The sequence below is a fragment of the Conger conger genome, chromosome 12 (assembly GCF_963514075.1).
Source record: "Conger conger chromosome 12, fConCon1.1, whole genome shotgun sequence".
Lineage (NCBI taxonomy): Eukaryota > Metazoa > Chordata > Actinopteri > Anguilliformes > Congridae > Conger > Conger conger.
The window spans coordinates 39,828,934-39,945,781 of NC_083771.1; the positions used below are offsets into that span (position 1 = coordinate 39,828,934).

At 42.6% G+C, this 116,848-nt stretch overlaps 5 protein-coding genes across 12 annotated transcripts in view; 1 reads left to right on the forward strand and 4 right to left on the reverse strand.

Moving 5' to 3' along the window:
- arid6 (AT-rich interaction domain 6) overlaps positions 1 to 2,590 on the forward strand; it is an 8,599-nt gene extending 6,009 nt beyond the window's left edge. Inside the window, exons 5-6 of the mRNA XM_061263018.1 lie at positions 1 to 126; positions 299 to 2,590. The exon at positions 1 to 126 is cut by the window's left edge and continues 43 nt beyond it. Of these exons, the coding sequence (XP_061119002.1) occupies positions 1 to 126; positions 299 to 1,822 (1,650 nt within the window). The 3' untranslated portion in view covers positions 1,823 to 2,590. The remainder of the gene's footprint in view (positions 127 to 298) is intronic.
- Positions 2,591 to 7,618: 5,028 nt separating this feature from the next.
- On the reverse strand, positions 7,619 to 48,257 carry LOC133142068 (rhotekin-like). Of its 3 annotated transcripts, none has more exons than XM_061263019.1 (12): positions 48,023 to 48,257; positions 21,121 to 21,320; positions 20,899 to 20,960; positions 20,222 to 20,275; positions 18,926 to 19,043; positions 18,574 to 18,792; positions 18,175 to 18,269; positions 17,849 to 17,955; positions 17,586 to 17,714; positions 15,838 to 16,003; positions 12,559 to 12,663; positions 7,619 to 8,157 (listed from the first exon to the last, which is right to left on the reverse strand). In XM_061263019.1, the coding sequence occupies exons 1-12, from the start codon at positions 48,131 to 48,133 to the stop codon at positions 7,715 to 7,717; spliced, it is 1,809 nt and encodes a 602-aa protein (XP_061119003.1). In that variant the 5' UTR covers positions 48,134 to 48,257; the 3' UTR covers positions 7,619 to 7,714. The 3 variants fall into 3 exon arrangements, with proteins under 3 accessions (XP_061119003.1, XP_061119004.1, XP_061119005.1); XM_061263020.1 differs by lacking the exon at positions 48,023 to 48,257 and adding an exon at positions 38,728 to 38,788; XM_061263021.1 differs by lacking the exon at positions 48,023 to 48,257 and adding an exon at positions 31,297 to 31,425.
- A 2,926-nt stretch (positions 48,258 to 51,183) lies between these two features.
- Positions 51,184 to 54,176, reverse strand: LOC133142418 (survival motor neuron protein 1-like). The gene is made up of 9 exons (XM_061263621.1): positions 54,018 to 54,176; positions 53,595 to 53,666; positions 53,258 to 53,377; positions 52,973 to 53,167; positions 52,202 to 52,354; positions 52,020 to 52,094; positions 51,728 to 51,838; positions 51,445 to 51,533; positions 51,184 to 51,308 (listed from the first exon to the last, which is right to left on the reverse strand). The coding sequence occupies exons 1-8, from the start codon at positions 54,063 to 54,065 to the stop codon at positions 51,471 to 51,473; spliced, it is 837 nt and encodes a 278-aa protein (XP_061119605.1). The 5' UTR covers positions 54,066 to 54,176; the 3' UTR covers positions 51,184 to 51,308; positions 51,445 to 51,470.
- Positions 54,177 to 55,030: 854 nt separating this feature from the next.
- On the reverse strand, positions 55,031 to 72,050 carry zgc:162472 (uncharacterized protein LOC553495 homolog). 2 transcript variants are annotated; one of them, XM_061215837.1, is made up of 32 exons: positions 71,940 to 72,050; positions 69,361 to 69,579; positions 68,350 to 69,151; positions 67,992 to 68,101; positions 67,686 to 67,766; positions 67,330 to 67,488; positions 67,041 to 67,174; positions 66,529 to 66,623; positions 66,017 to 66,071; positions 65,706 to 65,840; positions 65,296 to 65,541; positions 65,136 to 65,214; positions 64,853 to 65,033; positions 64,282 to 64,331; positions 63,502 to 63,856; positions 62,894 to 63,028; positions 62,690 to 62,726; positions 62,515 to 62,607; positions 62,073 to 62,403; positions 61,811 to 61,956; positions 61,573 to 61,684; positions 61,264 to 61,424; positions 60,852 to 60,972; positions 60,632 to 60,746; positions 60,392 to 60,455; positions 59,920 to 60,088; positions 59,342 to 59,474; positions 59,212 to 59,245; positions 58,583 to 58,693; positions 57,780 to 58,128; positions 57,396 to 57,591; positions 55,031 to 56,947 (listed from the first exon to the last, which is right to left on the reverse strand). In XM_061215837.1, the coding sequence occupies exons 2-32, from the start codon at positions 69,573 to 69,575 to the stop codon at positions 56,810 to 56,812; spliced, it is 5,142 nt and encodes a 1,713-aa protein (XP_061071821.1). In that variant the 5' UTR covers positions 69,576 to 69,579; positions 71,940 to 72,050; the 3' UTR covers positions 55,031 to 56,809. The 2 variants fall into 2 exon arrangements, with proteins under 2 accessions (XP_061071821.1, XP_061071822.1); XM_061215838.1 differs by having other exon boundaries at positions 65,136 to 65,208; positions 69,361 to 69,576; positions 71,940 to 72,023.
- A 3,206-nt stretch (positions 72,051 to 75,256) lies between these two features.
- Positions 75,257 to 106,669, reverse strand: LOC133105564 (disabled homolog 2-like). 5 transcript variants are annotated; one of them, XM_061215743.1, is made up of 15 exons: positions 106,449 to 106,669; positions 87,705 to 87,892; positions 85,192 to 85,331; positions 84,977 to 85,075; positions 84,627 to 84,758; positions 84,251 to 84,334; positions 83,415 to 83,441; positions 83,289 to 83,327; positions 82,716 to 82,778; positions 80,743 to 81,384; positions 78,871 to 79,021; positions 77,725 to 78,330; positions 77,106 to 77,311; positions 76,425 to 76,531; positions 75,257 to 76,314 (listed from the first exon to the last, which is right to left on the reverse strand). In XM_061215743.1, exons 2-14 carry the CDS (start codon positions 87,787 to 87,789, stop codon positions 76,460 to 76,462), a joined length of 2,346 nt encoding a protein of 781 aa, XP_061071727.1. In that variant the 5' UTR covers positions 87,790 to 87,892; positions 106,449 to 106,669; the 3' UTR covers positions 75,257 to 76,314; positions 76,425 to 76,459. The 5 variants fall into 5 exon arrangements, with proteins under 5 accessions (XP_061071727.1, XP_061071726.1, XP_061071725.1 ...); XM_061215742.1 differs by having other exon boundaries at positions 106,461 to 106,668; XM_061215741.1 differs by lacking the exon at positions 106,449 to 106,669 and adding an exon at positions 98,167 to 98,413.
- Positions 106,670 to 116,848: the final 10,179 nt, after the last annotated feature.

Here is a 116,848-nt window from a genome sequence, read left to right on the forward strand (position 1 = left end):
AAGGACTTGACCTTTCCCCGCCAGCAGAAACGACCACGCTGTCCCAGCTTTCCTCACGACGAGGAGGAAGCCCTGAGAGGAGGAAAGCGTAGCATGGCTTACGGACACGTGCACGCCATGCACCGGGTACAATAATTTTCCCAACGCTAAATTCTTTAGCCTATGGACAATGTATTTATTGTGGAGAAAGGCTGTGTCTAATAATCAGTAAACAGTATGATACTACCATTTTGCATTTTGTTAATCCTCTCTCTCTCTCTGTTTCTCTCTCTATCTATCTCTCTGTCTACCCCTCTAGAATTCCCATGACTTCTTGGACAACAGAGTCAGGGTCATTCCCATTCCTTTGCACCTGCAACATTATTTTCCCCCGAGCAGCACAGCGCTGCCACCCTACCTTGCACCCCCCCCTACCATATCAACATCCCTGCCCCACCCTGACTCCAGGACCTTCCGCGTGCCACCTCCCCTGGAAGTGACCGAAAGGCCCGAGCAGCACCTGGCTGTACTTCGCACGTTAGCCAATGAGTACATGTCCTCCTCGGGCTGGGCTGAGCCCCTCAACCTGAGCTGCAAAGAGGGGGGAGGCATCAGCAACGTCAGCCAACAGCCATCCTCCTTCAGCCCAACCGGCAGCAACAAGACGCCCAAATTCCTCAACAAGGTGGTCCCACTTTACCGGGCCTATGGTGTGGCCAAAGAAGAGGGACCAGAGGGGTTGGATACTGAACTATCTGTTGGATGCCCAAGTATCTGTGGCACAGCAAAGCCCAGTCCTGCTGATCCAAGCGCATTTCCCCTCCCAGCTCTGAAGAGACAAGTCATTGATCTCACTTCCTCTGCAGTCTCAAACATGTCCCCTCCAGTGACAGATGCCACCGTGAAGACAGAGGCCTTCAGCACCTCGCCACTGTGGCATCATGGTCCGGCTTTTCGAGATGCTCTGACTGGCAATACTTCAGAGACAGACCTCCAGTCTAGAAAAGGGGAATCTCCCAGACCTAGCCAAAGTCCCCTCAATCTAAGCAGCTCCACGATGAGTCCTACCGGTGACTCAGGGAGGATGGAGATTCAGATCCCACTGGCCTTGCTGCAGAACTGGTTTAAGAGCACCTTTGCTCCGGGTCTCCGTAACAGGGTCAGCGCTGGAGCCTTGCAGTCCGCCGAGAGTCAAATGAAAGGAAGCGAGGTAAAGTTACAGATGCAGGGCAATGCCGAGACACTACCAGGGAGAGAGAACACCTCAGACCTGAGCTTCCACCAACGCCAAAGGCACAGGGATAGCAGCTTCAAGGGAGGGGACAGGAACTTCACTGGCTCCTACACCAAGGAGAGGCATACCGTGAATAAAGATTACTACACCGGCATCAGCCATCACCATCATTCACGCTCACCTGACATCACAGCTGGGGATTGGGAGCCCAAGAGAGACTGTAGAGGGGCCTTTGCACCATACCACCCAGATGTGTTTTCAAAGAGAGTCACTGGCAGCAGTCCCTACCTCCAAAGCATAGATTACGTAGCACGGAAGTCATCCCCTAAGGGGCTGATGGACACTCAGGATTTGGTGGCGGGAAGAAAGAGCAGTCAGAACCTGTCAGCCCCCATGAAATCACCACTGGGCCCCCATGAACAAGAACAGGGAAGCACAGGCCCTTACAGGCGTGAAATGTCACCAGTTCTGCTTGGGCCACATGAGAAAGCCCAATCAAAGAAGGGACCCTTCAACGTCTTCATGGTCAACAATACCTCATCGTCCTGTCAGTCCCTCACCCAGGAAGAGTACCTGAAACTGAGGCAACTCATCTCCAGCTCCCTGTGAAGACACGTAGGGTCAGGTGCCAAATAACTGTCATGCCTGTAAAGAAGGAACAGCACCGGCCAGTTGAACCCACCACACACAAACTCATTCAAATAAATTCCGCCCACGTGAATGGCTTTTTTAACTGCTACAGCTCATGAAACTGCACATTGGTGAGGGCATCTTTGTGACCCTCGCCTAAGCTCTATGGTGTAAATAATGGTTATTCTATAAAGTGTTGTTATCGTCATACTGCACACCATCTCTATGTTTCATTTTTGTTTGTGGTAGGTAGTAGATTGCTGCTATTAAAATTAATGGGTTGTCCAGTAGTCTTTTTTTTAATCTTGATTCTGAACTCTTTGACTGCCATGGTAATGTCAAATACAGGTATGTCAAAGTTGCCACAGGGAACAACATGAGAAGATGAACAGCCTTCACCACGGTGTTTATTTCCTCCAAATGGTACACCCATCATCACTTCAGGGGTTTCGCTAAGTAGCCAAATTGCTGTTTTGTACATACTGTATATTTATATAGTACTTCCTTTTCTAACTTAAATTGTCAGATTGCTATTTCCATTAAGATAGTGTTTATTCTATTATTCTGTAAAATATAGTATTTAAAGGAAATGTATACTTTCATTATCTTTGTATTATCTATCATTGTATTATCTTTTTTACATTTTGAAAGGAAAAAAGAAGCTATAGCACAACCAAAAATGTACATAGTTTTGTGAATGTGTTAAATTGGGAAGCTGTAACTCATTACATAATAAACATTTAATCTACATAATCATAATTCATAAGTGTATTTATTTCACATTTACAAGTGTTACTTATTTGCTTTAATTTCTTGGATACAATAAATACGTTTTAACTTAAGTTTAAAAAGAAAATCCCTTTCAACAATATGTAATTTGACTGCAGAGCAAAGGGGAATGTGGGGACCCAGCAGCCCAAAACGGTTTCACTGACCGTACCTCCTGACGAGAGAAGCAGACATACGCCAACAAATCTTTCAATTTACACCTGTTCATTTTCACGTGCATTGTGTTCATAAATTATGAAAGAATTTCAACACAAGTGTATATCCTTAATTGGCAGTAACAAAAACCAGCATACACAGGGACAGAGGTTGAGAATCACTGATCTATGATTAGACAAACAGGCTGGGGGAACTGTTAGAGCAGAAGTGTATGTGAGATGTGGAATGCAACATGCAACCACAATGCTTTGAAGACTAAGATGGCACTCTTAACTGGATATGCTTGATAGGCAGTGTACATGATCATTCTTTTTCACTCAGTTAGCAAGATTAATATATAGGCATAGGTTAAGGTGTGTTTGATACATTACGTTATGATACATTCCATGATGATATGAACACAGTTGACTCTTGCTTCCAAACAAATGATTTCACATGAATTACCATGAATTGGTATTGGTTTATTTTTGAAAAAATTTTCACAAGATTAAAAATTTATCATGAGTCAGAGGTTGCGATTTTAATGCTAAAATATTTAATGCTATAATATTCCATCCATCCATCCATTATCTTAACCCGCTTATCCTGAACAGGGTCGCAGGGGGGCTGGAGCCTATCCCTGCATACATTGGGCGAAAGGCAGGAATACACCCTGGACAGGTCACTAGTCCATCGCAGGGCACACAAACCATTCACTCACACACTCATACCCATGGACAATTTAGACTCTCCAATCAGCCTAACCTGCATGTCTTTGGACTGTGGGAGGGAACCGGAGTACCCGGAGGAAACCCACGCGAACACGGGGAGAACATGCACAGAGAGGCCCCGGCCAACAGAGATTCAAACCCAGGACCTCCTTGCTGTGAGGCGGTGCTATAATATTGAGGGAAATTAATTTTCTTCTTCCTTGTTCCTTGTTCCTTTACTAAGATCAATACAGATCTAGCACCAGGAAATGTCTGTGATTTATTGGCTTTGGAAAGAAAGCATTACAGAGACACTCAAGTTATGCAACTGAACCATTATGGCCAGAACCTGTTTGTCAGAGGAATAAAACGGTCTCTAGAAATTATATGTTCGTCAGTCTCTAGAAATTATATACTGTTCCCCTCTCAGGCCACATTCCTCCAGTGTTATTCGCTTCCTTCTCTGATAGCATCTCTCCTGCGACAGTTGTACATGACATTTTCTAAATATACAGGTATTTATTAGACTTATATTTTTAGACTTTTTATTGGTCTTCTGCTGCTGTAGCCTATCCAGTTAAGACGTTTGATGCATTGTGTGTTCAGAGATGCTCTTCTACACACCACTGTTGTAATGTGTGGTTATTTGCGTTGCTGTCTCCTTCCTGTCAGCTTTGACCAGTCTGGCCCTTCTCCACTGGCCTCTCATATTAATAAGGCATTTTTGCCTGGAGAACTGCTGCTCACTGGATGTTTTTCGTCTTTCACACCATTCTCTACAAACTGTTGAGACTGTTGTGTGTGAAAATCCCAGGAAATCAGCAGTTTCAGAGATATTCAAACCACCCTGTCTGGCACCATACGGTCAAGTCACTTAGATCACATTTCTTCCCCATTCTGACATTTGGTGCAGAACCTCTTGACTATGTCTGCATGCTTTGATGCATTTAGTTGCTGCCACATGACTGGCTGATTGAATATTTACACTAACAAGCTGGTGTATAGGTCTACCTAATAAAGTGCTCAGTGAGTGTAAATACATTTTGCTAATGGTGAATATGTCATAAATTACAAAGCTGAGGTCATGTCAACACTGTCACATTCCCCTATGGGGCAAGTTTCTCACAGCTTCAGGTCCTTGCTATTTTAGATGCTTTCAGCTAGAACTGATGCATTCTGCAGGTATATTCTGTACGAGCTGAAGTACCAGTTACACAGGTTAGAACCTGCCTTTGTAACAATATTTCAAAACAATTATGTGAAGTGAAGTCTCACAAAGACATTTCTACATTTCTGAATGAAGTCAATGATGGAGGGGGATGTGTGGGGGCAGCCTGACACACAAGTACAAACTGTACGAAGGATTATGAGCCAGAATTCCCAGTCAGTGCACATCTCAAGGGAGAGACACAGAGATGCATTTTTCTGATGGAAAATTAAAACCATTGACAACTAGTTATCTGTAGTCTCTCCACAAATCGTATCCATAACAGTATTAGAATACCTTTTCTCACATTTTACAGTGAGAATCAAGAGACTAATTAACAGAGGCACGGTCGTGCCTACTGAATTTAACAAAGATAACCACAAATCACATACAGCAGCATTTCCTCTTTTATTGCAAATTAGTACTGAATGGTTTCTCATCTTTACACAAAATGGAATATTAGACAAAGACTTTTTCATGGCACTGAAAATGTTAAAGTCCACATAGATTCATTTTTAATAATTTAACCCTTAATTGATTGGGATTGTTTTTCACATAAATTAATCAGATTATATACAAAACTTTATTTATAGGTGAAAATCCTGCATTGTATGCCTTTAAAGTCAATGCATTATGAATTCAACAAAGTATCAGGAAATACTGGCAGAAAATTGCTCTGCTAAGAACCTGAGACTTTGGTCATAGGTGCATTTTCCAGCAGGACTTAAAATACATACTGTTGCAAAATCCACATAAAATGTGAAAAAACAACTGAAAACAACATTCATGTTCTGCAATGGCTATCTCAGTCTGCAGACCTAAATCCCATCAAAAACCAGTTTTCCACTTATGGAGTGGGGTCCATAAGTGGGAAAACCACGGATATCAATGATTCTGTGTAGAGGAATGGTAAAAAATCCATCTAAAATGTACTCTATAAACACATAAAAAGAAAAGATCATCTGTCATCTGTCATCTTTGCCAGGGGTGGTTGCACAAATAATTGTTAAACCTGTTTTTTGGGGAAATACTTTCATTACCTGAAAAATGGAAGACTTTGGTTGATATCATTGAATAATTAAAGAAGCACACTACTTTACACATGTTGGGGATATGTTGTCAATGACAATATTATTTTTTATTTGGCAAATATTTATCAAGGGTGCCAATAATTCTGGACCTGACGGTATATGCAACATTTTGCAACAGTCACAATACGTCAGAGTACAATTACTCATACAGTACTAATTCTGGTTTAATACCTTTTTGTTTTACTCAATCTGTAGCTCCAGGTTTTTTCAAATCCCTTGAGTAGTTCTACGGTATTCATATTTGCCTTTTCCCTGAACTATGTGGTAATATTCACATGATAATGTGTGTGTATTGCTTAATACTTACAGTAAGAACAAAAGGCATACCAATATCACAGTCATATATCAGACATCATGTTTTATCATTCTAAAACTTTTAAATTAGTTCAATATATTGTCACACTTTACTATCTCCCCTAATTGTAGACACACACAAGCAGCCTGTGAACAAAATGCTCACATCACAAGATTAATTTTTAGTGCTCTTCATCTCAATCGTTGAAGCTCTATATTAGTGCTATTCATCTCAATCGTTACAGCTCTATATTAGTCTGGTGAACTTACGTCATATCTGTATTGAAATAACAATCCAATTATGTAAAAATGTCTCTAAAAATCTCTAAAAAAGAGTCAGGTGAACAAAGTTAAATTACAAAAGTTGTATAGTAACGAATGCCTCTTTTTAAACATTCATCATATGCTTTAAGTCAACATAGGAAACACACAATAATCTTTTGAAAACACAGAAAAGAGTTTGTTAAACAAGTCTGTGACAAAATTATCTCTGCGTGGACCTGAGAGGAAGCCTGCATAAAACCTGACTGACTGTGGGCGCTCATACACGACTCTCACAAGATTGTATGCTGTATAATGTCACGGAATTGCTCTTGTAGCATATTAACGTTACCAAAAATGTACTGAACACAGTACATTCTCATTGTAAAGCCATGCATTCCAAAATGAAAGAAAATAAACTTCCCTGGGAGCTACTGAGTGACAGACTAGAATCGCGGATATAACACGACTGTTACGCTCTTGAACACGGTTCTAATACTAAACGAAGGTTGGAACATGACATTTGTTTAGTATTAGAACCATGTTCTAATATGAAAACATGTCATTTATGGCTATTGTCAGAGATAAGGATATCTCCTAAGCCAATAAATAATTTAAATAAATAAATACTAGGCCAGGAAATACTACTCTGTTGGCCAAATGTCACTTGTGCAGGGGTTTTTTCGGCACAGTGAACACCCAATACACAGGCAAGCCTGCGGTTGGCAGAAGGCAGAAGGAAGGCTGTAGGAACTGACAGGAACCTGGAAAAACATTATCAGTGTTTTTCCAGCTTTGGTCTGAATCCATCAGATGCTTTCTTCTGTACTGCTTTACTGTTACACACTATGGACCAGTGCGTTAGTACAGCTGCAGTCTGCCTGAAACCACATTTTTAGGAAGAGGCAGATCTTAAACAGCGCAGTTAAAACACTTGTAGGTTGAGTATCTTCCCTGCGTGTGGCGATATCCATGCATCGGCTGCTACGTGAAAGCGTATCCAGTGCAGGACAAAATGTGTACATATCCCAGCCTTGCCGGCTAGTTTCATTTGAATGAATCCAAAATGCGTAACGCAACATTTCAATGAGCTTGACCATTGTCGGGATAGAATGGGAATCGTTGTGCGGGAAGTTATTTCCACTCCTTTTCTCCCCCATGCACCATCTCACAGCCAGGCATCCAGAACAGAGTGTAAGGATATTAGATTATAAAATTACTGTAAAGTACATATTTGAGGTGCCACCGCAGAGGTTGTCAGTGTCCAATAACAACTCTGTATTATTGCCTGAGATGCTGATAGGACTGGACAGAGCGGGAGTAGTGGGGTGAGACCGAGGCTCGCTCACACGCCGAGCCCTCTGACCCAGGTTTGGGGTGGGCCCTACACCTGAGTCTGGAGCCATATGCACGGGGCCAGCTTGGCCCGCAGGGGGCTGCGGGGGCCCGGGGCGGAGCGGGGGAAGGGGCCGGAGTCCGAATCGGAGGCAGTGCTGCCCTCCGCGGAGCTGCTGCTGCAGGTGGAGGACACGCCCGGCCGCGGGGGTCGGGAGGAGGGCTGGGCGTGGCTGCCCTGACAGCCGCCCGGCTTGGGGTCCAGGGAGAGGGTGCGGGGGCGACAGGGGCAGGGCTTGGGGCTGGGGCGTGGGCTCCGGGGGGCCCGGCAGCGGGGGTGGGGGCTGTGTCCCGCCGCTCTGCTACTCTGGGCCTCCTCAAACAAGGACGTCCAATGAGGGGTGGTCCCAAGATGGCCACACAACTCAAACTCCTGCATGTGCCTCTTCCAGATGTCTGTCACTGCTTCCAGGTCATCCGCGGGGTCAATAACTGGAAGGAGGGGAGAGGCTGGTGTTATTAAACATGACAAAGACTCCTGCACTGTGCTGAGATGAGAGGCAGTAACACAGTCATGAAAACGACATCATAATCATAGACAACATAATCATCAGTAGTTTGGACACAAGGAACTGGTATAAGATAAAAAACACACCAATTATAACATACGTCATTCTGGCCTGAAATTTCTCAACAAGGAGTGACATTCTTCACCACAACTATTTCACCCCACCCATATTGCTATTCTAGTCCATCATTTGCATTATTAAAAGGAAGTTTTAATTAATTTTTTTTCATATAATTGGTGTGGCAGTAGGACTCCCCTCAGGTGCATTCAGTTTTGAGGTCCTCCTATTTATTTGAGAATTAATCATTTTCCAGTTCAATATGACAGCTTGCACTCTCTCTCTCTTTCTTTACAAGTGAGCAAACCTGTGCAGTGACTTTTCTTTCCCTGAGGACGAGGGTAGCGAGTACAATCAGCGTTAATCTGAGGCAATGTCTGGCACAGGAACACAGAGATCCCAAAAGGAAGCAAGGCCAAGCGAGAACACAGTGCTCTGCCGTGGGGGTGCAGCGTCTGTCCGTCTGTGCCAAGCAGGTGTCACCCATCTCAATCCGCAGTGCAGGGCAAGCACGCTTCACTGGGAGATTTCACCACTGACAGACCCACAACAGCGCTGTATGAGGAAGTGTCTGCTTGCTGATAGGCAGCATTCCACAATACTTCACAGCAGAATCGTTATTACGGTTACAGCCAGTGGGAGGTTGGAAAGTGGGAGGCGGCCTACATAGTTTTAGGGGTGGGTGTGCCAGCCAACTACAAGCTGAAAATTGTTTGAAAATAATAAAACCCAAAGGGCAAGGAAAAGGCACACTTTTGAATGAACAGCATCTCATGGCTCACTTTTCTTGCTACTGCAGAGTGACTAATGAGGCAAAGACACACAGCTGGCCAAGAAACACCTGAGCACCCATCCATGTCCATGTACTTTTGCCCCCCTACAATGGGGGATTATGTATAAAAAAGGCTATAACATTACATTTCAAGGTATTTAGCAGAAGCTCTTATCCAGAGCAATGTACAACTAATATGATTCCTACAAGGTCACCTGATATGGATGTAAATATCCTCAAGTTAAAGTTGACGGTTTGCTTTTTAACCTCATACTCGTTGCTTTATTTTAATTTCAATGTGCTGGAGCAGAGCCAAAACATGACTCACAAAACGACTACCCTTCCAAATTAATGCGACAGCACATTGTTGGCTTTGACCCTCCCCTGGCCTCTCGGTTGTGTAACCACTGTGATACCAGATCATCTCAGGGATTTAGTAAACTAACATGGACTGCAGTGCCTGCTACATAAACTCCCACTTGAAGATGGGACGTCTTCTTGAATAATGTAGCTTTGAGTTTGTCTGCTAATTTGTTACTTGGACATTACCTGCAAGTAAGGTCGACCAGTCTGACCTATTGTGGCCTGTGTCAATGGTATAGATTGTGCACAGCACCTGGCTTGTTAAACAAAGCTCTTAAAGATGAGTGGGGTAGACGGCAGTTCAATCTGTCAGTTTCTCAACGGCTGAGGCATTCTGTCAGATGCGCAGTGTCCTGCAGAATAAAATGTATGTTCAAAGCGCGCCTTGTTCAGGGTAGTGCTCTAATGTCACCCTGTGTTGGCAAAGGAAACCAGTTCAGTGTGGATTCCGAATCATGAAGAAATCATTTTCAAAAACTCACAAACATAACCACTGAGTTTACTGTGGATTTCCAGCCTTGCATCCTGTCCAATTTATTTTCTCCACTGAGTAAAATTTTTTGTTAAGATTGTGAAGAAGGGGTCAGAGACCCATGTTCAATTGGCCATAAACAAACAAGGTTTCTGAAGAGGAAGGAGCACAAGGCTCTAACAGAGATTCAAGAGTTATTTTTTAGTGGCACTCAGTAGATAATCAAATATGGACAAGTGCAATGATCAGGGACCAAAGAAAAATCAATCGCAAACATATATACTGTGTATAATAGGAAAACAACCCACCCAAATCTGAACCGCCATAAGATACTCTTCACAGAACATCTCAATGTGGCCTTTTTACTAGAAACTTCTACAAGGAATTTCACTAATCTTTGACAACTGGATCTCAGAGCCAGAATGGAGGACACACGGCTATGCGAGGGTTGCTGGGTCAGGATGGAGTCCGGTTAGACAGAGAGCTGAGAGGTTGGTGAGGGGACAGGGGAGGCTTTGCCCTGCTGTTACTTCACCTGTCGTTGTAATAGGAAGAGAGCAGAGCGCGGATTTCGGCCGACACGGCGTTATCCTGGAGCAGCAGCCCCTCAGACGACGAGGCGGGGTGAGGGGTGACTGGGGAGGCGGGGGGGGTTAGTGGGACATGTGAGGAAGGGGACATGGCATGGAGCGTGTGCCAGGAGAAATGTAGTGTAGGGAGGATTGGGGAATAATTACAAAAACCCCAAAAAAAGATTGATCGGGTGAGCACAGAGCCATACACAAATTTGAGATATTTTGGGGAAAGGAAATCAATGATGAGACGAGTTATTATGGCAAACCAAGACCAGATGTAAGAATTCAGTGGGAACAAGTACCGGAAGGGAGAAGGAAAAAAGGACCAGGAGAAAGGGCCACCATGAGAGAGAGAGAGAGAGAGAGAGAGAGAGAGAGAGGGAGAGAGAGGGTAAGTTACACTGCATTCACATTCACAAAGCAGTCACAAAAACACAGACAAGGTTGACCACCAGTGAAGCTTAGCCTGGGGTTCAGCCGAAAGCTTGGACTCATGTTAGGGTCACATTCCAATTGCTGGGTGAGAGGGTCACATAGTTCACATGAAATAGCACCTGCTCTCTCCTTCTTTGTACAGGGTTGACCTTTACAGAACCAGTTTGGATCTGTTTACTTTGACATGATTTTGGATATATTTCTGTTCCCCTTGGCAGAAGCTGTACATATTTGAAAACAGAAGAAAATTGATGATATCTTAGATGTGGCAAAAGGCAAAGCAGTTGTTGACTATAAGCTAAGCATTCATGCTTAACTTAACCCATGCAAGGAATTGTGTAAGTCTGTTGTTGATGGTTTGTAGTTGCTGTTTGTTTCCAAACCAGTTTTTCCTCTCCTTTGCTGGCTGTTATCCAAGTTCCTCCAGAAACTGCCGCAGGGGTAAATTGGGGGACATGGAGTAAAACAATGGAATTCTGAATATTTATTTTTATGAAGATTATAGAGAGCTATATTAATCACAGTTCATGTAATTTGTCATACCAGGATGAACGTAGGGCCTTAACCCCTTCCCCGGCGGAGACGAGTATATACGTTTTTACATCTAAAAAATAACCTTCAAAAACCAGCTACAGACGAGTTTATCTGTCGATTCTGGGCGTTGTTGAGCCTTTCTAAGCATGAAACGAGTCTACTCGTCCACTCATACGTCTGGCAGAGGTGTTAGCTATCGCTCAGGCATTTCAATATTATTTTTTTCAACAAATTACACCCCAAATGTTTATTCAGGGGAAGATGGTGACTATGAACCTTTGCTTAGAAGCTTGCATACGTCTGATGACAGATAATACCATTCATAAATTTGCTGACTGAATATTTGCAAATAAAGGTAATTTGTGCTATAAAATAATTCCAAATAATTTCATTCATAAGTATTTTCATTCATTTATATTTGCAAATCATTTTACTTTCTGCTATATTTTTGCTAGTATATGTGATAAAAAACAAAAAAATAGGTTTTTCATTCCCGTTTACTTTCGGTAATAAAATTATATGAAAAAAAAGAAAAAAATATGGCAAAAAAATACAGTTTATGGGAAGACGTTAACACGTTTTTGCCGAAAAGGGTATTTTCCAAATAAAATTTCAACCACAAAAATGGGAAGAAAATGAAATACAAGTTATTTTTCATAATCAGCATAAAAAATACTATATTAAATATAATTTTAAAAATTTGTCTGAAAATGACAGGTTTTTTCCAAAATAATTGGCGGGGAAGGGGTTAAACAGAAATCCACTGTGTTGGACTATATACCATCCAAAGAATATGACGATAATAATCACGACATAATGTTCCTAATTATGTTGTATTGTGTGAACTAAGAGTGAAAAATACTGAGCTCCCTAAACAAAGGTGAATACACATAACACCTATAGCATAATATCACCAAAAGGTAGCGAGAGATGCGTTCACCACTGACACATCAGCAAGACCTTCTGGGAGGCCACTATATGAGTGATGGGTTATTATTTTACGGAAAGCACATCTAGGCCACGAATGTTTTGAGCAGTAGAGGTGTGAACGAACAGGTGAGGACTGTAATGTGATATAGGAGAACTGCCGAATGGCACCTATATGGAAGCCATTACCCATCTCATGGTAAAGGGAGCCCTGCTTTGCCGCCACAAGCGTGGGTTTCCGTGGTGATGGAGCGTCGATCTTCATCAGATTGTCGCAGCACTGTTTCCATTGGCCTGTAGGGAAATAAGTATTTTTTAATGTTTTTAAATGTCCAAAAATGTTTTTTTCATTTCCTTGAGCAAAAAGGTTTATTGCAGACACATCACAGTAATGTGAGTTGCTGTGGCTGAAAGTGTCAAATGACTGAACTATGAATTACAAATGACTGTGGACAGGGTTTCGCTTCCACAGCACCAAACGCCAGTCTGAACATCTGTGGCTTTGTGAGCGTTGAAGAACTTCAGCAATGCGTAATGACTGCCATCAAGTCACATTTACACCAACAACATACTTGCATTCATGGGGTACAAAGGCACAGGAAATGGATTAGATTACCAGGGTGAAAATTAAAATGTCCTTTGTAAATAGAAGCATTTCTTCACAACGCAGTTTAGCAAGTTCGTTTGAGTGATTGCTGATCTCGCCAAACTTTGTGAAGTCTTTTGTGAGGCACAGTTAATGGTACAATAGGTAATTTCAGACTTCTAATGGTCAAGAGAGGAAGTGCAGCAACAAATACCCTCAAATCACAACACTGTTTATATCCCTCCCCCTTCTCTGTGAATGCGCTGCCACCATTGGCTGTGGCAGTGTCGGTCCGTCAACTGTATACTTTGAAACCCGTATTTAAGGACTATAAACACAGGCAGAAGGTGAGTAAACATTTCAGTGTGCCTTTTTTAATGATAGGAAGGGATTTACAATGGTCTTGTAACAATGTTTTACCACAAAACCCTTACATATCCTGTAGGAATGTGAATGTTATTTGAATTGCAGCTATTTTGTTGATTATAGGCTTGTGTTAGGTACAACATTGACAACAGAGCAGCTAAAAATGTCACCGATTAATGTAAGCCCAGTAATTCAGAGCCACCAAGTATGCAGCCTTTTGTTTTCATCTTTAAATCAGCAACCAGTTTATACCAAGAAACCAGGTGAGGGGAACTGAAAATGCATTCATAGGTCCACTGAGAACTGCCCCCCATGACCAGTGCTGTAGACCACTGGCTTGAAGCAAAGTACATTTACCAGTTTTAATTCATGTGTGTGTGTGGGTGCGCGCGCATGCATGTGTGTGCGAGTGCATGCAAATAAATGATGGGCATGAAAAAAAACTTATTACAAAATTATACCAAAATGATTGTTGTAAATAGGTACAAAGTTACAAACTGCTATCATCCCACCTATTCAAAAACCATAATTACATTTGTTTCACAACGCATCGATATCTATGAATCACATCCAAATTAGTTCTCCTGCTGGAACACTGCTGGAATTAGCTTTTATAAGTCTGAGTCACAGCTCAATATGACACTCATGTCCTTGCTTGTGGGGATGAGACATGGCTACAGGCAGAGAATTTTGAGTCACTATGTTAGAGTACACCCTATTTAATTGATGCTATCCAGCACTAAAGAACAAAGCATGCGCTGAATTCAGTCTGCAATATCCACACAAGAGATTCATTTTACAAAAGGGCATGGGTTGGTGAGACACCTTGTAGAGCCTATCCCCAACATTTTCATTCAATTGCCAAATTCTGACAGTTAATTCCCATAAGCCCGAAACAATGAGGAAACAGCAGCCAACAATAAGTCTTTCTGCCAAGAGGAGAAAGTGACTCACTGTATAACACATTAGAGTGGTGATATACCTAAGAAGTGTGTGGGAGATATTTGTGTAAACAAATCAGTATCAGCGTAATTAAATTAGGTCACCGATTTTCATACTGGTAAGTTATTGTAAAGTTTCAATGAGCTGTCTTCACTTCTGCTGCTGCCAGTATTGCCAATTCAGAACAGACAAGTAATCAACCAACTAAAAAAAAACTTATGTAAATGAGAGTAAATTTTTTTTTACATTTCTGAAAACACGTCATTGTCATTGTCATTATAGCTTATTCAATGTAGATTGATGGGCAAAAACTTTATCCATTTAAAATAAAATCTACAACACAATAAAGTGTGCAAAAAGTGAAGGGGTCTGAATACTTTGTGAAGCCACTGTGCATACAGCAAATTACCCCACATATCACTTTCTGATAGAAGAAAATTTGAACAAATTCAAACAAATTTCACTTATTTATGAGATTCATTCAAACTCAATTCAAACTCAATAAAAAGAAAAGTGACAACCCAGCACCGCACCTAAATGTCTTCCATTGCAGTGGACGACATAAATTGTCAATACGCCCTTGGCGATGCACACAGACCTTAAAGGGAATGGAAAGAGATTTGTTTGGCTATGAAATGAATCAAGCTGCATCACACCCATTGATAATATATTCTGCACAATCCAGCCCATTTTCCACTGGTGCCACATGCCGTGTGCATCGTGCTCCTCGCCACTAACAGTACTGTAAAATACCGGTCTGCTCATCAACGTGCTGTTACTGGCGCATGACAGGCAAGTCTTTTACCCAGAAGCCTCTGTGGGCCACCTACTCCCACCGGTGTCCTCAGAAGACAGGAAAACAAAAAAAAAGTTGTATCTTGCTTAGCGCCCATATTGAATAACAACCCGAAACAACAAACCAAAAAAATGCTGTTTTGTTTGACATTTGAGAATTAACTGTGTGGATGTAAGACAGAAACTTGGAGAAACAGGTTCTTTATTGGAACCACCTTCATAGTCGGACTACTTCATAGTCCTTTGTCTGACGTAATCACCATACTTTAAGTCAGTTAAAGCAAACAGCTAGTCTAACCTCTGAAACAGAGTGTATACCTTTCCCTGGGGTAGAAGAACACTTCTCATGGTGACGAAATGGTAACATAGTTATGCCCGGGGTGGCCAGGGGCGACCTGTAGCGTAGTGGTTAAGGTAAATGACTGGGACACGCAAGGTTGGTGGTTCTAATCCCACAATAAGATCCGCACAGCTGTTGGGCCCTTGAGCAAGGCCCTTAACCCTGCATTGCTCCAGGGGAGGATTGTCTCCTGCTTAGTCTAATCAACTGTATGTCGCTCTGGATAAGAGCGTCTGCCAAATGTCAATAATGTAATGTAATGTAATGTAATGCCTGGGTGCCTGGATCACCACATGATCACAAGCATTGCAGATACTTTCTGTAGTCGACACAGAGCATTTCTTTGTAAACTCATCTCCGTTTAGCTCCATGGCATACCTGTGTCACAAGCCCTTGTCTTGACACAGTGCCAATCCCACTCCACTAAGGCAGTACTCACTCATGTCATAGAACTGCTGCCAGAAGGCCTCCATCCAGTGCTGAGTGTCCCCTCGGCTGTCTGCAGCCAGCGTGTGGGTCACCCCCTCCCCAGCGTAGTGGTTGCTGATGGAGATGCTCTGCAGTTTGCTGTGAGGGTCCTTCTCAGTGGCCCGGATCCTTGTCTCCTGAGACGCCAGTGGGAAAGCGGGGGGTTAGTCACCTGCTCTCTGTTCTTCACACAGGGACTAGGCCTTTAATCTGCCTCCTCCAAACGCTGTTAATCTGCTGAAGGTGAGATCAAAGCCGTCGCACAGTCATGATGACTTGCAATTTATGATTATTGTTTTTATTTTCAAACAATGGAACATCAGCTTTCAGGTAGAATTAAATTAATATAGTTTGTACACAGTACAGCTGGTGTCAAACCCTATGCAACTTTGGCAAAAGCATATTTGATAAGATATATATTTATGACTTATCTTTTTTTTTAAATTGCAATTCCTCGTCTATTCTGGAAAATAGCACCACCATGTGGCACCAACCTAACACTACAGGTGGAGGGGGATTAAGCAAACAAGGGGCAAAGTCCACAGATACACACAGAAGACCCTACAGGAACTACTGGAATTAAGTCATTTTAGATGGAAATACATCTAAATGCAGTACTCTCAGACACCAGAAGATGGAGGCACTCTGCAAGCACAGCCACCTTCTCACTGTACGGAGAAACTATGTACAGACTGAAAGCATGATCGAACTTAACATCAAACACTCAAACTCAAACGTTCATCTCTTTCAAGATCTCTTCAGTAATCTAAATATGTTCTCAAAACAATGAAATAAGCTCTTATATAGTACCCTACAAGCATAAATTCAAATGAAGGCATAAGAACACAAGCACAGGTAAGTCTTATGAACTGATTAACACAGCAAAATGAAGCTACAGCTCTGGCATGGCGTGAAATTAATGCTTTTCCCCAAAGGTTATAATCAGCTGCATGGAACCATCTAGAAATTAGCACATGCTGAGTGTGGTGTGAGACTGGGAGCATAAGGGAATTAAGGGCTTCACGTGTAGCAAGCATAATTGTCCAAATTAAGCACATCCACCCATAAACTCAAAAATACATAAGAACAATCTAACTCAAACCTGTATTCTGTATGCCTGAGACCAGTATACTTTAATAACACCATGCAGTGATACCTGGTCCAGACAGCTAAATCTACAGCCCACTGTGAGTGGATCAATATCCTGTTCAGCCAGAGAAATGGGGTCACTGGGTCAAAGCATTGCCCATCCTTACAGCAAGCTCAATTAACCTCCAGCCTGCCCAGTGAATACTCAGCCATTTTGAGCAAATGTGTACGTTTTAACCAAAAAGCTACTCAAATCCATGGGTGAGGACCAGAGACAATGTTCAGGTTATTTCTACAACCCAGGGTGTATAGACTTTTGCAGATGATGCATATGGTTGTTTTATTAATGCTGTACAGTCTGCCCACCGCAGCCACACTAAACCCACAATCAGTTCAGCATAGATCCTTTCAATAACTGCACTCACTGCACCATGAGAAAGGCTCCACGATTCATGGAGACCAGTAAAGATGAACAGTGCAGATGAGGCTCGGAGACGGAGATGCTGGCTCGCACTTTTCACAGTTTTCAGGACTTGGGAATAGGTCAACAGAAAGTGAGTATTCAAAGCTGCTGAACTTGGAATAGGCGAATGGAAATGGAGCGCCGTACTGGTCTCTCTGTTGGCTGACCTTATTTATAGCGATGGTAAAAGCTGGCTCCACCTCAGCCTCTTTGTCTTCCTGCTGGTGGTAACAGATGAGGTTTGGCCCCCTCAGGACACCATATATGTTTGTCCAAATCTGAGGATCCTCTCCAAGCTGCAATGAGAGACAGGCAGAGGAAGAGAATGAAATGGCCAGAGAGTGCAGAGGGAAAGGAAAGAACAGTTGACGCAATGAGGTAAAATGAATGACCTGAAATAAGGCCCTTCAGGACAGAACTCCCTACACACCTTGACCTTCAGACTGCCACTCATCATCTCCTGAGTCATACAGGCAGGCTGTGCTGCCAGACGGCAACACACACTCCCATAGAGAGGCAGCCAATAAGAGCTCTCCTCTGGAACACAGAGAGATTAACCATGCATACCACACTTTTATATGTTGAAGTGATACCCATTCCCAAGACTTACTCATTGTTCATGTACTATGAAAACTATGAAAAGTAACTTTGGTTTACGGTTTACATTTACTTGTACTGTACTGATACTAGAAGAAGAGGGATTATGACAGGCAGAGCAGAGAAGAGAAGAGAAGGAGGAGAGGAGCGGTTGCTCACCGCTTCCGCAGATGGACAGGTCGTGGGTTCGGAAACTGTCCCGAACGTGCGCCAGGGTCAAAGACGTGTGTGCCAGCAGATGATACTTGGGTCCCCTGCAGCACAAGGAGTGTGTGGATAATCAGAGAGGGCCTTTACCTTACAGGTAACCGCAGGTTTCTCTGCACGAGTACACTGGCTGTATATATAAAAAGACTGGAAATGGGAGGGCTACAATTTAAGTATGGGTTCTGTATCTCAGTAGGCATACCAGTGCAGTGTGTGATTCTGGGCTCCAGGATTTGATTGTCAGAGTGCATGTGTCTGTGCGTTGAAATGTGTGTCTGCATGCTTACGGGGATTTGTGTGTGAGTTGGGGGGAAATACGTGTCTATGTGTACGTGAGCGTCCAGCACTCACAGGACAGAGGGAGAGGGCAGGAGCAGAGGGGATCCTCCTCCATTAGACACAGGGCTGCCGGGCTCCAGCGACGCCCGAACCTTCTTCCCCGAGGCGCGGCCCAGGGAGCTGCTCAGCTTGCTGGCCAGTTTCCGGGGAGCATTCCCCGCTGAAAACTCCTCCTCCGTACAGCAGCTGTACAGCTCCACACGCAGCTCGAACCCGGGGCCGGCGTCATTACTGCACACACACACACACACACACACACACACACAGAGCCACCAATGATGGACAGCTGCAAGACTGACCCAAGCCTGGGTTTTTTAATTCCTCAGGAACTCAAGGAGAAGAGCAGGTAAGCCATGACACTCACAACACAATGGTGTTTTCAAAGCAGATGTCCGTCAGGGTCCGGTCCACCATCACCATGTCTGTGTCGAAGATGTGACCTCCCAGCTGCAGCACACAGAAGACCGCACAGCGATGCAGCTCTGGGGGCGAGGGGGAGAGGGAACAAAACCGTCTCACCTGCAGTTTTACACACGCGAAAATATCAAACAAGTGAGAGATGTGTATTATATTACGTTATTGGCATTTGGCAGACGCTCTTATCCAGAGCGACGTACAGTTGACTAGACTAAGCAGGAGACAATCCTCCCCTGGAGCAATGCGGGGTTAAGGGCCTTGCTCAAGGGCTGTGCGGATCTTATTGTGGCTACACCGGGATTAGAACAATTGCGTGTCCCAGTCATTTACCTTCACCACTACACTACAGGCCGCCGTGTATGAAAGCATCCTCCTTTGTAAATGTGAGTGTGTATGTGTGTGTTGGGGGGTCTCAATATACACAATGTATACTACGGACAAAATGCTCAGGTCTGTGTAGGAGCTGTGTGCTAGAGTCTAGTACTGTTCTAAAGGACTTATTTCAGCTATTTCAGGATTTGTCCCTGAAAGTTTCTGACATGGAAATTACTACAAACAAGCTTTTCACCAGGGAATAACTCCATCCATGTTTCACATGCCTGAGTGGAGGGGTAACATTCTCTGTGTGATAGGGCATTTTTACAAAAACATGATTAATGCAAATACTGACATTTCAAAATTAAACAGGGCATCCATGAAGATTAGCGGTTAATTAAGATTAAGATTAATGGTCCAATGCAATTTTACACCCTGAATTAGAAGTTGGCTCTACAATGAGATTAGCTACAAGGTAGTGTGCACACTGAGGGTATCTTTGCTAACACCTCTCCCAGAGTAATGAGCTTTGTAGGCAGGTACATTTTAGTTTTGTTTAGATTTGGTTAGCGTGGAAGAAAAACCTTTTTTTTGTTAATACTGCACCGCTTCTGATTCTGATTCTGATATAAGTAATCCGGTGTAATTGTGGTATACTGTCGGGTACCACACAAATGGTATATGTCTCTCTGGCTATTACAGTACACATGTGTATTGCTTTCCTAAACCTTTTCCTTGTTTTTGTGTCCTTGTACAAACAATTACCACATATAATTTCAATCATGCAGAAAGCGTGGTTTTGACTATGCACAGCTAACCGTGGTGCATTATTCATTATCCCAGTCTTGTCATGTTCTTCCTGAGACGGACCCGCCCGGGGCTGCTTCAGTGTGTAGTGTGGCTAAGGGGGGATTACTGGGGCTCTCACCTCCTTTGTTCTTGAAGTATTCTGTGTCTTTCCACATGAGAGGGATACGCAGGTCTGCAGGGGAAATGGCAGTGTGTCAGAGAGGTTCTCCAAAGGTGCTGCCACAACCAACAGTGTTTACTGCAGAGTGTGACAGGGCACATACACACACCGCACCCGCACACACACACACACAGAAAATACACCGCATGCGGTTTGCACCCTAATCACTTCACCTACACCCTAACAACACACCTCCAACCCCCCCCCACACACACACACATACAGCAGGTATAGTACAATGACAAAAACATATTTGATAAAATCAGTTTATCTCTTTAGCAGTTTTCTTTCTTTGGAAGAATGTGTGCGTGTGTGTGTGTGTGTGTGTGTGTGTGTGGAAGACTGAGGTCTCACTATATCGTTGCCTCACCTCCTAACCTCCGTCTAACTGTGACTGTGTCTAGATTACCCTCACCTCCAAGCTAAAAGCAGGCAGTTCATTATTATCCTGTAATGGCCTGATCACCACAGTCCACCCCAGGCCATTATTCTCTGAGACAGGCGCTGACTGACTACATTTCAAATTACACTGTTTAGATATAGCCTATTTTAGACCCTTTGACCTGCGCTTCAAATTGGGTAAATGCACTTCAAATTGTGCTACAATACATGGGTACCTGTGCTCTTGTTCTTACCAGATATGGCCACTTTTCCCTTGCAGGGTAGCCTGTCGTCTAGCAGACTGGAATCAGAGGGCCTGTAACAGAGAGTCACTGTGTGTTACCCCCAATCACACACAGGGCGTCCCCCTCACTGTCCCCCCTCCACTCCACAAGCAACCCCACACTGCAGACCCTGCCCTCCACTACCCCACCCTCCACCCACCCCACACACCGCACACCCTGCTCCTCTCTGACCTGCGCGCCACTCTCTGCATGACCTGCGCCTCCTTCATCCTCTGCAGCTCTGACATGTAGGCCAGGATGCGGGCGTTGCAGGTGAGCAGGCTCTTGGCTGCCTCCAGGGCCTGGTCCTTCTGGGTGCAGGCGGCCAGCAGCCTGCAGGTGCCATCCCGCATGCGGATCTCATGGTCAATCTTCTTCTGGATATCGCTGTCCTGTGGAGAGGCAGAGCCGGGGCATGTGGGTAAAGGGGCGGCGTTCTCAGCTGCAAACAATGGTGCAGTCGAGGCATACATTCCCAGCACCTCGACACGGCTTCCAAGCCTGCGAATTGGCTTCTTCTACTATTATTCTTATTCGCTGCTTATTTTGGTAAGTTATCACACAGAATAATCTGTTCTGGTATCTAATGGCAGGTTCTAAACAGAAAGCATTTTGAAGCATTTGGTGTGAGGTATTAAAATAGAGTGCAACAAGGCAAAAACAACAAGGATTCTGTTTGCTTCAGTTGTCTCTCTGTGCACAGACAAGTGAATTCTGAACTCTCCAGTAAGTAAGAATGCTGCCCTCAAGTACTGTAAAGGAAATCCAAGTGTCATCTATGGGATTTGGAGAGTGATTAAAAACCATTTGAAAACCAAGAAAACCCCGCTTAATCACTCTAATTTACACTGTACTGTCCAGCTGCACACATTTAGCAATCAGAGCACCCCCCATATGCCACATGGTAATGAGACATAAATACACCAGAAAGACACTTAATTTAGCCATGGGCCTGGATATGAATAAGTGCTAAGATACATAAATAACAATAGCATTCACATTGTACCTGGAGCATAGAAAGTTACACAAAGTTCAGCAATGGGAACAGTAAATCCACACAAAAGCTATTCTTACTCCTATTCTTAGTTCGATATGCAGAATCCTCAGACAGACTGGGCAGCACTTAAGGGTTATATCTGAAGGCTTCTTTTCTTCCTGCTGATACCGCACCCTAATACTCCAGAGTGGGCCACTCCAGGCACTCCCTACGTGTGCGTGAATTCCCCCCCGACCTTTCCTGCAGCAGGTCATAACATTTCCCCAGGGTACACGCCACATTGCCACCGGCAGCTCGAGCTTGGGTGGGCAGGAGGAGAGGGGGGGCACTACCCTGGCATAGCCGCACCCAGGTAAGGGCATCCGCCTCCTGAAAACAGCCCAGGCCAGGGACATATAAGTATCTCCCTCTGTGGTGGGGGCGAGGGTGTGAGATTGAGGGGGAAGTGGCGCTTGGCTTCCAGCCAGCAGAGAGGTTCCATGCTGGGCAGTGTCTGCGTAAACAGGGCTCCAGACAAGACCCCCGACAGCTCAGAACAGCTCGCAAAAGGGTGGTCTGCCCTGAGGGGGTAACTTATTACACTTCTGGAGTTTTATTACTTGTGTATGTTTTCATCTGTGTATATTATGTGCCCATTTTTCACATTCCAGTGATGCTATATTATATAATGCAGACGGTACAATCAATCAGAAAACATGACAAATAGAGCATCAGAATCCAGTTTCATTAAACCAACATTCAGTAACTTAAAAATCTAGGCCCTTTGGCTGCAAACGAGTCGTCATAGGAACAACAGCTTCACTCACTCTTTCACTGACTGAGTGAACAAGTCCCTCAAAGCAATAAAAGTACCTTTTTTACCACTATCCTGTGGAGTGATATAGCCTATTTTAAGCCATAAACAGCACCTGCTTAATCTTGTTAAAAGTTTACGGCTACTCTTAAAAAAACACTTTTATTGTAATTACCATGTCTCGATTACTCCAGGCTTTACTGGTCATTAACATATTTTCAAGAATCACCCAGAAGGTATGTTCTTAGAAAGCTGGACATATCCATTAAAATATTATACAGATCCCAGCTGCATTTTTGTACAAGGGATTTGGAAACGGATGTCCTAATCATTTGTTTATGTTGTTGAATTCTTCCATGCCAGGCTTTTCTGCCAAGTCAGTGAACTTTCACCTGGTGCTGCCTATGTGATTGGATCAAGCCCTGAGTTTTGTCTCAACTTAACCTTATGACACAGTAGTTGTTGCCTAGAGACCTGTGGCTAGTACTATGCTAAACTCTAATGTTGATGCCTTCCTGTGCTATAAACTAGACTTCCTGCCTGTTGAATGGGCTACTGCCAGGAGCCAAGGAAGAAAGGGATACGGGAGGGAGGGAGGGAGGGATGGAGGGAGGGAGGGAGAGACCAAAGCTGGCAGAGCAACGGCAACAGACGGGAGGGGTACTGAGAGGAACGGGGACTTTAAGGAAACTGGGACAGAACAGCAAATAGGCCAATAACAATGCACTAGTGAGTGTGCGTGTTAAGGCATGAGTACGTGGGAGGCAGAGAAGAAAAACAGAGAAGCAGGTGACGTGAACCGGGATAAAAAGGCACAGTGAAGAATCACATAAAAACTTTGATCATGAGAGCGGGAGCATACAGGAAAAAGCTGCATGGAGAGGTGAAGGCCTCTCTGAGATGTTGTGGGGAGGTGGGTGGAGGCCTGCAGAGGAGACAGCCTGACAGAAACCCCACCCCTGACTGTGGCCTTCATCTGTAACCACAACATTCACATGAAACCCCCACTCCTGACTGTGGCCTTCATCTGTAACCACAACATTCACATGAAACCCCCGCCCCTGACTGTGGCCTTCATCTGTAACCACAACATTCACATGAAACCCCCACTCCTGACTGTGGCCTTCATCTGTAACCACAACATTCACATGAAACCTCCACCCCTGACTGTAGCCTTCATCTGTAACCACAACATTCACATGAAACCCCCACCCCTGACTGTGGCCTTCATCTGTAACCACAACATTCACATGAAACCCCCACCCCTGACTGTGGCCTTCATCTGTAACCACAACATTCACATGAAACCCCCACTCCTGACTGTGGCCTTCATCTGTAACCACAACATTCACATGAAACCTCCACCCCTGACTGTAGCCTTCATCTGTAACCACAACATTCACATGAAACCTCCACCCCTGACTGTAGCCTTCATCTGTAACCACAACATTCACATGAAACCCCCACCCCTGACTGTGGCCTTCATCTGTAACCACAACATTCACATGAAACCCCCACCTCACCAAGACACAATGAAGGATATTTTACAATTCTACATCAGTCTCAGATTCACTGCTGGCTTCACAATGGCTGCTGTATGGGGCATTGACGGGTTTGCGATTTACAGTACAATGCACTTCCAGTAACTCCGAAGAAGCACACAGTGATGTTTTGTCACTACACTAGGCGCTGCAAAGCTGGCAACTAATCATTAAGTTCTGTTAGTATCTAAAATTAAAGTGTCTGGGCCGAATGACAAATTAAAATCATACAATACAATTTGAATAATAAATATGCATATATGTGGCATGTTAAAACTATTGTATCAACAGATTAAACAGCCAGATGTAGCCTACTAAATTACAAAAATAGCAAAAATCTTTTTTTAAACTAATCTGACAGAAATACCAGATTCATACTAATTCAAAGCTCTGGACATTCTCTTTTCAACTCTACAATTACCATTCACAATTTAGACACTTGGCATCTGTTTTAGCCAAAGTGACTTCAAAAAAGAGCATTTCACATGGTAAACAAACACTAATAGAGCTACAGTAGAGACAGGCAATGTTACAATCGTTTTTGTGTGCCACCCTCAAGGTGCATGGCTGAAGACCTGTGAACTCTATCACACAAAAAATATATCAAATGTCACCTGATGCATCTGCAGTACTGATCTCATATTCAAAATTCAAGTCATTCCTAGAGACACACTGCACTAAACCATCCATACAGAAAGAACAGTATGGATTAACTTTCATAGCTAGATGTTTTCCTCAGATACACAAATCCTGCATGTCCACATTGCTGCAATTCCTTTTCCAAGATAAGAATTTAAGTTTTAAACCTCTGCTTTACAACTGGTGAGCTCTGCAGATCACAATGCACTTAATGGAATATGGGAGATATATTGGCATCTGAAAACTAGGCTTAGATTATCCTGAAGTTACACCTCACAGACAGACGTTTTAGATCAGATCACTGCTGAGTAACTGTAGTGATGTACGTAGCTAGACACCCAGAGCACAAATGGCACCCCCACTACATAATAAACCCACAGCATAGGGATGCCTCTAGATTAGATGTCTGCCACAATACGTGATGCAATAAAAAAAGATAGAAACAACCGCGCAGTCCTGCTGAAAATGTAATTTCATTTTGGATTTGTTAACTGTGATAAATTACTTGTGTAAAAGGAAAAGCCCCGGGGCTGTATTTTTTTAATTAAAGGAATACATAAAGCTTTTATTCATGGATTCATAATGGAAATAACCTACCACCCAGTATAATCATCTGGAGTAGCAGTATACTGTAGAACAGGGCCATTCTGTGTCAACTCAAATCAAGTGCACCGCGGCATCTCTTCAATTTCTTTCATTTTTTCTGTGGTGTCAGGCAGTGATTTTTGCTTCATATGCTGCTTTGTTTCTAGATTTTGGTGCCTACCACCACACAAAAAAAGTAAATAAATTGATACTGCACTGCATTTAATTTTAGCTGACCAAATAGCCCATTTGGCTTTAGCCTGAGTAATACAGAATTCCTGGGATAGGAGAGCCCCAGGGTACGCTCCTTACACCTTCCCCCAGAGGTTCAGGATCACGCTGGAACAGTATTGCCCGGAGACTACGCTGCCTTGTGCTCCTTAATCTTGTTTTTGAACTAGGATAAAATGAGCTGCGGTAATACGATCAGCCGATGCACTGTAGTACACCCCATGCTCACGAGACGAACTGCTCCAAATCCACTACTGCCCAGAGCTCCGCTATGTCAGAGGATAAAAATATAAATGCGGCCATGGTGTCATACGCTGAGCCTCCTGAAGGCCAGGCCAGTATAAACATTCAAATCAATAAGCAATAAGGGGTTATAACTGAGGCCTTAAGGTCGGACACCACTTCCACCAGAGAAGACACTCACTCAGAGTGCAAACTCATGCTCTGTTGCAAAAGTATCTCAAAAAAGTGGCAAATGCTGGCAGACCATCAGCTCGGAAGACAATGAATATAATTTATATGGATGAACGAGGGTGGCACGGATGGTGCAGTGGGTAGCACTGCCGCCTCACAGCAAGGAGGTCCTGGGTTTGAATCCCTGTCGGCCGGGGCCTCTCTGTGCGGAGCTTGTTCTCCCCATGTCTGCGTGGGTTTCCTCCGGGTACTCCGGTTTCCTCCCACAGTCCAAAGACATGCACGTTAGGCTGATTGGAGAGTCTAAATTGCCCGTAGGTATGAGTGTGTGAGTGAATGGTGTGTGTGCCCTGCGATGGACTGGCGACCTGTCCAGGGTGTATTCCTGCCTTTCGCCCAATGTATGCTGGGATAGGCTCCAGCCCCCTGCGACCCTGATCAGGATAAGCGGGTTCAGATAATGGATGGATGGATGGATGGATGAACGAGGGTGGCACGGATGGTGCAGTGGGTAGCACTGCCGCCTCACAGCAAGGAGGTCCTGGGTTTGAATCCCTGTCGGCCGGGGCCTCTCTGTGCGGAGCTTGTTCTCCCCATGTCTGCGTGGGTTTCCTCCGGGTACTCCGGTTTCCTCCCACAGTCCAAAGACATGCAGGTTAGGCTGATTGGAGAGTCTAAATTGCCCATAGGTATGAGTGTGTGAGTGAATGGTGTGTGCGCCCTGTGATGGACTGGCGACCTGTCCAGGGTGTATTCCTGCCTTTCAGCCAATGTATGCTGGGATAGGCTCCAGCCCCCCTGCGACCCTGTTCAGGATAAGCGGGTTAAGATAATGGATGGATGGATGGATGGATAAATGAGGGTGAGCTCTCTGTGTTACCATAACCTTACAATTGCTTTCTTGCTTTCTAAGAAGCCATTCCAATTAACCAAGTTGCGTTATTTGGTACAACCTTCTCAATATGATATACGTATTATTCAACAGGTTGAGCTTGGTTTGACTGTTACAAGGGCACTAGCACTAAGAAATCTGGAACAGATGCTCACGACAAACACTGTGGCTTCCTGGGTGGCCCCTCAAATTTTCACCTGGTAGACAAAAAAACCCAGTACCTAGATTACTGTGTAGATCTGTAGGCTGGGAAGGCAGGGAATGTATTAAGATGCATTATTTATACCACCGCAACACTACCTTATTTAGAAGACAGATGTGGCTTGCTATGGAAAGAATTCTGCAGAAGAGCAATCAAAACAAACTATGAAATATATGGGTCTGTGGAGCACACCACAGCACACTGGAGACCAACAGGTTTTAACAATGACCTACTTGGGGCCTACTCTGGGACTCAAAGCAACAGAGCGGGGGTATATCATTTTAAAAGTACAGATGAAAAAACCCACGCTTGTCCAAAGCGCATTTTTAAATCACATGGAAATACATAAGAGCATAAGAGCCCCCCTTGCCCCCTTGATAAGAAAACTGCTGTTATACATGTGCATGAGATGTCCTTTATTGCCCAGCTGTGTAGATAGATCAGACATCGAACAGGACTCATTCGGAGTATCCCTGCATAAGGGAGCTTGCTGCATAAACAATGTAAAATGGACCTTCTAGAGAGGTCATGAGTAACAGCATGGTAACAGTGGCTGATAATAACAGCAACACAGAGAGAATCACCATGAGAGCATCACCATGCTGATGATGCTCTAGCCCTCTGGCAGAGCCAGGCTGGTGCCAGAGTTACAGCCTACTTAACCACAGCTGACAAGAGATGGTGAGAGAGCCAAGAGATGCTTGTCTACCTCGATGGAGCATGGGAATTTCAAAGAAATGAAACAAATGGTTAACTTGGAAATTGTCTTCTAACGTTTATATTCCGAGCTTGTGTTGAACATCTCGCCAACCCCTAAAATATGGATTTATGATGCTGTGAAAAACACAGGCTACAGAGGCGAACTCAAAAAGGCCCTCTTCTCTTCCACCACAAAAATGTGCCGTAAACAATTGTGTCTCTTCCCTTCTCCACTCATAGCCTGCTAATCCCATCCCAGAATCCTCTGGGCCTCAGAGCATGGAACAGGGTATTGGAAGAAAAAGAGAAAGAAAGGCATTTAGTGAAGGACAAGGAAGGATAGACTTACATGAAGGGAGAATGAAAAAAGATTATCTGCCATAATCCTTTATAAACAGTCAAAGAAAAGCAGAGGCTAGCTTCGACCACCCACCCCTTGTAGCTATTTTCAAATAATAATACCACTACAAATACAGCAGACAAAGCTCTATAAAGCTGTTTTACAGGCTGGAACAAATAGGTTACAGCAGTTTAAATTAGAGGCCACAGTGTTACTAGCCTATAAAGGAAAGTACATTCCCTTGTGTACTGTTAACAATAGATTACAACTCCAGAGTCACACATAACCTGAATACCAGTTTAATTCACATTCTGACCACTGGAGCAGCCAGCTGACCCTGACTGCTGTACTGCCCTCACTCCTCCTGAAGCATCGCGAAATGCATGCAACATACACTCGCCGAGCATGTTTTACATATTTATTAGACTTATTTTTTAGACTTCTACTGCTCTTGCCTCTCCACTGAAGAGTTATGATGTGTTGTGTGTTCAGAGATGCTCTTCTGCATACCACTGTTGTAATGTGTGGTTATTTGCATTTCTGTCACATTCCTGTCAGCTTTGACTAGTCTGGCCATTCTCCTCTGACACTTCTCATTAACAAGGCATTTCTGTCCATTTTTGGGGGGTTTTTAGCACTTTTCTTTGCAAAGTCTAGAGACTTGTGTGCTTGAAAATCCCAGGAGATCAGCCGTTTCTGAGACACTCAAACCACCGTCTGCCACCAACAATCATTCCATGGTCAAAGTCACTTAGATCACATTTGTTCCCCATTCTGATGGTGGATGTGAACATTAACTGAATGTTAGATAATCGCATTAATAAGTAGGTGTAATAAAATGTAAAAAATCCTAATAAAGTGCTCGGTGAGTGTATCATACAGAACCACACAGTTAATGGCAATAGCACTGGTGTAATCTGTAAGTAATCGAGTGCTTAATTTAGGTAAAAGGTATACAAGATTTAAGTTATTCATGACCCTTTCACAATAATGGTTGTGAAGAGCATTTTTGGACTGTGTTCTTCAGTGGGTAATGCGGACAGTGCTAATCCAGGAAACTGACCTGAAGAAACAGTATCTGGGAGATTGAGGAGTTTGATCAAGCTGGAGCCGAAATGGAGCATTATAATATAGCAATGAACATTATGTCTGCCTGTCACAGTAATCAACCTAGTATTATACAAATACTTTCTTACTGTACCAGCTACAGAGAGCCAGACAGTTATAGGAGTATGCCAGAATTAGCATACAAATGGTTACTGTGACTTATTATTCAGTACTTCAGACAATTAAAAAGCACACAAGGTACATGATAAGCATGCATAGCACATCATTGACAGCCCTTGATGTAAAACAAATAAAAATAAGTGATTTGGCTGTGATCTGTAATCACACATACCAAAGCAAGGTTCATTCACTGCCAGTAAAACAAAGTGTGATATCTTACACTAGTACTCGCAGGACCAAGTTGAATCCAGCCTTGCCTGGTACCACAGTGAAATAATCAGTCTACTACAGTTTAAACCCTCTGTGCTGGTCTCATTTAAAATCCCTGCACATGTTCAGACGAAGGCAGCCTGGTTAAACCAAAAAAACACACAAGTATGAGTCCTACAGGTCAGAAGTAAATGGGAGGAATTGGTCTGCTTTGATTGAAACTGGCTAGTCATGCCAGGGAATGAGTGTGATGTCATTGAGAACACAGGGAAGTTCACTGCAATGAGAAACGGCAAAGGACAGACCAAGGACAGACCAGGGACCCCCCCCCCCAGTCCCCAGTCCTGTGTAGATTCTCCCATAGTCCTGTGTAGTTTCTCCCATAGTCATGTGTAGATTCTCCCTCCCACTCACACCATAATGTCAGATGTACAGGATTTTTCATGGAAGTAAGGCTGGGAATAAAGCTATGGACAAAGCTCCATTCAATTAACTAGCCCCATAGCAATGTTCAAATAGCAAACTAATGCGCTAGCCTGGAAGAAATGACCACAGAGCCGTCATGTGGCCAGTGACTCATTCTGGGTTTGAAGTGGGAAAAGTTGATTCTGAAATGGACACTGCAATCGCAACAGGCTATAAGGAACACTGCACTGGCTTAGGTTCCTTGACCATAACCAAAGGTTGAGCTGAATTTATCTTGCTTACAAATTCACAACAAAAACAAACATTGGGTTAATAATGGACGCTCACCTAAAGCTGACAATCACATAAAAACAACTCATCTATTGATTTAAGTGAAGCTGCATGTAACTATACTATAATAAGACAAAATGTACCATATCAGTCTAAAAGAAAATTGATCACACAACTCATTCATCACAGGTTCTGACAAAATCACATGTGGTTAAAGCAAATACCCTGGGATATTTGCAAAGCACAAGCTGCTTGTTGAGTTACAAGTGGCTTAGCTTTACAATTCTACAGTCAGACTGAAACGTTCCTTGGCTGAATAAACGCAAAGCGGCTTTCTGGGGATTGCGCAACACCCCTAGTTACTAGATCCCTTTGTGAAGCACGGAACCCCCTCCATCATCCCCTCACAATAACCAGGATTCCAAAAGTCGGTAGCTAATTCCTTATCCAATTATCACATTTTATATTTTTTGAAGCAAGTAGCTTTGGCACACTAACTATTTTTCCCCCAGTTCCTTGGACTATTGTTCCGCTGGTTTACCTATCATATCCTCGCGTAGGCTCGGCTAGGGTTAACACTCCGGGGAGTTAGGAATTCCCTATTTTGGTTTCACGTGGATATCAGCATTATTCTACTGAATTTATTAGTCTATAGGAATATCATTTTAACACGCAAATCCCTTCATATCTAAGAAAGCCAAGGCACCCTCCATTAAATGTGTACGGGTTTGGCTAACGGTGCTGAGTTGGCTGCACCTGACACACATTTCAACTCCTCTAGGACACTATAAAACACACGATAAACCACTGCCTATAATGCACCCGCGACGCCCGACGTCAGACGAACGACGACGTTGCAAAGACGATCGGGTCATAAAATTAAACTAAACTCTCATACTTACTTGGTCATCCTTGAAGTTCATGTTTGCGAAGACTCTGGGATCCTATTGAAAATGACCAGCAACGAGAATATATTACTGAGTGCAGCAGCTTAATGTCCACTCCCCACCACTCCTGACTTGCTGATGCTTACAAGTACGACAACAAGCCGGTTTCACACGTGGGCGTCAGTGTTTCCGCTGGATGTGTCAGTTGTGCTGGAATAATAATGCATTGAGAATCAAGCAGAAGACTGTCGCGGCAGTGGGTTATTCTAGTGTGTAGGCTAACATTTCGTCGCAGATTGCATAAAATATGTAATAGAAATATATATATTTTTTATATTATTAGTTTTAACGAGGGCTTGCTCCCTCCACCTGTAGGGAATTAGGTATTCGCACGATTTGCCGGCGAAATGCAGTAACTTTTTGGACCGTGCTTTTACAGTCTTAGAACGTGGCGCCAGGAAAAAAACACATATTTTAATGGAAAATACAGAAGTTGAATTGTATTTGTCAACCATCATATCCTTGCTTGGCGGTTCCGTATGATATAGCTGGCTACACATTTAGGCAATACTAGGCTAAAGGTGCAGATTCAGAGAAGACTCGAGGGGAATATGTTGGCTTGTTTAGGCAAACAAACAAAAAAACTGTCTATTGATTACATTTCTCGCTTTATTTTTATTTCTCTCCGTCATTATTCATTCATTTTTATTTAAAAAAATAGGTTTATAAAATTTCCGCTCTTGTGTTGCTTGCATAGACTTATAGGCCATATGCAGCAGTATTTGTGAATGCACAGAAAATATGAGATATACAGATATTCTGTCTTCCACAAATGTACTAGTGATATTCAGTTAGATTATTGGAAAAAGTAAGCATGAAGCGGAAATGAAACAGCAGATGCATTTTTATCTATTTCTCGACACATTGGCCGATGTATGTATTAACAGTGCAAGAAAAAGGAATACGAACAGACTATCCAAGAGCAATGTGACCAGTCTCAGCTCCAGAATCCAAGTTAAATCGATGTGGCTGGGATGGGTCCTGGCAAGTCAGAATACAACACAAAGTAACATCCATGCATCTGTGCATTTGTCTGCTGTAGCCTTCTGCAAAAGGGCCAGCCTGGATGTCTTGGATGTCTCTTTTTCTACACAGCCAGCAACAGCGACAGACTGTTAGAAATAGCTCATTATTGGAAAACAGTTGGTATCATGAATTTACCCTGCTGAGCAGCATAAATGCCATCATCCATCACTACCAATTTAAATAAAATACACTTTAATAGGGTTTACCGGCATTAAAAAGGGCCAAAAATGAATGGTTGGCATATCTCTTAGGATTGTTCAGATGCAGTTGTATCCTCTGAACTCTGAACCTTGAGAGCTGGGACAGACAATATACTCCTAATAAAATGTGAGTTTCCTACCCTCTTTGTGTCCCCACTATCAAACTTAGACCTTATAAGGAAAACTCCATTCCATGGAAGAACCAACAGGGAATCAGCTAAATGGTGAGATTACGGTAGTACTGCAAGAAGATGTAGGCCTACTGATTGTAAATAATCCATACTGGTGAGTGGCATCTGGACTGCCAGACTTGCCTTGTCCATAAAGGAGCCAAATTCTTTAAGGCAGGAAAAGTCTGGCAGAATGAAAATGCCTATAGTTTGTCTTTTGGTACCAACATAGGGTGGAAATTAACTGCCCAATACAGTAATGACTGGTCACAGCTGGTGGTTGGAGCCAGTGATTGAAAGTAGCTACTTGTGTCCCTGTTGAGCAACCTTTTTCATTCAGTATGGCAGAAAGCTGGCTCAACCTTTATCAAAGTGATGACAAGGTTAAATAACCCTACGGTGTGCCTACAGCAAGGCCAACGAGGTGGATTTCTCTTCCTCTATGCCTTAGCGAGGATAAGCCTTCATCCCAATGCCAAAAACAAATTAACTGCAAAGACCAAGTTATCTCAGCCTGAGACAATGGGGCTCATGTCAGAGTTGCACATGAGGGAAAAGCTGTTCGTGCAGCTACAGCATGAATCCAGTATCTAAAGCCAGCTGTCCAGGGGATCATGGCAGACTGGCTTGATGACAGTAGATTGTTGAGAGTGAGTTTAAAGAAGGCACTTCTGTCCCTCAACACTGCACAAAACCAAACCCCCCCAGAGCTTGCCAGTGTCATTACAGTAGTGAAATTGGGACTGCCTCCCTCTTACTGCTGTGGTAAGCATAACATTGCCTTAAGACACATGAAAGAAATTAAGTTATTCTCATGAATGCTTGGGAATGCAAGGCATTTCCCAGATGATGCGAGTTGTAAATACTGAAGGCTTCACAGATGGATCACAAACAAGGCTACGTCCTGCAGCAGGAATTTCATGCGTTCAATGGCTCACTGCCTACTTTGGGATGTAGCACAAAGAATATGGATGTGCATACATAAACATTGGTGTGACTTATTTTCATAAAATATGTGCATGTTAAATCTAAACTGAAGTTTGTACATTTCTCTTGTATCAATATATTGCCATTACATCTGCTTTGACACAAAATCAAAGTATATTAAGCTCAAATAAACAGGACTAATACCATACACTGAACCAAAATAAACCATATTTTAAATAACAGTTCCATGTATATTCTTGGGTGAGCCAAGACTATACAATAAAAACACTACTGTTACATTTCACCTCAGTCAATTACCAAGGGCTATAAAAAGCACTGCATTTCTGTTAAAATACGCCTTTTCCATTAGCGTGTTATGCAGCAACTATGTGGTCTCAGCTATAGAGAGTAACAGTAACTCAAGAACCTTGTTCTAGTCTCCCAGTGTGGAGCAGACTGTTATTCATGTAAAACTGAGCCTCTTGCTGTTTTATGAACTGGCATCACTCCCGCCTGATCCTACAGTAACACGATTCAATTATACACCCTGGCAGGCTGACAGACACAGACCACCACATTCCTGGAACACCCTTTAAAATAAGCGCTGTCTGTTGATTTCCTCAGGTATCATATCCAGATTTCTCTTACAGCAAGTGCAGTGACATTGGCCATACACAGTGTGGTTTATATTTGATGAGAGCATGTTTCTTCTACGTTTGTTATTTGTGTCTTCCCCCTTGGCTTCCTTTTTTCTGGAGTTGGAGCAGCTGACGGGCGCTGTCGAGTGAAAGCAGGCATTTGAAAATTACAGGCCTAGCTTTCCCACCCTACTGCAGGCTTCCTGAAGACCAGGGCAATTATGGCCATATATGCACCTCAGAGCCTATAAACAAAGCCAAGACAGCACCCTAACCAAGATCCTGTGACATTTCCATCACAGCACAGCCACGGTACACACAGTCCAGATTTAATGCAGCCCATAAAGAACTACTGTATCAGTATAAATAAAGCCTGGAAACAAATACCCCTGCACAGCTTCAATAAACTGTTTAAAGAAATGGCTCAAGAGTCCCCTGGTGGCAGGGCTGCAAGCTGAGCAGTTTTACAACCATGTTAATGTCGTCACTCATATTTCCATGAATACAAGTTAGTGTGTTTCCAGCACTGTTGTTGAACGTATCAGATGTGGTTCTCTGAAAGGGTAACTGGGCTCCCTTCTCTTCAGAAGTACACTCTTAACACATCTAAAAGCTGTATCTAATAGGGCGGTCTTTTCTGCTTGTAAAATGTGTACTTTCCTCTGAATGGCGCATGTTTGCGTGAGGAGCCCAGGGCGTGTTTGAGCAGCAGAGCGAGACTATGTGGCTTCAAGGTGCTGAGACGTCTCTGCCAGGAGCCTGGGTGCTGTTTTCCAAAGGAAGCTGGCCAGGGCTTCGGCATTTCACTGGCTGGGTGTGCACACTGTGGCCATTCAGCCCAGCTGCGTACCACAGCAGGATGTGTGTATGTGCGCGTGCGTGCCTGCGTGTGTGCATGTGCATGTGTGCGTGTAAGTGTGTGTGCGTGTGAATGTCTGTGGGGTGGGACACAGTCCAGTCAACAAACAACACAGAGTGCCCATTCTCTTGTGCACCATGCCCAGATCTGGCCGTCTGTGGGAAAGGTCTGATTGAAGCAAACCATCAAAATAAAACACAACACATTCAAAGAAACATACATTTACAAATGGGACTACAACCGAGACAAATTTACCTCTATATACAAATAGTACAGAACAAACCAGCGCACACACAAAAATGTAGGCTGCATATGATCACACAGCTCACTTGCAAGGACTTGACGGGTTTGCTTCTCACATTCCACCATACTGCTCCAGAGAGTCATGTCTGCACAGTGTACCGTAACCCAAGACTGTCGTGAGAAGACGAGGAGCAAAAAAAACAGCCGAATCAACAAGGTAGAAGGAAATGTGATTTCTCTGTGGATAAATAAGTTGCTGCGCACTGCATTTTCAGAGCTTCTCCAACTCCTCAGAGACCGAGGGCATCTTCTACATCAGCACTTACAGAGGGGAATAATAAATGAAGTCAGTTCATGACTTTAAAAGGCATCGTCAACAAGCTCAGTTAAAGGACACCGGTGCTGGTAACCTTTTAATGGACAGACCCCCCAGAACACAAGCCTGTCAGTTACCGGAACATAGCCCCCCACGTGCCCCCCACCCAGCACAGAGTATTTATAGCACCAGTCCCAGCTCGGCTGCAATTCAGCCAGGGGTCCTGCAAAGTTCCAGCATGCGGTCGGACAGCTGAGCTTCCCCCATGACTCATCAGTCACGCAGGGACCCAAGGTCAGCGGTGCGGGTCACACACGGCTGGCATCCGCAGGCTGCACCAGTGCCACTCCATCCATTAGCAGGTGCCTCTTTACGCAACATGAATGTCACCAGTCATAGGTTAAGGGCTCCTCGCACCATCCTTAAGTAACAGGGGCAAATCTGACAAGTAGGTTATGTCCACGCCAGAAGGCCAGAGGGAGAGAGAAAGGGAGATCACACTCTGCCAGCCCTCTGTGTCCTGTGACCAGTGCTTAACAAATAAAGGGGACAGAGACTGCATGTGTGGCACATTTGCTCACAAGTCTGCATGGAGCCCGCAGATACGGTGTGGGTGCCAATGATTTCCTGCGAAGGGGAGTAATTAATTTCTTCAAAAGGCTCCTGTCTGGCAACAGTCTGATCCGTATAATCATTCATCAGCCGCTAAAACAGTGCTGCTGCTGCTGCTGCCTGCAGTCCTGCTGGGAGCTATATGCCTCTAACCAGAGACATCACAGCCCTGTAATCCAACTCATCAGCCAACACCCAGCTGTGCCCTCTGACCATCTGCTCAGGAGCACAGCCACAGAAAGCACCAATGCACACAATTCTGAGGCTAGCGTCACTGCGGTGAACTGCCATATTCCTGCAGGAGACAGAGAGAGGACCGAAAATATGGTTATATGGTTAATGCGGAAGTGAATGCCACTTCAGAAGTCCTCGCCACCCTGTTTACGATAAAATAAGATGGCTGATGATTAAGCACTTAGCTAATTGCAGTGAGTGAGTGACCCATTGTGGCTTAACTATACTCCACCCCTGACTCTCACCACAATAAGGGGAAGTGTACAGGAGTTCCCTCTCTAAAATAATTTCCTCATCCAGTTCTTGTGCCTTCAAATCATGGAGGGGCTGATATCACCATGCAGGCTCACTGGGAACCACTTAGTCATCTGTTCCTTCATTTGTTACTCGAAAAAAACATACCCGAGTATGAATATCACATAAGAAACGGCAAAATGCACTTAAATAGCAAAGAAATACAAGCAGACAGAATGTGCACCCGAGAAAAGAGAAACCCCATGAAGCAAGACTTCACCATTCTAAATAGATTCACAACGTGACATAATTTATGGGATACATTCAGGTATCCAGTAATGATGCACACATTTATCTAAATGATAATGGTAAGGAAGGCCATGTCGCCAGACTCTCACAATCAGCCCTGCTTTGCCCTGCACTGTAAACCCCTGCAACACCTTCAGCTGGCTGACGGTCATCACTCCCCAGTACTGTGTTATTTTGGTCACTGAACGACTCCACTCACAGAGGTGGTGTGAAATCGCGTCTCATAATGGACCCTCGTACACGATATAGGTTATTCTTCTGCACAAGGCCTGGGTCAGGCAGCACTTGAAAGTGACCAAGGACAGCTGCCACCAGAGAGGCCTGACACGTTAGCACCCATACGCTGGATTCTCAAAACTGTCCGTTCCAGGAAAGACCGGCCAACTCTCCACCCATCATAAATTCTTCTCTGGAACACTGTGGGATGGTACCATGTGAAGAGATACAATGAGATACTGTTTCCGCCATGGTACCAGAAGGGGAACAGCACAAGCATGAATAAGCAGATTGCATTAAACCCTTAGAGGCATATTCGGCCAGTCGAAGACACAAATGAGCCTTTCAGTCCGTATGGCTTGTGCAGTTGTCAGGGAAAACTGTCCATCTCATATTCCTTGAATATCTGCATTTTCCCTGATTAGAAATGGGTGCACATTATCAAGGTATAGACCAAAGGCATGACTGTACCACAGAGTGACACTGACTTTGAGTAGTAGTAGTAGTTGTAGAGCACCTTTTTGAGGAAAGGTGGACATATGCCTCCCAGCAAAAAAACGTAGCATTTCATTTCAAGGAATATTTCTCCCACTTACCTCCCATTTCTTGGAATCATCAATTGTACGTTCGCTGATTGCCATGGTCAACAAATAACCAGGGTGACCCCTATCACATTCTCACTGATACAAGGCACAGACATCAGTCAGACGGGCTACCTGGTGGCATCAGGATGTGTGATGGCGTAAAGCCTTGCAGTTGGTTCAGAGAACTCTCGCTCTAATGAAAACCAGAACCACAGAGCCCTGCTGGCTTCAGCAGTGTGAAGCAGTGCAGAGTGTAAGGCTGCTATTCTCATTCTCATTCAACTGCACAGTGCATGCAGAACACAGAACAGCTGCACAGCAGACACACTTTCTTAAGCCCTTTGAAATTCTCAAATATTTTAATGGCCATGTGTTAGACTTTTAATTTTATTTCCATGTAGAACAGCCACCCTAATCAAGAATGGCTTCCATAATTGAAAGCTGATTAAAAGTGCTCAGGAATAGAAAAGACACATTTCAAGAAAAAGAATGTGAGAATAAAAAGTCTACCCATTGCACTGGGAATAGATATATTTGATATCACCCCTTTATTAAACAGGAAAACATCTGTTCTTCAATGACCATGTCATTTAATGTGGCCACCCATGTAAATATTGATCGCATTTCAGCATCAGTTTAGCTTAAATTCATCTGGGTCGGGTGTGAATGAACATTTTCACCTCATATTTTCACTAAGTTGCCTTATCTGTTGTTCCTCTTTTACCCAACCCACAGTCCAGGCAGATAACTAATATAATGTCCAAATTAAGTAACTCATTCAGCTAAAGATCTCAACATAACAGAGAAGCAAAGATTACCTGTAAACTCATGGCGATCTGCCGGATGTAGATCATGTTGAGATCCTCCAGGATTCGTATTTTTTCCTCCATTTCTATAAATCTGTACATCCCCTGAGCAGATATGTATTGATCACTTGAAGTTTTGTTTGTCAATAATTCTCCCCTTTTCACAATTTTTGTTATAACATGGGGGAGGATATTTTAGTATTGTACACCAAATACATTCCAAATTCCAGGAGTTAACCAGATCCATCGGAGCGTGGAGAAGCTGTCACAAATTTCCAAAACACTTCAGCGAATTGCAATAATCACGTTCTCGTTTCCATTGGCATCGTTAACAATAAAAATAAAAAACCCGCTGAACATATTTTTCCTTGAGGGTGTCTTGTCATGCGTCTGAAGAACTTCGTTGATGTATTAAAACTTTGCACATACAACGCGCACCGTGCTGATAAAGAGGCGATGGTGACTGTGGTAGTCACACTTTTCCTTATAATCGCTATTTCCCGTTCTCTTTTTATCCAGGCTTGTCGAACACCCACTTGAATCTCGCCCTCGGGCTTTGGTAAAATAAAAGATCCCTTTTGAATGTGGGTTTTCTCTTTGTGCCGTTTCGTGCTGATGTGAAAATCGCCTGTTTGCTCAGACTAGACCTCAACACAATGGGATGTCGCCTCCGCTGCAGCACAACAGCCCCACTGTGGAGTATTGGAGCCGCGGGAACCGGCGTTCAATTAACCCATAAATCTCAAAAACTGCAACCGAGCACGAGTTAGTCAGACTGGAACAATAAAAACGTAATGCAACAGAAAAAAACCCCCAAAAAACCACTGGATATCATAGCTATATAAAATTAACATAAGTGATGGAATGAAACAATATTCCTAGAAAACAGATGATGTCACTTAAGAGACGGTTTGATAACCCTAGGATTAGACTGTTATCAACTCATTCATATCGGCAGCATAATGGGGACTGTTCGTATCACCTGGAGACACAACACGGAACAAACTAAACTACTTATCATCTACAGAAAATATATATACGAAATTAAAGCACATGCGCATTTGAGACTCTCAATTTATTTTCTCTTCTTCTGAAATGGATTTAACTTAATGCACACGCTCTCTTTGTCACATATAATGAATAATTCATGTTGGACCTCAATTTGGGTCAAAGCAAGGATTGTGTGGGTTCAGCACATGCAAATGTATACAATATAACATTCAATGTAGCGTCTGTAATACACTAATTCAATTCAAGAAATGTTTACAAAACGTTTATAAATAATTCAAGGAGTTTGGCAAGTCCAGTTTTCCGCACGCACACATAGTCAGTGATTTATTTCATTTTTGTGACTACTCACGCTGCTAATGTTTCAACTCGAACGTTATTTAGAGAACGCTTCCTTCCATGACACACATACACAATTCATCATCCTTCTCTCTTTTCCAGTATACAGGGTTAGATTATGCCAACAAAAGTCCACCTGCGAACAAAGCTCGCCGTGCTTTTCACTCGTTTTTCCTCATCCCCTGAAAACGATTGTTTACAAACAAAAGCTCTCTTTCCCTCAATGATGTGAAGTTTATTATTCAAAAAGTTATTTCTTCTGCCGTTTAGACGAGTATGGATATGCTGTTCATATGCGTGTCTGTGAATGCCTGATCCTCTTTCCCACACCAAAGAGAACAAACAGCTGAAGTTATTTTCCCTCTTGAACCACACACATAACAGGAAACCATCGTCATTTCGCTCGCACCAGCTAGATACTCGGCAATTAAACTCAATCTGGATCCCAAAACACGATCCATCCCACACCCCACAGCATTTTCACAAAACCTGCCTCCAGATTCCAATGTGAAAGTATACTGTTGGGCCTTCATGTGTAGAATGGAAACAAATATTCTACTCACTGATCACTATGTGTCTTTGGTAACCAATAAAGATAATTTAAATTAAGAATTATATGCCCGTTAGTCACTGACACGTTTTAATACTAATTTCAATGCACACAACTAATTTATGTGCCCATTAAGCAGGAAATGTGCCTTGTTTGGCAATCATTTTAATATAATGCATTTCATGGGCACAACATATGAAGGAGAGAAAGGATTTATGAAATGGCTAAACAATGAAGGGCAAGACTAATTACAAAATTAAATTGCCCAGAAGACCTTGAAAACACCGTTGAGCTTTTCTCAAGGCCCCAAAACCAAATATTAAACAAAAACTGCAGTTATAATTCCAGGAAGCATATTCTTTCATCTCAACCTCAGATTACAATGTTGTCCACAGCAGAGCTGTTATTCTTATCTTGGTTCCTGATGAATGGTTGTACAGCGGTTTCCTATGGGGTGGGACTGTTCTGGAATCAAAGCAGACTACTTCATGCAAACCATCCTGTACGACAGCTAACCCATACTAGACTGTAGTACTCGGTGTCTACAATACGGCACAAGAATGCTTGCAGAAAAATAAAACAGGACACCAGATTAAAAGAGCAAAACTATAATCATGAGATAAATTGCCTGTCCTTCTAGAAGCGTGGTCATGGACAGGGTTGTGGGGTACTGCTCAACACCATCACAGGTTATTGTGGCCTACAGCTTAACGGACAGTAAGCAACACCTCACCAACACATTCCATGCATTACTTGTTTTTTCTCACACAACTAGAATATGAGTAACATTTCCCCCCTTGGTTGTGGAATTTGGATTTATTATAATTGTTCATTATCATCTGTAGCAGCAGCATCCCCCTGCCAGACTGGGGCTTATTATGGAGGATGTGTACACACTCAGGCAACAGGAACGTATGGTTTCCGTGCCAATGAAGCACAGTGAAATTGAATTGTAATCCTAAATCCTATTGTTTACGATTTCTGGGTCACAGAAAGGACAGACAGATCACAGACAGAAGGCAACACCCTGTGGAGTTTTTATCTGTGTCATATTCTGAGGACATTATAAGGCCATTATGTAAGACTTCTTGAAGTATCCACATTCCTGACAATGAGAGAGAGAGACCAGGTTGTGTTGTGTGTGCATATGTGTGCATATGCATCATTGGCCATTCGTTGCAATGAGACTCATGGTGGACTGGCATAGTTTCAATTTGGAAATCTCACTTGAGCCATTTGGAAGGGGCTGAGATATCAGCATGAATGTGGCTGCTGGGTAGCTCACTTGGTAGAAGTGCCGCCTCGGATTGAATCCGACCAGTGCCAACTGTGGCTGGCAGGCCCATTGGGGCTGTGCCTAATTGGCTTTGAGTCGCTCAGGGATATGGGAGTGATACAGTGGGTAGGTACAGCATTGTCCGTTGCTCGAGTAACTCCAGCTGGCCAGCTGGGGGGCCCATGGCCTGCTCGCTCTGCACACGTATGAATGGTTCTCCTCCGCCCCTGCTATGCGCGGCTTGCGACTACGCCTGTTTTGGAGTAGAACCGTTGATCTTTCTGCCCCAAAGCTGGCAGCAGGGGCCACACAGGAGCATACATAGTTTATGAACTGGACATTACAAATGTGGGCGCCACTGGCCAAATTTATATTAAAAAAGAATGCATAAGTGCAAAGAGTCACTGGCTGAGTATGAAGCAGATACAGCACTGTGACAGGCAGAGGCAGTTGAGGTAGAAAATGGACAGAACAGGGCAGGCAACTCCATCTCTGGGACAGGATGGTGAAACACTCCAGTCTGCAGATGGATGAGAGGATTACTGAGTTAATCAACTGGACCAGAGCAATACACGGACAGCTCAGCTAGGTTTATTGGTCCCTACGCCCTGGTCTGTGAGCCATGGGTCTCATGAACTCCCCCTTTATCTATTCTTTACCTTTCTGCAGACTCTCCGGGCGATACAGGGAAGAATGTCCACACTGAGTGAATGCCTTCTCTGCCACTAACTGCCACTCTGTTCCTATTTTAAACTAAAGATTTGTAATGAGCAACCATTGACTCTGAGTGCTTCTTCAACATCATTGCTGCCAATACAACTTCACCCACGTAAAAGGGACGAGGAGGAAAAGCCACAATATTTCCTCAACACAACCATAAACCATATTATCTCTTCCCAAAAAAAACATCCATCCATCCATTATCTGAACCCGCTTATCCTGATCAGGGTCGCAGGGGGGCTGGAGCCTATCCCAGCATACATTGGGCGAAAGGCAGGAATATACCCTGGACAGGTCGCCAGTCCATCGCAGGGCACACACACCATTCACTCACACACTCATACCGACGGGCAATTTAGACTCTCCAATCAGCCTAACCTGCATGTCTTTGGACTGTGGGAGGAAACCGGAGTACCCGGAGGAAACAGACACAGGGAGAACATGCAAACTCCGCACAGAGAGGCCCCGGCCGATGGGGATTCGAACCCAGGACCTCCTTGCTGTGAGGCGGCAGTGCTAGCCACTGCACCATCCGTGCCGCCCAAAAAAAACATAATATTTTTATTTTCCAAAACATTTCAACACATGCTGTTGGTATTCAACGTGTTCTCCATACATGAGATAAATAAAAATACTGTCTACTGTAGATTAAATTATAACTATCAAAATGAAAAAAATTGTTGTGCCTGCATCCTGTCTTTCGTTCTTCTCTGGACAGAACCACATCCACATCACAGCCAATCTTTTCCCTGGCCAAGCAGTGGGGAAAGTATCTCCTGGCATGACACATCCAACCCTGGAGTGCTTCAATAGGAATATCACCACATGCCTCCAGCTTTGCCTGGAGAAGGGGCATCTGTGTGTGTGTGTGTGTGGATTCCGGTGGTAAAATGTCCATCACCATGCAGAGAAAATAATTAGGAAATGGTGAACATGGTTGGGCGACATGCATTCTGGGGTGGGCAGGAGACCAGTTATGGACCAGAGCAGGCTGGTGGACACTAACATTGTCCCAGATGATAACATACATGGGCTGTTCTGGCCCATCAACCTGTGCTGGTGGAATCATGATGTTGTGGAGGGGGTCAAAAAGGTGATCAGATAGGCAGTATTGTAGGGGCCAAGTTGGGCATGGTGTCGGTGAACTCTAATTCTCCTCCTCCACCTCTTATTCAGCATGGACATCTATATTTCACTAATACAGGAGTGCAAACCTGTGGCTCTTTTATTCATGCGTGAGTTGTAATTGCTAATTTAAACAGTTTGTGACTAGTGTTTAAACTAGTGTGGGCGACATGGCTCAGGCAGTAAGAACAGTCGTCTGGCAGTCGGAGGGTTGCCGGTTCGATCCCCCCCCCGGGCTGTGTCGAAGTGTCCCTGAGCAAGACACCTAACCCCCAAATGCTCCGGATGAGCTGGTCGGGGCCTTGCATGGCAGCCAATCACCGTCGGTGTGTGAGTGTGTGTATGAATGGGTGAATGGAGAAGCATCAATTGTACAGTGCTTTGGATAAAGGCCCTATATAAATGCCTGCCATTTACCATTTTACTGGTAAGGAATAGATGTGGGAATTGGTCATTTGAGTTTAGAATTTTGAATAGTAGTGCTTTCCAAGTGAATGCAAGAAATTACATTGTGATAATTGTGTCAAAATGAGAGAATTGTGTGTAAAGTTTAGCAAAGAATGTCTGATTCAACTCAGTGGAAACAGAATGTACTTATATTTTTGCAGAAATGGTATAGGGGCTTGATACATGAGTGCAAGGTTTTGCTTGAGTGTAAGTCCCAGTGTTAGTGTGTAAACATTTGAAAAAACTGGAACTAGATATTAGCAACCATCAGAATTTAAACCAACTCTAATCAGAGTCTAGAGCACCCTCTGCTGTTGACACTTTACATAGCATTTTGTTTCAACAATATCACAATTTCAGCTTTTCTTCTTCCTCAGCATATGCCCTGCTAAGGTTACTCGTGTTCATAATGACAGAACAATGACCTCTCAACCACTCTGGTAATTGGACCATTACTCAGCACAGCAATTTAGCTGATAAAAGCGGTCAATAAACCTGTCGACATAGGCTATGGAATTAAGAGCGGGATGTGCGCCTTTGCTTTAAGGCACTTATCAGATATTACAATGACGTAATGAGTTGATATGATGCAAGAGCAGCTAAGGGTTGAACAGAGAGCATTCCTCTGACTTTGTTTGGTCAGAAATAATTCAAGTTCTCCCTCCAACACAGGTACCATGGTGGGCAGCTGCAGGTCTTCATTACCCTGATCAGCTGGAGTAATGAATGTCAGACTTCTCTCATTTGCAGCAACACCCACACACGGTCCTCTTTTATCGTCTAATGAGAGGCTTGCTGAGGGGTCAGTTGTAGAGCTTGTTTGCGTCATTAGCGATGAAACACTCCGGAGAGAAGCAAGAAGAGCGCCTTGCAGACTGCAGTCTGGTACCCGTCACGTCCACTGGGACACCCCTTCAGCGGGAGGTTAAGGGTCAGAGCCAGGGTACGGCGACTGACATCACAGGCTACCTGTCTCTCAAACTGTGTGCATCACCAACCTCCAGTGACATTTCCCATTATCTGATGAGCCCTAGATCTCACCCCCAGGGCAAATGCACAGGCTCCAGAACAGCTGATGAGACCCTGCTTGCTCTCTGGGTCTGCACAGGGCATGGAACAATGACACTGTCATGACACTCAGAATGCAATGGCATCACAGATGAGGCAACATTACGAGCTTCTAAACATCCCTGTTAGGCTGTTTGTGATTGGAATGCTAAGAGTCATCGCATGGCATTGTAATGCCGCACATCAATCAGCATGACATCTCAATGTGTTATTCACGTTCTCATGTTTTTCTTTGAAATTCACTTCCTGATTCCTGAGCGCATGACACAATTATATAATGACTTTATTAGCATTTCAAACCTCACAACATAATCCCTTTTTGAAATGCTGGAGCTTATTTGACTTCATATCTAGCCTGTAGGAGATGCCCAACCCAAGTGAGGCTCTCAGGCTCACTTTAATGCACATATTCCAGGCTGTTTGCCCAGTAGATTATTTACTGCTATTGAAGTGGCCATGATTGTCTAGTTAATGGGGGGGGGGTGTCAGATAATCAGCAGGGTATAGCAGGGTGTGACTGGGGTCTAAAGATAGCATATCTGCAGGCAATACAACAATAATGTCTCTTTGTCAAACAGCAGCTCTTAGGACATTGGGTATCCCATGAGCCTTTGTTGTTTTCATCTTTCCCAGGCTCCCATATTCTGGTGGATGAGGCCTTTGATTTTATGTAGAAGGTAGGACTGTTACATAACCAAATTTCCCGATGCATAATTCACCCATACCAAAAAATGAATGTGAGTGAGCTTCATTACACATTCATACTTCCGTCCATCTTTAGTCAGATGACAGAGGTCATGAAGGGGTCACTTATTAAACCAGTCCCTTATTACACCATTGAGCACCCAGAAGTGCTGTAATAAATACATCATGTATAAATGTCAGTGGTGTAAGTACAAGCTTACAAGCTAAGTAAAATAAGGGCAACTGTTAAGGAACCGAGTAATGTTAAGAAAAGGTATGATTACTGTATGATGAGATGCTTTAGGGGATGGGTTTTGCTGTACTGAAAGAAAGTGGAGAAAGGTCAGACTGAAGAAAAATAATGAAATGGCCTACATCATTCTGACAGAAATGCACAGAATTTCTATACATGTCACAGAGCTTGTTGGGATGTTAATTGCTATTGTATCATGCAGCATGAATACACCTGTTAGGGAAGCATCTGCATTCATTATGTTCCTCCACTCATTTATTCAGGTTTTTCCTTTAATTGGTTACCCATCTGTATACCAATTTCCTTATCCCTCTTACTATTTTGAGTACTGTTTATCATTATGACACCATCTAACTTGCACACAATGGCAGGATGTTGCCATGGTTTTATTTATTTATTTTACACAGAACTGTTATGTTGCTTGAGTTCAGTTCTGATAAGGCCCTCCCAGCCAAAACCCCCTTTGTGTGAGTACACAAACTGTTTATTAAGCTAAAGCTTAAATGATGTGTACACACGTGCATGAGGGCACAGATATACCGCCACATTTAGCTCATTCTCTGGTTGAAGTTCTGTGTTTATGATGAGCAAATATGGCCAGGTTTAGATAAGAGAATATATTCAGCTGATGAAATATTTGACCTCTTCTTTATGACTTCCACTCCACTGCATTCTTTGTGCGTTTATTGATTTATGCATGAAATACCCACTCCCTCCTCCTGAACCTTGTACAGGCTCTATTGATCTCTACCCATAGTGCTCCAGTTCCTAGGATTCTCTTGAACGATGATTAAACCCAGCGGTATCTTCTAACTGGAATGAACACTTCCATCTTATGGGATGCCAATCGCTGACCCATATTTACTTATGGGGCTGGGGATGCCAAAGATATGGTCTTACTGTAGCAGCCTTTCAGAATGCAGAAACACAGCCATACACCACCATCAACGTGTTTGGCGGCAAAATAGAATGCGAAGGAGAAGGAGAAGCACCTCATACCGACTGTCAATATGGCAATGGCCATCTTCGAACTTGAAGAGGGGGGTATCCCAACGCTATCAATGATTCTGAAAAGTTATGTATGGAGGAATGGTCAAAAATCCCTCCAAATGTGTTCTCCAACCTTACCACAAATTAAAGGAAAATACTTTGGTTGATTCCATTTGGTTAAGTCTCATAATCCCTATAAGCATGAAGCACATAATTAAGCAAAATTGTTAAAATTCTGAGATTGCAATTATGGCTGGAACAAAAACCAGCATAGCTACAAAGGGGGCCCCCAGGACCGAGTTTGGGAAACACTGACGTACAGCATCTTCTCAAAACAATTGGTAGGAAACAACACAAAATTCTGAGATTGCAATTATGGCTGGAACAAAAACCAGCATAGCTACAAAGGGGGCCCCCAGGACCGAGTTTGGGAAACACTGACGTACAGCATCTTCTCAAAACAATTGGTAGGAAACAACACATCTCGTCCTTATTCCTAGCTTTCTGTCTTCTTATATCTTGCAACAAAATAAATGTTAAAAATGCTTTGCCTAAAGTTCGTTACAGAGCAATTGATACGCTACCTAAATCACCTAAATGACAAAGATAACAAATGTAACAACCTCGATGCTCACTTTCAAAGCTCTTTAATTAACAAGCAAATCTACTGTTGACCTCATGACATACAGTACCTGCAACCTATCGAGCCTAAAATCCGTCATAAACCAAGCATGCTCAGGACCCCGATGGTCTTTCATTGGTCACGTTCTACAGCAGCGTGAGGGCATAATTTAGCCGGTTTGATTGAACAGATAGCCAGAAGCTAATGGGAAATAATGTGTCCTACCTGTAGCGTATCCAAGAAAACACTCATTCTGAACTTCCCCCGCCGTATCTCCATTTCTACAGCAGATCCGCGTGCGACCGTGGCTCTCGTAGTCTGATTTCGGCAAAACATCTTGAGATTTTATAGTTTGCCTAAACCAAAATATACCTTTAAATTGTGGATTATTGCTCTCCGTCTCTACTGTGTAGATAAGGTATTTAGATTATTTTTTTCTTTAAGGGAGAACGGTCAATTTAACATCCCAACTACTTCCAGATGTTTCAGACATTAGTCGGTGATCGTTCACAAAATAAACTATTACAATAATAACTGTTGGCGACAAAATCATTGCGGCATTGCTCAACGCACCCCGTTCCCCCTCCCTTCTCGACTGGTCTGAATTCCCAAGTGTGCTCCGACTCCCACAACAGCTACAGCGACACCCAGCATGATCAGCGCAAATTTTCCACAACCTTGAGCGAGACCCCTATCGGTGAAATCTGCCACTGTGTTTACTGGAAAATTCAATGTTCAATATGGTCCGTAAGCAGATTTGCAATATTTGAAAGGCTGCAAGGATGATTGACGCAGGCGCATGCGTATAGTCTTATGGAAAGCTACTGAAAAAAAACTGTTTGCAAGGCAGTCCCCTAATTGTAGGTCTAACAAATAATTTATCACAGACCATGATTTTACAGGAATGTTTTTTTGTATCCCATCTGACTGCATTGCTTTACTTTTACAGATTCTTGTGTATTCACCGAGATTGCACAGCATGCCATCAACGTGTGATTTTGGCTTCAGGTCCACAGGTAGACATCCTTTTTTCTTGCATATTTCTCAGTAGGGAAGTTGGGTCACTGCAGGAGTAGAACCCTATGCCTTTGATTGTACAGCCTGGACTCTGAATCTGACAATATAAAAGCACACCATGCACCATTTGGGAACATTCTGGATTAGGGCTGACCATGAGTCACCACCCCAGGCAATGCTACAAGATTCTTGTCTCTCCCACCCAGATCATATGGCCCAGTTGGCACAGGCAACCTTCTCTATGCAGGGAATTCCAAGTAACAAAGGATTTCTTCTTCCCCATTCAGTCTGCTGCCTGTGGGATGTGAACACAGTTCAGAAAGAGAAACAGTCCTTCTGTTGCACACACTATAGGAGTGATCTGTCACATATGTAGGACTCAGTAGAAGCTTCAGACAAATCAATGGTCAAAGTCAAACTGAATTCACTTCTGATACACGTTGGCACTAGGGAAGTAGCTTAGATTATAACCGGTAGAACACTGCCCATTACCATTTTAGACATAGTACTACACATATACACTTACAACTATGCATATAAACATAAAAACAAAGCGTATACGCACGATCTGTAAGTACCATTAGCTTATAATGCAGAGGAAATGGATTCCCATTTCAAGAGTTTTGTACTCAGGAATACCAGAAGGAATGGAATACATTTCATACAAGTCAAACTGCTCTTTAGAGTGGATCTTTCACTTCTGGATAATAATATTCAATTACAATCAAAAGATGCTGGGAAGCTGGAAAGAGATCAAATATGAATTTTGTCAGTGATACCGCTAATGTATTTGTATCAGTGACTAAATGTTTAAGCAACATAAAATAAAGAGAAGATTCCAGTTACATTTAAATATTGCAAAAGAAGACGAAGAGTCCAATAAATACAATGCATAAAACACTTAATTGATGTTATTACAGTTTTGGCAGTGTGATTAAAATGCAGATTTGCATTATTGACATAGGAAAAACTTGCTATTAATTATTTTTGAATATTCAATCATGGAAGACAATTAATTTGATTCACCAAAAATATTGGGGGCTCCAGCGTGGCATAATAAAGTGATCCAGAGTAGCAGGGTGAGATTAGTTTCATTTGACCAGGGTTTGGTAAAGTTTAGAGTAGCAAACTGAACTGAGTAGCAATACTGAGTACTGTTAAAGTGTGCTGACTCAGGGTGGTTTCATGCCTCATAACTGATATGGTTTAAATATAAAGTGAAGGATTCCTGTGTATTTTGACCACAGAGGAGTGCATTTGAGTTTACCAAATATGTAATCATATGGAATTACTCTTGCATATTATAACAACCACAAAAGATAATTTGTCATTTTCCATTTTAAATTTCAAAGTGAGCATTCTTATTTACATCATTCATACCAAGTATGAATGACGCCACAGATCTGCATCCATGACTTCAAGAATGAAGAGTCGATGAAAATGGCATAGTGACCAACACTGCTCCCTTTGATAGGCAGTTGCAATTAATTAGTTGAAACACTTCCCCTGTAATGGAATTCATCCCTCTGCAGTATCTGGCAGCAGACCAGCTGTAATGAACCCAGGATGAAGCCAGCAAGGCACAGCACTCCGAGGCTGCATTAATTAGTGCCAGATTCTGCATCATCAGCGAGCTCGTTCCAGAGCCACACTGCACACAAAGTTAGCTAGCAGGTGAACAGAAACTGCAAAAAACATCACTACTTCACTGATGGTACAAAACAAAATGCAGATTTTTCTCAAACATGAATATATAAAAACACTTTTTCCTCAATTTAGTCAATTCATAACCATACGAACACATCTTAAAGTATATATTCTGTACCTCCCCAATCAATATCCTTTCACACAGCTGTGCCTATTCTTCCCCCCCAGTCTACAGCTCTGCTTCTCCCTCATTTAACATCAGTCCAAAAATCACCCCCCCCCCCCCCCCCCCAAAAAAAAAAAAAAAATCTGTTTCACACGTGTATACCTCATATACACCCTAGTGCTGCTCTAACTTCCGTTTCAGCTGTGTTCTCTGCTTTATGACAGCATACAAGTTAGACTAAAATACAAGGGAGCCATCTATTGATAGACATGTCCGTATAAGGATCAGACATCAGTTTTTGTTTTGGATTCAAATACTTTTCTGCATTTGACTAAGCTTGCCTGGTGTATAGGAAGCAATTAAATGATCCCAAAATGTCCATCTGCTCCACCTTGCAGGCTCAAATGCACCAGACAAGATCAACAGAGCATAGAAAAGTATTTGAATCTAAAACAAATACTATTTGAAGCCAGGTCTGATAAGGATATACAGTAATGGTAAGTTGTCCAAGGAAAATTTATGTCTGATAACATGACAGTCCCAACACCATACACAATTTTCATTTGACTATTTTATTTACAACAAATGCAAAACAATTGCTATATATAAAAAAAGCTGTTTTGAAAAGGTGTTCATTCACACATTCATTCCACCAACCGTAGTTCTCCCCAGGAGACACACCTGGAAAAAAGAGAGAGTATCACAATGAGCTGAGAATACGAAAACAACGGAGGTTCTTTTTTTTTATTTTTTTTATTTTTTTTATTTTTTTTGCCCCTACAACCAACTCACCCAATCAGCACTCAAGGCAACTTACTTGCGAAGGTGAGTCTCCAGGGACTCTTAGCGGTGGGCGTTCTTGGGAGTCTTTCCTGACGCAGCCTCCTTACGAGCCTGCTTCAGACCCTGTTATTCAGAGGGGACACAGAAATCCCTTGGACCAAAGACAAATTTGTTCCTACCAACTTATAGACATGAGTGCATACTAATGCTGGAAAATACTCAAATACTCCCGTGAAATGCACAAGGAACAATACGACTATAGTATTTTAACTAGAGACCAATTGCAGAAATAATATATTCTGCTGAGGGGTACGCACCTGATAATAGCCTGTATGGTAGCCACTCATATACCAGGCAATCAGCATGCTACCCAGAGCTTCACCATCCTCCAGAGAGTCTGGGCCGAAGGGAGGCGGGGGAGGGATCATCTGTAAATCAGAGAAACGCAGGTTAACACTATTGCAAAATATCAATAAAAATCTTTATGCTTATCGTTATGCTTCACATCTTCCAAAAATGCCAAGGCAAAAGATATGATCTCCGTCAAATTTCGTCAGAGCCATACAGAATGTGCTAGAAACTCAAAGGACCACCAAATCAGATGCTCACCGGAGGTCCTCCGGGTGGAACCATGGGAGGCCAACCAGGGAATGCTGGTCCAGCACCTCCAGATCTTGGTTCAGCCTGCACACAGGGCAAAGTATAACAAATTCACCAACTGCCGTCTGGAAAGGAACATTGCATCTGCTTAATTTGCCATTTGTATGTACTTAGTGGCAGGCTGCACTCACCATTCTGAAGCCAGGCCCAGGAGGAGGGTGAGGGGGGAAGCCCCACACAGGCGGGAGAGGAGCAGATTTGGATTTAGATTTGTGCTGATGTTTGGGTGGGAGCGGGTTAGAGGACTGGTCACTCTCGTCGGTTGAAAAGGCATCCTCTTTTACCTGCAACGCAGACAAACAACTGTGTTACAATGTACTGGTTTTGCTTTTGCTCTTCACCTCAAAACTAATTTAGACCTCAGGAACCAGGTGTGGTGAGGTGAGTGAATATTCAACTGTTCAAATTCTGAGTAACCACAAAAATGACCTTCCAGGACCAGGGTTCCGTGTGTTCATCCCCAAGACTTTATTAACCTAATCACATTTCACAGTTTATTATATTTAACAAGTAGGCTACAAAATTGAGTAATCCTCCTCTGTAATCCTGGACTAACAAAACAAAAGATGCTACAGATGGCTTGAACACCCACCTATAACCTACTGTACACTTTGTGGTCTTCAGCACACAAACTAACCAGCACCTGCCACTCCTGTCACTTGTGTTACTGTAAAAATCGATGCATTAGCTGTGGATTATAACTTGCAATATAACATAAGTTATGGCCAATGTAATATGCTTTGTTAATAATTGTAATACAAGAAAATAGTTTTTTCTTTTTTGAGATGTTCCTTTTTTTCTCATTTGGACCCATGTTTGAAAACCCCTGAATTAAAACCACTAAAAGAATATTAAATCATAACCAAGGTTCTGGCTCTTTTTTAATACCACGGAGGTGCTACCTGTGCTTTTCCGGGCACTCTACTCTCTTCAGAGAAATCGGAGAGAAGGTTGTCCAGTTCCTGCTCCTCTTCATTCCCATAACTGGTGTACACCACAACGCAGGTCCCTTTCTCCTGGTCAATTGAAGCAATGCTGGCCGGGTATACCTGGCCATCTTCAGACCAAACAGCACAACAAGTGTCCCCAAGCCTCCACTGTAACAGACAGCATGAAACATCTTTCCAAGTGCTTACTTCGAAAACATAGACTGAAAAGAATTGATGAAAAATAATGCAAAACTGCACCTCTTTTTCTTGGGAGGTATTGCTCTTTTTTTTGCTTTTCTTCTTTTTGCTGTTTTTCTGTTTCTTTCCAGGTAGGCTTTCTTGAGGCGACTCTACATTCTCATCACCCTTCAAGGCATTCTGAAGGGGAAGGATATAGCTTGTAGACCCAATATAAAATGAATATACACATGTACTACATACCCACTCTGTACTGGGACAAGCGCATACTACATCCCCACTCTTTATGGGAACAACACACACCTTGAACAGTTTAAATGCACCCATACGAACCAATTAAGATAAACGCACTGCATACACATCCACAATTGGTTATTTTCGCTTACATGCTAATTACCTTAAAGGAAACTACAGCCTTATCGTATGCTTTTATCAAAGCAGTGTCATCCCAGACATCGGATTCGTCGCTCTGAAAAATAAAGCAATCTTCATGCACAGAACGTTGTTAAGCAAGTACTCGCCAAATAATCTTTCTAATTAATTGACGTCAGCTATTCCCCTCTAATAACTTCAGCCGAAATGTGGAGAGACTGCAATGCTATCTAACGTAGCTTGGTATCCGATTTTTCTGTTACAAACACAGTTAACGTTAGCTAACACCGAGTCTATTCTAACAACAAAGCTGACAAGTTAACTTAACGTTTAGGTGATGTTTTTCAAAGACAGGTCGCCAGATAACGTTAGCATGCTAACTGGATAGATTACGTTTTGTAGCTTGATTATTTTATTGTTTTATGTATTGATTCAATAAACTACGTACGTGCCCAGTTCCACGGGTGAAAAGCGCTTCATTATATCCATTGGCCATGAAAGAAATACGGCTAACTACTACAAAATCACAACTTGCACAAAATCAGCGACATAAACGATACTAAAGATGACGTTTAAAATCTGCGACAGACACGTGCTTAGTAGGCATCGTAGGGACGGACTGTAGAATAGAAATTAAATGGGAGTGACTGAGTTGACGTAACTCCACTCTGGTAAATTAGCATGTCCTCCTGCCTGGCTTTCAAAATAACAACTTGTAGGACTATATAATTAATACGCGTACACAATCAACTTTTAAACAGACAGTAATTTACTGAAGAACCTTGATGAAGGGGCAAGTTCCTGAACCGCTGTAGCCTATTCCTTGAAATGTGTGTAGCCTACACTGCAGTAAGGCTGTGAATATTAATAGATTAATATTCATAGAAATATAGAACCCGTACCACCATTACACTTTCAGTCATTTCAGGTCCATCACGTTGTGGTAGACTCACACATGTAGTATGGGCCTCTAAAATCCATACGATTACAATTATTACGTAATAGACGTACTATTACTTCTACAACTTCTCTGGGAAGAAATTACATTTCTAAACATTAGGCAACACGTGGAACGCTTTGGAGTGTAAAACGTCCGAATTATACATTTTGTGATAAGATACGATACAAAACTTGTTGAAAACACTGTCAAGATATGCAAATATTGATACAATACAATTGGGAAATTGTAATGCATTCATTATAATTATATCTACCCATATAAGACTTCTCAGGCATACTGCCCAATTGCTGTGCTCCATCAATACCCTCTATATGATTATAGTGGTAATATTAAAGGGAAGAGATAAATTCTGCAACTTCCTGAAAAGTCTCAGTAATATTGTAATAATATGTAACAGGTATTTCTTTAATTCCCAAAAGAACTGCTCAATGGACAAATGTTTTTGTTTGAAGAAGCTTCACCGGATAAAAAAAAAAAAATGTATATACACATAAGAGCCATAACTGTATAAAATTTTATTTACATATTTTACATAAATTACAATTAAACAATTAAGTTTAAGTACAAATGAAGCACAAGACAGAGGATGCATGACTTGCTGACCTGACAAGGTTAGATGACAAAGTTAAATGCATTTACAGCACTGTTCCTGTAATGGCACGATGTAGCCAATGTGAAAAGATCAGAAAACAGACAGGAAAGACATGAAAGCAAATGTATCAAGTGACATTCCCATGTCTGGACTTTCCAGTATTACTGATGAGAGAAAATAGTCTTGTACACAGCAACAAAACTGTATACAGAAATGTTCATTTTTCAATACACACAAACTAGATCACCTAAAATCAATTTTTTTTTGTTCAAATGTTATCAAAATCAGAATAAAAAAACCTCCCAAAAAACATTGTCATTCCTTGGCTGATTTAATTTAAAATTAGACTACTCCTCAACCATAGAATGGATACTGAACAAGAGCATTGGGAAAAATGTAAAGTTTAAAATGTGTATTTACCTCCAAAATGCTCTTCTATTGAATTATAACATTGAAGCTATCTATTGTAAATATTGATTCTGTTTTTATCCCTTCTCACACAATGCATGAACAGAGATGATGTAAATCTAGTAATAAAGCAAAGCATACAGCTTAAAAAAGACAAACCTAACAATTGAGCACAAACCCAAGTAAGAAAATGGTTTGAATATACCCTGAGCCAACTGTCATGTAGACATTTCTTTTTTTTTTTTTTTTTTTTTGAAAATTTGGAGTGGTGGTCATTTAAAAAAAGTAAATAATAAGAAGAAATAATAATGCTACATTACCCAATAAGGAAATATTCAAAAAACAATGCCAGAAATTTCAGTTGTATTATTTTATGCCACAGGGACTATACAGCCAACTGGATATTTAATAGAAAGTGCGTACATGGAACAAAACATGGTAAAGATTGTGAAAATGGCCAAAAATAAATATAATACTGTGTTCACGTTTACAATAAAACTAGGAAAAAACAGGGGTGTCATGACATGATGAGTTCCATACCTGACGATCAACGGTAATGGGAGGACTGCATGGCTACGGCAATGCTTGTTAAAGTCTGCATTCACATTGATCCTCCTTTTAACCAAGTGTATATACAAATTAAAAGGGCTGAAAACATAATTTAAGAAAACACATTACAAGAGCTCATGCACATTTCTGCTGGACTGCTATGTTTGAGCTGACTGAAGAAAGATGCAAGATGTCGAGGCAAAAACCTTTGAATTTGAATTGAATCAAAGTCAGTTCAGTTAAATATTTTGTTCATAATAGAACAGTTACAAAAGCTAACCGAACATTACTTAAGGCTCCAGAAACATGACAGGAATTCCAGATAGATATGGTCTCCTTTCTTTTTCTATTCCGTCACTACTGAAAAAACAACAACAATCTGTACTGTGTACTCATGGGGAAAATAGATAGTTAACAAAACAAATAATCAAAAGTAGTCTGCAATGGGAAATAGCATGATCAAAATAAATACTTGATAAATACATGCAATGAAGACGCTTAGACAAACAGAGGAGTGCAGAGGATGTAGTCACTGTAGAAAATCCGAGTGGATCACATTTTCTGAAAAATAAAGTTCTCATCAATCACGTCAGTTAATAAGAGATATGGGTAGCTAAATTTGTGTAGACTGGGCAGTGAGAGCAGATAGGTTTGTGTGAGCATGGACAGGACTCAAATGAAGATCCTGTTCAGAAGACTGATCAGAAACATTCTCCTGCCTTGATTTTGATCACTCGGGTTCTTCCACTTGTGTGAAGATGTCACTGAAGAAGAATTCGGACACGCTTGTCGGTTCTTTGTCAGTCTTTGAAGCCTTGACAGAGGAGGCCTCGTCTTGAACCGATGCAGATACAGGAGAGGTAGAAAACTAGCAGGGGATGGAAAATGACAAAATTTTATCAAGGAAACTAATACTAAAATTTCAAACCCCTTACAGCTGTGGTACAAGTATTTGGCAGTTCTTCCCCATTCCTAAACATGGTCGATGCCCTTTGGAATGATGGTTAGAAAAAACCATGCAGTAATCTGATAGGTACCAGACCTGGGTCAAATACGTAATCGTTTTCGATTCAAATTCTTTTCTGGGCTCAAATGATCTTGCCAGGTGGAAGTGAGCCAACCATGTGGACCAGAAGGTGGGGATGTGCAGTTTTTGAGAGCATTTAATAGCTCCCAATGCAGAAGCTCGGAAGCTCAAAAAAAAAAAAAAAAAAAAAAAAAGTATGTGAACCCAAAGCAAATTTGAACCAGGTCTGAGAGGTAACCAGGTCTCATGCATACAAGGGCGGTCATTCTGAAGGGAAGGCAAAGCTTACCTTAGCGGCGGTCGGGCTGTCAGCGGGCCTGGCTCTGGATGGCGGTGTGCTCACAGTGGCCGCTCTCCTCCCCGTGCGGGAGGTGTTGACCTGCGGCCTCGGGCAGGCAGGCCTGGCAGAACGGGGGGCACCAGCGGGCCTGGCGGTGCTCTTGTCGGAGATGAAAGATAAGAAACCCCTGGGCTTTCTGCCAGCCCTGCGAGGGAGAGGAAAAATGAGACAAATTATTCTAGGAGCCAGAACATAAACTTACGTTTCAGCTTGGGCATAGGGGCTGATTTATTCTACCGATACTGTAATGAGGCCAGTCACAACACAGAATCAGGCCAACAGGATACGAGCCAGATTCTTCACTACATAGTGGCAGGTCTCCAGCACTCTCACCTTGTCAGGAGGCCACTTGAGGTCACTGGCACAGCTTGCTGGCTGATCTGAGGCTCTGCGTCAGCACTGCTGCTTTCTGTGCTCTCAGTAATGGTGGCGCTCCCCCTGTACTCTGGGAGGTCAGAACACCCCACGATGCCCTGGGGCGGGTCCTCCGTGGCAGACGGCCCCGGCTCTGGGCTGCGGGGCCGGGCCTTGGGGTTGAGCGCTGTGGGATGAGGCGAGCTGCCCTGTGGAGATGTCTGGTCTGGGGTGGGCTGTAGATGTTCTGTACTGAAGATAGTCTGGCCATCTTCAGTGGGGTCTTCACGATGCCGAGTGCCACTGCAGGGCTTTACCTGCAGATGGTCTGATTCACCATACGGAGACAAAGGCATATTCATTCATTTCTCTCAGAAAGAACACGGATCACAGTCAACATGCTGGAGACCTTCAGCATTTATGTAAACCTTATCCCATCTGAGTATAAAGTGCAGGGTATTAATCATCCATACCATCTTAATAGCCACTTTATAAACCCAGTATCATATTTTAGTAGAGATGTGGCTTTAACTCAATTACAGGGGAAGTATTCAGACTGCTTAACTTTTTATTGTGTTGTAGATTTAATTTTTAATGGGTACAATTGTCATTTTTGCCCACCAATCTACACTCAATAACCCATAATGGCAAAGTAAATTTCAGTTTTTGCTAAAATTTCTAAAAATATGTTTCCTGTCATTGCAAGCACTGCTCAGTATAGTAATGTAGACAGCAGAACTTTACAAAATCAAATATCATCTTCTAGGCGCGCCCTCCATCACCTTTCTCTCTCCTGACGGGCATTTTCCTCTTCTTCAGCGGAGGGGAAGCCTGCCTGCTGGTACTCTCCGCCCCAGACTCATCTGAGGGCACTACAGTGAGGCTGATGCTCTCTATTTCACACAACAGCACGAGGATCAGCAATTCTTACAACCAACAGGACATTTAAAGCATTTAACATGAACATTAATATGCACAGTTAATCAATGTCTTTCACACAAAACTAAAATGCATCATTGCACATGAATACAAATTCAATGAAAACAAATGACCATCACTATCACCATGAAATCACTATGCTGCTACTTATGTTCAGCATGGTACTAATCTACACAACACATTTCATTTTTTATTGACCATTGATCATTTTAAATACATTTTCATTTTTTTATTGAGAGATATGTAGTTCAAACTGTACAGAGGATTATTTCATGTGAATAGTAAGAAAAGATCCTCAACACCTGGCTAATTCCATCCTGGCTGTGAAGCATAGTCTAGTAGAGTAATAATTTAGCCATGTTCGGGGAGTATTATGGCCTGCATACAGTAAAACACGTGTGCTTTGTTTAATTTCGCAGTGTGATTTCTTCCCTGACAATGTGAAATATTAAAGGAGACATCGCCATCTTACCACATGAGTCAACTGGGCTGGCCATGCTGTGGCTCTGCAAAAATAGAATAAAATAAAATAGTGATGAAATATTATTGAATGGCATAGCTAGGCCTTATCAATGAAGTCAAAAGAAAACACATTGACTTACTGTGGAGGGCTTTCCGGACCCTTCCGGTATGGAGCTGTGAGCCGGTGGCTCTTCCTGCTCCTCTGACACAGGAGCCAGGGGGTGGGGCTCCTGGCCATGTTCTCCACACATCTCTACCACCAGTGGACCACAGCTACAAGACAAACACCCTCTGAGCTGGACCAGCAATGGTCTGCATACACAATATCACCCTACAGTAATAGCACGTAAATGTAAGGGAACTAGGGATGCTGATGATTAATCTATGATCGATAAAATTAAACGAACAAATTGAATTATATTGTCTAACACGTCTTGTTTTGGTGAAATTCAGTTATAATTTCATTTCTACACAAGGTGGCGCACTGTGACCACATGTAGCACATGCAGCAGCATTTAATTTACACAGAACAAGAGCAATCAAGAAACGGTCGATTTCCTCCGACACTGCCAGGAACAATACAGCTGATAGAGAACCACAGAACACACAGAATTCACAAAAACACCGCAGGCTCTGCACTGTCTGTTCTGCCTTTGCTGAATATATTATATATGTATGTCACCCAGGAAACAGTAAAGCAGATGTGCATGAAGCCCACCTGTGCGTCTCAGTCTGCGTGGCTGGGGGCACGAGCTGCTCGTCCACAAACAGCAGGGGAGACAGGAGCTCCGCAGTGATGGTGCCTGGAGCATCAGCACCGGAGTCCAGCCCCCCGAGCAGTGGTGGGGACACCTCGAACAACGTCAGGATGTACGTAGGCGGCTGGCCTATGGAGGGAGAGAGAGGGAGAGATCAATGATAGCACTTGTTCAAAGATGTTCAGAAGACCACAAGTGCAGATCAGCTGGTCCAGAGTTAAAGCTGTCAAGAAACTGCATTTCCACTGGAGAGAAATCCGGATTACCAGATTGGTACATGCAGAGCAACTTAAGTACGCAGCCTAAAGCCTGGTTTATACTTCTGCCTCAGATCTACACAGAAATCCACGGCGCAGGTAACGCGGCTACGCCGTAGCCTCTGCGGAGATTCGATGCAGAAGTATAAATCAGGGTTTAGAACTGATAACCTACCTTCTGTGGTGTGGCAGGAGACTGCGGCACTGAGACTACCATCGGCGTGGAGACTCGCTGCTTCCTGTCAAAACAGTAGAATAGAAACCCGATCATTAATACTGCCTATGACTGTTAAATGAGTGACAAAAGTGGCCTACAGAACATATAAACAATGAAAATGCGTGCAATATTGTAATGACTACAATTATTTGCATGTCTTAGCGATAAGGATTCTTTCCCCCAATTATATATGATCACCTGTACTGTATCAATGCTGACTGATGTTTCATGAATCTTCCCTCCTCCATCTTCAGAGCACTGTTTTGTGCCTAAACTGCTGGTTCCTTCTGCTTCTTCTGCATCAACCAAATTCCTACAGAGATCGATAGTGTAGTGTTACAATGGGCAAGAGCAGAGGAGAAGCAATTGAAATGCACACAGCTAAGCACACAGATGGCACAGTCTAAAAACCACATACATTTGGGATTGTCCCGTCGTCCTTCGGTCTTCAGCTGAAGTGTGGCCCCTGTTTTTGTCCATCTCAGCTCTCATACCATTCACACTGCTGGCAGAGGTTCCCTCCTCAGTCAATCTGTAGGCTGAACACAAGCATTGAACATGCATCACCTCCCATTCAGAAAAGGAAGGGTAAATATCCATATGTCTTATTTACTTCTGCAACATTGTTCATTTACAATGTTTGACTTTTGTAATAGATGCATTGCATTCTAAATTTCATGCTGCGAAATATGAAGATGATTTGCTGCCAATCTAATCAGATGAAAACAACATCCAAAAATAAAAAGCCCATTTAAGACTGGCAGAATCCCATGAAGCAGTCCTGGCTGAGTGAGTGCCCCATGTCCCCCAGCCCGTCCCAGGAGCCTCACCTGTACAGGGGGCTAGAGGGCTGCTGAGAGGCTGGGTAACACAAGGGCCCCTCACACCTCTGTCCATAACGGGTTTGGGCAGTTGCCTTGCACTGCCATCAGGTGGCACACTCTGGTTAGACGAGCCTGAACCCAGCTGCTCTCCCAGAGAATCTCCCACACTGTAAAAAACACAGAAGCACAGCATGGACACATGCAGATTAAAAAGCAGGTAAAACCTGCAGACATTTTGGTACAGAACTACATAGATGAAATCTGCCATTAACACGGTTATGCTGATGAAAGGAAGCACAGTCTGTTGTGTCTTACCAAGTGGCCTCTTCCTGGCACAGCATGTCCTTGCTCTCCTGGCTTCCACGGCCCCGCTCCTTTGGGGAACTGCCCATTGCCTCAGTCTCCACAGGGGCAAGAGCAGAGTTTTCTACAAACAAAGGAGCATTTTACATATCCTTATCAGGAATCACAAATAAATGTAAAATACTTTTAAGGAGCCATTTTGACTTATTAAGCATACATACATAGATAAAAATGTGATATCCTGCCTCACCAGTACACTGGGCCGGAGTTACACGTGGGGTGCGGGTGGTGCGGAGCAGGTTAGGTTTAGGCTTTGGGAAACGGCTTCTCCTGCTTGGAAGAACATTCTGGACTGAAGGGTCTGGACCCAGGGCTCCATCATGAGTACCTCCAGTGCTGAGAGAACCGCCACACAACATCACAAAGCATCCCACGTCACTGCTAACGGTAACCACCATAAAAAACGAGGACTTATGAACATCGTAAAACAAACCCGATAAAAAGGGCCCTACCAGGCAGGTGCAGCTCTCTCCTGACTGTGAGACTCCTCTGGCACAGTGGTGTGTTCCAGACTGCTGGTCTCACAGCGCTGTGTCTTTATGACTACTTCAGACCTCACAGACTCTGACCCAAACTCTTCCACAGGTGTCAAAGTTATGGAATCCATCTCATCCATAGACAGGGTAGCAGACTGTGAGGCTTCAGCAGTGGGGAGGTCACAAGACGCGGTTTGCGGTTGCTCTGCGCCGCACTGCAATTGGTCAGTTGACTCTGACGTAAGGCTCTCCCCGGGTTCCGTCTCATCCAGAAGGACGTGGTGGGATTCCTCGGTGATGATGACCTCTGGGGCGGTGACAAAAGCAGTAATTAATTTCTTGTTCAGGCTCACAAAATATGAGATCTCAACCGGTAACAGGAAGTCACCTGGTGTGGTGAGCAAAGCCTCTCTCTTACCTCTACTGTAGGCAGGTGCAGCCAGGGAGAGAAGTTCAGGGTTTCTTATTGTCAGCAGAGTCCTGGCTGCCTCATTATAGCTCTCTTCAGACCCTGCAGAGTGCACAAGTGTGACCCATAAGAATAGTCCTTTTCTTCAGTGACAGAGAAGATATAAATGAGAGGCCAAACCTACCTGCAACATGGTCTGGGGACAAGAACTCAATCACATCCTAGAGAGAAACAAACATAGAACTCAGTACTCATGATAAACAGAAAAAAGCAGGCAAAGAAAAACATGAACAAACGAATGAATAAAGTCCCCAGTGGAACACGGCTGCATTTGGGAGCGTGGTGAGGGTGAAGTGGGTGACACTGCGGGGCGAGACGGATCACTTACAACCAGCAAGTCCAGCTGATGGTCAGTGGACACCACAAGCTCATCCTGTGCCCCAGGGCACACTGGCTGAGCACAGAGGGCATGCTCAGGCTCGGCAGTGCCAAGCACATCGGACACATTCATGGAAATCTCAAGCTGTGCGGAGAACAAGGCAACATGGAGGGAGGGGTTACGGAAAACAAACCAGAGAACACGTGGCTAGGCATGCAGGACTTTTCTATTCACAAAGCTCTGAATGACTGACATTGGCGTGTTTGCCATGAAGGAATAATAGTCCAGAGCAGGTAGTAAATTCCAAACGTTTCACCAAAAACGCTCTGGCAAATAGCAAGAAGCTCTGTGAATAGAGGGGGGTTCAAAATAATGAAAAACGTGAATGAATCATGATGGCAAATTCATGGCTTTGATATGGATGAACAACATGGATATGAGCTTGAAAATGAAAATGGTCTCAGTTCTCCAAAAGCACGATAATTACATCAAAGAATGAAGATGAGCTTCAGAATGTACTTGTATTTGTTATTTTTCAGACCCATATAAACTCCATGAATGTTGAGGAGATTGAAGAAGATGCCATTGTGGTGTGAGGTCGGATAACCTGCTCTCACCTCCTCCATGGTCTCTTCAATGTCCACTGGCACAGGCTGAGGGGACCGCAGGCTGAGGGGCACGAAGGCAGGCGCCTGGTTCTGCTCTTCTGGGTTTATGGGATAGCGGAAGTCCTCCTCGGGATGGGTCTCATCCGGCTCCTCTTCCTCGTTGTCCTCTGGCAGTGATGCCCGCAGGGTCACCAGCTTGGGCTTCTTCTGAGCTGCAGACAGGTTGGGTCTGGGTTTGGCTCTCCTGCCAGGCCCAACTGTTTGCTTGCCTTGCCCTTTGGGGGCGACTCCCTTTGGATATGAAGTGGAGGCCGAACTGGACTCATTCACCAAGTCCGCTTTTTGAGCCCGTTTCTGTTCTCTCCTGCATTGTGAAACCAGACAAGCCAACCCATCAAGAAATTCATCAGTAATACAACAGTCTTGTGTGAAACATTAACAGGAAGCACTTATATATAAATATTTTCAGAAAATAAATAAAAATCACAAAACTTCCATGCATTATTCACAATCTAGTAGATTAACAATCTAATTCTAACAAATTACATAAATAACTATTATACAAATATCTGTGTGCTTTTCGGTTACACAATCAAGGGGATCAGAAGACTAATATGGGGCATTTCCGTGAGTTAAGTTCAAGAAGCTCAGGGGTCTAACGCGTGGGTCACGTTTGAGAGGCTCAGAGGATGAATATAGTGTGGGTCTCAGATGTTAGTGGATTAAAGGGTTAATTTTGGGGCCTAATATGCATCTCTGGGTGATGCATGTATGTTTAGAAGTACATACCTTGTGGGCTTGTGTACATTTTGCTCCTGTGGGTCTGAGAGTCTCTCCCCCTATAACACAGCCCAAGATCAACCAACCAGTCATTGAGTTCACTGACAGTACAGAGCTACAGCATTGCTCAAACACTGTTGCTGACTAGATGGTCATGCATACTACTGACAACTACATTTAAATGCTTATTAACTCTTAAAAAACTGGCATCAAAGAAGCATTGTATAAATATGTTCAATAAAATCAGAAACATGCATGTTTTTCCATTTGGATCAGCAATATCCTGTGAGCTTATATGCTCGCAGTGGATATAACATACAATATAAGTATAACAATATGAAAGTTGAGTATATGCAACACGTTGTACATTTTTACAAATCTCCTACTACCATCCACACCACTGCTCTAAAAGTAAAGCGTGAAAAGGAGCAAAAATGCTCAGGTGGAATGAATAGCATGTCTAAGAGCTGAGAGATACTTAGAGGAGCAGTGAGCTCTGACATCCCTCCCAATCATGCCCATTTTACACTGGAGGCATGCAATGACTGAGCCTGGGCTGTTCTGCAGGAAGCATCCGTACCGCGGAGCTGCTGTTCTCCACGTCCACATCTGTGCTCTTTTCCCTGGGTTGAGGGACCATCTTCTTAGCCCATCTTGCTCCCAGGTTAGGAGTGGGTCTCTGAAAGCGTCCCCTCGAAAGCTGGGCCGGCTTGATTTCAGGCCCTCCCCTGCCCCGTATGGAGCTTTCCGGCTTCTTTAACCTGAAAACGTATGACACATGAAATGAGCACGAATAAGCAAGCAAACCAGACAAGGTGTGAAAAAACCATCGAAGACATTGAAAAAAATGTAACTCCTGTTACCCGTCCACATCTGGAACGGCTGGAACGTCACACACAGGACCTTCACAATCCTCACTGACATCACCCTCATCTGCTGAGACCGGAGAAAAGACAATGAGTTAATGCAAGCCCAAGTGCCGCCAGCAATAAAGCCCATTCTCCATGTGATGTTCTACTGCACCTTCTAGCCTGTTCTTTTTCAGGCCCAGTCCATCTTCAGATCTCTCATGGGGCGTCTCCTCCCCCTCCCGGCTCTTCCTCTTATGGCTGGTTTTGGCAGCAGCGGTGTTGGCCCCTGCCTCCGCGACATTGGTGCAGTCTTCATTCTCCTTCTCTGCAGTCTCCGAGTCAGCCTCCACCACATCGCTGTCCAGCTCCTCTGAAGCAGACCGGTCGCTAGGGGCTCTCTGAGCAGTTGCGTTCCTTCCTGAGGGAAGAGAGAGACGAAACTGGGGTGAAATGACGACTACAAACTAAATAAATGCTTAATCTGATTACAAAAATGTGAATCCACTGTAATTCTGAAAACCTAGAAGCTGCATAAGGTGGTTGCCAATGTTGGTCTGGCAAAATAAGCCATTGCCCTCTCACCTTTTGGTATGCTTGTTTTATTTTTCTGCCCTACAGAGCCCTTGGTTTTGGATTTTTTTCTCTTTCGCGCCTCTTCAGCCAAGACCCTCTCTAGGTGTTTGCTGAAGAACTCCAGGTCAAAGCGACGCTTCTCTTCTGCAAATAGGACCACCCCACAGCTTAATTATACATTCCAGTCAACAGGCCACAGGAAAATAATTTCGAATTTGCAATGTCCTATATTGCAGAGGCAGGGAAAATTATGACTATAGATAGCAAAATGCAATACAGCCCAAACGTATAGCGGGTTGACAGGTTCAAAAGACACATACTGAATGCCTTGTCAATCCTCCAAGAGTTTTCCCTCTCTTCTTTTTTGAATTTGTTCTGCAGAAAGAGGAGGAATGATGATGATGATGATATACACAGGAACGCGATCACAGATACACACTTGGTTGAACCAGTGGTCAAAGAAGCCCATGGAATGGCATGTCGTTGGAATGCAGGACATCTTAAAAATCTAGTTTTACACTAGTGCACTTGTGTTCTAATAAAATACATGCCATTCATAATTGCCTTATGGCACTTATGGTAACAGGATGATCAGACTTTTTTTGTACAAAGGCTAATATCCTAATAAAAAATAAATAAAAACTGTAGGAGTGATATACATGTACTCATGATGTGTAAGCTACAGTGGTGTAGACAGAAATACGTTTTTTGGACAGGCTCATGAAAGAGCAGGAAGGCCACTAGGTAGGAATGTCCCTACTCCGGCGCTCACTGGAACTGCTCCTATGACACACTACTGCCCCTCCATCCATCTCCAGGTGGGAGTCTGCACCTTGATTTCTGTCCGTGCGCGGTGAGGGAAGAGTTGGCCGATCAGGGAGAAGTCAGTCCCCACCATGCTGATGGCCATGAAGAACATTTCAGTCTCTGGAAAAACACCGGACCAGCAATGTGTGAGACACAGACACTCAATTTCCTTCAAAGAATTTCAGCCTCATCTGCACTGCAAGAATGGCACGTGTGTAAATAGTGTGTGTGCTCGAGAAACGTACCCAACGGAATATCAATCGTGTAAGTACAGTACTGTATCTACAGTTATCAAGCTAGGGTGTATTTCTTACTTTTTTGTGGACTAAAAACCATACACAAATACTCATTGCTATTCAGAAATGATTGTGTGCGTTTGCATGATTGTGAACATTTAAGCATTATTCTACTTTAAATTGACTATATGACCTTCCATTTATCAGATTCCTATCCTTTCACAATGCTTTGTACCAAGAGACTCAGAGACAAACAGAAGGTAAATAAATTATGGATGATATATGGTTGCAGTCATCTTACCATTATTTGACCAAGGCTTAGTGTAGACGGTTTTCCTGAAGCTAGAGTAGGTTGTTGAAGAGCCACGCTCAAAAATGGGGTCGTTTTCCTCAGCCAAATTTGGGCCTTTAGTTCTCAACACCTCTACGGTTAAACTGTAAGAGAGACCAAGAAGTTACGGACGGTCACAGGCAAAGTATATATTAAATTGCTGATAACGCTAACCCATAAATTGCTAGCAGGTTCTGAACATAAGAATGCACGAAAGCCAATGAAATAAGAGCACAGATGACAGCAGACATCCTGGCACCTTTCCTCATCCAGGATTAGGGTGCCATCCTCTGCCACTTTCACCCTGGGCACGACCAGCTGGTCCTCCCCCGCAGGCTCGCCACCCTCCTGGTCTTCTTCTTCATCCTCCTCCTGCTCCTCCTCTCCCTCCCCTAAATCCTGTGGCTGCTCAGGCAATCTTTGAAAGAGCCAGAAACTACAGTCAAAATTTAAGCTGTTTTGCGAAAGGATACAAGAACAGAGTGCAACCACAACAGAGGCAGCACGTTAAGCAAGAAAACATCTTTTCATTGGAAGAGCTGCGGGCCAACCAAATGGCTTTATTCACATACTATATATTCTTAAACATGTTAACACGGAGAGTAGCTTTCTTACTCTCTGTTCGGTGATGGTGGGATGATTTTCTCTGGTGAGATAACCTTCTCTGCTGGCCTATTTTCTTCAACAGAGTAAGACCTGTTGTAAAGTTAGCATTAAATATACAAATGTTAAAAGCATAAGCAGAAATGTGCAGTATGAATAAAGCTTCATTTAAATAGCATTCATCAAAATAATTAATGCTACTTATAAGTAAAGTTTTGGCTTAATATAAACAGTAGGAGAAGCGTGTTATGGGTATTTTCCGAGTAGGCACAACACCAGCATTAGACACAGTCCATTAAAGAGGAATGGGGATTTTACTTCATGGGGTTTGACTCTGGCAGGTAGTAGATGAGGTCTCGCATTGTCATCTTGTGGTGGTCCTGCGGGATGCTGTGCTCGCAGATGTGGGATTTGCCCGACTTGCGTTTCTGCAAATCGAAACCAGGTTGTTCGTTAAATAATACCGTCAAGCTGTTTTTATACTGATGACAACAGATCTCCATCTGTTCCTGCATTATTGAACAACTTATAACTTCTGAACGAACGGCATTTCAATGATGATAACGTGATGTTCACAAAGACTGGGGATAGGACATGGCAAACTATTTTCTCCACCGCCATAAAACTGCATATGGAGACAGGCCGGGATATTACAAAACCACCTGATTTTCCTCACCTTCTGTTTCCTCTGCTCTTGTTTAATAAGTTCCCTCAGCTTTCTGATCCTCTCTCGGTCAGAGGTAGCGCTTTGCTTAGCACTCTGCACGGCAGAGACTGGGGCCGGCTCAGGGAGGGGATTTTGCTCTTGCGATGATTTCTCCAGCTCAGAGGACTTGGTGCACAGCGGGGGTCCCGACGTTTCATTCTCTTTCCTCCCCTCAGGGACAGGCCCAGGGGCTGGGACAGTTGATGACAGGGGTGCCTGTTTGCCAGAGGCTAAGGCTGAGGGAGACAGGGGTGCGTGTTTGGCAGAGGCTAAGGCTGAGGGAGACAGGGGCGCGTGTTTGGCAGAGGCTAGGACTGAGGGTGACAGGGGTGCGTGTTTGGCAGAGGCTAAGGCTGAGGGAGACAGGGGCGCGTGTTTGGCAGAGGCTAGGACTGAGGGTGACAGGGGTGCGTGTTTGGCAGAGGCTAGAACAGAGGGAGACAGGGGCGCGTGTTTGGCAGAGGCTAGGACTGAGGGAGACAGGGGTGCCAGTTTGCCTTGTATTTTGGACGGCTTGCCACCTCCGGAGGCTCTCCGCCATCTTGGAGATCTCAGACCCTGGGCGGTGCTGTTTTCCATTGAGGTCAGGGCTTCAGCAGAAGGCAGGTTCAGCACCTTCGAGGGCGGGGTCTTGGGAAGCCTAACAGCTGCACGTGAGGAAGCGATGGTAACTCTGGGCTTGGCCAGGTTAGGCAAGGCAGAGAACCGTTTTCTCCTCTGCAGCACAGAAGCTGTGGTGTCACTGCCACCAGAACTCTGTTCCGTCTTCTTCCTACAGCAAAAAAAACAAAACAAAACAAAAAGTTCAAACCATCTTGCAATGATACAGAATGGCTAGAGTATTTCTGTTGTAGGAAGAATAGCATTAATGTGCATATAATTTTAATTCCAAAACACTTAATTATAGAGCCAACAGTTTAGAACCTGTGAAAAGTTGTTTCCTTGTTAATGTGGTTTTAGAGTCTACAAAAGTGGTCTTACATGTCAGGGGTGAGGTTCTCAGAGCTCGGCACAGTCCCATCTGGCTTGTCTTCTGCTGGTTCTGTTTCTGTGGTTAGCGATTGCATGTCCTCTCTCTGGGTGGCTTGCCCGGTGTCAGCAGCGGCCTGTGAGGACTGTCCATCCTGTGAGGAGGTCAGAGCTCTCGCCCCGGGCCTCACATTGGGCCGCACACTGATTCGAGACCTGCGCATCATCCTGCTAAAAAAGAACATGAAATATGTTGCATCAACCTTAGGTTGAACAACTATGTGATATCATGCGCAACAAATGCACCAAGGCAAATCACTAGATGAAAGGAAATGATAGCTATCCTCTAAACACAAGTGCAATTCACTGAGAAAAGAGCATATTGCAGAGCGCGTCATTTGATTACGATTACTAAGGACACGTTGCTTCTTAATTTTGTTAAGCTAAATAAACGTTTTCTGGATCCCATGAAATTGTTATATACCAGCGTGCAAGACAGTTACAGTGCAGGTTGTCTGTCACGTTTTTTCCACTGATGGCTGACCTCCCTCACAACAGTGGCACAGGCTACATGACTATAACATGTTGATGGATGGGAAATGAAAACAGCTGTGCTGCAAGCACAGCATAGATGAGATGCACACGGCCGAAAAGACCTTACAACTGATTAGAATCATAAACGTCACTTGCATCTGTATTACCTTTGAAACTGAATTAAACAAAAAACAGCATGAGATGGGGTTTAAAGGGAAAATGACAGATAAATGACACTTCACGCGGCAAATAACTGGATAGCACTTCGGGATTGCAGATCATGGCTGAGAGTTGAATGCCTAAATCAATTGTAAAATTAGAACGCAAGTTAGTGTCCTTGAACAATAGTAGACTAGCCATAAATGTGGAAAAAATTTACATTTCCATGCAAACAAGCAACCAATTTCTTAAAACCAGCCAAAAACCGCAAACCCACAACTTTGTTTTTTTCCACTTTGGAAAAAGCACAAAGTTGCATATTAGCAGACAAATACAGGTAGCCTATGTTGTCCCGTGCCATTCCTCAGGTAGTGTCCTATTGTTCTAATATCAGTTGTTCAGCAAGTAGCCTTATTCAGTAGCCTTAATATTTTGGTATTGATGTTTAGAGTTTCCATTTTCATGCAATGTCCTGTTGTCAGTGTCATGCCTTCGAAATATTTGCAGCTTGGAAATATTGGTGATACGCTGCTATAGATTTGTTGTCTTTTTGTGCAACCACACATTCATTAAGCATTGCCCAAAACGTTTCCTGAAATGATGCCCCTGTGGTGCAGTAACATATCTAATGAATGTGCTTATACTGGCTTTTATTGTTTTGGCTGTGGTGCAGCCTATTTCATCATGCTTGCACAGACTCGCAAAACCCCCCACAAATCTAAACAAAGACAATCTTGAAATTAACAGTAAAATGTTTTTGATATATGATGGCTCGAAAAATGGCTTCTTATGTAAAAAAACATTTGAGGCCCAGTATCTTGAAAATAAAATGAATGTTTTGACAGCAGATATACTGTATATAACAGTTCTTGTCAAGTGTTAAAAACATATGCAGTGGTTGCAGGAATGCAGCAGTGATATGAATGTATGAATTTATTTTGTATGTTTTTAAAATAAACTAAAAACTAAATTCACTCCAAACTGCTGTGACAATTCCCAATTCTATTCTGAATATTGTGCATTTTACATGCAACAAGGCAAGATGCTTTAATGTTACACCACAGCAATCTGAAGTTTTGGGGGTTGGTAATACGAATAACAAGAACATAAATGTTCATATATGAATATACCTATATGTTTAGATTAGTATCTGTGTTGTTTTCTAAAAGGGCAATTCCACAGTAATTTCACCTGACAGCGACCAGTTTGAAATGTGATAAAATGTAGGCTAACAACAGGAACATGTTTAAAAACGTATTTATTAGTCCCATTACAATTGCAATCAATGCTATTAGGTGGCCATCTTATAAACATTCAAAACCAGTTCAGATGACAACAAAAGTGTTATGATAACATTTTATTGGGAAGTAGATCGTCAAACAAGACGTGTCACATCCATAACGCGGGTATGTCCTCATAAAAATCAAAACAAAGATTTTTCTGAGGGATTTTATTTTCATTTTGTGTCCAAATGTCACATCCATAACGCCGGAATTGCCCAAATACAGTCTTCTTCATTTTTATCAAGAGTGCCAATAATTCTGGAGCCCACTGTAGTTGTGGTACACACGCATATGCTACAGATACAGCCCATGTCATAAAAATGTCATTCCAGTCAGTTGACCAAAGTTGGCAAGCCAGAGCCATACTATAATAACCCATCTAGTTAGCCATGAATGCAACTACGATGATATTACGGTGCTAAATCAACAGCCAAACAAGAAAACCAAGTGGTTGTTAAATCCTTGACCAACTCCAAGCTACACCAGCTAACGTTAGCATGCTAAAAACACAGACTGTGTAGACTTGTAGACTTACCGCATATACATTAAAGCATGCGAGATATCCTTCCCAAAACGCTAACGTAAAGTTACATGAACCACATACAAAATTCTCACCTCAAGTTAGGTAATTTCCCAGTACGCTGAACATTGGTGCGTCTTTACGTACATTTGGTCTACCTCCTACAACGAACAAATCGCCGCCATGCTGTTTTTAGTGGCACGAACGCGTGAGCATTGTGGGAGTTACTAAAACGGAAATCAGACATATATCAGTTCCGGTTGAAAGAGCATAGAAGCGCGAGTATTGAATTAGGTAGTTTGACGGATTTTTGGTTTATGACTTATTCTTATATGATTTTTGGATTACGAATTTTGTTTACGAACGGGCATTGTGTGGACAATGGAGCATGAGGTGGTGGATGGAGGAAAAAAGAAGACGAGGAATATATATATATATATATATATATATATATATATATATATATATATATATATATATATATATAGACATGCAGGTTACGCTGATTGAAGAGTCTAAATTTGCACTTTGTTGTACGTCGCTCTGGATAAGAGCGTCTGCTAAATGACACGTAATGTAATGTAATGTAAATTGCCCATGGGTATGAGTGTGTGAGTGAATGGTGTGTGTACCCTGCAATGGACTGGCGACCTGTCCAGGGTGTATTCCTGCCTTTTGCCCAATGTATGCTGGGATAGGCTCCAGCCCCCCTGCAACCCTGTTTAGGATAAGCAGGTTAAGATAATGGATGGATGGATAGTCAGAATTAAAGTGTATGGAAGAACAGAGTGGCAAGCAAACTGTATTATTTATGGCCATGAATTGTAAAATGTATAGATGATTAGTTGGTCAAATCAGTGAGGATATCGAGGAGTGGAATCGTAATTGTGGAGTGTCAGTCAAGGAAACAGCGAGGCAAAGCATTCAAAATTAAAGTATTTGGTCATACAAGGGTAACTTGTAACTATGCTTTCAAATGAAAGAAAAGCCTTCAGTGGAATGAGTCGTAAGTGGAGTTCCACTGCCAGTGGAAGCAGATTGCATTTTGGAGGTCGAGGGAGTTAGTGGGAGGAGGAGGCTGAAAAGCCACCGGGATGGAATGGAACTCAAAAGTAGATCAGTGGTACTTGAGTTTCACGGTGAGTTATCAGATCAGGTATTTTTAGATTATGTTAGCTATAGGGTCAGGGCATATAAAGGGTTTCACTTGGATGTTATTGATGTCAGGAGTGTGGAGCAGTTTGTATGAAAGGGATTTACAGATTCAGGTGTGGGAATGATGGGTGCATAGAGGAAGAATGTAGTTCCTAACTAAAGATCAGGCTTGTGCGTTTTCACTGTGGTGAAAACCATGAAGTAGGTGCAAAGGAGTGTGAGTCTGAGCAACAAAAAAAGTGAGGCCTGAAAAGGGAATTAGCAGGACAGAGCTAGGGCAGTGGAAAAAGAACAAGGGGAACACGACAGACAAAGCATATATATGGGTAGAAGAATAGCATTTATATTTTAGCATTTAGTGCGATGGTTATAAATTGTGCGCGTGAGATTGAGTCAGACACCAGGGAAATAACATTAGAGAAATTGTAAAGAATGTGGGTTAGGGATGGGATTTAAAAAAATGTATAAATAAAATAAAATAATTATTGTAGGACTACCGTACGTAATACATGGTTATGGTAATGCACATATTAGTTTGCCCACCGCCGTTAAAGAAAACTGAAGAAGTGGGGGCGACTTTGGCTCAGGCGTTAAGAGGAGGCGGGAAGGTTACCGGTTTGAGCCCACCCTGGGTGTGTTGAAGTGTCTCTGAGCAAGACACCTAACCCCCAATTGCTCCTGACGAGCTGGTTGGTGTCCTTGCACGACAGCCAATTGCCATTGGTGTGTGAGTGTGTGTGTGAATGAGTAGCATCAATTGTACAGCACTTTGGATAAAGGTGCTATATAAATGCAGACCATTTACCTAGAAGAAGAAAACATAGAAAATGTTCAGACACACAATTAATGAATGTCGGCTTTTGTTTTTTTCAAAGGTCCTGAGCACATTTATGTGGCACAGAAGGTTCTGTGGCCCTGAACACAGTGTTCCCGCAGTCCCACAGACCTGTGAGCACCAGCAGAGAGGAAGACCAGATGTAATTCTGAGGTTGTGAAGGCAACACATCTTGACTCAACAATGATAGCTCACAACAGAATATTTCTGTATATTTGATTATTCTATTAAAAACTTCCAGGTTTTTTGGAACCAGCTCATTTCTGAAATCAACAGACTCCTCACCAAAAAGTCTCCATGATCCTGTTCTGTCTCTGTGATCTCCACTGGCTTCCTGTCAAACACCAAATCACCTACAATGTTCTCATAGGCTACTTACCCTCTCCTATTGCATCTGCAATAGCAAAAAGGAACACAAATGGCAATTGTATGGCTTCCGGAGAAAATGTTAAAAGCTTCAATGCCCAGACCGTCCTATATGATTTAGCCTTGAGAATTAGAATAGAATTTACATAATACATAATAATACCCCTCACTCAAATTACATTTTTGTTTAGTTTGTTTAGTTGCTCTTGTCATTTTCTCAAGGTCAGGTCATCATTGTAAATTAAAATTGGTTCTCAGCTGATCATCATGGTTAGACAGGTGTACGGACATAAAAAAACACCCCATTATCTTCACCCTATGCTCCCTTGTAAATAGAGAAATCTTCGACCCTAACTGGCTTTGTTGGCTTTGAGAAAGAAAATGTCAGTTTTAGTTTTAGCTATGCCAGTTTAAGTCTAAACTATAATGAGTTTTTAAACAGACATTTTAAAATAATTTTCCTTATTATAAAACATTCTAAATAAATTAAAACAGTTTGGAAAAAACAGATGTTCCCTCTTTTGGCTTTTGTTAGACTGCGGTTCTGTTCATAGATTGTCATGGATATAATCAAGATGAAATTATTAAATGTTATCATTAAGGATTTTTTAATATTTAATTGCTATTTTATAATTATAATTATAACGCAGCATCCTATAATGTCCAACATCCAAGACAGTTGACAGATTTAAACAGGAGACTTTTGTGTCATTCAGAATGCTATCATTTTATTATAAGGCATAACTGAATGTCATACAAATTTGAATATAATTGTGTTATAAAGGTCTGTGAAATAATGAATATGAATTCCAGTTTATTGTCATGATAATTCCACTTCAGTTGCACATAATTCATTATAAGGGGGCAGTGGATATATATTTTTTACATTTACATAGCAGACACACAAACACACAGATTCAAGCACGCACATTCACATCTGAAAATATGTCCTAAAGTTAAGGCTGGGCATTGATCAGGCATGACATTCAGTATTTCAAGTGTATTTGTTGACTTGATAAATGTTCATGGTAAAAACAGATAATTCAAGAAAAAATATTGAGGCAAAACATTTCTTTATTTTTCATGATACTTGGACGACCATGTTGTCAATCGAATCCAACAGAGCAGGGAGCTTAATGTTCTGCCATTAATGACTTGACTCGAGGCCAGAAATACACAACATCCTGAGATGATCTGGAGTAAAAGCATTTTAAAGCTATATTTCGCTAGATCAGAAGAACTAGATCAAGGATTGCATACAGAGTTGGATATACAGGATTCATAATTCAAATTCAGTGAACAGAGGCAGTAATCTGGGAGTGCTAAACCCAAAGATGCATGCACAAGAAGGAAAGGGGCAAAAAGAATGCTTGATTGGCTGAAGTTCAGAAGCATGGTGCCAATGAAGCAACAGCGAAGAAGACAATGGGCTCCACCAGTACCACTCTCTTACAGGATTTATGGGCTTTAAGTGATGAAAAATGCACCAAAGTGACAATGCTGTGAACATTGGTGATATTTTAATGGTGAAGGCAGCCTAGGAGGGAAATGTGGTGAGAACATGTTCTACATTCTCATCAAAGCAGCACATTATAAATTATCCCCTGAAACAACATGAGCTTGTGATGCAGAGAGAGAGAGATAGACAGACGGGCTGTGGGGGAGTGCCCTGTGAATGCCAGGGAGTCTCAACAAAGCACGCATATGGACTCATTCTCCTCTCTTTAGTGTTAAATACTTTGGCCCGTTTCATTTTTTTCCTTTTATGTGTGTGTATGCTTCGGTCTGCATCTGGAGCAATCCTTGAATATCACGGCAAATTATGGGAAAAGTGTGTTTTCTCAGCATATAGCATATACCCTTCATTTGTTATCATTAGTGCCGCACTTAGAAACGATCTAGAAGCACAAATGGCAGTGAATGGGTAGTGAGATCCCAGAAACTAAGCTAAGGGCCGTCAGATGTCCATAAAAGAGAGTTGGAGTGAAGATTGGAGTGACGTTAGGTCAGTGACAGCACATCCGGACTGTCCGGGGCAGGTCGCAGCAGCTGGATTTTGAAGCTGGCTCTGTTACTTTGCTTCGAAGATAAGCTCTGGCCAACACGAAGCCTTCCTGGGGAGGAAGCACAAGACATTGGGTCACATGACCTGAGAGATGTGGACGCACGCAACAGGGATGTGTGAGCAAACGTAACTCTCGCAACCATCGTGGGGGGCACTCACATGGGAATTAGTGCCAGGGGCAGGGCGGGCGGCACTCAGGCAAAGGGGTTACCGAAGGGGTCTCCGAAGGGGTCAGCGGCAGCAGCTGGTGGGAAAGCCTGAGCGTTCTGTCACAAAGCAGGAAAAACAATGAACAACATATTTCTCCATATTAAAACAAACATATTGGATACCTTCGCACAAATGCATGTATTCATATTGCTCCTCTTCATGCCATTTTCCACTAGTTTCCACCACATAATCAAATATGACGACTCGCACCGGAATTTGCATGACAAATGTGAAAGAGCAAGTGCATAAAATCCAATAATTCAAAAAAGTTTAGATTTTGATATGTTGCTCAACATTACCATCAGACGACTGTGTTGGTTATTCTTCTTTCTCCAAAATAGGCTACAGCTCAATATTTTTCTAAGAAAAATAAGCACTTTGTTGCCAATTGTAGTTTCATTTAGAATGGGGCTCTGATATTTGGTGTGTGAAAACCTTTGTGACTGCCAGTTGGCAAAACTGAGAAATTTAGGATAGACACTTGAACAAAGAACGGGTAATCTCCCACCATCCATTTTATTCAAGACTGCAGCACAAATCCTTGCTTGACTGCAGCAGGGACTTGGAATTGAGGATTTCTAAATGTACATTCACCCTGCCTTTCCTTTACAGCTGGCTGGCTATGCTTACCGTGATGGGAGGCACTCCAAAGGTTTGGGCCCCAAAAGGGTCATCAAAGAGGCCTGGGGCTGCTGCTGGGGCCAATGCAGGGGCAGGGGCCAGTGCAGGGGCCAGTGCAGGGGCCAGTGCAGGGGCCAGTGCAGGGGCCAGTGCAGGGGCCAGTGCAGGGGTAGCAGTGATTGGAGGGGACTGCCGGGGCACCGGTTTGGGTGGCTCTGGAGAGACAGCAATTGCATCCATTACAGCGAACCTGCAGGACCAGGTCTCCACACCCTGAGCCCATCATGTATATATATGTATATATATATACAGAAAAAAATGTTGTAACAGGTCTCTCTTGAAAAAGATATTGATCTTAATGAGACCACCTTTTTAAATAAAAGAATAATAATACCCCTCACTCCTCTCTGAATGAAAAGGTCACCAGTTGCTAAGACAAGTGTAGAGAAAGAAAGACTGTTTAGTTTTAGCGATTAATTGGAAACACATCTACAGTACATTAAGATAATTAATTACAGAGAACCAGCAGACACAATGGTGTTTAATCACTAATTAGGTCTAGTTCTTGAAAAAACAAAGGCTTGCGTTGTTCTTCTGATAACATATTCATAGGGTATTATTTCATTACCATTGACTGGGGATGACATCTGACAGATATCAAAGTCATCGTGATCAGCTGAATCCTGAGCGAGGCCCACTTTGCTGGAGAAGTATTGGTCGAAAGCACCATTGTCTGGGCTTGGAACCTCCTTCTGATCACTCTTCCTAGCAGGCACCGCAGGTGGCTTGGCCAGCTTGAAGTCCTTGAACATGTCCTTGCCAGTCTTCTTCTCCTTCTCCCCTAGTGGGTCCAGGGCGGAGAAGGCACTGTTCTCCACTCTGGGCTGCTCCTTCAGTGGTGCTGGCCGGGGCGGTGGCTGTGGCGGGGGACTGAGTTGCAGGCCCCCGGGAAACATGTTTGGCTGGAACGGGTTGGACATGGGAGAGGGCTGGGGCCAGGCTCCGGGAGGCCCTGGGGGAGGCCTATGGCCCCAGGACGGGGGCTGGGGGCCGGGTGGAACACCGAACACCGGAGCTGTCTGCCCCCACGCTGGCACAGGTGGCCCGAATGCTGATGGTTGGGGACCTCCCATTGTGACCTGCGGAACTGCACCTGGAATAGGGAACATGGAGGTGCCAGGTGGTCTCCAAGGGGCTGTCCCAGGGACAGATGGCTGCCCCAGCTGCATGGCACCTGCAGGACAAACAACAGTCACTTGGGAGGAGAGCTTAAGCTGATCTAGTGCTGCCCATTGCATGAAACATCTGTTCTGATTCAGTGTTGTGTAGTTGTGCCAGGTCAACAATTATTACTTCTCAAACATCATTTATTTCTTACATCAGACCATGTAATACATTTTCTCCTTGTACTATAACAGCACTACCAGGGCTCCAAACTAATCTTTTGAATCGGTAGCACTGGCACCACTAACTTTTTCAACTGGTGGTGCAATCACAAGGTTTAGTGGCGCAACATTTACTTGTTAAGGTAAATAGGCTATTAAACATGGAGTGTTGCTCAGTTTAAAAACTTGCACACTGATTGATTCATGCATTCATTTATTAATCCATTAGGAAATTATTGTAGTATTATGCAGTAATCAGATGAACTGTATCTTCTGCATCATCTACATATGTAGCTAGGATCTGGTGTTACCAAAGAGCCAAAGAGCTATTTTTCCAGGATCAAGCACTGGCACCACTATGAAAAACTGGCAAATGCATTTAGACTTACCCAGAGCTGCCAGGGGGTTGGCATGGTTCACTGGGCCACTGTTGAAGAGATCTACTGGATTGAGCTGTGCAGTGTCTGCCTGGGATGTAGGAAAGGCTTCTGGCTGGGGTGAAGCAAACAGGTCTGCTCCAAAAAGGTCATTTGTAGGGGACTGTTGAACACAGGATATACACTATATGAATCTCAATGTCCCACAAAGTACTGTGAAGAATACACCCCGTATAAATCAGATAAGGGCAACGTAATTTCAAATAGACCCTATATAAATCTACAAAGGGGAAAATACTGTACACTACTTTACTTGTAGTCCAGTTAAGCCTAAATTTACATAAGAGGGCACCATGAGTAGATGCTTTGATCTACAAGGTGAAAATACTCTATATATTGAGTGAAAATGAGGTGCTGGAGCATAAATACAAGCTACCCTCAGATCAGTCTCACTCACATCCCTGGGTGTTGGGGTGTAGGGCTGGAGATATAAATTAACAGGTAAATAATGGCACAGCTTTATAAAAACATGCTTATATAAACCAAAAAAGCACAAAGAGATACACAGGGATTATGCTTCTCATAACAAACCGTTGCATCAGCACTTACCTCCCACTTTATCACTGAAGCATAAAAGTTAAAGATAAAAAGATGTTAACTGAGCATGGCTGCAGATGATGGGTAAAGGCAGAAAACAGACATGTGATGGAGATTAGATGAGCTCAACACATGTAGTTACAATACGACACCACTAAACAGTGAACTAAACACCGGATGTGCTTCATATCGCTGGATTACGCCCATAGATCGATATTTAAAATACCTTCACGTGACCTGAAGTATTAAAAGTACACCTGGCATTTATCTGAATAAGGTCAATAATTTCCTGCAAAAGTATTTGCATTTATACTGTAGATCAAAGACAATTGTATGCAGAGAGTATAAAGATCAAATTTCTAGGACCAATAGCAGGGGAGGTGTGGAAAGAAAGTTATCTTGCCAACTGAATCCCACCTTCCCTGCAAGATATTACAGCCAATTACAATATAGGCACACCTTACTTTCAGATAAGACATTCCTGATACAGTACTGTGCAAAAGGCTTAAAAAAAATGTAAAAATGTAAAATAAACTTTTATATATATATATATATATATATATATATATATATATATATATATATATTATATATATGAAATGAAAGGTTTCGAAATATCTAAAGATTTAGTACAAAGAACCATTAAACTAAATCAAATCAATATTTATTGCATTTAGAACTGCATATATTCTCTTAGCTACACTCTCACAATTTTATAAGAAAATTGGCTGCTAGGTTGTACCAAACATATTGGAGAACTTGCCACAGTTCTCCTGCAGACTTTGGCTGTCTCACTTGCTTCTGGCACTCAAGGTAATCCGAGTAATCTCGGTCAAGTTATCTGAAAAGCGGTCCATTACTGAATGTGTGATTTTATTTATTAAAATTCAAAAATCTCAAATCTGCTCTTTTCTACTGAGACACTAATGCCGAAAACAAGAAAATTAACATCAAAGACCAAATTTATTAAATCTGAAAAAAAATCTAGGGCACCCAGGACTTTTGCAAAGTACTGTATACTTTTCATTACAGTATATTCCATTCTATAAGGATGGTTCAGTCTGCACTGACGACAACAGAGACAGACGTATTGTCATGAGCCACCAAGCAGCCTAGCAAGTCCTTTTGAAACATTTTTTAAATAAGCGCCCTCTCTAGGAGCATTCGTTTTTGAGGGAATTGCACCAGGTGTCCTTTTAAAAAGCTTAGGAGCACACACTAATCTACAGGTCTACCAGGCCCGCCGCAGGCATGCAATGTGCTGAGGAGCTGGGCTGGTCGCTTCACCTTCACACTCCTCCGTCCTCGTCCGGATTTAGCGCTGAGCGGAGGAGGGCTAATGATCACCGAATCCTTGTCCGGGGGGAAGGACGTTTCCGGCCTGCCCGCCAGCTCGAGTTTTTCACCATTTTGCAAGGGTGGGCTTATATCGCAGGCTTGAAAAAAGGGGTTCTGGGTGGGTTTGCTAAGCACACCGCCCTGCTCCTTCATAGGGATGCCGCTCTCAGCCCAGGGGGCCGCTTCCGACACCTTAGCATCCAGCGGCCACTGGCCGTCAGACAGCGCCTGGAGGACAGTCCTACTGGACATCTGATCAAACTGCTGACCAAAGTAGTCAGAGCCGCCATTCACCTTTGGCTGGCTAATGAAATGATCGGAACTCTCCCGCCCTAGACTGAGAGAGCCTACTGCAGAGCTGGGGTGTGCAGACTTGTCGTTTCTGCGGAAGGGATCTTCGATGAAAGGGTCGGGGATGGGAGGGGGAAAGAAGTTGTGCTGGGAAGAGAAGGGGTTTTCAGGCGAGGCGCTGGACTGAGAGCTGGGCCAAAGCACAGGGGAACAGGATGTGGTGAAGGGATTCCCTTTTACACAGTTCTGATTGCTGTCAAGGTCAGCAGATAGATCCAGCAATAGGAAATCTTTTGTCTCCTGATCATCGGGAGAAAGAGAAACGGACAAAAATCAGTTCTGTTTACAGAGCAGGAAGCAATCGCAAACAAGGCAGAGAGCAAAAATGAATTTCAAACATGCAATGAAATTAAAAAGCATCGCTAATGAGTCAACAATACAGAGACATGCAGATTATTATTAAACAGTACTTGACATTCAGGATGATTTGCATGAGATGATCTACAGAATTGGAGCTTGGTGCTGAGAGAGAGAGAGATATCTGCACACAATGGGAATGTGCTGAAGCTCAATCACGGTTGAGAAACATGCTTAAAATGCAGTTGAAAAAACAGTACCTGGGTATGCTTTCACAAGTTCATGAGATTTTAATTGAAAATGAGAAAAAAAGAACCATTGGTGCCTTAGGGAATATTAATTTTAGTTCATTTATAGAATACAATAAAATAAATATGCATATTGTGCAGTAAAATAAATTATCATCCCAAAATTCACAAGCAAAGACTCACTGTGCTCAATATATTTTAGCTATCAAAAGTAGGGAAATCTTCTTTTAGAAACCCTTTAAAGGAGCAGAAGGAGAAATGGGTACAAACTGAACTGAATTCTTGATAGCAGCCAATACAATATGATACGATTTCAGAGCAATGATGGGATCTCTTCATGACGAACACATTGGGTTCAAACTAGTTTTCTTTACTGATGGGAGAATCATCCAACCGGAAAAGGCATTACTGGGAACTCCTGTTCTTCTCTGTGTTCTATTGTATCTAAGCATAACCATATGTGACTGCTGTGTGTCTTCATAGCCCAGAATCATTTTCTGAATTACCTCATTACATTTTCTTTCTTTTGTCATGCTTGACTAGTTAGAGTAGCTACAGGCCTCCAAAAGACCACAGTGTCACTATATAGCCAGCAACCAGAACCAGGAAACGACAACCAGCCCCTCTAATTCATAAGATCCAAGGTTTCCTTTGGCAGACTCATATGCCCATATTCTATCATAAGAGCTCAAGACATTCCTTGGAACAGCTGTACACACCATGCTTCATCACAACTCACAGTAGGGGTTCTGGAGAGATGAAGGGTTTTTGTGGTTATGCAACATATGCAACTTGACAAATTGGCACAGTTTTCACAGAATTTACTCACTTCCCACTCATGGTTTCCTACTGTATGTCAAATTGTCAAAAGGTCAATAAGAAATATGTCCAGGACTAGGGTTGGCCAACCATGCCATATAGAACACCTGTAAAAAATATATCTTGGAAATTAATTGGTACACTAGAGAGTGGCGTCTTTTGGTGTATCTTGAATAGACAGTGTCCAGTGCAAGTTACGTGACTTACTGAAGGGGCATGCAAATCGGGCGGGGTCGACATGTCTCCAAACAGGTCCAGATGTTCAGCGCCCTACAAAGTACAGAAACGAAATGGTAGGACTGAAAGAACATTCCAGGCAACCTTCCTCATACCATTATCATCCTCCTACACAGAGAAAAATGAGGTTTGAGTCTTTTGTCGACAACCGTTGTCAATCAGTGGACCCTGCATAACATACAGGGTTGGAATGCGAGGGTGCGATTTATGACGACATTTGAAGAGAGCCAGGTGAAGGACAAACCTGGAAGCCGTCATTTCTTTTTCTAACCGTATAATGTAGGAGAGGTGGAGGAAGGCATGGAGGTGAAGTCTGGTGCTCACAGTTGGTATGCAGCATGTCTACTTAGTTTCCTGCGAGTAGACCTCAGATCTCCAGGGGACCAAGCCCCAGGGGGAGACCACTTTGATATGAAAGTAAAGTCTGCTCCCCGGCTTCACTGCCAAATGAGATCTCGTACTTCAAAATCCAGTTGAAACTAGGCAAACTGCAGAGACCATACCCTATGTGTACACACATTCCCAAAATAACAGTACACTTACTTTATTCTCTTCAGCACTGAGCGAGGCATCACCGCCATTCTGAAAACACAAATGCAGAAATCAGAAAGTGACATGAACAAGTGAAAATACGAGCAACAGATATTACATTTAGATTTTAAAACTCACCTCTACCACCTTGCTATCAGTTTCATCCTAAGAAAAGAGGCACACAAGAAAACATTCAAACCTTTAATGTAGACTAGGACACAGCGGCTAGCACATAGATTTGTGGTGATACAATTTCAAGGAGAAAGTAAACAGGCAAATAAGGAAAATAACAGACATGTATATCGAGCAAAGAAATCTGACATTTGTAAGGTCATGACTATCACATTCTGGCTAAGTGGAGTTACATCCTTAAGTGACTTAGCATAGTGCCCCAACTAGGAATGGGATGAGACCAAGAGCTGTCAAAAAACCAAGAGGTTGAATTTAGCAAATAAAAATGATAAAATTCTACTCCAAAGAACATTAAGAAACAGAGGGAAATGCTGCTTCAGAGACTGACACACACACCCATGTTAGAGAGCAATGTTTATGTGGCCATTTTATATCCATGCTACAATTACATGAGTTGCTGTTGAACAGAAGCCAAAACCTAGGCTGCAGTACTGTAATCTTTGGCAGTGAAGGGAGACCCAGTATCAAAATCCAGCAGTATACATTACAATGACATACACTAGCAACTTGATTCTAAACTGGATGTAAATGCACTAACAACTTCCCTGGGTTGAACCAGGATTTCATGTTTGAGTTTTCAACTCTTACCATGTGGGAAATATGCACCATCATTCACCTGCTTGTGGGGAATATTGCTATAGCTACAGTACATCAATCAGATTCCAAATCTAAAAATTGGCCATAACTGTACATTCAATGTAACAGCCCCAAACATGAATAATTTTGAGCAACTAAGAGGCCAATAAACTAAGCTAAATGGATGCTTCTCCTGCAGGACTTACCTTCTTAAGACCCTCTGCTTCTTTCTTCCTCATATTGAAAATTAACTGAAAAAGATCCTTCAAGTCAATAACAAGAGGCTCAGCCTGCAAAAAAGATAGACGGTGTGTTAGCAAAACAGTACACAGTGCTGTATACTCTACTGCAGTTCAATCCAAAAATCCTCTCTTCGAATGTGAATAAGGGTCACTTGGATGAAGTCGATTCTCATCTTTCAGAGCAAATCTGTTAATTCACACGGATGCTGATTTTACTCAGGATAGCCAAATGCCTTGCTGTAAATTTTTAAATGATTGAGGTAGGAGACAGTAGAGCAAGTAGGGCTGGCATCATTGCTTTGTGTTTGGGAAGCAGCCCTCATCGTGCCTGGCTTCTTACCTGCTGGGCAGTTTTTATGGCGAAAAACTGGTGCTGGCCCTCTGCACCGCACACGTAACCAAAGGCTCGGTTGTCGGTCACGTCCCGTGCAATGAAGGAGATCTTATTCACCGCATGTTCATGTTCTATTACCTGATAGGAATCCAGATACAGATGAACAAATAAACATTCAAACATGAAAAAACACTAGAAACATGTTGCACATTCAACATCATGTCACATACCAATTTTGGAATAATAGGACCATATCCACCGTTCACCGCTTTTGCAATACGGGGGCATGCACTTTTATTCAGTAACCACAAAATCATTTTTGAAGCTGTCATATTAGAAAGAATATATGCACTCACCCCAGATTTCTCGTCAATAATTTTGATCCCGTTTAAAGATATATTGACCCAGATTCTCTGTTTGTGCTTTCCCTGGGAGCGAGCAGCTACGGCCATCCCCTGAAAGCACCATAAAAACACCTTACAACCTAACCGCACACTTTGTCCATTGTATTGAAGGCATGTTCGTTCATCATTTAGCTCAATGAAGAATGTGCCACAGCAAAGCAGTCTACCTTCAGTTTCATCATGGAGTCCTGGCTCATTTTGTCCCCTCGCGCCTCTGGAACATCATCTATACCGATCAGTTTGGCTTTATAGCGCATTCCATCACCTTGGAACCTGGCCAGCAGGAACTCATCGGTCTTCTCTGGGCCTGCAACACAACAGACACAAAAATGTAAACAATCAAACAAACAAGCTGAATATCTGGCTTATAATTTTCCCTCCGTCTGTCCCTGCCCTTATGACATAATAAAACAGATTACAGTATCAATACGTCAACTGAATGGCTTGTCCACAGATCTTCAGCCAACAGTAAAAATAACGAAATACACCTCATCCTGGCTGAAATGACTCACAGACCTGTGCCTGAGCCTCTCACAGCTTAGGAAGTTCTCATACCTACTTAGGTGGCCCTCATAATGGCAGAGATGTTTGCATGTTATTTTCTCCTGAGCCTTTCTGTTTAATTCTATACTTAAAGGGGCTTACTGGGATACCTCCCACCATTTGGCTGTCACAACCGTTTTAATTACACTGCCGTGACTAAGGAGCCTCACAGGAAACACTTAGCATAAATCAACGCCTGACAGTAGCTGTAGGATAAAATAACAAGCCCCACAACACCTCCTTTTTTTCTTTTTTACCTTGCACAGGCCAACATTACAGAGTATTCCTTATGCAGTCTGTATGTATTTGGACAGCTGGCACAATTTTGGTTCTTTTGGCTGTGTAGTCCAGTTTTTACATTTTAGGGGACCAAAAGTAATTGCAGTTGGCTTCTCAGCTACTTCTGAATAGTCAGGTGTATTCAATCGCTTCCTTAGTGCAGGTATACGAAATCTTTCAGTGCCGTATCTAGTCTTTTTTCTTGACTTTTGATTGCCTTTGGAGTCTGTTATTCAGTTATTTTATCATTTGAACACCACAATAATTTAGCGTTTCTGTTTAGCAAAGGGATTCTCAAGGAGTTTTCGTCTAAAATACATTAACACTGCCAGAGGGTACTACTTACACATTACTATAGTATCTATGACTTAGCCATAACCAATATTATTATTTCATTAAAAAATTATTTCAACCCTATCTACTATAGCGTTTGCACTATCCACATGTACAATCTTGGCAAGGAGCGTCTTGTAATCTTGCATTCACTCCCAACTACCCTGTTACTTTGATCACTCATGGTCCTGAAGGCCCCTTTCTAGGCAATACATACAACTCAGTGACTGACAAGCATGAAGCCACCCAAAGCCTCTTAAAAACCTATGACGGCTCTGGCGCCACCAGAATGTCAAGGCGACCACACAAGTGCGGCACGTTGGCCGTCTTGTGCGACTGTGAGAACGTGGAGCCTGCTGCTCTTTGTTGCGCTCCTCGGCCTGTGGGAAGAGGACGATAAGCAGGCGGGAGGACACAGCTGGGAGGTGGTGGGAAAATAAACGGAGTCTTAAGTGAATGAACCGCGGCTCCGTAGCGTGAGCCCCATGCAGGGTAAACAATGCTGCTGCGAGCGAGCTCAGCTTACGGAAATAAATCCCGCTAAATATCGGTCGGGGAGCGCAGGAATGCCGAACGCAGCATTGCCATTTCAACTGTGGTGCATGACCTACTTTGCAAAAACACTGAATCATTTAATGAATAAATAAAATGTATCTAATATGTTAAAGTCATTAACCTCTAATTTGAATTATAACAGAGAAGGTTCAGTTCTTGCAACAAATTGGCTTCCGGTGTTGTGTCCAGTGGGTTGTGGGGTTGTGTCCAGTGGCTGATGAGAGCTTGGTGACAGGGTTCAGGACACAAAGCACCACAGCAGACAGGGATTGAGGGGGCACCTTGTAAAGCATCAACACGCTGCTTTACGGCTCTCTGCTATGCTGACTGTCCTGCTAATGGCATGTCAGACCCAGCCAAGAGGAACAAGGTCAAAAGGAGTGCACCTGAAGCACTGTTTTAAGCAGCATAACAGTTTCAACAACAAAGCTGTGTCTGTGGACACAGACAGTCCACTATGTTACAGCATTCCCCACGTATCTATAAGCACTAAATGCTTATTTTAAGATATTTAAGACATACTTTCATATACATAACATTGCTGTGTCCCAAACATTATGGAGCCCTGAAACTATGTATAAACACAGCAATTTCTACATGGTGAAACCAAAATGTATGAAAATGCCATTTATTAAAACCTGACAACGTGCACTTTAACCACATGTGATTTTTCTTTATTACAAATCTCAAATATATAAAATTCAAGCCCGACACCTGTTCCCCGTGTCAAACCAGGTAAACCATAATCAGCATTCAGCCTCAAACAGCCAAAAGTTCAGCAACTAACTTTAGTACAACCACAACTCAAACAGCAGTGTTCAGTGGAGAGCCACATGCCTCTGACATTTGCTGGAACACTGGGTTTATAAATAAATGACACAACACAAATACCCATCTGCTGGCTTCTCCCATTTACCGAGGGCACATACTTAAGACTGAAGTCACCATCCCCTTCCTCCCCACAACTCACCTTTCTTCTTCTCTTTCTTGGAGGGGGTTTTGATGAGGGCCGGCTCGGCCTGGGTTTGTACGCTGTTCTCAACTTCTGTTGACATGATGGGGGCCAGCGTTGCGGGATTGGTGGGGGGGAAGATTGGAAAGGCTCCTTGGCAGTGTTCTCAACAGCTCCTCTTAGCAGTCACACATACTCCACAGTGCCTGGGGAGGGGAAGACAGCCCCCATATGGTTAGAGACTGACTGGATGGCTTTACGGTTAGAGACTGACCGCATGGCTTTACGCTTAGAGACTGACCGCATGGCTTTATGGTTAGAGACTGACTGGATGGCTTTACGCTTAGAGACTGACCGCATGGCTTTACGGTTAGAGACTGACCACATGGCTTTATGGTTAGAGACTGACCACATGGCTTTACGCTTAGAGACTGACTGGATGGCTTTACGGTTAGAGACAAGCTGCATGGCTTTACGCTTAGAGACTGACCACATGGCTTTATGGTTAGAGACTGACCGCATGGCTTTACGCCTAGAGACAGACCGCATGGCTTTATGGTTAGAGACTGACCACATGGCTTTACGCCTAGAGACTGACCACATGGCTTTACGCCTAGAGACTGACCGCATGGCTTTATGGTTAGAGACTGACCACATGGCTTTACGCCTAGAGACTGACCACATGGCTTTACGCCTAGAGACTGACCGCATGGCTTTATGGTTAGAGACTGACCACATGGCTTTAGGGTTAGAGACTGACCACATGGCTTTACGGTTAGAGACTGACCGCATGGCTTTACGGTTAGAGACTGACCACATGGCTTTACGGTTAGAGACTGACCACATGGCTTTATGCTTAGAGACTGACCACATGGCTTTATGCTTAGAGACTGACCACATGGCTTTACGGCTAGAGATTGAACGAATGGCTTTACTGTTAGAGACTGACCGCATGGCTTTAGGGTTAGAGACTGACCACATGGCTTTAGGTGCTGCCTGTGACAAAGTGCATTCTCAGTCATAGCCTCCAAAAAACTGAAAGTGTTTTGGGACAAAGCGATCACATGCTCTCCAGAGCTAGTAGGCATGCTCACATATACTGGAAAGCAAACTCATCGACTTCTCCAATACTGAGCTTTAACATGCAACACAAAGACAAGCAAAGAAGAGCTAAAGTGGCAGTTTTTAAAGTGCGTAGCTCAACCGATCATTAATCATGCCCTGTGTACACACGGTTATAATGAAAATAAATGAACCAATATTTTAATTCCCATAAATAAATGACATCATATGAATTGTGGGAGAGTAAAACATTTGTGTGTCATGTAAAACATAACAGAAAAAATAATGGAGGAAAACAAATTTAGCTCTGATGCATTTCCTGCAGTCAAAAGCCAATATGAGATCACTTACATCACTGGAAAGGCCCCCGCACTATAAATGTATACATATCACATTCTGGGCTGGTGGTGCCCCACAACAGTTAAGCTTAAATTAGAGGTACTTTACAGCATGATTCTGAAACAAGACCTGGAGACGTAATTGGGTACCAACCACATTTCAGAATTTGTTGGTTCGCCAAATATCTACCATGGGAATTGCATGTACATTTGACATATATGCAGCAAGGTTTTATTTTTTGCACTAGTGTACTACAATAGGGTACATTCACCCAGTTACTGTACGAGAGCATTATGCAACACCAAGTTAAAAAACATCTCTCCTGATATACTCATAAAAGCTATAAAATGGAAAATTCAAATGCGTTTCCCTCTCGGAGGAACAGGAGACTGGTGGAATGGGCTTCATTTGATTTAAAGGAGAAGCAACAAAAACCCTTCTATAGGTTGGGCAAGGTGGCCAGCTGAAGCAGAAATCTCAATGTCATACATCTGGAATCCCTAATGGCTAACGGCCTATACCACACCTGGGATATTTTCAACTCATTTTCAAAATGGCAATGGGATGTTCACATAATGTTAACAGTTGTAATAGTCATGTTTTCTAATTTTGCAGGGAGAAGGACGTAGAATCTATGTAAGCATATCCTGAAAGGAAATCACAACTTAAAAATATCATTTAAAAACCATTATTTAGGAATGTGGGAATGAGCCAGATATTCAATTTCTTAGAAGAATTCTAAAGAAGAATAACAGGATTTCCTCCCTTCAATTTTCATCTCTAAAGCCAAAGTCACACATTCACAAAACGTACGTAGGAGACCAGGCAGAGATGGTACAGCTTCGAATATACGCATGACACGTTATTGTAATGCTAACAGTTCGTTCTTTTAGCATGTGCCGAATATGTTTTTTACAATAATAAACCACTGCAATTAACTGGTTTGTAAACAATGCCCACAGTGGCCTTTACAACCTTCTTAATGGAGTTGGCCCGTATGGTGATATATGGTGCGTCTTGGCTATCACAATCATTAAGAGAGTACTAAACAAAGATAAACAGCTAGACAATTGTACGCATACAGGCACACGAGACTGTACATTAAATGTCCTTGCACCCATGTCATGTCCCATTAGAATACGAGTCCTAAAAAGAAATGGAGATGACAGCAGAGACCCTGCGACCTGTGCCCATGTCCCAATTCACACACATTACTCAACTTCAACCTGAAGCTCTGCAAACTGCAAACTGGAGCTAGTCACGCAAGTACATGAAGAGGAAAAATGAAGTGTGCTGAAGGGCTCTATTATCAGAGGCTGGCGAGGGGCACGCACATAGGGAGCAGCTGCTGCACAACTTCTGCAGGAACTGCACAGGTCAGCCAGGAATCGGCACCCTCCTGGTGAAAACAACATCTGTGCCGTCACCCTCCTCATCCTATGGCCCGCCTGTGTAACTCTCACCCAAATGTCAGCACCTCAGAGTGAAATGGTTCAAAACTGTACCGGCGTACGCAAAATGGTCCCTCCCCCCCTGTTCATGAAACACCAATTGAGGGGGAAAGAAATATACATTTACAGCTTTAGGATGCATGATCACATCTGCTTCCGTTTATTCAGACCACTCTCTTCTGAAATTCAAGGATTTGATTTTTTTTTTTAACAGATAAAAGATGCAAGACAACAACCATACAGTGCAAGCAAAAATTGGAAAAACACAGGTGACAAAGTTTTGTTTCCTTTTGGCAACTAGTAACTTGTGGCAACAGGAACCATGAGCACTCATGACAACTCCGAAAGTTTGATATCTGCCCGGTATTAATTCATCAAATTACACATACCTTCGAGGCAACTTCCTGATGTCCTGCTCCTCAGTGTCTAAATCTAAATGACGATCAAGTTTAGAGAGCAGAAAGCTGGGAGTGTCCAAAGGTTGCACAATTAAAAAGTTAATAATTTGGCACCTATAAACGCATCCATACGAGTGATCCCATGACTGTAGCTCCTGCGGGCAAGCCGCACATACATAGTATAATCTGCTTTACAACCAAACCAGCAACATGGGTAATACTGTAACCATTATTTCTTTGTAATGACAAGAAGCAATAACCACTTGGTGCATATGCAAGAAAACATATGGCGACTCTACAGGAGTCTAGCAATTTTCAGTTAAGCTTGTTCCATTCATATGTGGCCCCAGGGAAACATTTGGTGGCTACTACCTTAAAACATCTGAAAACCATGCTGGCCCAGGCAAATTGCTGTAAATGTTTTAGGATTAAACTATTGGCCATCTGGGGTGGAAAAAGTTAAAACTTTGCTCTGTGAAGGGTACTTATTTATTTTAATTAAGTTAATATTACCTTGCAATGAGAAATTGGTTCAGAGGTCATCAGCCATCACCATAACTTGGGGAAACCCCACCATGGCTAAGTTATATTGCATAGCCAATATTTAAATGATGTGACAATGCAATGATGAGGTTTCTCTCAAGGCTGACATTCCAATGGATTTCCTGCAGATCACGTATATGCCTAAACACAGTATATATATTTTTGTGTCTGAAGACAGCAAGGAAAACTGCGATCTCTTCTGCAACAGCAGACGGTCACCTGAGTACACATACTGTAAAACATAGAGGAAAACAGTAGTAGATAACATGGTAGGTAACAAAGATAAAGATTATGGGATTTTCAGAACCAGGAACATTTTATCTGCAGTGCTTACTATATCTACGGCTATAACTAACACAAAGCAATAAAATACAAAATGGGAATGCTTCCATTATACTTCATGTGATCAGTAAATCATGCAGAAATGTAAAGGCATAACTGACCTAAGACAGTATGCATGTGTGTATACATTTAAAACTGTTCAACTATGATTGTTATAAAAGTACTAAACACACAAGGCGTCAAGGTGTACAAAGCATTCAATTTGGACAGAATTTGCATTTCATGGGTTTCCTCTCATCTTGGTGCTTCACGGATGACATCTGCACACCATCCGGACAGGAAAGAGCTTACGCCTCAACTGACAGATTGTTGGGAAAATTCAGCACAAGTTCCACAGGCTACTAGAAGTTCTCATCCAGTTCCTCATCCATCTTGAAGCAAGGTACTAGTTTATTTCAAAAGTCACCAGCAGAGAGGAGGCGCACAAGGCCAGCAGCTATGGGACATCTTTATAGATCACGCTCACATGCCACCCCATCCAAAAGTGCTTTACACAGAAACAAACAAAGCAGCCATGTGCTCCCTACTGCTGCCCTAAAGAGACCTCAACCTCCAGCATTAACCGGTCGTGGAAGCCAAAGCGCAGAGCAAGCAAAACCTCCGTGAAACAGGGCGTCCCAGAACAGGGAAAACTTAGACAGTGAGAACAATGGGAATAAACACAACCCTGGCCTCACTGCTGTCCCTTGACACGGCCGTGGCCCCAGAGCCACGGCCATGAATTAAATACCAGTGTTCACATCGGAGGGGTTAGTTCTGGGGCAGAGCTGCAGGCTGTGGAGCCCAGCCAGAACTCAGCATGGTCCAGGGGGAGGAGTGGCCTGAAGGGCCTGATTCAGCCAGGGCAAAGCTCAGCACATGCATGGGGACAGTTAAATCACACTACTCCACAATTAAGACATCGCTGTATCAACAGTCTTTTTCAACCAATAGCTTTCTTCAGACCACTTCTCATTCAAAATTTAAATGTAGACATTTAGACATGTGGTGAAGCGTTATGGATATTTTAAGAGAGATGAAAGCAAAAAGGGCATTGTTAGACGCTGTGTTGCACAGACGTTCAGAGATGTAATTCACAGTAAAAAAGCAGCAGTCCATACTTCAAACGTGACGTGTTTTATGAGAATGTCTTATAATACAGTATATGCAACTTAAGTATTCTTAGGCAAGGTAGGACTACTACCAGCCACAGTTTATTTTGAGACAGCAGGAACAAAAATATGCTTTTCTGTAGATCATATAGATGTCAATAAAGACTCATTGTAAGCACCAATGTGTGACTTCTACATGGCGTCAGTGTAATTGTTCAGAAATTGAGTAAAATCAGTAGTTGGCACTGCTCCACAACACCTCCCAAACATAAAACATACTGGTTGATTTTGAGTTAAAAACCAAAGCACACCATATTTTTTACAGGAACACAGAGCACATTTGTGGTGTGGTTGAATTATTCATCAAATAGAAGCACTTGAATTACTGCCTGGTTTAAAGGACCAGGATGAGTCAAACCCATTTATACTGCATAACGATAATTATGTAAATCGAGATTAGGCGACACTTTTCTAATGGAACATTCTAGGCTGCCTGGTCTTCCAGGTCAACCACCATATGATGAACAAATTATATATTTAAAGCAACATGAAATAAATGTACTCAATTTAGATTCAATCGTACATTACCTGAACATGCAACTTAAACCAGCACAGCATCCAGTTATTCCAAGTACTTGTCAATCAGCCAAATTTATAGTAGTTAAACAAGACCTAAAGTTCACGCCGTTTTACTAACGATTTATGACTTACATCAGAATTATTGCACTTGCACTATAAAACTATAAAATCCAATTTTGCTTGGTTTCAAATTTGAAGGAGAAGTACAAAGTATAATCTGACACACAGACCAGCATTTGCTGATCTACTGCACAACATTATGCCAAGCAGATAAAAGCCATCTCTACCTCAACACACAGTTAACAGGACACAAAACTGGTGTACAAATAAGCTTGATTACATAATGCTTCCTGTCTTTACATCCACGTTAACAGATACTTATCAAACAGGAAATTATTAACAGTAACTTAACAGCATTATGAAGACAGCAGATAAGCAGAGGCAATACGGTGTACAGTAAATGTCTGCTTACTATCCCAGCTGACAGCTAATTCATCTTTAAAGATTATTCAATTTGTAGCTTCGCAAGCATGTTGCATATTTCCATTATGGTTTACAACAATAACCACTCTTCTTGAGTTGCAAAGATACGGCGTTAATATGCAAGAAAACATAACTTCGGAAAAAACAGATTCCTGCAAATGCATTAACACGTGTCCTCGGCTCAAACAAAGATAAAGTCACCCAAACAAGAGAGACCAATGTGAGTCCTGACAATTGAGCTTTCAAGACATACCTTTCTTAAGAGGACAAGGCATTCCTTTCTACAAGGGACGTGGCTAGCCCAGACTAGGCCACCATTCCAGCCAGATCATTTGACAGTCTCTTAAAGCGAGGGATCTCTGGCCTTCTGCGGGTCAATGCTACAGAGCAGAGGGGACTCCGCCGTGGTGAACCAGATACCAGTCCTGTCAGAGGTCACAGGATCTGACCACAATGGGGAGCAGGGGATACAAGTCATCACTTTCTGTCTGGGAAGACCCCCCCTCCCCTCCCCTCCATACAGAAGAGCCGATCTGTAGGCTTAGCCCAGGCAATTTGCCCAGTCAGATCAAACAGTCAGATGACCTCGCTGAAGGAGATATTACTAACAAAGAGAAGGCCACTTGAGGAGAGTTATTGTCAGAACTTGCAGGTTTTGGATCTCCCATGGGCCACTTTTTTTTTGCTGTGTCATCACAACGAAGAGAGGTTGGCTGCACTTGTATGTTACATCCTTTTTGAGGGAAACTGGAACAACCCAACAAGCAGTTCATTTCAAGGTCATTAAAAAAAATAATAATAATAATTTACTCACAGCACAGCAGTAGGCTTATGGTAGCCAACATAGATACAGCAAGTGAAGCACAATGGATTTTCCTTTTAAAGTGGGCTTGTCACTAAGCACAATACAAGACAGGTTGTAGTTAAGGCTGCATGCTTGCAAACCTAAAAGGCAAATTAAAAAGGGCCTCATTAAAAAGAAGATTGAACAACTTTTGTATGGCAACAAATATTTTATCCGAGTTTAAGGAGGCACAAAAGCTAACAATTGTATCTAAAGCAATAAAAACAAACATTTGACTTGTAGATAAGTAGTTTGTTCCTAGCCTAGATAGAGAACTATTAGTTTGAGATACAGCATACTAGGGTAAGGAAGAGTGAAGGAGGGAGACAGAGGCCAGCATTGACATCTGCTTCAAATAAAACTGAACACGTCAAAAGCTTAAAAAAAGCCAGAACTCCTCTTGTATATGGACCTGAGCCATACCAGCCCAAAATGAATGTTCAGAGAACTGTCTTCTGGTATTAAAACAAAGCCAAGTGATTACTTGAATATTACATTCTGGCTATTTAGTAACTCAGACCAAAACAGAACAACTGTAACTTTGCTCCACTGAAGAGTTGTGTCAGCGAATATTGAAAAACGCTAATAAAAAGCAAAAGCCTAGGCCTCAGCAGTACTTCTGTCATTTAAGTTAAGAGGGTTTATAGGTTAACTTGAAAGATAGCACAATGAAGGCCCCTTTCACCTTTTAACTGCCCTCTGTCTGGAGAAAGGGTGATTACAGTGGCATTTCCTCCACCAATCTATCTTTGCAAACGCCTATGTTGGCTTGAATTGAATTTTTGGAATGGTAATGCAAAATAAGATCGTTCTGCAAAGTCAGAAATGGTTGCAACACCCGATCTGAAAAATCAAAAGATGTACTGCATGAGACACCTATTTATGATACATTTATGTACAGTAACTGTAAAAAACAATGCATTAATTTGTTTGAAGGTGAAATGCTTATGATATTAAGAGAATTGATGATAGCTGACTAACAGGTTGATAGCAAAAAGCCACAAGTTGAGAAAAACAATGCGTGTCATTTCTCGGTAGAAAACATGGTATAGTTGAAATGGAAATGCAATTGGGTTTTATACGATGATGCCAAAACAGCTGTAAGATTGTGATGTCATGGTAATTGAAAGAGTCGGAGCCAAAAACACAACGGCAGCAACATGAACTGGATTCTGACATTGACACCAGTTAGGAGGAAATACCCAGATCATACCCAGATAAATCTGAAATAACACACATTTGATAAAAATGCATAAATGAAAGTAGCACTGAAAGACCAGATGACAATAGATTGGTCCATGCGCAAACTAAAGGTATTTTTGTAGTGGACAGTCATGCTTAATAGCACACATGCAGTGCAGTCCATAAGTATTTGGACAGTGATACAATTTATGTTCTTTTGGATCGGTTCTACAGCAGATTGGATTTGAAATGAAACTTTTCACAGGCATATAGGGTGATCCTTGTCAGAATTGTAGATCCTTTTTAATACATAGTCCCTCCATTGTATGGGACCAAAAGAAATTGGACAGTTGTCTTCTTAGTAGTGAAGGTATACTAAAGCTTTTTAGCTGTGGCATTTCTCAACATGAGAACCAAAATTGTGCCAGTGACAGTCCATGAAGTCATTATGATGCTGAGAAATAAGGGGAGAAAAAAAATAAAAAAAATAAAGGAAAAGTCTGCACCAAACAATATGCTTTCCAAAATAAATGGTTTGGAACATCATTAAAAAGAAACAGTGCCGGCAATCTCAGTAATCCCAAAGGACATGGTAAGCGAAGGAAGACCTCTGCACTTTATAGATTCATTTTTTTTTATTTTTTATAATGAAGCAAAACCCCCAAGCACCTGTCCAACTGATCAGAAACACTCTTCAGGGGGCAGTTGTGGATAGTTGTGTTAGTGACTCAGTGACTACTATCCGCAAAATAGTTCAAACAGAACTACAGAGGCTACACAGCAAAATGAAAACCACTAGTTAGCCGCAAAAACAGGACGGCCAGGTTACAGTTCGCTAAAATGTACCTAAAAGAAAAACGTACTGTGGACAGAGGAGACCTGAGTTGAGATTTACTTGAGTGATGGCAAGAGCAAAGCGTGGAGGCTAAAAGGAACTGCCCAAGAACCAAAGCACACCCCCTCATCTGTGAAACTTGGGGTTGAGGGGCGTTATAGTTTGGGCATGTATGGCTGCCACAGGTGCTGAAGTGTACAGAAGCATCTTATGAGCTCCAAACTCATTGAACAGTGCTTCATCCCACAGTAAGATCCCAAACATACACTAGTGCATTATTTCTTCTTAATGATGTTCCAAACAGTTTGTTTTCACAAGCCTATTGATTGACCTATGTCTCAGACTGTTTTTGTTTTTTTGTCCCCCTAATTTCCCAGCCATTGGCACAACTCTGGCCCTCATATAGACAAAGGCCAATAACAGACTACAAAGGCAATCGAAAGCATATACTCAAGACTAGATACTGAAAGCTTTCTTTTACCTTTGCCAAGGAAGTGATTGAATACACCTTGACTAATCAGAAAGAGTTGAGAGGCCAACTGTCCGATTACTTTTGGTCCCCTAAAATGGGGGTACAATGTATAAAAAGGATGGAATTTCTCCACGGATCACCCAATACAGATGTAAATGTAAATACCCTCAAATTAAAGTGCACTTTGACCTCATTTATAGTTTAATTTCAAATCCAATGTGCTGGAGTACAGAACCAAAAGAACTAAATTTATACCACTGTCCAAATACTTACAGACTGCACTGAATACGTGTGTGTTATGAACAGTTCACATGTAGCTACCAATACAAATACTAATTTAGGAAAGCTTTTCTTTTGAATTAAAAATAAAATAAAAAATAGATTCATAATTTGCCTAAATAAATCTGAGACTAATGGGATGCATTAGATACAAGAGTTGGCTATATCAACTAGATTGGCTATTATCGCCCAAGCACGAGTACGCTACCTGCGCGCCACTTAATCGCAATCGTTTCTAAATATATATACTAGACAGCGGCAAATCTTTAAAGCTTCGCAAAAAATTCAGAAACAATATAATTCAGCAAAGAGCGAAAATGCCGCTCTGCGTTTTGCATTGAGATAATTTGCTACACAAATCGACAAAATCATATTAGCAAACAATGACAATTGTTGCAGTATATACAATATTTAATCGCTCGAATGTTTAATCAGCGGTCACTAAAACAAGCGTACTAATTATCTCAAAATTGTATATAATCTAGCATTTTGCCACATGCGTTGGACCTCAACAAACCAGCTCAAATTGATGAGAAATGGTCAATTAAAAAACGTACGCTATACAGCTGTACTGACTCACCGTCATCAAGATCATGCTGGATTCGACATGTTCCTGAATATTTTCCCAGCCGGCAGTCAAGATGACACTACAGATCCAGTTAACTTGCTTCCCGGCTGTAGCTATGTAGATTAAAGCAAGCTCTCAGCCCAACAGAAATGGTTCTAATCTGATGTTGGCAGCTAAAAACTGCCCTGGAATGCGCCCTGATGCCTGGGCAGGGTTACTCCCCTTCAGAATGGAACTGCTATTTCAGATTTTAACCCACCACGCGCCAGACCGGTGAAGCAAAAATACCTTATCTGTAATTACAACCGGTAACCCCTACGGGCGCCTGACCTCAGCATGCGTGCAGCTGCTAACATAATTTACGATGCTTTCATTTACATTATATAAAAGCTTTACGATGTTTTATATAATCAGACAGTACCTACAATAGTTAAAGCACATGTATGTTCATCTGTGTTGTTCAAGGTGAGACGTGTTAGCTCAGCTTTCATCTTAACGTATTGCAAAAAGATTATTGCCATTAAGTCTCAATATCTTTCTATGGATGTCCATTTTTTCAAACACATGACTTTTGAGATTATCATTATGGCATAGCAGAGACATCTGCTTGACAGCACAACATACTTGTAGTAGGGACTGAGAAAATTTCCCAGAATTTCTGTTAATATGTAAAATATATCATAAGAGGTTTCCACAAACAATTTTTGGAGGCACAAGACTCCTTACAGCCATCAACACTCAAAACCATTTCTCCCGTGTTAAGCATGGACTTATCAGTGCTTCCTGTTTCCTGTTATTGTTTATCCAGAGAAATATAACCATAAGCTCCACAAGTAGACTGGAACAAACCATGAAATATCAATAAAAAAAGTGAATCTATAAAAAGATAGAAAATCACACAATAAATGTTCCATATGATGGTTAATGCTTTGGATTCATTCTTCTGGCTATATTCTGGGCACTTAGTGATGTAACAATTATGTATTAATCCTGAAGGAATCTTGTCAGGCAGCATGAAAATCTCCATGGATGAATGTCATGCATGCAAGTCAGCATGCAAAATTTATACTCCAGCTAAGCATGGTGGAATGTAACTGATATGGCTTTGAAACAGATGGAAACAATTATTGAGGGACATTTCTGAGGGACTTCTGAAATGTTATGATTTGAGCATATGGCAGCAGAGAGCGGGAGCAAGAGTGAGAGAGAGAGAGAGAGAGAGAGAGAGAGAGGGAGAGAGAGAGGAAGAAGAAAAAGAAGATGAAGACCAAACCCTCCTGCCCAGTCTCCACCCCAAGATGAACAGTACAAAATAAACAGCCTGTAATGTTTGTTTCATTGGTGACCAATCACTGTTGAAAAGTACCTATTTTCCTGCGTCAGCAGAGCATTCACGGTGAAATGTATCTCACTGTTCCCTCATTACCTCAGGGAATATTTTTTATGACAGAGAATCCAACATTTTCCCACTCTCATAAAACTGCAGTTGGTTGTCATTCATTCCTCTATCAGCTGTAGCAACCTCCCATTTGCTCTGTGGACAGTAAATACGAACAATCAAGGCATCATTAGGAATGTAAGTGAGATCAGCTATTTAAAATCTCTCTCCCAAGGTCGGTCTCATTATGAAGGCATTACTTCCACTGATTCATGGTTCAGGGCTCAACAACTGCACCGTTAACAGAATTGTTAAATGTTGTACGAGCTGATATTTATAATGAGAAGATAATTTGCTTATGTGATGGCTCATTAATGGGAAGATGATGGGTCTATTTCATTGGAAGATATTGTTTACATCAACCATCAGAATGTGGAAAAAAAGGGGATCTCAGTGATTTTGATCATGGCATGATTGCCAGACGGGTTAATATTTCTGTAATTGCTGAGATCCTGGGAATTTCATGTACCGCAGTCTCTAGAGTTTACTCAGAACGGTGCAAAAAACTAAAAAAACAACGTCCAGTGAGCGGCAGTTCTGCGGACGGAAATGCCTTGTTGATCAGAGCGGTCGATGAAGAAGGGCAAGACCTGTCGAAGCAGGCAGGACGGTGACAGTAATGCGAACAACCACGCATTACAACAGTAGTATGCATGAGAACATCTCTGAATACACAACGCGACAAACCTCAAAGTGGATAGGCTACAGCAGCAGAAGACTTAATAAGTCTACAGAAATAAGTCTAATAAATACATAATAAAGGGCTCACTGAGTGTACTTATTCCTACTGTCTGATCTTGTATGCACTGTTTAAAGTGTGTATGCTTGTTTCCACTGAAATTACATTTCACACAATACTAATGAAAGTGCGTATTTCTAACCTTGACGACATGAGGACATGCAGAATCTGGTAGGAACCAGAACATTTTGAATCACAGCATGATGGAAAGGATATGTGTTTTTTGCTTGTTAGCCTTGGGAAAGAGCAGTGCTGGAGAAAGGGGTCTTCCTTCCTGGTCACATTTCCTTTATTTTGCTGACTGCGCATATTCTTCCGAGGAAAACAGGGCAGTCCCACTTGTTCAGCATCATCCCGTATGTATTCCAATACATTTATGCCATAAAAAATATTTCCTAAGTGGAAATTGCAATACAAGTCTTATTCAAGGCCTGAATGGTATGTCCCTCCATGGATTCAAGCCTTCTGGTTAAAGTTCCAGTTACCTTTCCTCTATATCTCATTGGATGCTGTGCTTGTGTTCCTTTCAGTAACAAATATTATTGGACTGGGGGTTTAAAATAATGTATCAAAGTTAGCATCTCACCATCATCAGAGTAAATAAGTGAGAGTAAATAACACTTATATTTGGTAGCATATCCCTTGCTTGCAATAACTGCATCAAGCTGGCAAAATATTGACATTAGCAAACTGTTGCATTCTTCTTTTGTGATGCTTTTCCAGCCTTTTACTGTAGCCTCTTTCAGTTGATGTTTGTTTCGAGGGGTTTTCCCTTCAATCTCCTATTCAGGAGATGAAAGGCTTGCTCGACTGGGTTAAGGTCTGGTGATTGACTTGACCAGTCTAAAACCTTCCAGTTCTTCTCCCTAATGAAGTGCTTTGTTGTGTTGGCAGTGTGTTTTGGGTCATTGTCTTGAGCAGCATGACAAAGCTCCCGATGAGTTTGGATGCATTTCTCCTTAAGTTGGCAGACAGAATGTTTTTGTAGACTTCTGAATTCATCCTGCTGCTACCATCATGAGTTACATCATCAATAGACATTAGTGAGCCCACTCCAGAAGCAGCCATGCAAGCCCAAGCCATGACACTTCCTCCACCTTCCTCCATGAGCTTGTATATTTTGGCCATAACGCTGCCGGTATATACACGGTTCCGATATATTGAGTCCATGCATGGGGGAACAGCCGGGCTTTACCTTGTCTGAAATTGACATAGGAACAATTAGTTATGGGAATGCTTCTGTGACCTTCACTCCTGCAGCTGCAGCCAGCCGATGGCTTGTGCCTTCCCAGACATCTCTGTAAACACTGGAGCCATCCACTGACTGAGGCCCCATTTTATTTAGACTGATACAATGTTCTGTTTCTATGGTGATGGGCATGTAAGACATGCAAACAGCTTGCTGCTCTTGCTCATTTGCCTGTGCAAACAGCAGCCCAGAGATGCAAAGGACCACTTGTATTTTCAAAGGTGCTGCCGCCTTTGCTTTTCAAGGGACAGTGCTAAGAAGGGCTAAAATATCCCTCCACTGGAGATGATGGAAGGGCATGTGAGTGTCAATAATTAGTGGCATCTCAAAAAGTAAAGTCTTGTGAAGATATCCGTTCTCATTCTCCTCTTTACTGTTGGTCGCATCGCTGAATGACATCAGATCGTTCTTCTTCTTTTTTTTTATTTTTTAGGTTTCATTCACAACAACCTCATTACATGGGAAGTGTTTCCGTATAAAGGCCACATTCACCAGGCAGCTTTGGTGGTGCATATCTGAGGGGTTGGAAGGTTCACAGTAGACTTGCTGTGCACACAACTATCCACACTGAAATCCCTTTGTTACAGCACTAAATGGTAAATGGTAAATGGCAGGCATTTATATAGCGCCTTTATCCAAAGCGCTGTACAATTGATGCTTCTCCATTCACCCATTCATACACACACTCACACACTGACGGCGATTGGCTGCCATGCAAGGCCCCGACCAGCTCGTCAGGAGCATTTGGGGGTTAGGTGTCTTGCTCAGTGACACTTCCACACAGCCCGGGCGGGGGATCAAACCGGCAACCCTCCAACTGCCAGACGACTGCTCTTACTGCCTGAGCCATGGCGCACTAAATGAAACCAAACATTTGATATTATGGATGGAGGCATCCGTGAAAAGCTGCTACAAATAGAAAACCTCTGATTTATATCAACGGTTAGCTATTAAATGGCCATTGCTCTGTGTGCTTTACTTTACAGAAGACAATGTTAATTTTTCCATGCAAGGTAATGTACACATGGTTGTTGTCAGGTTATCTGCTGCTAAATGACTAAATGACTTTCAGCTTTTCTCCTATAAGGAATAAAGACCCATGGATGCGGATAGAATTGGAGGGGAAGACTCTCAACATAACTTAAAACAACTTTAAACTGTTTATCCTATTACTTTATTCTATGATTAGCTTTATCCCTACAAAATCAGTCAATCTTGGTTTTTTTCTTATTTTTAAACTGTCTAGTTAGACATTCCTGGAGTTATAGATGTTGCATGGAATTCGCAGAAGGTGTTTGAGAGAGATGGAATCATTCTCTCCATTTCAGGGGGTCATGGTCAATAACAGCATATTTCTCCTCCCTCATTCTTTTACTCTTGAACAATAGACATTTATGGAGGAGAAAAGTCCACCAATGTGGGGCACATTCCTGAGTTTTAATCAGTCTTTGTGTCACCCACAGAGGACAGGCAAAGGTCATGACACCATGTTGAGAGCAGTAAGTGTTCCCAGTTGGGGCTCAAATTATTTCTGAACAAGTATTCCCCTTCCCAAAAACATGGTGGCCCACTCATTTCAAATGAACCATTCCACTGGATTTTAAGATTATTATGAGGTACAAGTGGTTTGCCAAACAATAAAAAAGCCTCAAACTAGGTGTTTATGAAAAGATACATGGGCTCATGCCTTCAAATACAGAAATAGAACATTAACACAGATTTCCTATGAAAATATATACTCACTGAGCACTTATTGTGTGTTCAGAGATGCTCTTCTGCATACCACTGTTGTAATGTGTGATTATTTGCGTTACTGAGACCTTCCTGACAGCTTTGACTAGCCCTTCTCCTCTGACCTCTCTCATTAACAACGCGTTTTTGCCTGCAGAAATGCTGTTCACTGTATGTTTATTGTTTTCCGCACCATTCTCTGCAAACTCTAAAAACTGGTATGCGTGACACATCCAGGAGATCAGCAGTTTCTCAGATACTCAAACCACTCTGTCTGGCATCAATAATCATTCCACTGTGACACTTAGAAAACATTTCTTCCCCATTCTGAAATTTGGTCTGAAAAACAGCTGAACCTCTTGACCATGCCTGCATGCTTTTATGCATTTAGTTGCTGCCTTGTGATTGGCTGATCAGAATTCGCATTAACAAGCTGGTGTACTTGTCTACCTAATAAAGTGCTCACTGAGTGCTTATCTACAGTGGCCCTGGTGTAAAGGTGCTGTCAAGGGATCTTTAACATGCACTATGTACATTGTTAGCCCACTTGGTAAAGGTCCCTTCAGGCACCTTAAAAAGTGGTAGATGTGTGCCTCTTTGGATGAGAGTATGATAGCATAAGCTAGTGGTGCCACTTCTGCCATCTTCAAACACAAATTGACATTTTAGTTTGATACTGCTTGTGTAAACAAGTGGAAATTACCATTGTTTACCCTGCTGTTATTTTCCTGTGATCATTCTGGAGATTAGGCCAACTTCCTGCTTGAATACCTTTGGCCGCTCTCATACCCTGTTTTCAGTGACAACTGGGGACAACAAGGATCTGATCCTTCCATATTAAATGAAATAGGTTTAGTATGACACAGAATATCAAAATCCTTTCCATTTTATTCCATTGCAGAAATCAGTAGTGTAATCCTAAATACACGGTCTTAGAAACGGTCAGCTCTGCTGGTTCATTCAATGCAGGGCTTATACAACAAATGATACTTCACATTATTTAATGTGTCTTTAAAAAAAGGATATTGAAGTGCACAGATACTGTTCAGAGCAGGTTGTACAGATAAGCACACGGATACTGCACAGAGCAGATTGTACAGAGAAACATGGATACTGCACAGAGCAGATTGTACAGAGAAACACGGATACTTCACAGGGGCAGATTGTACAGAGAAACATGGATACTGCACAGGGCAGATTGTACAGAGAAACATGGATACTGCACAGGGCAGATTGTACAGAGAAACATGGATACTGCACAGGGCAGATTGTACAGAGAAACATGGATACTGCACAGGGCAGATTGGTGATGGAACGCCCTCGGTTTGCTGTGACTGTATTCTACCCTTTGAGGACCCTCTCCATCATTTTTCCACACTATGTCATTGGTCAGTGACAGGCTATCAGCTTGCCATATGTGCTCAAGTCTTTAACCATTATTAAATCTGCATCCGATCAGATACTTTGTTAGTAAGTATCATAAACGACACATTTATGATATAGCTAAGTGAACATAGAACTCAGGGAATGTTCCCATGTTATGGACTATTAGTATCTTAGCCTTCTTAGAGTCAACATTGTCCAAATTAAGACTTAAGGAAATGGTTCATATCTCTGAATCAAAATGTGCCACACTTTTAAAGAGCATGGGTCTAATTTCCATTGAGCTCACTTGCCTGTAGTATAGCCAGCTGACACAAGTGGAGCGCAGTCCAGGAATTTGTGACAGTTATTTACCATAGAGGGCTGAACATGGTCTTCAAAATCATTAGAATAAAACTGAACCAAATGTTGTTACCAATTGTGTTCACAATCAAAGAGCCTGCCAAGCATTGGACAAATGAAGAGTGCCCTGAAGAACTGTGAACCGAAATACTTGCATTATATTGCATTCATGCATTTAGCAGACACCCTAATCTTTAAGTAACATTGATCCATAAAAGTGGATATAAAATGAAACAAGGTTCAGGTTATGCACTCTACCTCATTTAAGAGCATAGCAGCAGTGCACATGCTCCTCCTGGAAAATCAAAGCCTAGTTCACTCATCTAGAGAATCACAGCAAGAGATCAGATCACAGTACAGAGAGTGTAACAGCAGGGAGTTGAATTCTCAGCCATACTGGGGATTTGCATGGATGGCACCACCTTGTCCCTCCCTTTTTAGACTTTAGTAAGTACTATACTCAGTGCACTTGATGAAATGCGCTTTGTAAACAGGCTACTTTATTTTATACTGGTAGAAATGTGATGATCCTGTATGCACTGTAACTCATATTATTATGTTAAGCAGCTGTAGAAATAAATAAACAATGTGCAATCAAGTAGAGGGAGTCAACCCTGAGTCTGTCTGAACTTATTGATAAGGCAGACAAAAATCAATAAGGATGTACATATGCTATGCTATTTCATCCAAAGGGACATGTTTAAAATAGAAATTGTCATTTGGAAAACACCTTGTGTGCTCTCTAAAATAAGCAAAATGGCAATACTATTTCATAAAGAGGTGTATAATTTCTGCTGTCAACAACAATGTGTTTCTACAACTCAACTGTTTAAATCCCGTATTATATTATTGTGGGTTTCTCAGAATAATGTGTTATCTGAGCAGAAATATTTTCAGCAAGTTACTCGCATAGAATTAGTACTCTCCATATGTGAAAATACAATTCCTGAAACTTTTTCAGGAAAGTCTTGATGTTGACATGCTGGAAAGGCACAACTAAACTTTGCCTGACATGTTTCACAGAAACTATTCAAGAAATCTTCTGATTGAATGCTACTTATGTGTTTTAATATTAGTTCACAGTCAAAAAAACTGGCCCTGTGTTTCTTGTATTGGGTTTCAGCTGCCTCAATTTTCTCACTCTACACTGGTGATTAGCAATGATTTCATTAGCACTGAGCTTTAAAATCCACAGATATTCACACAATGCACCAAATCAAAACATGTGTAATGTCATACACCATCCACATTCAAAGCACAACCAGAAGTACCAAAGCAGGGGTGGGTGTCCCTTCAGAACACTACATTGCTACATTTCAAGTTTGTTGCCATTGCCAGAAAAGTTAAGAAAGCTACAATCACTTTGTAAATTACAGTCTTTGACCCAAACAAAATAGCAACATAATACTGACTTTTCCTCCTACCGTGAAGGTGGCTGCATCCAGTTTCAGCCTGAAAGATGATTATTTACTTCCTTCGCCTTATGATTTTCTTTAGTGGGTGACCCAGGGTTTGGAAATGTTTCTTCTTGCCTCGAAGGAGTGGGTGACCCAGGGTTTGGAAATGTTTCTTCTTGCCTCGAAGAGGCAGTCCCAAGTCCCAGTGTGAAACCCAAAATCTACTAGACAGCACAACCTCTTAAGCTCCAACCTCTTAAGTGTGTGTGCCCCCAGAAACAATACTTCCGGAAATGCTAGAATGTTTTAGCCAAGTTAGTGTCCAAATTAGGCGAGAAAAGAAAAGCTGGCGAATATAGGAGAAAAGGCACTTGCCAACACTAAGTTATAAATAGCCCCTCAATTTTTTTTCTTTTTTACTTTGCCAGGTTTCCACCCACTTCTGCATATTATTTTAATATTCCTGGGTTAATTTAATAGATTCCAAACTGTTAGCTAAACCTCCTAGTTTTGACTATCATCTGCAAATTTAACTAAAGTACTTTCAATGTCTCTGTCACGGTAATTTATTTAAATGAGGAAGAGCAGTGTTCCCAACACCACTGTTGGACTCCACTTCCCACGATACCCTGCTCAGATAAGGTCCCTCCTACTACTCTTTATGCTCGATCATGCAACCAGTTCCGAACCCACTCTGAAATGGCTCCTGTAAATCCTACCATCCTCATTTTGATAATGAGTTTGTCATGTGGTACCTTATAAAATGCTTTTTGGAAATCTAAATATACAATATAATAAACCCTAACATCAATACACTTGGTAGCTTCCTTAAATAATACCAAAAGATTTGTCAGGCATGACCTACCTATGTTGGCTGTCCCATAGAATGTTATTATTTTAAATTAATTCCAGTTTTCTCTAATTATAGATTCTTTTTTCTTTTTTTTTTATAAACTTTATTTCGTACAATTAAAATAAAAAACAAAACAAAAAATAAAGAACAAAATAACAATGATAATAAGTCCGAAATGGAATAGGAAGAAACAAAGCTTATCCAGTCTTATCCCAATCTTAACACTTAATAATTACAATTGTAGAAAAAACAAAAAACAAACCAGTTTTTAGGTTTGTAAATTCATCAATTTCAGTCCTGTGGTATAATCAAACAAAAACGTTTACCACTAGCAAGTGGCACATTCTCCTTCTTCGCGTCTGTACCTTGTAAAGTTCTAGTATTCTTATATATTTGTATTATATTTCCTTGCTATTCCTTGCTATATTACCTTGTTTACAGTTATCCGGTACCCTTGGGAATATGCCATTGGGGCCTGCTGCCTTATTTGTCTTTAGTTTACGCAATTCATCTATCTCAATATCAGCTAATATGTATTGAATGCACCTTCTGGCTTATGAGTAACCTCTCATCATCAGTAACCTCAGATCATTTTTATACTTTCATGGCTGTGCTGTAAATTGAATATGAATAACACCTCAAAATTAGAAGACTTAATATTAAGATATGTGTGCATTAGTGTTCTGCAGTGGGTTGGTTGCATTTTCTCCTGGATTAGTTAAGTATTATTTGTTTGCTTGCTGATTCTAAATTCAGTTTAGTTGTCATTATAGTGTTCTGTTGTGTACTTGTTTGTTTGTTAGCTATTACAAGTGGTGTTTATTTAGATTCAGTGAAACTGGGTTAGGTGTTTGTTTCTCTCAGGTAAGCTAGGCTATTAAGTTAGGCTATTGTTTTACTGGCTGGCAGGCCACAGCTTTTGTTGTAGGAGGAGCCAATACTTTGCACCCTGCTCAGGGTATAATTACTGGCACACCTGAACTCACTTCAGTGTGCATTAGTGTTCTGCAATGGGTTGGTTGCATTTTCTGTATTCAGCGTCAGTGTTACTTAAGCAGTTGTGTAGCGCACCAGCGGCAGCTGTGTGCGGCAGCCTTGGCTACTTGCCTCGGCGTACAAAGTCGCAGGTGTACAAAGTCGAGGGTGTCTATCTACGGGTGTCCATCGAGGCTGTCCGAGAGCCTGATGTTTGATTTTGTTTTTGCTGCCTGCCCTCATTCCACTGTGTAGTATTCCCCTTGTCCTCCCTAGTTCCCTCCATGTGTTTCCTTCCCATCCCTGTCCTCTCTCCTCTCCCCAGGTCCCAGTCAGGTAGGAGGTTTGCCTCCCGCCAACATGGGCAGAATATCTCTAACCTCATCTTCCCTCCCAGATCCCCTGGTATTGATCTCTGTGTGGCTGGTGGCCTCTGGAACTGCCAGTCCGCCGTCCAGAAAGCAGACTTCATATCTGCCTATGCCTCCCACCTCAACCTTGACTTTCTTGCTTTAACTGAAACGTGGCTCTCACCAGAGAACACGGCCACCCCGGCTGCCCTTTCCTCTGCCTTCTCTTTTTCCCACACACCCAGATCCTCTGGCAGAGGAGGTGGCACAGGTCTCCTAATCTCATCCTCATGGAGATCTAGTGTCTTCTCCTCATCCCTCTCCTTCTCCTCTTTTGAATTTCATGCGGTTTCTGTTACTCTGCCGTGCAAACTGTTTATCATTGTTGTTTATCGCCCCCCGGGTCCTCTGGGGAACTTTTTGGATGAGATGGACATCCTCCTCAGCTCCTCACCTGTCAATGACACCCCCCTGATCCTCCTGGGTGACTTCAACCTCAACTCAGAGTCCACCCAGTCTACCTTTCTCTCCCTCCTCTCTTCTTTTGACCTTACCCTCACTCTTTCCCCTCCCACCCACAAAGCAGGCAACCTTCTTGACCTCATCTTCACAAGCTGCACAACAACCAACCTCTCTGTAACACCACTCCATATATCTGACCACTCCTTCATCTCTTTCTCTCTTCCACTCTCCTCTAACACCCATCCATCTCTCCCACCATCCACTGTCACCTGTCGACGGAACCTACGCCACCTGTCTTCCTCCACCCTCTCATCTACAATCCTCTCCTCCCTACCATCTGCGGAGTCTTTCTCTCGACTGTCTACCGATGATGCGGCTACAACTCTCATGTCCTCCCTCTCATCTTCCTTTGACTCTCTGTGTCCCCTCACCACCAAACTAGCTCGGGCCTCCCCCCCCAGTCCCTGGCTTTCTGATGCTCTACGAGCTGTCCGAACCGAACTGCGGGCGGCGGAGAGAAAGTGGAAAAGGTCCTGTCTCCCCAGTGATATGGCTTCCTTCCATGCCCTCTTATCATCTTTCCATTCCTCTGTCTCTCTAGCTAAATCTTCCTTCTTTCACTCGAAAATTAACGCAGCCGCCTCTAATCCCCGCAAACTGTTTTCAACTTTCTCCTCTCTTCTGGCCCCCCCTCCCCCCCCACCCCCCTCATCACTCACACCTGATGACTTTGTCTCCTTCTTTGAAAAGAAGGTCGATGCTATTCGCAATTCCTTCTCCCAACCCTCCACCCCTGCTGACCCTCCTACCCTCCCCAACTCCCTAACCTCCTTTTCTCCCCTCTCTGACGCCGACACGCTGAAACTCCTTACTTCCCACCGCCCGACCACCTGTCCTCTTGACCCCATCCCCTCTCCCCTCCTACAATCTATATCTGAGGACATTCTCCCTTTTCTCTCCTCTCTAATCAACACCTCCCTCTCTTCCGGCACCATGCCCTCTTCCCTGAAGAGGGCCAGAGTCACTCCCCTCCTCAAAAAACCTACTCTCGATCCCTCTGCCCTGAACAATTACCGGCCTGTCTCTCTTCTTCCCTTTCTCGCTAAAACCCTGGAACGGGCGGTCTGCTCCCAACTGTCCACCTATCTTCTCCACAACAATCTCCATGACCCCAACCAGTCTGGCTTCAAGAGTGGCCACTCCACTGAAACCGCCCTGCTCGCGGTCACTGAGGCACTCCACTCTGCTAAAGCAAAATCCCTCTCCTCTGTCCTCATCTTCCTCGACCTGTCGGCCGCCTTCGATACAGTCAACCATGAGATTCTGCTCTCATCGCTGGCTGGGATGGGTGTCACAGGTTCTGCACTCGCTTGGTTTTCCTCCTACCTCTCTGGTCGCTCCTACCAGGTGACTTGGAGGGGCGCACTCTCCGACCCTCAACCCCTACGAACTGGAGTCCCGCAGGGCTCGGTTCTTGGGCCTCTCCTCTTCTCGCTATACACCATGTCTCTTGGTTCTGTTATCTCTTCCCACGGCTTCTCTTATCACTCCTACGCTGACGACACCCAACTCTTCATTTCCTTCCCCCCCTGACACCACACAGATCTCTGCCTGCTTGGCTGATATCTCTGCATGGATGACTTCCCATCACCTGAAGCTCAACCTTGCCAAAACTGAGCTTCTCTACATCCCTGCTAAGTCCTCTCCGTCAATCGACCTCTCACTGACTGTGGAGGACTTTGTAGTTTCCTCCTCCCGTACGGCAAAGAATCTTGGGGTGACTCTTGATAACTGCCTCTCCCTGGCTCCACAAGTATCCTCCACTGCCAGAACCTGCAGGTTCTTTCTGTTTAATATACGCCGCATCCGTCATCTCCTGACGGAGAAAGCCACCCAGCTCCTAGTCCAGGCGCTCGTCATTTCCCGCCTGGATTACTGCAACTCCCTCCTAGCCGGTCTCCCAGCGTGCGCCATCAAGCCCCTCCAGCTGGTCCAGAATGCTGCAGCCCGCTTGATCACCAGTCAGCCCAGGTCGGCTCATGTCACCCCGCTTCTCATTGGCCTCCACTGGCTTCCTATTGCCGCACGCATCCGATTCAAGGCCCTAGTGTTGGCATTTCAGGCTGCTAAGGGGACTGCCCCACATTACATACAATCCCTGATCACTCCCTACTCCCCAGCTAGACCACTCCGGTCTGCCAGCTCTGGTCGCCTTACGATTCCCTCTCTACGGGCACCTGGCGGTCGAGCTGCACGTTCACGCCTGTTTTCCGTTCTGGTTCCTCAGTGGTGGAATTACTTGCCTACCACTGTCAGGACAGCAGAATCCCTCCCCCTATTTCGACGCAGACTCAAAACACACCTGTTCAAACTCTACCTTAGTCCCCCCTCCTGATTTACCCCGCCCCCCCCTTCTGATACCCCTATCCCTGTCTAACCCCCCCCCCCAAAAAAAAAAAAAAAATTGCACTTATGATGACGACTATATGTTTAGAACAGCAGTCCAGGTGTATTTTTCTAGTTCTGGATGTGATGCTTTGACTTGTGGTAGAACCTATGCACTTGTAAGTCGCTTTGGATTAAAAGCGTCTGCCAAATGACTAAAATGTAAATGTAAAATATTATATTAAGATATTCATAACATTTGGAGACAAATCATCAGGCTAGCTTCTCCGCGTTTGAATCATTCTGAAGTTGAACATGAGAACAATGATATGCACAGCGGGGTGCAAAAATTCTGTCAAAATTGTACATCTGTACATGATCAAAAGCAAACCTGAACTCTAAAACGTACAGAGTTAAACATGAGACCTTGCTTTTTATTTTATTGTTTTACTGTTTATAAATGATACATACATATGTACACAGATATTTCACCAGGTGGCCACCATGACAGTCCTAAGACACTTACACACTAAGTGAAAAAGCAGGATATGCTTTTCTTTCATGATTCTGGCACACAGTGGGAGTTGGTGATATGAAAATTGATGGGGCTCAAAACCTTCCTTCAAACCGATCACTGGTCTCATCCTGTTTGAAAATTGATTAATTTTCCTTAAGAAGCTTGCAAACAATCTGACAAAAAAATTGCCAAGAAACAAAGTAACATGCTTCTTCAGATGCTTCATCATCAAGGATAATGAATGAAAACAGGTTGAGAACAATGATCAGTTAAAGTAAAGCTTTGCACCCCAGCAATTTGCAGCTCACCAATTGCCACTGACCAGGAATGTGGATTTTGTTTTTTTGCCAACAGTGGTCTTGGCGGTGAGGATAAAAAAAACAGGAAGTAAAGATATGTGACATTAGTGTTCACCACATATCCCCTGCTCTTCCTGACCAAGTCTAAGGAAACCATGGGACAAAATCAATGACATCAGCACATTTTCTGTCCTACATTACATTACATTACATTATTGGCATTTGGCAGACGCTCTTATCCAGAGCGACATACAACAAAGTGCATACCCATAACCAGGGCTAAGTGCGCTGAATGACCCTAGAGGGAAGTACAATTTCAATTGCTACCCGTACAACAAAGATAAGGACCAGGGCCTATTTTTATTATTATTATTATTATTATTATTATTTATTTATTTTTAAATCAACAAATAAACAAACAACAAAGCAAAAGTGACTAAACTTAACTATCCAAATACTGCTTACCTAGCCAACTAAAAATACCGAAACACTACGTAAATCACAAAGACAACAATTAAGGTTCACAGGGAGGTAGGGAGGGATGGGGAGAGGTGCTGCTTGAAGAGGTGCGTCTTCAGTTTGCGCTTGAAGGTGGGGAGAGATTCTACAGTTCTGACCTCGTTCTGACCTTCGTTCCACCACCGTGGAGCCAGAACAGACAGTAGTCGTGAGCGTGAGGTGGAGGTTCGGAGAGGGGGAGGTGCCAAGCGGCCTGTGGAGGCTGAACGAATAGGTTTTTTGTAGGAAATAGATTAGATTTAACCAGAAAGCATCAGACGCATAATTGTCTTGCTGGCACACTTTTACCATGGATACAATTAAGATTCAGGTCAAGAAAGGGCAATCTCCACATTGTTCCTATTGGCAATAAAAAAAAGAAAAGTGTGACACACGTACATGTTTTGTTTAAAGAATGATTTGCCACTACCTCAGCATAAATATTTGCTGCTTAAACAGGAAACTCCTTTCATAAATATTTTATCACAGGAAAGAATAAAAAATATACTAATGAAGACATTATTCTATGATGAATATTTAATGTATTGACATGCTACTGTACCTGCAGCCAGATTTTCATTTGTATACTACATCACTGACAGGTTATATGAATATATAAAAGCTATAGACATTGGAACACCATTGGTCACATCATCAATATGGACAATTGAGTCAGTTCCAGTGGCAGCCTATGCCAACACTACGTCCACCATGTTTCACAGATGAGTGCTTTGGATCATGACCAGTTTATTTCAACGCTTTCCCCTTTCCATCACTTTGGAACAGGTTAATATTAATCTCATCTGTCCATTGGACTTTATTCCAAAACTTCTTTTTAGCAAACTCTAACCTGGCCATTCTGTTCTTGATGCTTACAAGTGGTTTACATCTTTGCTTCTGAGGTTCTGCTGACACATCCATGCCTACATCCTGGATAGTGTTCTTGATCTGTTGAACTGTTGAATAGGGAATTTTCTTCCCAATTGCTCATTTTGATTTCAAATAAGAAGAAGTTAATTTGGTTTCTATTTTTGGTATTATTTATTGAACTCCTATTAATAGTGAAGGAATTTATTTGTGAGATATGGCATTTAATAGGTGTTTAAATATTCCACATTTGAAATTTAGGTTGTCCAAACATTGCATTTCCTGTCAAAACTCAGATGACAGATTTATTTCCCCTGCATTTTTATTAGCTTCCTGTCAGAGGAAGGCTGTTGCGTTATCTTATTTATACAGATCCACCATTACATGTCACCTGAAATTATTCAGTGTCTTGAATAAAACGCTGTCTTTTTCATTTTATTTGATATTTTCACTGTAAGACCTATTTATAATTTTATGGCAATGAACATGCATTAATGGAAATAAGCTTAATGGAACTTGTTTTCTCATGAGATACTTTATTTTTGTGAACTGTTTTGCAGTCAATATAAAATGTTGAGCCAGTCTGTACGAAGCACCTTTGATTGTTTTCTTGCAGAAGGCCTGAAGCCCCAAATTTGTGTTGACACAGCACCATTTGTTTTACATTTATTCAGTTTCGGATTTCATTATTCCAGATGCAAACCATCTCTTGGTGCTTGGTGCTGCATCTCACATTAAAGCTGTTTCCTGATATGTGTATGTCCAGTTGCTTTAATGTAAGGAAAAGAATCACAAGCAGAAAAAGTGCAGTACTTGAGAGGAAACTCATGACAATAGGTCTAACAAGGCCTTCACAGAAACGTTTCCTATGGTCAGCACAAGTCGCATCCTCGTTACGGACTGAGAGGCAGCTGCATCATCCTGTTTTCCTCAGACCGAGCCACACGGCTGACATGCACACAGCGAGTGACAGGGAGAAGTGCTGAATCAGCTTGTGGCGTGGACGCGTGGTCCTGCCTCCCAGACACATATTCCTGCCAGTTTCTCAGAAACCCAAATCCATACTTCCTCCAACGCAACAAGACTACCAATGATTTACATTCTTTTAAAGCAGGGCTCCTCAACTCCAGCTCCCAGGGGCCACAGTGTCTGCAGGTATTTTCTCCAACCACGCACTATACCACCTGATTTCACTGATTATTTTACCTGCTTAGTTCAGGAAGTGAGCTCATTAGTGAAATCAGGAGGAGTAGTGTGTGGCTGGAACAAATACCTGCAGACACTATGGCCCCCAGGACCTGGAGTTGAGTGGCCAGGCTTTAAAGTGAATTGAATCTTAAAAAAAACTGTAAGGTCAAAGTATTTGAAATGACGACCAATTATAATATTATATTATTTGACATACAGATAAAATATTAACAATATTTTTTCATAATCTACACCTAATCATAATTTGTTTCACACCTTTTTTTCTCTGGAATGTATCTTTGGATGTAACCAAGCACTTAACTTTATACTGTAACTTTTTTTCATTGTTATGTTGTTATGAATATAAATTTTAATAATAAAGTCACTAGTATGTCAAACTGAAAAAGTATAACTCATGAGACTAAAAAGAGGGTACAATCTTCACCTCTCATAAACCATGCCATTTCGTCTGAAAAACCACACAGATGAGAGCAGACTCAGTAATCTGTTCAACACTAATTTGAGATCGTAAGAGATAGTCTTTGTTTGTTTTGACAATGTTTTAAGCCAACCAGTGCATAATTGCACAACTAATTTACGCATGTAACCTTGTTCTAGGCTAGCAAAAATGCAGAAATAATAGTTCATGATACAAATAAATATGTACATAAAGCATATTTAAATACATCAAGAACACATTGCTCAGTAAAGACATCATTGAACTGTCTTGTCCTTAAGGTTCAAAGAAGTATAACCTCAATGCAATTCCTGATCATAGCTAACTGTTGGGTTACGGTGTGATCAAAAAACCTCAGACAGGTATGTCTCAAGTGTTTGCGTAACCTGGATGAGCCCTGGTGCAGCCTGAAGTGGTGGGTATTTAGAAGAAGGGAAACAAGTGCTCCATTGTCCAAAATGAGAGATTATATTATCCAGCTGTTTATTATCTGGCCAATACATCCTGGTATTTTATAATATAACCTAACATCTGGAGAATACTAGAAAAAAATGATCAGCCATGATTCCCATGTGATGAATGTCATCCTCCTGACAATGGACAATTGCAGTGGATTGTAATGCACTATTTTTGATCTCAGGGTAATTGCGCCATCTATCAAGCATAGAATGTGTTTACAAACAATATACTGAATAGATTCTTACTGAGGCTTCAAAGGACATGAGTGGGCACTAAACAAGGCATCAGCAGAGGAGACAAACAAAGGCACCACCACGGATGAGCACTGGGTGTCATACGCATACTGTACCGTCTTGTTTATAGTATGGAAGGTTCATCTTTGGTTTTGCGTTCCAAGGCAGATTAATACATTCATCCCCCAAGCCCATACTCAAACCCAAGCCATACGGAATACATCTGCTTCAGAAGGAGCTGGTCAATTCACCTGTACTGTTTCTTTTTAAACAACACTGCTCCCTATTGGAGGATTAATGAACAGCTAAAAACGTGGAAGTTATGAGTGCACACACGGTATGCCTACACTTAAACACTCGTGTGAAAACAAGATCTCCAAGTAATTAATCTTCTTCACAGAACAGCTAAAAATGTGGAGGTTATGAATGAATTAAGATCTATCTTGGACCTTGAATTATTACCAATGTGATTACTTCACCAGAGTGACCTAAGTAACTTTAAATATTTGCTTTAGCTTTCCGGTAAGCCACGACTGGAAAAAAAAAAAAGCTCAAATCACGTTTATTTTAAAGTGAAATCTATTCAAAACACACACAAACTTTTTGGAGTTCCTCAATTTGCCACACCAGCGGAACCCCTAGAGATGCCTCCAGGAACCCTTTTTAATGTGTTTTTGAACATGTTCCTTGAAGAACCTTTTTTAAAGAGGTGATCATTTTTGAACTGCTCAAATATGAACTGCAGTATAAGGGTTCTTAAATGAAGACACCTTTACTTTTTAGAGTTCCTTTACAGCACATTGCAATATAAAACAAAACAACAAGCATTTTATATTAATATGAAATGTTATCCATTTCCCAGCATTCACTGC

Excerpts from the sequence above, each read along its gene's own strand:
- zgc:162472 (XM_061215837.1), bottom strand. The coding sequence starts at position 69,575 with ATGATGCGCAGGTCTCGAATCAGTGTGCGGCCCAATGTGAGGCCCGGG. Across the intron at positions 62,608-62,689 it reads GTCCCCAGACCATGTTGCAG|GGTCTGAAGAGAGCTATAAT; the intron begins GTAGGTTTGGCC and ends TGCACTCTGCAG. Across the intron at positions 58,694-59,211 it reads CAGCCCAGTTGACTCATGTG|AGAGCATCAGCCTCACTGTA; the intron begins GTAAGATGGCGA and ends TGTGTGAAATAG.
- LOC133142418 (XM_061263621.1), bottom strand. The coding sequence starts at position 54,065 with ATGGCCAATGGATATAATGAAGCGCTTTTCACCCGTGGAACTGGGCAC. Across the intron at positions 53,667-54,017 it reads TCACCCGTGGAACTGGGCAC|AGCGACGAATCCGATGTCTG; the intron begins GTACGTAGTTTA and ends TTTATTTTTCAG. Across the intron at positions 52,355-52,972 it reads GAGTGCCCGGAAAAGCACAG|GTAAAAGAGGATGCCTTTTC; the intron begins GTAGCACCTCCG and ends TCTGCGTTGCAG.
- LOC133105564 (XM_061215743.1), bottom strand. The coding sequence starts at position 87,789 with ATGTCAACAGAAGTTGAGAACAGCGTACAAACCCAGGCCGAGCCGGCC. Across the intron at positions 83,328-83,414 it reads CTGATAGCAAGGTGGTAGAG|AATGGCGGTGATGCCTCGCT; the intron begins GTGAGTTTTAAA and ends TTGTGTTTTCAG. Across the intron at positions 78,331-78,870 it reads CAACCCCCTGGCAGCTCTGG|GTGCCATGCAGCTGGGGCAG; the intron begins GTAAGTCTAAAT and ends TTTGTCCTGCAG.
- LOC133142068 (XM_061263019.1), bottom strand. The coding sequence starts at position 48,133 with ATGTTTTGCCGAAATCAGACTACGAGAGCCACGGTCGCACGCGGATCT. Across the intron at positions 21,321-48,022 it reads TTTTCTTGGATACGCTACAG|GACAGCGATATCCAGAAGAA; the intron begins GTAGGACACATT and ends GCCTCTCCACAG. Across the intron at positions 17,956-18,174 it reads CCTGTCCATCTGCGGAAGCG|AGGAGAGCTCTTATTGGCTG; the intron begins GTGAGCAACCGC and ends TCTGTGTTCCAG.